General features: G+C 40.9%; 1 protein-coding gene and 1 pseudogene across 1 annotated transcript; one reads left to right on the plus strand and one right to left on the minus strand.

Annotated features, from left to right (window-relative positions):
* Positions 1-16,933: 16,933 nt before the first annotated feature.
* On the minus strand, positions 16,934-100,935 carry MYRFL (myelin regulatory factor like). Its single transcript, XM_060194947.1, has 21 exons — positions 100,861-100,935; positions 94,369-94,513; positions 85,388-85,583; positions 82,785-82,861; positions 79,782-79,892; positions 75,739-75,829; positions 63,817-64,017; positions 55,874-55,982; positions 54,555-54,664; positions 40,937-41,100; positions 40,235-40,298; positions 36,337-36,422; positions 34,004-34,078; positions 33,869-33,921; positions 33,579-33,761; positions 25,506-25,568; positions 23,822-23,909; positions 21,429-21,503; positions 17,765-17,885; positions 17,394-17,468; positions 16,934-17,279 (listed from the first exon to the last, which is right to left on the minus strand). Exons 2-21 carry the CDS (start codon positions 94,458-94,460, stop codon positions 17,193-17,195), a joined length of 2,121 nt encoding a protein of 706 aa, XP_060050930.1. The 5' UTR covers positions 94,461-94,513; positions 100,861-100,935; the 3' UTR covers positions 16,934-17,192.
* Positions 100,936-110,691: 9,756 nt separating this feature from the next.
* Positions 110,692-110,787, plus strand: LOC132539647 (U6 spliceosomal RNA; annotated as a pseudogene).
* Positions 110,788-144,179: the final 33,392 nt, after the last annotated feature.

Raw genomic sequence — 144,179 nt, forward strand, 5'->3', positions numbered from 1 at the left:
TAAATTTTAAAAGGAGGAGAGAAATGGCTACTATGAGTGGTAAATTTGTTGTTCAGGCATTGAGTTTCCGGGATAATCCTGGAAGAAAAAAGAAATTTGACTTAGGAGTCTTAGGCCATGGTGGGACCTCACATTTTGCTGTTCACTGAGGTCACACATAAACCAGAAGGAATGAATCTAGATGACATGTGACTGAAGAGGTGCTGACAATGGAGATAGGTCTATCACCCCCAGGGCTTGGCAAATTCTGGTTATTGATCTAATGCAGTAAAGGAGCTTACTCAAGACAATAGACAATTATAGAAAATATAATCATACTTCCAGCTCAGCAATCCATGGCATTTGCATCCATAGTAATTAAACTACAGAATATAAAATGTTGGCCTAAGTATGCTGCAACATGGAATTGAAGGTAGGAGAGCTAAAATCCTTATCTACTTCAGTGCCTATTGTTGATGAACAGCACCAGACTATGCCCATTACTTAGAAATGGACATCTAGCTAAAGAATGAAAAACTAAATTGTCAGCAGACACTCTTAGAGTATGGAATGAGTGTGTATAACAGAGTTATAGGCTTGGTGATTTGCTTACTATTTCTAGTCAAAATCTGAAAGCACATGCACATATCAGTCTGACAAAGTCTCTTTTTTAATTGGACTGTGTCTAATGCTGTAGGTCAATACATTCAGGAGACAGCATTCCTAATTTTCAGCCTTTATGTGAAGCCAACACCTCACATTTCCTCCGAATGCACACAGACCACAGTCTGGAGCCTTTATCCTGTGAAATCCCCACTCCAGTAACTGGGGCAGTGAATTCCCCTGGGCAAGAATGACTATCAAAATCTTTTTTCTTTCTTTCAACATTTCTGCATCTCTGCACACATAGACTTCATGCACAAGAAATATTGGTAGTATTATAGATGGAGAATTGCTTGATAGTACTAAAATAATTTGCAAGAAGAGTCAAAGATTTACAGTACTGTTGAGGAAGCATGGTGATGACTGTGAATTTGTATTCTCAATGAAAAGAACAAAGTAATGAAATGTTAAACAAGCCTTGGTTTGGAAAGTTGGGTAGTAGCACCTTGGAGGGGCGTATACAGTTCCTCTCCTGAATTCATTTGCCCTTAGCTGCTTATTTGCACATACCTGACTTCACAAAAGTAATAAAGGATTTTATTTTTCTCTGAGCTTATCCTTTAGTTACACACCAGATGCCTTACTTGAAATTTGAATACCAGGAGGAGCTGCTCCAAACAGAAGTATCAAAGCTCTTCACCAAAGAGTTCTCTGGAAACAAAGGTTTTCAAATCCAGAGGAAATAAGAACTACTGTGTGTGTGTGTGTGTGTGTGTGTGTGTGTGTGTGTGTGTATGAGAGAGAGAGAGAGAAGGGGTATCAGCTGCAAACCAGTGCTCCACATCCAGCCCAAAATAACCAGGTTCCTTACCACTCTAAGGCAGAGATGCCAGCAATACCAGCTCCAGCTGGGTAAGTTGTGCTGGTTCTAAAACCAACAATCACTGCATGTGAAGTGCCTGAGGAGACAACACTAAGTGCTGGGCTTTAAGAGTATTCTGACCAGCACAGCTGGTGCCCGATAACCATGCTTTAACACCCATGGCTCAGTTCAGGCTCTTTGCCTTTCCGTATCCCCAGGCTCCTCCAATCCAAGAAGATAAATAGGGGGAAGAAAACAATATTTGGGGATGACTGCTGCAGCCATCGTTGCCCAGGAACGATGTCTGAAACATCAGATGTCTGAAACATCAGATGTCTGAAACATCAGATGTCTGAAACAACGATGTCTGAAACATCAGCAAACTATAACTGTGGTCTTGAGTGTGGTGAACAGATGCACCCCTTGTAACAGGACAAAAATCAGAGGGTCTGTTAATAGCACCACAATTTCCCATCTTATAATAGTCAATTCATCAACTATTCCTAAATATCTGCTACACAGCAAAATGTTCATAATTGATTATCAATAAACGTCAGCTTTGGGGACCAGTGTGATTGGTGTTAATGATCCTTTTTAATATTTACTGAATATTTATATGTGCTATGCAGTATTATGAATTAAAATTTTCTTGTGGGGGTAGAGAGCATAATGGTTTTACAAACGGACTTTCATGCCTGAAGCTCCATAGTCCCAGGTTTAATCCCCTGCACCACCATAAGCCAAAACTGGCAGTGTTTTGGTTTTTAAAAAATGGGTTGGGTGGGGTAGGGGTAGGCAGTAGCATACCTGGTTAAGTGCACATAGCACTAAGTGCAAGAACATGGATTCAAGTCACTCCCCACTTGCAGGGGGAATGCTTCACAAACAGCAAAGCAGGTCTGCATGTCTGTCTATCTGTCTATCTATCTATCTATCTATCTAATCTATCTACCCCTCCTCTCTCAATTTCTCTTTCCTATCCAATAAAATAAAAAAAAATAATTAAAATTTTTAGTTGTTACAAAACCTATATTATTGGCTTTTAACATACAGGATGAACAAAGCATAGAAAGATTAAGTATTTGGCTTAAACTCACTCATTATGTTAAGAGGTACACCCAAGATTCAAAATTCCCAAGTCTGTATGTTTACCCAGTTTGCTTTTGTAAATTTCTACTTTGTCATTTCCATTTTGTTTATTGTTCTATCAGTGGGAAGATGCTTAATCTCTTGCTCTATATATGCTACCTATATTGATTCTCATAGACTGGTCCTCTGTATATTCATAAATTCTTGAGTCTTCAAATATCCTGTCCAACGCTTGACGTCTCGTCACCCAATCTGGTCCCCTATGCCTACACTGAACTTCTCTGTTCCAGTCTCTTGGAAACAGAGTTGGCAGTCAGCTGAGGTCAAGAACAAACACCTCATCACAGACCCCTGCAAGCGTCAACCCGGCTTTGACCTAGCACGTTATGGTTGGGCCCTCCTCAATCGCTATGGAACAGGCCATGGCCGGTGCGCCGCTATGTTCCATCGCTGGGGAGCCAGAGACAACCCGAACTGCCCCTGCAGCTACAGACAGACTATGACCCACATAGTCAACGACTGCCACCTCTCCAGATTCAAAGGCGGTCTCGAAACTTTACATCAGGCTCAACCTGACGCTGTTGACTGGCTACGGGAGAAGGGCAAACGTTAGAAGAAGAAGAACTGAAAAGTTTGTACTAATAGTTCAAATGTGAATAACAAGGCTCATGATTAGTCAACAATTTGTTTGGCTTTATATCTTAACTCTTTTTAGCCATAGGTTCTAGATGCTACCATGATGCCAACCTGATGTCCCTGGGCAGACGACCCCACCAGTGTGTCCTGAAATCCCGCCACCCCAGAGCTCCACCCCACTAGGAAAAGAGAGAGACAGGCTGGAAGTATGGACCAACCTGCCAATGCCCATGTTCAGTGGGGAAGCAATTACAGAAGCCAATCCTTCCACCTTCTGCATCCCACAATGATCCTGGGCCCATATTCCCAGACGGATAAAGATTAGGAGAGCTTTCAAGTGTGTGTGTGTGTGTGTGTGTGTGTGTGGGTGTGTGTGTGTGTGTGTGTGTGTATTGGGGCGGGGGGGAATGGGATAGGGAGTTCTGGTGGTGGGAATTGTATGGAATTACACCCCTCTTATCCTATGGTCTTGTCAATATCTACATTTTATAAATAATAAAAAAAAGAAAAACAGAAAATAATAGTTCAAATGAGAGAAACCAGGAACTTTATACCTATCTGAGGTTGCTATGAAATGGAAAGGAATAGCAATTCTTTTGGATAATACAATCACCAACGAGCAATATAATATAAAGAAATAGATATAAGGAAATAAAAAGAACAGGAATAAACACAGTAATAATAATATGCTATAATAGCTGTTGTAACATTTATGGAGCTTTAGAATTCAGTAAGTATTTACTCCCACTGTCAAGTGGCCAGGTTTCCCTTTATGACTCAAACCAATGGCAAATAATCACAATATGATTTTACGGGAGATGCTCATATTACAACATAAGCACAGCTTGGTCAGTAAAAGACAAATGGGGGAAAAAGATAATGTAAGTACAAGGGTGGAGAGATGGACACAAACCACTTAAAACAGGAGCTTGGGAAACAGGCTAGCTTACAAATAGCAGTGGGGATTTTAAGATTCCTTCCAGCTATGTAGTCAAAGGGAAAGAGATGCATAGGTTGGCTCAGAAGTTGAAAATATGTTCTAATCACATGTTTACACTTCTACAACCTTTCAGAGGTATGTTATCAGGCCACCTGTGCATTTTAATTTATGTGGAAACTTTCGCACAGCCAGGTTCTTATCTGGTTTTGCTTTTTCAAATGCCTGCTTATCAGCATAAGCAAATGGTTCCTATGGTCCCTCTATTGTCCCCCTCCCTTGCATCAGTGAGGTGTCACCTCATCTTTATGATTCCCACTTTTTCACTTGTCAGGGGCATTGCAATGCACACCACATCTCCGTCAGGATCCACACTTTGCTATTTTATGCCTTTATTATTGCCATTTTGCTTACTGTCCCATCAATGAGAAGATGTTTAATCTCTTGCTCTCTATATGCTACCTGTATTAATTCTCATAGGCTGGCCCTCTGTATATTCAGAGCTGCTGAATAACAGCTGCTGAGCCAGCTCTCTAAAAATGAAAGTCCTCATGCATCTCCTCTAGTAACTTCACAGGACAAGGGCTGCTGTATGTGGAGAATTGGTAGGGAAAGCACAGGGCTTGGATGCAAATAACTGAGTGTAACATCTTATTGGCTGTGCATCCCCAAGAAATTCTGTCTGCCTTACTGACCCCACTTCAACTTCTGTAAAATGGGTGTGTACCACACACCTTCCAGACACATCATGAGACCCAAATGGCATAACACAGGAAGACACCTAGCAAACTCTAAAGATTTCCTACTCAGAGTACATGCGCTGATCAACAGCTTCAACCTCCTCCAGCTAGGAAAATGTTTGTTAGGAAGGCAAACTCTCAGAGAACAGAATCTGGATTTCAACAGGATCCCAAAGTTCATTGTATGCTAACTGCAGTTTGAGAAGCCCTGAATGAAGTAAATGCAATTTGCTGTAATGTGGGGGGTCACTTTTCCAATCCAATGCAGTATGGCTAGACAGAAAGGACAGTATATCTCTAGCCTCCTTCCCTAGGTCCCGAGGAGCTACAATGGGAGGAACACTTGCCACTCATATAGCTAAGGAGACTAGAGAGTTCTGGGAACTGAAGTTTGTTAAATATGGGACTGACTAAAAGTAACCATCAAAGTAGAATTGAGGAGGTTTTAACCTTTCCTGCTTAGACTTCCTGAGAGCAACAACTAAAGAAAGCAACTCACCTTGTCATAAATTTGTCATCTGTCAGATCCCTGTTATGATGAGATGCTAATCTATAACAGGTGCTTCACAGACTGCCTGCCAAACTGTGTCAAACCCACTATAAGCCTCCCAACTAACTGTTACATGGACCTCAATACAGTCGTAAGGATGTTAGGATGCCAGTGGCTTGATAGGTAGGGCATAAGGATTCCTTGATTTTTGGTTTGTGATGGGGCTTGGGATATTCTCAAGTGTGGCATCTTGACATTCTGAGTATTGGTAGGTGAGGAAGGTGAGAAGACACAAAGGAGGGGGAGGGCAGGTGGTGGCACACCTGGTTAAGTGCTCACATTACAGTGCACAAAGACCCAGGTTCAAGCCCCTGGCTCCCCGCCTGCTGGGGCAAAGCTTCACAAGTGGTGAAGCAGGGCTGCAGGTATCTCTCTCCTCTCTGTCTCCCCCTCTCAATTTTTCTCTGTCTCTATCCAATACTAAATAAATAAAAATATTTTTTAAAAAGAAGAAAACACAAAGGGGACTTGGGGCCTCTTTCTCCCCAGCCCCAAAGCCTTTTTCCTCTGACACAGGTCATAAAATCCTTCTCTGAAAGATCATTTTATATACTGGAAGAAAAGTCTCTCTCTCTCTCTCTCTCTCTCTCTCTCTCTCTCTGTCTCTCTCTTTCTCATCAGCACTGCTCAACTGTGGCGTATGGTGGTGCATGGAATTGGACCTGGGACTTTGGAACCTCAGGCATGGGAGTCTGTTTGCATAACCACTACGCTATCTACACCCCACCTAAAAGATGTGTCTTTATCTCTGGAGACAAAGGAATACTGCAGAAGAGAATTTGATGAACAGGCCCTGCTTGCCTACACTCACCTTATATACCTGAACGTCCCTCTTCCCTTCTTTAGGGCTGGGCTGTCCACTCTTCACCAAATCGATATTGAAAGTGCCCAGTTGAACTGTTTCTTTGGGTCTTCATTCCTTATGGGGACTCTCAGGTCAAGCAAAACGGATGCTGAATAAAGTTATATTCTCTTCTCCTGTTCATCCGTCTTTGCCAGTTGAACTCTCAGACCTAGACATGGACCCAAAAGGAGAACTACAGGACTGAGGATAAATTTTTCTTTTTTCCACAGGGTCATTGTTGGAGCTCCACACCTGCATAATTCCACCGCTTCTAAAGTATTTTAGTTTTTTAAGACAGACTGTGAGACACCAAAGCACTGCTCCCTCACTAGTGAAGCTTTCCCACTCTGGTGCTCCATGTGGTGGCTAGAGGCTGGAACCCAAGTCTGCCCACATGATAATGTATGTCCTCTACCAGCTATCTCCCAGCCCCTTGCTTTCCCCCCATTTACACTAGTTTAATTTCAGATTGTCTTTACAGAGATATATGCACTATCCTTGCTTTGTTTCACCACTGTTATCATTTTCTCCATTATCCACTCCTTTGGTCAAATATGAACAATGCTTTTATAACCTGTCAAAATGTCATAATGGAAGGCAAATGATTCCAATTGAAAAAATCACTATTTACAAGGAAAAAAAATCCTTGCATTTCAAAAGTGTTTTAAATTAGATATCCTAAATTTGGTTTGTTTAAGAAACAGTCTGTTCCAGAAAGTATATGTGTAGAAAACTGGAACAGTTTAATGAAGTATTAGTTCACAGGCTTCGGTAATTGTGTACTGTTCTACAAGTCCAAAGCTCAGAGATGCATTGATGTGGGTCAGAGGAGAAAAACCTTCCAGTGGGAAAATATGAGAATATTTTATTTGGAGTCATGTGTTCCTCAGGAATAATGCTATTCTGACTTTTTACCACAACAGAAAGAGACAAGCGTATTGGAAGGGTCAATATTGCCCTCTCTTTAGGAAGTCAGCTGTCTGGCCAAACACTAGCTCACTTGGATAGTGTGCCTATTTGCCTTAGTGCACACAATCCAGGTTCCAGTAAATACCCCACTGCATTGGAGGAAATACTGGTGCGGTGCTGTAGTCTCTCTCTCTCTTTCCCCCTCCTACCTCCCTTCCTCCCTCCCCCTTCTTTTCTCTCTCTGAAGTGAAAAAATCCTAGTAATGACAGAAAAAGAAAAAAAAATTCTCACAGTTCTGGGAACAGAGAAGTAGGAGGCACCTGCATTTCCAAAGAGGCTCCATATGATTTGGTTTCACTCTGCCTCAATGTAAGATGACAGAAAGAGCTATTTGCAAACAGTGAGAAGTCTCTCCCAAGTGTTCATACATTAGCATGCCTGTGGTGTGTTGTAAATTGCCTCTTCCAGCCTTCTATATGTCCAGATCGCTGAAGAACAGATTTATAGCTTGTGATTCTAGGGACTCAGAGTCTTCTATTCTCTCCTTTGCTTGCCATAATCTATCAATTTTGGGACAGGGGAAGGGATGCAAATGTTCATTAATGCAACCACAGAATTGATCCCAGCCGTTCCAAACTCACTTCAACCAGTTGGATTACTCCCAGAGAGAGAACTTTCTGCTTATAATTCCTGTCAGACTCTTGGAGATGGTTCTGATGGGCCACGTTTGGGTCCTACAAAACCATCATTACTGGGTGCCATATTTTCTTGGGTTGGGTTCTTCTCTGGAGTAAGGGAGTGGTGTCAGTCTTACCTGAGTCATAGAAACCAGAAGTTGGGATGGAAAGTTTGCCAAAAGAGAGATATGGGATGCTGCCACTAAACAACAACAACAACAACAAAAACCAGGTGTTTCACTGGAAGCATGTTAAAAAAGTATTATTCCCTTATTATTCCCAGTTCTTCCCCCATGAGCTCCAGAGACAAAAGATGGCAAGTAAAAATTTTCTTTAGAAAAGAGAACCTCTCTTGTGGGGTCAAAGGAACCCTCCTGCTGGTGGCAGTGTAAATTGGTCCAACCTCTGTGGAGAGCAGTCTGGAGAACTCTCAGAAGGCTAGAAATGGACCTACCCTATGACCCTGCAATTCTTCTCCTGGGGATATATCCTAAGGAACCCAATACACCCATCCAAAAAGATCTGTGTACATATATGTTCTTAGCAGCACAATTAGTAATAGCCAAAACCTGGAAGCAACCCAGATGTCCAACAGCAAATGAGTGGCTGAGCAAGTTGTGGTATATATACAATGGAATACTACTCAGCTATAAAAAATGGTGACTTCACCATATTCAGCCTATCTTTGATGGATCTTAAAAAAATTCATGTTACAGGAGGATGAATATGGGATGATCTCATTCTCAGGCAGAAGTTGAAAAACAAGATCAGAAGAGAAAAACACAAGTAGAACCTGAACTGGAATTGGTGTATTGCATCAAAGTAAAAGACTCTGGGGTGTATGTGTGCGTGTGGGGCTAGAATACAGGTCCAAGAAGGATGACAGAGGACCTAGTTGGGGTTGTATTGTTATATGGAAAACTGAGAAATGTTATGCATGTACAAACTATTGCATTTACTGTGAATATAAAATATTAATTCCCCAATAAAGAAATTTAAAAAAAATAAAAGAGAACCTCTCTCACTTAAAATGGGCAGAATGTAACTCAAGCATCACCCCCACCCCTCTCAAATTCTTTCTGTCTCTACCCAATAAATAAATACTAAAAATAAATAAAAGTTCAAAATACAATAAGGTGATCAAGGTGACTAAAAGACTTGTTAGGATATGTGGCAGAGCCCACAAGCCGGTGCCACAGAGAAAGACAGTACCTGTTGGTGAGTCAGCCACTGCCCTGAGGCCCAGCCTCCCCACCCACCCTCTCATAGCAGGCTCACTGAGTCAGCCCAAGCCCTGCCCAATGTGTGTTGCTTTTCCCACAGTTGCCTTGGCTCTCCTGGGAAAGATGGCCACTCTTGGAACTAAGGAAAAAAAGGGGTGTGTTCCCAAAACAGCAGTGTCTCTTCTGTGAGCGGAGCTGGCAGGAGAGCTGGCTCAGGTGGCTGGGCATGTGGATTATTCACTCTGCAATCCTTGGTGTACTTAGGAGTCAGCTTCCTTCTTAACAAGTAATGCCTAGGCAACTGCTTTCATGTCTGTTAAAAAATTATAAATATACTGGGGAATGTTATGCATGTACAAACTATTGTTTTACTGTTGAATGTAAAACATTAATTCCCCAATAAAGAAATAAATTTTTTAAAAATTGTAAATATATATAACACACTAAAACAAAACCAAAGATTCTGCCCCCCTCCCTTTTAAATGTAGTTTCAGTGTCTTTTTCTGCTCAGTACCTTCCCCTCATCCCCTTTACTCTCTCTCTCTCTCACCTGAGAGGCAGGAGTTACCACAGCACAATGTCAAGGCCATGATTACAGTGCAACTATATCTTGTGGTAGCTGACTGGCAGCTGTCTGGCTGGTCCACTAAGTGTTGGATACCTCTGAAATATCAGGACTATTTCCCTGCTTCCTGTCTTCTCTGAATGCTTAAGTGAGAGGGAGAGGAAATGAGTGAAAATGAACAAAGAGTTACAGAGCTCAGGTGTGAAATATGTGAAGTATTATCATCGGCATTTGAGTGTTTTCTTAATACTAAAGAAGACCTCCATCAAGTAAGAACCTCTTACTTAAAAAAATATGCTTAGAATTTATTCCTTTTGAAAAATATAGGGCTGGGGAAGGGGCCTTTAAGGCACAGGGTATGCGCAATGCTGTTGAGTCACATCCTGGCTCCAGATTTCATCCAGTGTTTTGAGAGACAGACTAAAAGCAAGTTCCAGCATCCATGGATGTTCCCTGGGGCTGTCTCTGGTTCTCTCTTTAAATATTTTTATTAATTATTGGATAGAGACAGAGCAAATTTGAGAGGGGAAGAGAGAGGGGAAGGAGAGATAGAGAGACAGAGAAATTCCTGCAGCCCTGCTTCACCATTCTTGAAGCTTTCCCCCTGCAGGGGCTTGAGCCTGAATCCTTACGCAGTGTAGTGTATGCGCTTAACCAGATGCACCACCAGCTGGGCCCTCCTTGGTCTTCTCTTGTGGTGCTGGGGATCCCATCACAGAGCCTCATGCTTTGTCAGGGTGTTGCTATACCTACCCATTGAGCCACCTCCTGCATCCTCTCAGAGCCTACCTGATGTAATTTTGAAAAGTTTCTCTACTGTGGATCATTCCAGAGCCCACTCCTGAGAACCAAGCATGTCTACACTAGAAGGCAATGCTTTTTAGTAATAGCATAGAATGACAGGTTCGAAGTCTCACAACTCACTTCAGGGGAAATACTGTAATTGCCTAATTAATTACAGGCACAATGCAGTCAATGTTTGGGTACACTATAAAACATTCATTAGATTCTTTATAATTCATCTGCAATTAATTTCCATGTGCGTGCAGTTGTGCTGTAAGGAATAAAAATTCAACAGCACAAATCACAATAATGACTGTGTGCTTGCCTTGTCTTGTGAGTGGAACCCCACATCCATCACACTGAAGGCTTGGATGCCTTTCCCTCTCTCCCTCTATTTCTCTGTCTCTATCTTTCTATATATAAAAAAGTCATCCTGGACAGTGAAGCCTCAGTGACAACCAAAAATAAAGAAGAAAGCAAACAAGGAAATAAATATTGATAAACTTCAGCTGAAAATCAGTATTGAAATCCTTCAACAGAGAGGAGATAGCATAATGGTTATGCAAACAGACTCTCCTGTCTGAGGCTCCAAAGTCCCAGGCTTAATCCCCCCCACACCACCATAAACAAGAGGTGAGCAGAGCTCTGGTGAAAAAAAATAAATAAATCCTTTGACAGACAATATATTTTAAATTAAACTAAATTTTCTAGCACTGACTCAAAGTTTAGAGATGTTTTGAATGTGCTTGGGGAAGAGAATAATAACACCCTATTATTCCAAATAGTAACAATTTAAAAATTCACTGTGAATGAGAGAAATTCAAGTGTGTTTTAGTTATGCCATCTTGCCCTGTTCCTTGAAAAATAATAGGGAAACTTAATGTTAATTGGGCATGTATTATGTGCTAGGCAACAAGTTTCCAGGTGAAGAAGACAATGCTTAGTCCTAAGCATAATGGACTGAAACTCATTTAAAATAGTGAGAACTTCCAGCATCTTATTTTCTCATTCAAACTAATGTTCCTTGGGGGGCCATTCTTAATGATTCTTGTATTCACACAGAACCCTTCACTTTATGGAAGTTTCATATAAATACTCCACTTAGTGCTCACAAGAACTCTTACAGGCAGAACTATTTATTTATGCATCCACTTTTGCAGTGAGAAAAAAATGAAGTGAAGTGTCTGCAGAAACATCAATGACAAGTTATTGAGCCAGAACCAAGACTAAGTTTCCTAGCTTTGAGTTTAGTTCTCTTTCTGGTTATTCTGCACTTAAATAGGAGGTCTACCTGATGCAGTTGAAACAAGTTTGAGAGGGCCACTCTAGTGAAGAGACAGACTCGTTCATATGTGTTTGGGGGGGCATAAAAAAAAGATGGGAAAGAACAGGACTTGCAAAGATGAGAATCTGAGTCTGATGTCCAGCAACACAAGTCAAAGTGATTCTCTGGTTTTCTCTCTCTAGTTTTATCCCTTCCTTCCTTCCTCCCTTCCTCCCTTCTCTCCCTCCCTTCTTCTCTTTCTCCTTTCCTCCCTTCCTGCCTACCTGTCTGCCTTTTCTTTTTCTTTCTTAACTTTATTTGTTTTGGATAGAAACAGAGAGAAAGTGAGAGCAGAGGAGAGAGATTAAGTGGGAGAGAGACAGAGAGGCACCTGCAGCCTTGTTTCACCACTTGTGAAGCTTCCTCCTGCAGGTGGGGACTGGAGGCTTGAACGAAGGTCCTAGGTCCTTCCACACTGTAATGTGTGTGCTCAGCCAGGTGCGCCACCACCCAGCCTTGCCTGCCTTTCTCTATCTCTCTCCCTCTTTCCTTCCTTCCTTCTTTCTTAACAGAGCACTGCTCAGCTCTGGCTTATGGTGGTGCCAGGGATTGAACCTGAGATCTCAGAGCTTCTGGTATGAAAGTCTTTTTGCATAACCATTAAGCTATCTCCCCCACCCTAATTAACAAACTTTTTTTTTTTTTTTAAGGAAAGAGAGTAAGAACGAAGGAGAGAAATTCTGATGTTTGGCCACCACTTCGTCCTCCTGTTATGTATCCTAAGAACCAACAAAAACTCTCCCATGTTCAACATTCAGCCAAGAAATGGGCTTGCATGATACAAACCGTTAGTTAATTGGAGAGCTCTGTAGCTGTGCTTCTGTAAGCTTTAAACAATGTCGCATAAAAAAATGTACTGGATTCTAAATCCTTGGATACTTCTTAAGCGCTCAACTGGCTCTTTCGAATCAGACACAAAAATCAATGAAGCATGTCCTTGAAGAAATGAAAGCCAAACCACTTTTAGCTTTGCCAAGTGAAGATTTTTCTGAAGTGCTTCTCTGAGTGAAGTTGATATTTAGCATTCTTAAGCAAGCTGCTAAGTACAGGGACAATATAACTGGATTTAACTGGGTGGCTGATGATGGGGACTCCACTCATCTGTGTTTAAATCAGTTTTCAAGCTCTGACAAGTCTAAGATCATTTGAATCTATGCCTTTTTATTGGGTCTTTGTCTCAGTTGGGGGGATATCTTGCAAGCCCCAAGGTCATGAAGCATTTTCAAAAATTTTTTTTCTACTTTATTTTTATTTGACAGGACAGAAAGATATTGAGAGGGAAGAGGAGATAGAGAGGGAGAAAGACAGACACCTGCAGACTTGCTCTACCACACATGAAATTTCTGTTCTTCCTGCAGATGGCGAACTGGGGCTTGAACCCGGATCCTTGTGCATGGTGATATATGTGCTTAACCAAGTGCGCTACCACCTGTCCACCTCCCCCCACCCCCACAAGGTCATGAAGAAAGGAAAAATATCCCCAAGGATAACTGACATCATACTATGAACTGAATTGTGTTTCCTTCATGTTCTTATATTTCAATGTAATGATATTTAAACACAGGGTTTGGGGTGACTGAGTGGTGATATACCTGGTGAAACACATATGTTACCATGCCCTATGCCCCAGGTTCAAGTCCTTAGTCCCCACCTGCAAGGGAGAAGCTTCATGAGTAGTAGAACAGTGTTGTAGGTATCTCTCCTGCTCTCTCTCCCTATCACCTCTATAAAAAAATAAAAGAAAATGACAAAAAAATCTTAATAAATAAAATAAATAAAGATAGGGTCTGTGGGAGGTCATTCACTTTGGATGAAGCAGGAAGGGGTCTCTCTCTCTCTCTCTCTCTCTCTCTCTCTCTCTCCCCACCTGCATGCATGGATGGATCTGTGTGAGGACACAATGAGAAGGTGGTTGTCTGCGATAGAAAAATAGAGCCCTTACCAGACATTGAGCTCACTGCCACCTGAACCCTGGGCTCCCTGAACTCCCAGTTTCCAGGACTGTAAGAAGTAAAATTCTGTTGTTTAAGCCTTAAGTTGTTTTTTTTTCCCAAAAGCACTGTTCTTTATTTATATAGTGTCGTCACCACTTCAGTGGCAGAAGAGTTCTTTTTTCAATCCAAGCGCCTCCACAATGTCGATCTGTTGTTACCAAATGCACAGGCAGGTGGACCACACTGTTCAGTCTTTCTCTGCTAGAGCAATAAGGTGAGCATCAATCTCGGCTTCCATAAGAATCCTGAATTTAGGATCATCTATGGTAACTACTCCAACTTCTAGTTCTGATGGTTTGAAATCTATTGATAGCACAGTTGAGTGCTTATTATGGCAGACTTCAATGAAGAGGATATATTGGATGGTGGAAATGGATAAGATTTAGCACCAGAAAACCTGGTTCACCTCTTAACTCTTGTCTAACATCTTTGTATTTCTGTTTCCTTACCTGTGAAATGGAGACATTAGAACAACACTCTCCTTCCTAGCCTCACAGGGTTTTTGTAAAAAAATCAGTTCAAGGAGCAGTATAAGAATACTGTGTAAACTGCCAGAAGAATTTATTTAAGATTTTATTCATGAGAAAGATAGGAGGAGAGAGAGAAAGAACCAGACATCATTCTGGCACATGTGCTGCTGGGTATCGAACCCAGGACCCCATGCTTGAGAGTCCAAAGTTTTATCACTGCTCCACCTCTCGGACTACTTTATTTATTTATTTACTTATTTATTTACTGCTTTTTCCTAAAGATCTTTAGTTTCATCATTCAATATGTTGTTGGAAATTTTCCACTAAATTTGAAATCCAAAAAGTTGTATTAAAAAATAATAAAAATAACGAGCGGAAAAGAGGGAGGTTAAAGAGTTTGACAAAACATTTTTATTTTTTAAATGCTAAAGAATTGAACACATATGGCCAATTATTATTATCCAATTATTATATATTATCCTTTGTTAGGATTTGCTGTATAATACCCAACATCTTGTATATAGCCGTGCCACCGGTTGCTTCTGTTCTCCCTGGTCTAGGCTTTTGAGAGAGTCAGCATATCAAAGACTCAGCCTATATATTAAAAAGATTCATGGGCCCTTTGGAATATACCTAAAATAGACCTACTAGCTTTTTCCAAAACGGAGATCCCAAATCTTCATTTGCAATATTCTTGCCTTTAGGTTCATGATTAGTCAACAATTTGTTTTGCTTTATATCTTTTTTTTTTTTTTTTTTTTTTTTTTTTGCTACCAGGGTTATTGCTGAAGCTCAGTGTCTGCAGGATGAAGGAGCTTTAAGGGGAAATTGGGGACCTAAACTCTAAGGTGGAATAGAATGAGGATCTGGTGGAAGGAGAAATGTAGAACCACAAAAACAAAGACAAAAATAATGCCTTATGTAAAAGCAAGGACTATGTTTTTCCTTAATAGTTATTGTCTCCTCATAATGTCTATCTCCATGGTATACATTTATTTTAAGTTTTTTTTTAAGTGTTGGCTATTTTTTTCATATTTATTTATTTTCCCTTTTGTTGCCCTTGTTATAGTTATTATTGTTGTTGTTGTTGATATTGTTCTTATATAGGACAGAGAGAAATGGAGAAAGGAGGGGAAGACAGAGAGGGGAAGAGAAAGATAGACACCTGTAGACCTGCTTCACCACCTATGAAGTAACTCCCTTGTAGGTGGGAAGTCAGGGGCTCGAACCAGGATCCTTACGCCAGTCCTTGCACTTTGTGCCACGCACACTTAACCTGCTGTGCTACCGCCTGACTCCCCATGGTATATATTTAATAATATTTAAAAATCAGAGGATTGTATCACTGGTTATTGATGATTGCACTCAACTTCCAGCCCTCTTCATTCCATAGGAGTCTAATGTTCTTTTTTTCTATTTTTTTGGTATTATCTTTATTTATTTGATAGAGACAGCCAGAAATTGAGAGGGAAGGGGGTGATAGAGAGGGAGAGAGACAGAGAGACATCTTCTTCACCACTCATGAAGCTTTCTCCCTCCAGGCACAGGCTGGGGGTGCCCCAAGAACTAAATGTTCTAACTCTCAAAATGCTTTCAATGATTCCAAAGGTCACTATATTATTATAACAAAAGTCATTTTTATCTATGTTTGTGTTAAGGAAATTCCAAGGGTGTTAGGAGCTCTGTGTCAGGAAGAGGGGACATGGACATCATATTGTGTGTGTGTGTGTGTGTGTGTGTGTGTGCCTGTGTGTATCTTATAAATTACAGTGTCACACAGGCCAATGGTAAAACAAGAGAAGTTAGTCATTTGGCAGTCCCATTACTTGTATCTAGAGTAACTTGAATCTCCATGTTCTAAAGTATAGTGTACTAAAAATTGAGGGTCTAGGAAGGCCAGCAGAACAGGAGATGATCACCAGGGACATGACAGCTTGTCATTCACAGTTCCCAAGAGAAGTGGGGCCACCAGACCTTGGAGATAGTTGGGGAAGAATCAGAGTTGGCCAGAAGGCAGAGAACTTATGGACAAAAACTTTTGTTGTGGGAATCGGGTAGTAGCGCAGTGGGTTTAGCGCATGTGGCGCAAAGCGCCACGGCCTGCTTAAGGATCCCAGTTTGAGCCCCCGGCTCCCCACCTGCAGAGGAGTCGCTTCACAAGTGGTGAAGCAGGTCTGCAGGTGTCTGTTTTTCTGTTTTTCTCTCCCCCTCTCTGTCTTCCCCTCCTCTCTCCATTTCTCTCTGTCCTATCTAACAACAATAACATCAATAACAACAACAATAACTACAACAACAGTGAAAAACAAGGGCAACAAATGGGAAAATAAATAAATAAATAAATATTAAAAAAAAACTTTTGTTGTGGTCTCCGCAAGAAGGAACAGGTCAGGCAGGGTAAGCAGGTGTATAATTGGCTAGTTTGAATGATCTTCACAGGCTCTGTTTTTCAGGAGCCTGGCCCCAAATGATTAGAGTAGGCAAATAATGGTCTGAAGTGTAAGAACCTGCTGAAGGAGTCTGCATTTAGTGGGTCCAAGTTGACGTGGCTTAATTGTTTTTTGTTTGTTTATTTAGTTTTCTCTAAAGCTTTGAAATGCATTAAGACAAATCAAAGTGAGATTTGCTTATTTTGACCTCACAGCTTTCTTCACAGCCAAAGCAGTATTTTCAAACCTAAGAGTGCTATTTACCCAAGGAAGGGATTTCTTCATAAGCATGGCCAAAATCAAACACCACATTATCTCAAGTTCTAGCAAACATTTTATTCTCATTAATGTCGCAAGACTGTTGGAAACCAAGTCTGGAAAAGTCCTTTGGCAATGAATGTGAATGTTTTGCAAAGAAGGGGAGGAGGAGGAGGAGAAAGAGAAAGAGAAGAAGAGGGAGAAGGAGGAGGAGGAGAAAGAGGAGAAGGAGAAGAAAGGAGCTGTGTGAGGATGTATGTTTCCATTAAGTGTGCTTCTGAGTAATTTCCTTTGGCAAAGTCCACAACCAAACCTGAATAAATTAGTCACAGTGTCGATAGAAATAAAAGAAGTAATCTGTAAAGAATATCCCAGCGAAATATGGGTCTGTTGAACAGTCAGCTAAATCCTGTCAGAACAGGAGGGAGAAAAAGAATGATTAATGTAAGAAATATTTGCAAACTATTTAACAGAATTATCCATTTCTTTCTCACAGAAAAGAAAACAACAAAATGAAGCTTACCGGTGCAGCTACACGGAAATGGTAGGCACTATCAAAGAAAGGGGCCACAGCAAGGCTCCAAATGTGCTGATAGCCCTAAACAATGAATGAAAGAGAGATCCATTTCATAACCACATTTTCAATTGAAAGGAGTATAGGCTAAGCCAGCATTTCTTGGACTATCACTGGGGAGGTATCTGTGACAACAGCTTTTGATAAGGGTCTCTAGAACTGTCTGCAGTGTCTGAAGGACACACAGAAGATGCTGAGCAAAACCCAGTGGCTGGGCAGCCAGTAAAAGGAGACAGTGGCATCTGGCTTGGGAACAGAAGAGATGCCATAGTTGCAGACACACTTCTGGAATGTAATGCTGAGAAAGTAGACAGTGTTACCTGTGTCATATCCTGGGAGACTTCTTGGTGACTTTGCATCCATTTGACTTCCTTTTTATTATGGAAACATATATTTCCAAGGGTGGATTTGCACTGAAAGACTATCAATGGCTCTGTTGTGCTTCAAGAAACAAAGGAATGAAAAGGCAAATGGAAAAGCAGTCATCAGCTCCTACTCAGTTATACACCTTGATAAAAAGAAGCACTAATGGAAACTTGGAAATCCAGACAAAGTTTTAAATATGCATCTTATCACAGAAAGGTCACTGACACCAATATGCTAGCTCCTATCTCATTATCACAGCTAGAAACTCAATCTCAATGGCCATTGTTTAGACTGACTGGCCTTGCTGGCTGCTCCCCACCCCCTAAATTCATATGCTGAAATCCTAACTTCCAATGAGATGCTGTTAAGTATTTTGGAAGTAATTAGGTCATAAGGGTGAATTTCTCAGATATGGGATTACTAACTTTAAAAAATATATAGATTTATTTACACATTAACATGAAGGGCTGAGAGAGAAAGGATGAACCACACTATCACACATCAGTGATGCCAGACATCAAACTCAGAACCTCATACTTTAGATTTTTTTAATTGATTTATTTATTATTGGATAGAGACAGAGAGAAATCGAGAAGGGGAAAAATAGAGAAGGAAAGAGACACACATGCAGTTCTGCTTCACCACTGGTGAAGCTTTCCCCCTGCAGATGGGGATCAGAGACTTGAACCTGGATCCTTGTGCACTGTATTGTGTGTGTTTAACCAGACGTGCCACTACCTGGCCCCAGAACTTCATGCTTTTAAGTTCAAACCACTGCACCACTTCCTAAGCCATACAATCTTTTTAAAGGACCCCAGAGAGCTCTTATTCAATGAGGACACATGAAGATGTCTTTCTATCAATCTAGAAGCAAATCTTCACCAGACACCAAAGCTACCTTGACTTTGGACTTCTAAATCTCTGGACTATGAAAAGTAAATGTTTATTGTTGAAAACACCCAGTCTATATGGTGTTTTTGATACAGCAGCACCAACCGACTAAAGTTACTATTAAAGTAGCATATGATCATCTCTAAAATATTCTCTCCTAGCTTATATCACCTCTACAACAACATTTTAAGTCCCTAGAGATATTCAAATATTTTCTGAATATTTCTCTTCTCTTTTTACCACGACTGAATATGTTTCTGTCTGCTTCCTGGCACTCCAGATTCTGCAGATTCCTGGTCTCAGTAGATGCCATCTGAAGCAGCAAGACAAATACAAGCAGGAACTTGGGGTGAGCCCCATTATAAAAGGTCAATCACTGGGATTCCACAGTGCAATGATTAGCATTCTGGACTCTGAACCCATAAATGGCAAGTCTTTAAAACTATCAAAGTGAAAGGATTGCCATATAAAATGGTTCATCTCTAGAGATTGATTCATTTATCATCACCAAGAGCGCCATATGTCTTTGGAATTTTTTTTTTCTTTTCTCATTGGGAATATATACAGCCCCAGTTGAATATATGTGTCATTTAAAAGTCTCCCATATTAGAACAATGCTTAATTCTTCAAGACCTGATTTCATGGCTCAAGAGGATTGTCTGCACTTCAGGGGATATGCCACATAAGCTAGTTTCCCTGTGCCAAAGTGAGGAATGAATGAGGAAATGTTATTCCTGGTTCTTTGGGGAATATCAGAGAATAGTACTTTTACCTTGTGAGGACAGTATATTTAGTTTCTCCTTTGTCTTGATACATATTGTGTTCTGAGTCATGAAATAGTGTGTGTTTGAAATGAATCTTTCTAAGGAAAACAGTTGTGCTCAGTGTCATTAACTCATTATAGAAAGCTGATGAGAGAAGCATAAAGCCTGAGTGAAAGAGAAGAGATACAAGATGGGAAAGATGGAAGAGACAGAAATGGGAAAGATAGAGGAGGAATAACAGAAGGAAGAGAGAGGAGGACAGATGAAGGGGAAGCAAAACAATATTATAAGGAGGGATAAAGTGGACTGAAATCAATAAAAAACAAAATTAAAAACTAATCTTTTAAAATTTTTTTGTTATTTTTATTTATTGGATAGAGATAGCTGGAGATTGAGAGGGTTGGGGGAGATAGAGAGGGAGAGAGACAGAGAGACACCTGCAGACCTGCTTCATGGCTTCTGAAGCTCTCCCCCTGCAGGTGGGGATCAGGGGCTCGAACCTGGGTCCTTGCACACTGTAATGTGTGCGCTCAACCAGGTGCGCCACTGCCTGGCCCCAAAACTAATCTTTATAGTGAGTAACTTGTTACATAATGTGTGAGTGAAGCGGGTCACAAGTCTTGAAGTATTTTAATTAGTTAAGATTTCTGGTATTAATAAGAGCAGCCTGGGAGGAAATGCAGAGGATAGAGTGTTGGACTCACAAATATGAGGTTCCAAGTTTGAGGCCCAACATCAAATGCATCACAATGATGCTCCAATTCTCTTTTTCTCTCTTATGTTAACAACTAAATTTTTTTTAGAAAATATATCTGACAAGAATAGATGAGAGTTTGTGGTTTTTGAAGGAAAGATAATCAGAAAAAATTCTTCTACTCACTGTCTATAATGCATGTGCCAGGAAGGGTCAATGTTGTAACATAAGTCATCTCACTGGGAAATCAGGATGATAAAATAAGTAGGCTGAGTTAGAAGTCCAGCTCCACGGCTTACCAGCTCTGATTTTTGGGGCAAAATTTACCTTTCTAAATAGAAGTGTTTCTATATGAAAAGTGTGTACGAGGAGAAAAAAAAAAGCCTCATAGGGCATTTGTGAGGATTCTATGATACAAGACTAAAATTAGGGTATGGGATATAGTCTGAATTTAGATGATATTTATTAACTTCATCACAATTACTTCCACCAGAATTCTACTTATGATGATATATATTTTTTAAATTCATTTTTCAAGGGGCTGGGAAAAGCACATTCATTAGAGACCACATATTACAATACATAAGGACCCCAGTTCATGTCCCAGGTCTCCACCTGCCAGGGAGGTGAATGGGGCTTCATGAGTGGTGAAGCAATGCTGCAAGTCCCTCTCTCTCTCTCTCTCTTTCTCTTTTTCCCCCCTCTCTTTCTCTTTTTCTACTTCCCCTTACTCTCTCAATTTATCTGTCTCTATCCAAAATACTAAATAAAATAAAATCATTTCTAAAGTTCTTTTTTTTTTCAGATGAATAAACTAACTCCATGAACATAAGTGTTTTCTCCAAAAGTCACATAATGACTAAGCAATTGAGACAAAATTTGAACTTGTTTGCCCAATCCCAAACTCTGACCCCATTCCTACCCCAGGCTCAGGGAAAAGGGATGGTATCTGCATTGACATGGCTACAAGAAGACCAAAAAATGAGCTGCCCACCTTCTGGAAGACCATGCAATCATTCCCACCCCGATTTAAGAGGAGGATCAAGCCAGCTTGTCACCCAAGGTGACTCCTACTTTGCAAATGTGTGTACAGCCTATGGCTTCTCAGAACTGCACATCCCTCCCATAGCTGAACCCCCCTCTCCGCCCAACCACCAGTAGATCATTTGGACTGATAGCTTTCCATCTCCTAATTTACTGACTAAATTGCCAAGTAGACTTAGCTACTGAAAAAATGACACAAAAACAAAATTGCTTTTTGCCACTTACTTGATTTCCAGAGAGAATTTCACATTGGTGGGTGTGTACTTATTAACAGGAATATTGTAATTGTAATTTCCAGACCTAAATATGGAAAAAAAATAAAGCCACAAATCAAAATACCCAAGAAAGGCTTCAAAATGGATTTTTTTGTTATTCACAACACACTAGGTAACTATAATATTTTAATAAGCATTCTAATATATATTCTAATATATAAACATATTCTAATAGATATAGTACCTATACAAACACATAATGAATATATATGACTATATATAGTTTCACATAGTATAACTTTGTGTTTTTCAGAAACATATTCATCTAACTCCAGAGTGATTTCTCTCAGGTCCTAACAAAGTATACTACAAAGATTTATAGCTATTTAGAACACACAGAGAAATCACAGAAAGTCAAATCTCAAACCAAATGTACAAAACTAAATGCAGAAGAATGACTTTTAGTTCTCCTCAGGGAAAGACAGATTTTCTAAAACAACTAAGGCAAATGCCTCAACCAATAGTCTTTCTGGAATAGAGGGTAGGAAATAATAAATTTAAAAAAAAAACCCAAAAAACAAAAAGCTGACAATTCCATAGTAAATCATTCTTTATTGAATCAACATTAGCAGACTTTATTATGCACTTTCAGAATCTGAGTCAACTAAAGTTAATTTAGTCCTAATCACCGTATAGTACTGGTGAAAATCGTCAGACAAAAATTCTTGCACAGATTCCTCCCTCATACCTTCCTTAAGAGAGATCATTGGCTAGGGAGTTGGGCGGTGGCACAGCGGGTTAAGCGCACGTGGCGCAAATCGCCAGGACCTGCGTAAGGATCCCAGTTCGAGCCCCCGGCTCCCCCCCTGCAGGGGAGTCGCTTCACAAGCGGTGAAGCAGGTCTGCAGGTGTCTGTCTTTCCCTCCCCCTCTCTGTCTTCCCCTCCTCTCTCCATTTCTCTCTGTCCTATCCAACAACAACGACATTAATAACCACAACAATGTTAAAACAACAAGGGCAACAAAAAGGAAAATAAATAAATTTTTTAAAAAAGAGAGATGATTGGAAAAGTGGAAGAGTTTCTTTGATTCTTACTATAATGAAAAGTTACAGCAAGAGGCAAACTGAATCCAATATAACGTCTCCCTTTATCCTAGCCACTCCTTGAACAATATGGAGAGGAGAAACTGCTTAAACCCAGATAAGTTGGGAAACGAGCCAGTCATTTTAGATTCTATTTCATGAAGAGTAAAATAAGCTGTTAAAGATGTGGAAGCGAACATAAAAACGACGGATCTAAAGTGGGATTGGGAGAGCCTTGCTGGACTGAAGAAAGTTGAAATAAATGGTATTCTATAAAACTGGGACTATTCTAAGCCTTCCCAAATCTGTGTGCTTTGCAGCAACCCAACTCAGGAGGTGCCACCCCTTTATAGTAGAGGAACACATGCACGGAGTAGAAGTGTCCTATCAACATTCTTGAACTGGAGTCCTTATGTTTCTCCATTTTGTCATTCTACCATGTGAGTTGACATTTCTCCTTTTCAAGTTCATCATGCTTCAAGTGCCTTAACGACAGAAGAAAGATAAACAGCTTCAAACTTGCAGGGATTTGGTGAGAACCCAATGAAATAATGATTACAGGGATCTGGAACCAATGATAAAGCACAATGCGGGTTACTTTTAAAACTTAGCAGCAGCAACTTGAAGCTCAAGTCCCATCAGGTTGGAAAGAATTGAAGATTGAGAATCTACAGAATGCATGACTTGAGCTCAAATTAGCAGGCACTCAGTAAGTACTTATCAAATAAAGAAACATTACTGCCCGTTTATGAGTGTTCTGACAATGTGTGAATTATGCACACTGAAGTCCTCTGCATACTGTGCTTCTGGAAGCATAGAGATGAACACTGCTCACTTCTGCAGTACTTGCACTTTCCCTGCCTAACTGGAAAAGCTAAGCTCTGTTATGTAGCAATTAAAACAATGATATCCCTGTTGTTAACACATACAGCTCATGGCAAACTTGGAGCCAGCAGCAGCCCTGTGTTGTTTGCCTATAAAGTTAACCAGCAGTGCTGCTCCTCTGCATGGTATGTGGCTGCAGAGAGTCAGCTCTTGGAGCTGCCCCATCAGTGTTTTTGTCTGGACATATCCATTAAACTGGGAGACTGGAATCCTGGCAGTCATGGTTTATTGACATTTGTTAATACCAACTGTTTTATGACTCCCTCTCCCAACATGTGACAGACATGTTTTCACTTAAGGAGTAATGTCAGCACACAGTGATTTTTGCCACGTAGCTCTGCTTTTCCATCTAGTCTCCAAAACCCAAACCCAGAGGTTTCAATAAACTGCAGAAAGAGCCAAAGTGGATTGAGTGTGATAGTGAAGCTTACCCACCCGCACTGAAGACTTCGGCTGCAGTACCGACGGTCTATTACTTGCTGGATTTCCATAATCTGAATAGAACTGATGGTTGTATCAATCCCTGGATTGAGAATAAACTCAGATAAGAAAGGAAACTCTTCTCTTTTTTAAAAATTTTTTTAAAAATTATCTTTATTTATTGGATAGAGACACTCAGAAATAGAGAGGGGAGGGGGTGATAAAGAGGGAGAGAGACAGAGAGACACCTGCAGCACTGCTTCACCACTCACAAAGCTTTCCCCCTGCAGGTGGGGACTGGGGACTTGAACCTGGGTCCTTGCACAACCAGGTGCACCACCTGCTGGCCCCTGAGAAAGGAAACTCTTCTGCCAAGGATTAGAGTATTGTGCTCCAGCAGAGTTTCCAAGTCGCAGAATTGTGAAATAAGAATTTCCTTGATAAATAGATTTCATTTGTATTCAAATAGAAAAAGGAGAAGGAGAAATTGTTAGAGTGAATTAAAAAAAAAAAAACAACTAATAAAAGCCCCAGACTCCCACAAACAGCCTTATAACATCCAAAAGAATTTCTGGACATGGGGAGGTGGGTGGTAGCACAGCAGGTTAAATGCTCACAGACCAGCATAAAGATCCCGGTTCGAGCCCCCGGCTTCCCACCTGCAGGGGGTCACTTCACAAATGGTGAAACAGGTCTGCAGGCATCTATCTTTCTCTCCCTCTCTGTTTTCCCCTCCCCTCTCAATTTCTGTCTCTATCCAACAATAAAAATAAATAAAATTTTAAAAATTAAAAAAAAGAATTTCTGGACCTTCTAGAAGCCCTACTAAGTTGGAATGTATGTTTTTTTGCTTTCTGTTTTCACCTGAGCACTGCTCAGCTCTGGCTTATAGTGGTGCAGGGGATTGAACCTGGGACTTTGGAGCCTCAGGTATGAGAGTCTCTTAGCATAACCATTGTGTTATCTACACCCAAAGTTGGAATTTATGTTGTTGATTTTTTTTCTCTTGTTTTCATTAGATAGGTCAGACAGAAATTGAGAAGGGACAGAGGCGATAGAGAGGTAGAGACAATGACAGACACCTGCAAACCTGCTTCACTGCTTGTGAAGCATCCCCCCTGCAGGTTCAGGGTGGGGGCTCACACCCAGGTAATGTATGTGCCCCTAAACTGAAATTTATGGAAAGTGCAATGTGAAATGCAATCTGGCAAAAATAAAATAAAATCACAGAACAAACTAAGAATATATTAAGGACAGAAGAAGGCATGAAGTTTAAATATTATTATGGAGGAGAGGCCAGGCGGTGGTGTACTTGGTAAAGCACACATGCTACAATGCACAAGGACCCAGGTTCAAGCCCCCAGTGCCCACCTGTAGGTGGGTAGCTTCTCAGGCAGGGAAGCAGTGCTGTAGGTGTCTTTCTTTCTCTCTCCCTCTCAATTTCTCTGTCTCTATCCAAAACATTAATAAAGTAAAATGTTAAATAATAATAAGGAAAACTCACAGAGGATAATCACAATTTATCTAGCAGTGAATGAGTGCTTCTGGTGCCTGTTTAATAGTTAGGGTGTCACCCCCTGCACGGTGATAGAGTGCTGCATTTGTTCCTGTTTCCACTCTAGTAATGCTTCTACAGCCTGTTGTTACTGGCCTGGCCCCAGGAAACAATAGAACAGAGTCCATTTAAATGTAAACTCACAGTCACTCCCCCAGTCCAGGTCTGTCAGAACATCTCTCGCCAGGAATGACTTGTTTCTGTCTTCTGAAGAGATACAGATAGGAGCTGTTAGAGGCTAAGGCTTGGTCAGGGTGAGAAGAAACCCAGTCTGAGTGCCAGATTTCCTCTGTTCCCCAACCCTTTCTCTACCTCACTGTTTAATCCATTCAACCCATGTTCTAGTTCTGAGACATTTAGTTTATTCTTACCCTTTTCCAAGAAGCCGTCTGAAGAAGAGATACATAGATGATAGATAAAATAGATAGATAGGTAGATAGATAGATAGATAGATAGATAGATAGATAGATAGATAGATAGATAGATAGATGATAGATAGATAGATAGGAAATTCACTGAATAGAGGCCGGGTTCCAGTTCCAGCACTAAGGGAAGAGTAAGGTACTATGTTACTGGAGGAATCTCTGTCTATCCCCCACCCCCACCATGAGTTTTAATTTAAAAGAGGCCTGGGAGAAATAAAATTGTGTGTGTGTGTGTGTGTGTGTGTGTGTGTGTGTGTGTGTGTGTGTGTGTGAAGGACCCCAGTTCCACATGCAAAAAAGAAGCCTTCTGTTTGGGGCTGAATGGTGGAATTTTGTAGTCATGTATATTTTAAGTTTTTAGATTTAGATCTCTGTTCATTTCTGCCTGGAACTGCAGGATAGAAAGCAAAAGCAACAGTTCACATTACTTGGGGTGGCAATCTGTCTGTCTAGTTAGTGTTTCTCACTGTAGGTGGAAGGGATTGTGTATTTGCCCTCTCACCTAACTCTGCATTCTTGGAAGGTAGCATCTGATCCCTAATGCTTTCCCACTTAAGGCCAGGCAAGGCTCACTGCAAGTGATGGATGAACATTTGCGAAAGCAGAGAAGGGAGACAGGTTGGCAAAGAGAGAAAGGAAGCAATATGATCTTTTAAAATTAATAATAATAAAATGCTTAGGGCCAGGAAATAGCTCACCTGGTAGGCCATGTACCCTGCCATGTACATAATCTGAATTCAAGCTTCAAGTCCCAATGCCACATGGGATTATTGTGATGACAGGGGAAGCTCCCATTCTGTGGGTCTCTCTGTCTCTCTCTCTCTCTTTCTTTGCTGGAACTAAAAAGAATGACTGATTTGCCCTGAAGTGGTGAGAGCATGCATACCACCAAAAAAAAAAAAAAAAAAAAAGGAAGATAAAAAGAAGAAAGAGAATAATATGCTTCACCATACACACTAGTAGGGGAGTCCCCAGGGGATGGGTGCATAAGAATGTCAGGGATGGAGGTGAAAATTGAGTTCCTTCACCCTATCAGCAAATGGAAGTGAGAACATGAAGTGAGGCAAGTTTCCTGAGTATCCTGCTTCTGTTATGAAGAAATGAACCTTGATATATTAAGATTTTCTGGGCAACTGGGTATTTATTTATGTTTCATTGCATATAAATGTATCTGCTGTCTCAAAAATCCTCAGTTCCAGTTATTCCAATAATAGTTTCCAGCCAATGGCTCTTGCTATGAGTTTTGCTTATGAATGTTTCCACAGAAGGCTGGGAATTTACAAGGCAAATTAGGCATAAAGAAACTGGGACTTCTCTAGTCTATCTCTTTCCCTCCCTTAGCTTTTGTTCTGCTATACTGCTGAATCTGTGGGGGGAAAGGGCTCGTTTTACCTCTGGCAACAGAATTACAGAATTCTCTCGCTTCCACAGAGGCTTGTTTTCAGGTTCCTGGAAAGAGGGCCCTTTGATAAGATTTATTTTCTGGTGTGATAACAGATTTTTAAACAGTCATAAAAAAAATGAAACTGAGGAAAGATAACTTGGCAGATTGAACTGTGAAAATTGCTTTTCAATAGCAGGATCGGAAGAGCAAAATTTAAGCCTCCTATAAAGCGCGTCCGATTTGTCACTTCTCTGAAGCAAGACCATTCACGTTTGAAAGAGTGGTTATTGGAAGGCCATATGTTCTCCATTCATAGAGGGGTGAATGTCATTTCATACATGTCTTCTAGCAACATTCACTGCACTCTTAGTAAGCACCCCCAGAGGTTTGCTTTGTAAAGTGGAGATATAAATCACAATCAGCCAATCTCGCAGTGAACTAAATTAGATACTTCTGGATAGGAGAGATTGAAGATGGTGTTCTCCTAACGCATATCTTGTTGTGACAGAATGATGGTTGGTGACTGAGAGTCAGTACAACATCTTGGACACCTTTTCCTTTCTTCATTGAAGCAGACTTGCAAGAGGAAAATCAAGGAGCTCAGCTGATTGAGGAGCGACTGAGTTCTTTAACACTCGAAACCTCTTGCTACTTGTCTTAGCTTGTTTTTATTACTGGTGTACTGTTCAGTTCTGGCTTTGCTGCTGACTCACTAGGGGATCTTAAACTAGGTTCTGGGCCTTCGTGTCATAAGATAGATGAGTTAGCATAAATCAGAGATTCTCTTGGCATAGAGACATTAGAGCAAAGGTGATTACATAAAGGAGGTCTGTGAACTTGAAAAGTAACATTACCTCCATATATTTGTACTACCTAGGGATCTGGTGGTGGTGTGTCTGGTTGAGTGCACACATTATAATGCACAAAGACCCTCGTTCAAGCCCCCAGTCCTAGCCCCCAGCCCCCACCTGCAGAGGGAAGCTTCACAAGCAGTGAAGCGGTACAGCAGGTGTGTCCTTCTCTCTCCTTCTCTACCTCCCTTCCCCCTCTCAGTTTCTCTCTATCCTATCAAATAATATATATATTAAATTTATTTATTTTCCCTTTGTTGCCCTTGTTTTTTCATTGTTGTAGTAGTTATTGTTGTTGTTGATGTCGTCATTGTTAGATAGGACAAGAGAGAAATGGAGAGAGGAGGGGAAGAGAAAGATAGACACCTGCAGACCTGCTTCACTGCCTGTGAAATGACTCCTCTGCAGGTGGGGAGCCAGAGGCTCAAACCCGGATCTTTACACAGGTCCTTGCGCTTTGCGCCACATGCGCTTAACCCGCTGCACTACCTCCGGAATCCCTAAAATATATATTCTAATTAGATTTATACTATTTTTCAGATGTTGCTGTTGGATAAAGAAAAAAAATTTTTTTGATAAAAACCTTAACAGAGTTTGTAGTATACTTTCCCCTCTATTTTTCTCAAATAACTGCAAATGTTAATAATGGATCCTTAGGGCTAAAAAGTCGGGAGGCACTCTGATATTCCATGACGTTAAAATCCCCCCAAGTTCTCGGATGTCTTATGAGTCAAAGTAGACAGAACTGCTAAATTCTTTCCTCCTATCCCCAGTTGAAATAGGGGATGGTTTTCTCAATATATCACGGAGCCTGATAACTCAGAGCTTGAATTTCATTTTCAGCCAGGGAAGCTGATTATTGTGTCTAGGAGGACACAGCAACTGCCTGTGGAGCTGATTATCTGTCATTTCATGCCTCCCATAGTTTTGGAAACATAAGGCAAAATGACACTCACTGTCTTTGAAATGAAAGCAACATACCTTCATCTGGTTTGAGAAGAACTATTTTCCCCAAGATGTCTTTTTCTTTTTAAATAGCTCACTTAGGTAGTGTGCTACTTTCTAAATGTTTATTTGTTTATTCTTTATTGGATAGAGACAAAAAGAAATTGCGAGGGAAGGGGCAGGCAGAAAGGGAGAGAGAAAGAGAGACACGTGAAACACTGCACTAATGAAGTTTTCCCTTTGTAGATGGGAAGCTGGGATTCGAACTTGGGTCCTTGTATATTGTAACATGCATTCAACTGGTTGCATCACTGTATGACCCCTCTTCCTAAGATTTTCTTGATGTCAAAATCGGATTGCTTCTGTGAAGAGTGAATTTGTTCAAATGTGAAAAATTTTTTTTTGTTTAATTTAATTTATTTATTTTTGTGAGGTGAGGGGGAACCCGTTGCTCCTGGGAATCCTTACCTTTTCTTTGCTTTTAAGTTTCACATAGGAAGGGACAGAGAAGGGGAGGATAGAAAGAAGGAAAGACACCACAGCACGGCTCCATCATTCAAACAGCTTTCCTTTGGTGTTGTACATAATGTTTCCATGTGGTGTAGGGAGCTTGAACCTGGGTCCTCACTCATGGTAAAGTGTCCAATCTACCAAACAGATTATCTCCCTGTCCAAAAAGTCTTCTGAAAATGAGGATTGGATGAATCCGTGACCTCTTTCTGTGCAGGATCCATTGTTATGAGTACATATCACATAGGTTAAATGGTCTATCTGAGGACTATTCACAGAAAAGGATACACTTAGAAAAGAAAAGCAATCATTCTCAAGTTGGACTCCTAAGTTAAGAAAATGATTGGAGGGTTGGGGAGATAACATAGTGGTTATGCAAAAAGACTTTCAGGTCTACAGATCTGAAGCTCCAAATTCAATCCCAGGAACCACCAGAAGCCAGAACTGGGCAATATTCTGGTAAAAGATAAAAGAGAAAGGGAAAAAAATTTTGATTCTATGTGCCTTGACAAGAAGAGAAGGAAGGCCTTGGAGTACTTTTGTGACAATACTGAATTGTTCTACTTTCAAAACTATTGAGAATATGATGGCTGCAACTAATTTCTTTCTTCAGACTGAACCTTTATCCTCACCCTGAAGTGATTCATCTGCTCTCAAGTTCAATAAAAATTGCTTTCCTGAGAGAAACATGGTATACACTTCCTCCTATGACTGTGGGGAATACACTTTTTTCTTAGGTCTTTTTTTTCTCTCTATTTCTTTACTTATTATTGGATAGAGACAGTGAGAAATTTAGAGGGGAGGGGAAGATAAAGAGGGAGAGAGACCGAGAGACACTTGCAGCACTAATTCACCACTCGTAAAGCTTTCCCCTTGCAGGTGGGGACCAGGGTCTTGAACCCGGATTCTTGTATAATGTACTGTGTGTACTTTACCAGGTGTACCACCACCCAGTCCCCCCAAGGATACACTCTTTATGTCTCACCATCCTGACTGGAAGAACCAGCAATAAAGACAGTGCCTGTCTGCTAAGTGGAGGCTGAGAGTCTACAGCAAGGTGGTGTACTGATGTCTATCTTGAGGAAATGTGGAAATATCCTTTTGTGACAACAACAATCCTATAAATCTCTATTCTCTCAGTAAACTTATAATTAAACTTGAAAAAATACATAACTGTGTCTATCTTTTAGGCTTGTGAGAATTACAGGAGTTATTCATGTAGACTGCTTATGACAATGCTTTTGTATACCGTATTTTATCATGATGTTGGTGATTTACACGTGTTATTTATTCCATAATAGGACAGAAAATACTATCAAGGGATGAAAATTACATTTATTTTTTCTTTTCTTTTTGCCTCCAGGGTTATCGCTGGAGCTTGGTGTGGCATTATGAATCTGCCACTCCCGGCAGTCATTGTTCCATTTTATTGGACCGGGCAGAGAGAAATTGAAAGGGATAGGGGGGAGATAGAGAGGGAGATGGAAAGATAAGATACCTGCAGACCTGTTTTGATGCTCGTGAAGCCATCCTCCCTGCAGGTCAGGAACCCAGGGGCTCAAACCTGGATCCTTGAGCAGGTCCTTGTACTTAGTACTATGTGCGCTTAATCAGGTATGCCACCCTCAACCCCCCAAAACTACATTTATTCCCCCAAAACTTCAATGGCTAACTATATTCTGTTTATCACACATTGGGACTATTCTAAAATATTCATATTCAGGGGTGGGGTGCAGAAAATAACCCACCCTGTACAGTATGTGCCGTGCCACACATGTAGCCCTTGTTTGAACCCCAGCACCACATGGAAGTGACACAGTACCATGAGAAGGTCGCTCTCTCTCTCACCCTCCCTTCCTCCCTCTTTCACCCTCCTCCCTCCCCCCCCCATAAAAGGAACAAAAATTCGGCCCAGGAGCAGTGAAATCTCATGTACATGAGTCCCCAGTGCCATCGGAAAAAACCTGATTCATTTCTATCCAAACATAAGTGAGGTCTGTACCTCACCAACTACTTTTAAATTAGACATATTTGACCAGTGTCACTTGCTGAGGCTGATAAAATGTGCGCAGCAGTGACACGCATTGAACTTAAGTCCAAGTGCAAAGAGCCCCAATTTGTCACCACCGCTGTAGAGATTGTGGCATCAGCAGCATCGGCTGGGTTCTGGTGACAGGTTAAGCAAGAACCCTCTTTTGACCCACAGCTGACGTAAAAAGTGAAAAATAAATGTCTGCCACATTAAATCGCTATATTTGAGGAGTTGTTATTACCACAGCATTCTCACAGAGAAGCCATAGTAAGATGCAAGCACTGCTATTCTTAGTATCATCAGAATTATAATTTTAGACACTTGTCCATATGTGTGCATACAGAAAGCTTCTAAAAATGATAATAAATTAGAATACACTTGGATATACTATATTTAATCTTACAGAGATAATTATACTCTTAACCCCTTGATTGCATTTATAAATATGTATCTTTAGTTGTTGTCATCACTGGAACTTCAGTGCTCCAGGCCAACTTATTCTTTTTTTGAATTTTTTAATTTTTTATTTTATTATTATTATTACTATTTGCCTCCAGGGTTATTGCTGGGGCTCAGTGCCTATACCATGAGTCCACTGCTCCTGGAGGCCTTCTTTCCCATTTTGTTGCCCCTATTGTAGTTGTCATAGCCCCTATTGTAGTTGTTGCTGGACAGGATAGAGAGAAATGGAGAGAGGAGGGGAAGACAGAGAGGAGGAGAGAAAGACACCTGCAGACCTGCTTCACCGCCTGCAAAACAACCCTGCCACTGCAAGTGGGGACCTGGGGGCTCAGACTGCAATCCTTAAGCTGTCTTTGCACTTTGCACCATGTGTGCTTAATCTGCTGCACTACCACCAAGCCCCCTCCAGGCCAACTTTTTCATATATAGAGAAAAAGACAGGGCTGAGCAGACAGCATAATGGTTATGCAAAAAAAGAATTTTAGATCTTAGGTCCCAGGTTCAGTTCCCAGCATCATGTAATAATGCTCTGGTCTTTTTTTTTCTATCACTTTCTCATTACAATGAAAATAAATATAAATATATTTTTTAAGAAGACAGAGGGGGGCTGGCAGTGGTGCATCTGGTTGAATGCACATGTTACAATGCATGAGGACCCGGATTCGAACCCCTGGTCCCCACCTGCAAGGGGAAAGCTTCACGAGTGGTGAAGCAGGGCTGTAGGTGTCCCTCTGCCTCTCTCCCTCTCTATCTCCCCCTTCCTTCTCAATTTCTGGCTGTCTCTATCCAATAAATAAATAAAGATTAAAAAGAAAGAAAGAGAGAGAGAAAGAGAGAGAGAAAGAAAGAAAGAGAAAGAAAGAAAAAGATAGAAATGAAGAAACAGAGAAAGACACTACAGCACCAAAGTTTCCCTCAGTGCAGTGTGGGCTGGGTTCCACACCTGGGTCATGCTGATGACAAAGCAAGAGCACTATACAAATGATCTATCTTGCTGTCTCCATTTATATTTTTTCTAAATGGAAAACTCTGTTATTTGAAGGGGAGAGGGAGAGAGGGAGGGAGGGAGGGAGGGAGAGAGAGAGAGAGAATGTGTGTGTACCTAGAAAGAATAAGCAGATATTCTGAAAGTAGAGTGCCAACTTTGTGTTTTTTCACAGACTGAAAGCTTACCCTGAGTACATTAGAGTTTCCAAAGCCTTTTTACATTTTACTCAACTTGGCTTGGGCACAGAGCCCAGATACAACATCATTTTTTTTTTTTTAAGTTCTAAGTGAGCCAAAAAAATCTACCCATCCGAATGTAATTACTTCACTTGTGCTACTTGACGATTTTGTTGGCAACAGACAAATGAAGCCCTTTCACTTGAATCAACGGAAAGTTCATCCCTGGGCTGGGAATTCAATATTATAGATGACTCCTAGTTTGTTGCATTGATGTTTTTAAAGCTCTTGCCACCACAAATAGAAGTGTGGAGCCATTAATAGAGTATTGTAAACATCAGCAAGGGGGAACTAAAGAGAAAAAAAAAAAAAGAAAGAAAGAAAAAAGAAAAGAAAAAGCCTCAAGTTCAAAGCCCTTGCTGTCTCTGGTTGAACAGTCTTTACCAGCCCACGATCTCTGACGAATTTCCTTCTCCTTCTTGTTCTGTCTGTGCAAAGGACCCGAGAAAGTTCTTCTCCTTTCCCAGATGGGGCAGCAGAAAGACTCCTGACATGGCAGGATTTCACAGAAGGTGATTTCAGGTACTTGGATGGAAGACTGTGTAGTCGCTAGAGAGGTGTGAGGCGCTGCAAAATGGAGCAGAGAAGAGGGAAACAGCCAGGTGAACGTGAAAGGCAGGTTGCTTCTGCTGGCAGTTGTGCTGATTTGGAGGTGGGGGATGTGAGGATCTTACCTGAAGGGGAGGCTGTGGGTGGCAGAGGAGCTGGAGGAGAGCCTGTGATATTGCTGGAGGAAGAGCAGGAAGCCATTAGTAAAGGAAGCCTTCCAGAATCCTTCTTCCCCATACATACAAGATGGCAACACTCACCTTGGGAGGAGATTTGGGTCACGCCGGTCTTGATCTTTTAAGCTAAGTATGTAAAGGGAGACTATCATCAAGGCACTGTGAGAAAAATATAAAAAGGAAGTATTATGTGGCAGATTTGAGTCTAGAAACACCTCTCACAACCAGCTGGTCAGAGATGTAATCTCATGGGCCTCATAGATAGGAGAATTGGGGAGGGGGGCTTGAGACTGGCAGTATCACCATGGAAACCAGCACATGTCTGCATCTCTGCCCTCTTTTTCCTGGAGCTGCACAGAGACCCCTGGGGGTATTCCCTATTGCTGGAATTTTCCAGAGGGCAGCAGTCCCCCTGGTGTGACCAGCTATCTCAGAAGCATCTGTCACTGGTGGAAGATCACAAAAGGAAGCGTGAGAATTGCTGGAGGCAGCCCTCTGCTCCTTGCAGGAAAGAGTCAGAGCAGAGTTCACATCCCACTGGCCTGGGGTGCACACGCAGCTGAGCCAAGAGATGAAAGAGGGCGCAGGCTTAGTCAGCTAAATGCCAAACCCTTCGGCTGCCTCTGTGACATCTTCCAATTGCGTGTCCTTTTCAGAGCACAATACATCAGACTGGAAAGAGGAAGGCAAAGAAAAGCAATAAAACATCTACTTCCACCCTACCTGGATATGAGTGGTTCCCCCCCCCCCCAAGATATCAGAAACATGTAACCACATGGAAACTTCTCTTCAAGATTCTGAGCTTTGAGGAACTATACTCAACCATGCTTGTGCAAACAAACAGCATTCTTCTCTTTGGCAGTTGTCTTTAGAAGTCTCTCAAGAGCCACATGAGAAAGTCAGTGAATGACTCTATATCCTCCTGTGAGCTGGGCCTGACAGGCAGTGACCTAGTTTGACTTCCTACCAACCTGATTCTGCACCTGATTCTCTAGACTCAACTCTTAATTATTTTGTTGTCCACCCTTAGATAAACACATACAATGATATGTAGCACACATTTAAAATCCACTCAAGAGATTCCCAGTGTTCTCAGAAGGCACTGGTTACCTGCTGGTGACCTACATACATGGGACAGTGGTGCTGAGCCCAAGACACTGTCACATAGAATTTGATGAGTTGGCCTGGCAACTGCTTGCTGTGGTTGTCACTTTCCCTCTGAGGAAGATTATCTCCCATGAGATAAAGACTGGTAACTAGTCCTTCCCCACACTCATGGAGTAGGCCAAGGGAGAGATAAATACCTCATGTAAATAATGAGATAGAAAATAGGAAGACCTAGAGGCAAGAGGTGGTCCTGTTGAAAGGTTTTCTCATCTCAGTAGAAAGGCCTGACAAAGACCCCTGAGTTCCAGCAAGGGGTGCCTCACCCCCTTGCAGAGGAGGACAGGCACTGAGAAGACACTCAGCACATAGCCCAAGAGGTAAAGAGACAGAGAGCTTTGAACTTACATGGATCAATCCCTGGCACTACATATGCCAGTGTGCTGCTCTGGTCTCTCCCCTCTTCTCTGTCTCATAAAATAAATTAAAATAATTTTTTTAAAAGATACCCAAGAGGGCTGGACAGTAGCACACCAGGTTAAGCACATATAGTAAGAAGTGCAAGGACTGGCGCAAGGATCCCAGTTCAAACCCCAGGCTCCCCACCTGTGGTGGTGGTGGGGGGGGGTCACTTCACAAGCAGTGAAGCAGGTCTGCAGGTTTCTATCCTTCTCTCCTCCTCTCTGTCTTCCCCTCCTCTGTCAATTTCTCTCTGTCCTAGCCAAAAAAATTGAAAAAAAAAAAAAAAACCCAAATGCTTGCACAGCAAGTACTTCTGTTTTTATAATACTTAGTTACCTTAACTGCTTGGTAAATCTGATTGCATTGCCAATCTATTATATATCTTGAAGTAATCTAGGAGTTCTTTGGGGGCAAAGTCCTCATGAAAGAGTCCAGAAGAATCCTAATAAATATGAGCGTCCAGAGAAGGGCAGATTGTTGCTAAGTGTTTATTCATTCTTTTCCCCCAAGTGAACAGGAAGGAGAACAAAGACTTTGAAAAAGTTATTTGTGAGGCTGAGAAAAACACACACATGCACGTGTGAAAAGCACACTGAACTGTTACAATTTGTCAGTTGACTGAAGGTGTGTGGGGGGAGAATCCTTCCTCTTACAATTCAGTGTGGAAAACCTGTGTTTCTTTTCTTCAAAAACAGGAGTTGAAAAAGGATTCCCTCATCACTAGGCTAAAACAAAGGTGTCAGAGCTCCACACCTTCAAAGGAAATAGAAGACCAGTCCCCAGTTCCTAGATGAGAAAGGAAAGATGAGAAGAGAGGGGCTCACCACAGTATGATATGAAGTTATTCTTACCAAAATGCCATCACAGCAATTAGTGTTATAACCAAGGTCTGGAAAATCCAGTTTGGACATGACTGCTTTTTTCCTGAAAAATGCACCTATAAAAAGATCCAGTTATGACCAAGGAGAGATCAGTAGAAGGAAGTAGCAGTATCTGTAAGCAATACTTCTCTAGACCTCCCTGGAAACAAAGGCCCTTACAAAACCTGCTTCAAGTCCCTCTTTTTCCTTGACATTGGAGGTAACAGTAATCTTTCCCTGACATTCTGCAGGACAACTGTCAGTGCCCTACACATAGAGCTGGTTTTGAGGTTTTCTGAGAGAAAGAACCCACCAGAGAAGATAGTGTCACTACAGCCAGAAACCAGATGTCCATCTCTTTTTTAAAGAATGCCTTTTGAAAAATCAAAAGGTCTTCAAAATAGGATGAGTCCAATCCCAATGGGAGAATTTCAGTCATCATGACAAACAGCAGGCAAGATTCTTGTGGCACAAGATATTACTAAGTACTCCTTAAATCACATCAATCCTGGCACCTATTTTTTTAAGAGTCTCTGGTAGGAGCCCTTCTCCTCCTCCTCCTCCTCCTCCTCCTCCTCCTCCTCCTTCTTCTTCTTATCCTCCATAATTATCATCATCTTTATTTTATTTATTTGATAGAGACAGCCAGAAATTGAGAGGGAGGAGGGGTGATAGAGAGGGACAGAGAGGCACCCACAATACTGCTTTACCACTGGCAAAACATTACCCCTGCAGGTGGGGACCGAGGCCTTGAACCCTGGTCATGGTGTATTATAACATGTGTGTTCAACCAGGTGTGCCACCACCCAGCCCCCCTGCTACCTATTTGGGGTCTTATTTATTCCTAGAACCATTTAAAAATATTCACGGAGCACAGCTACATATAACACTGTAGGGGACATAAGAATAAGTGGCAGTCTATAGAAAGAGAATAACACAACTCTTTAGGACTAATACATTTCAGTATAAAAATATTATAGATGAAGGGCTTGTGAAATAGTTCATCTGTGTAGACAACGCACATTAAAGATGATCCCCCACCACACTGGAGAGAACATTGGTAGTTTGGTGTCTTTCTCTCTCTCCCTCTCCTCACCTTCTGTCCCTATCTAAAAACATAAAAAGAAAGACTTGTATATGAGGAATGAGCCAAGAACTATAGGATAGACAACTACACAACTGGTAGGAATCTAGCTGAAGAGACAGATGGACTTTTACTCTTTAAATGAAAGTTTTCCCAGTATTACACGGGAGGGGGGGATCATGCTTCTATCCTCTTGAAGGTTTTGGGTAGAGTTATGCTTTTGGTCAAAAGGAAATTGGGGAATTCTAGTAAGCTATTTTAAGAAATTGCTTAAAGTTGATCTTTGAATTTCTCTTTTTTTATTTGACAGGGCAGAGAGAAATTGAGAGGGGAGGGGAGATAGAGATAGATAGATAGGGAGAGAGAGAGGGAGGGAGGAAGGGAGGGGGGAGAGAGAGAGAAATAGACACCTGAAGACCTGCTTCATTACTTGTGAAGCATCATCCTGCAGGTGGAGAGCGGGGGCTCGAACTGAGGTTCTTCAGCATGGTGATATGTATACTTAACTGGGCATGCAACAACCCAATCCCCAGTCTTTGAATTCCTTGTGCAAGTTATCTGAATAAAGAACTTGTTCTGTAGCATAACACTGAGGGAGGTGTTGGGATGAGCTATACTATTTTAACAAATACTTAGACACTAAGATTTGGGGGTTACTACAAGTGAATCATTGATGGGGCAATTAAAAACTGCTTCGCGGGAGTTGGGCTGTAGCACAGCAGGTTAAGCACAGGTGGCGCAAAGCACAAGGACCAGCATAAGGTTCCCGGTTCCAGCCCTGGCTCCCCACCTGCAGGGAAGTCACTTCACAAGTGGTGAAGCAGGTCTATAGGTGTCTATCTTTCTCTCCCCCTCTCTGTCTTCCCCTCCTCTCTCCATTTCTCTCTGTCCTATCCAAGAACGACAACAACAATAATAACTACAACAATAAAACAACAAGGGCAACAAAAGGGAATAAATAAATAAAATAAATATTTTAAAAAACTGCTTTGCATGTTAAAAAGTGAATCCCTGGGTCCAGAAGATAGCGTCATGGTTATGCAAAAATTCTTTCATAATTTAGGTTCAACAGCACCAGCACAAACCAGAGCTAAGCAAAAGTGAATCCTTTATACCATTCCAATATCTAATTGAAAGTGTACTAAGGATGTGCTACTAGTATAATATAGGGACTCAGTAAAATGTGTTTAAAAGGACCTCCCCCTCCAAGATATTTCCCACAGTTGACAGAGTATTTTTTTATTATTTTTATTGGGGAATTAATGTTTTACAGTCAACAGTAAATACAATAGTTTGTACATGCATAACATTTCTCAGTTTTCCATATAACAATACAACCCCCACTAGGTCCTGACAGAGTATTTTAAATCCCCATTCTTTTGTTCCAAATGATAAACAAACACTTGCCTACATTTTGGAGTTATTCATTTGGTGAATTTAATAGTATAAGTGTTCTCAAGATAAGATCTGCAAGAGAACTGCTAAACAGTCTGTTAAAAACCAAAGTATGGGAGTGAATGTTGAGGGGATACATAGCATAATAGTTATTCAAAAAGACTTTTATAAGCCTGAGGCTCCAAAGTCCCAGGTTCAACCTCTAGCACCACCATAAACCAGAGCTGAGCAGTGCTCTGGTCTCTCTCTCATTAAAATAAATATATATATATATTTAGATGCCCTGTGTTATATATATAACTAATAAGTAGATAAGTCTTAAAAAGAAAAAACTAAATGCCCTGGGGATTTTTGATTCAATAGGTTTTCACTAGGGATAGGGGCTGGGAATCTTTAAGAGGTGAGAAAATGAAAAGTGTCTATTCCTTTCCTGTCTTCCTCTTCCTGCACCTCATCTCACCCCAACCATCAACTCACCCTGAGGGCCTTCCCACAGTACCCTAACCATCAGCAAAGCAGGAAACCACTCAGATACTTCTTGGAGATAGACAACAGAGAGGAAAGGGAAAGGACTGGATAAGAGAGACCTCTGATAGACCTCTATCTTCTTACACACACACACACACACACACACACACACACACACACACCTTGTGATGAAGTTAACACCTTACCAGCTTTTAATAGAATATTAAACTCTTTCTGAATCTTTAAAAAAATAAAACAGTTCAATAGTTCAATGCAGTGTAACATGAGAAAGTAAATTGGGGCAGTGACCCAAACATCAGGTCAAACTTCAAGTGAGAAATAAGCTCATCAATATCTCCCCCAGGAGTGGACCAGCCACCTTTGGGACACTGATGAATCAGAGGAAGCAAGTTGAATTTCACAGCTCTATGAATTGCAGCTAGGAAGTAGGGACTGTAGCTTCTTGGTTACTGGTGCTTCTTTGTGTTGTAAGTTGCATACTTTCAGTTACTAAATAGTTAAGCTTCCATTTTCACTGTAAAGGTTATCCTCTTTGCTCATTAATACATAAATCCATCACATTTTAACCTCTGCAAGCAAGTGAATACTCTTTGTTTCTCATCTGCATATACAGTACCAAATATCAAAGGAAAAATAGGGGTTGTTGGATTAACTTAAGTCCCTTTGGGACTCTTCTGAAACCAGAGATAAGGAAATCAAGGCAGCCACACATCTTGCAGCCCAAGGCCATATGCCTGTGAAGGCTGATGTCCTTCACTTTATGGGATATATATTATCCTAGCAGAATAATATTTCTGAAATGGACTCACTCAGTTATTTCTCTAAAATTCTCTTTAAGTTACCAGTTAATTTTTATTATTTAAATAACTAAAGTACATATGAATGTAAATTAAGAAGTATATCAAATTTAAAGCTATTTACCTTGTTGGGTTTTTTGGAAATGGCTCTTCTTGGAGAAGATGTATTGACAGTTCTGCTAAGTTTGCTTCAATAAAGAGAAAAAGAAAATGAATTTCTAGTCAGATGTTTCTTCAGTAGTCATATGCCAAAGGGCAAAGCTATCACTAACAAACATACATAGCATTTATATTATATTATATTATATTATATTAGTCATTTTAAAAAGAAAGAGGCAAGGCAACCAGAGTTCCTTTTGTGGGAAAGATCCTTAATAAGCATAATTTAATGTGTTAAATTTCTTTTTGTCAAAATTAGACCCCAGGAAATACACATTTACCTTCTTAAGTAATAATAAAAAAAAATTAAGTTTTTTCCCTTGAGGACCAAACATGTATTTCTAAATTTAGAAATAGCCACCTCTCCTTATTAAAGGGGAAGCAACCTTTTTACTAAATATAGCACTTCCTGTAATAACTGCTCTTAAACAGATGCTTCATTTTAAAAGTAGAGACAGAAAATAACAATTATCATATAAAGGAAATGGTGTTCCAGAACATTATTTAAAAAAGAGTTTCTGATATTATAAAGCAATGGCAGTTGCTTGATTAAAGCACGCGCGCACACACACACACACACACACACACACACACAATTAGACTGATTTGCATATGGAAAGACCCCACACTCCCCACCTCCAGATTTCTACAGCAACCCTGGATATACCTGACCGAGCTGGCCTCACTGGCCGTGGACTTCCAGCTACTGAGCCGCTTTAGCCTGGCCAGTTTTCTATTCCATATTTCTAACTCTTCTATTCTTTCTTCAAGGTTGTTGGTTAGTTTGCAGAGCTGCTTCACTGCCCCTACATTTTCCATAAAGATCTGATCCTAAAAATGAAGACAATATAGGTTGTATAAGTGTGTAATTTGAGACCCCAAGGGACCCTTCCAGGTCCATTTAAAGTGAGATGGAACACACTATTGAAAATGGTTATATACACACTCACATTCATTCAAGATAAAGCTGGAGAGGTGTGTGACTTAAAACAGTCTTGCTAAACTTCTGACTGGGCAGTAAAAGTGCTCGTTTTCAATTTTCAATAAACTGAAAATATGACACTGTAAGTCGAAAAAGAGAATGGAGCTGAGGTATGTCAATTTTGGAATCAGAAATTTTATTTCCAGTGGCCATTAGGCTATGTTGAAAACTCAAAAAGAAGGAGAATGAGAAGAAAAAGAAGGAGGAGGAGGAGGAGAAGGAGGAAAGAAAGGAAGGAAGAAAGAAAAAAAGTCAGAACAGATTTCGGAATATTGATTTGTGTCTACCAATAAACCTTCCTAAGACATGACTGCAATTCTCTCTGCTAAATTGTTCATCAAAATTGCACAGGTGAAGGAGGGAGGATAAAGATCTTGGCCTTTGCCCAAGTTCTTCCATATACTAAATGTGAGGCTTCAGTCTCTTTATCTATAAGTGAAAGGATAATTTATGGATTTCTGCTTTAACATTCCATACATGCTATTCATATGCTAGCCTAACTCCCAAACAACAATTTAATACAGCAACAAAACAATTCTTTTTGTTCAGATAAGGTCACTGACATGTCAGAAAAACAAATCAAAGTTACACTGTCCCAGTCATCCCCTCTCACCTACACACTTGAGTTGTCATATGAACACGTATGGCCAACTAGATTCTGAAATCTCTTATCAATTTCACACTGATCCAGGGTCTTATCTCCACCTTCTCTGTGTCTTTTGCCACTACACTCTTTGGGGGATTCATAGAGGCTGGACCATTATTGCAAAAGGCTGGACCATTATTGCAAAGTATTGTGCTCCAAGTCAAAAGAGAAAGACTGTTTTGTGACTAGGGGATTAGACTCAGGATGAGTTTCTCACAAGCAAACTGGTACTTAAGGATTTCAAACACTGTAAAGCTACTATATATAAAAAAGGACTCAGAAGTTAAATGTTACACACTTAAGTTCAGGGTACTTTTTTTTCATTTTAAAAATAGATGTGTCACGAAAAATATTGGAAGATTCTTAAACACTCTAAGCAGTTACAAAGATCTAATGAAGCCTGGACCACTGCATTTTCCTGCGCCTGGGGCTTTGTTCCAATAGTGTCCATTCCTCACAGAGAAATGCCTGTATTTTCTCAAGGTCAGTCCAAATCCCAGTATACTCAGAACCTTTCCAGAGACCACTTGTTGGAAAGGGTGTCCAGAGACATTCTTCTCTTCAAGAGGGTCCTCAAAGCATGTTCAGTTTTACTGCCTGAACACTTACTGCTATCACCAGGCCTGTAGTACCACAGAAAGAGAGAAGTATCTTGACAGTGGGGTGGGGGGGGGAGGGGGAGAGAGAAATAGAGAGGGAGAAGAGAGAGATCACAGCACTGAAACTTCCCCCAGCATGATGGAGGTTGGGCTTGACCCAGGGTAGTATCTATGACTAAACAGACACACTATCCAGGTGGAACATCTTGCTGGCCTTCCAGCCATTTTTTTTATTTTTGTAAAGTCAGGTATGTTGTATCTAGTTTGTGAGGGAAGCAATTATCTTTTTCATCTGTGTTCCCACCAGCATCTAGCACATACATATCTCTGAACACAGTAAATGCTCAGGAAGAATGTACCTGAGTGAATTGAAAGCTGCATCCTCAAGGGTGGCAAGGACATCCCTGTATTAGTGAAAATCATAAGAAGATCCTGTATTTTTCTCTAAAGTCTTTCACTATCTATCCAAAGGACACAATTTTATACAACCACTATGAAGTGGAGGTGGGCGACAACTAGCAAAGTTACATAAGATTTTACTTGGTTCATAATTCTACTTCTATGAACCTATTCCACAGATCTTCTGATGAAAAGCTAGAGAAGTCCATGGAGCTATTAATATAATTGCAAAAGACTGAAATACCTTCTTTTTTAAAGATTTAAATGTTCATACATAGAAAACATGGTCAGGAGTTGGGCGGTAGCGCAGTGGGTTAACTGCAGGTGGTGCAAAGTGCAAGGACCAGGCATAAGGATTCCTGTTTGAGCCCCTGGCTCCCCACCTGCAGGGGAGTCGTTTCACAAGCAGTGAAGCAGGTCTGCAGGTGTCTATCTTTTTCTCCCTCTCTGTCTTCCCCTTCTCTCTCCATTTCTCTGTCCTATCCAACAATGACATCAGTAATAACAACAATAATAGCTACAACTAAAAAACAAGGGCAACAAAAGGGAATAAATAAATAAATATTAAAAAAAGAAAAGAAAATGTGGTCAGTATCTCACATAGCAGTATATTTCTGTGCCCCAGATCCCTTCTACCCCAGTACTGGGCCAGTCCCCAAAGCCTCACTTTTTCAAGTGAGTTCCTAAAGTGAGTTCCTATGGTTATCATGAGGTGTACACAACTCAGACATGTTAATTTAAAATGGATTAAATATAAGACCTAAAATCAAAACTCCAATAGAAGAAAATATAGGGGGAAAACTCCTTGACATTTGTCATGGCAACAGTTCCTTAAGCAACAGAAGCAAAAGTAAAACAAGTGTCAAATAACATTAAACAAACAAACAAACAAACAAAAACTGCTGCAAAGCAACTGACCCAATCAAAGGGGGTCTGTTCGTGGCTCACCCTGTGAAATGCATAGTTACCATGTGTGAGGATCCAGGTTCAGGTTCAGGTCCCTAGTTCCCACCTGCTAGGAGGATGTTTTATGAGTGCAGGTATCTCTTCTAAACTTTATCTACCTATCTATAAGAAAGAGAGAAAGAAAAAAGGAAAGAAAGAAAGAAAGAAAGAAAGAAAGAAAGAATATGTTCACACGTATCCATAAACTACTGCAAAATATATACCTGAAAGCAGTAGTACACTGGAGTTTGCAGTGAGCACCCCCCCACCAACACTTCCTCTCCACTATTCCAACCTTTGGGTCCATGATTGCTCAACAATTTGTTTGGCTTTCTATGTTAACTCTCTTTTCAGCCACCAGGTTCCAGATGCCATCAGGATGCCGGCCAGGCTTCCCTGGACTGAAGACCCCACCAATGTGTCCTGGAGCTCCGCTTCTCCAGAGACCCACCCTATTAAGGAAAGAGAGAGGCAGACTGGGAGTATGGACCAACCAGTCAACGTCCATGTTCAGCGGGGAAGCAATTACAGAAGCCAGACCTTCCACCTTCTGCACCCTGGGTCCATACTCCCAGAGGGATAGAGAATGGGAAAGCTATCAGGGGAGGGGATGGGATATGGAGATTGGGTGGTGGGAATTGTGTGGAATTGTACCCCTCCTACTCTATGGTTTTGTTAATTTATCCTTTCTTAAATAAAAAATAAATTAAAAAAACAATAATAACTACAGCAATAAAACAAGGGCAACAAAAGAAAAAATAAATATTTTTTAAAAACTTAAAAAAGAAAGAAAGATGAAGGAACAAAAATGGTCATTGGCAATACGGAATCATTGCCCCCAGCAATAACCCTTATGGGTGGGGAAGATTACATCAAAGAAAGAAAGAAAGAAAGAAAAAGAGAGAGAGAGAGAGAGAGAGAAAGGAAGGAAGGGAAAGAGAGATTATAGAATGGGAAAAAGTATTTATGCTGCCTCATGACATATGAGAAGTGAATGCTATTATTTATTACTTGTCAATGGTGTTAGAAAGCCAGCACTGATTCCCCAACTTCAATGTGCTGGCACTACACATCTTGGACGTAGATTCAATAGGTAAGAAGAAAACTCATGCATCTTCCATTTTAAAAGGAAATAAAGATGGAAAGGGAATTTACGGCCCCTTCCTGAGTATAATTATGACCCTGAATTTGTGGATCCAACGGAAAATTACTGAAAATAAATTTCTCAGATATGATGTGGGGATTGACTCTTAATAAAACATTTCTGACTTCTGTCCTCTATTCCTTTAGTGAAAGCAATATAAACATGGTCAAAAATATCATCTAGAGTTTTTGTGGAAATGTTCTTTTCTATGCAAGTGGTAAGATCTCTGTGATTGAAATTTTAACCAGGAATGTTACCTTAAGATGCCTGAAGGACTTCTGTCCAGGTCCCATGGAGAGGCTCTGGTTCATAGGGCTGACATGAGTCGAAGTATGGCACAATCTGAAAGACTTCCCTCATCTAATGCCCCATGCTAGCTAAGAACTGTTTTGTAATTAAGGCAAATTTAATTGCTTAACTCTGCCCAGCATTTGTTAACTATTTTTTGAATGGGACCGCCACCTCAGATTCTTTTAAGGGAGAGATGATGAAACCAGCTTGTCACTAAAACTTGCCCAGCAGACTGAGAAAAGAGGAGGTGGAATGAAAAGGCAAATGCTTCCAATCAGACAAAAAAATCTTTTACCCACTGTTTAAAAGACATGCTTTGCATGAGGACACATATGGACAACATAAGCATATTTGGCCTGAAGATGACAGGAAGGCACTTGTGAAATCAGGGCCAAGAGCTAGCTCAGAGCAGATCCCTGAGCTCAGCATGGATCCCTTAGTTAAGCCTTGCCTTTCACCACAGCCTCCTTCACACTGTATGCTCTCATCTCACTGAATCCTTGGCTGTTCTCTCAACAACAAGCTCTTTCTTGTCTCTGACATCAGCTCTGCTGCTCTCTGTACATGAAATGTCTGTCCTCCCCTAGCTCACACCTCCCTTAACACCTAGTGTCACATGTATGTCTGCTATAAGCACCTGGAGACAGCACCCCATCTTGTTCACAGTTGATTCTCCAGCACAGAGGAGAGCAGTAACTTAGTACATAGCTGATAGAGTAATTAAATAATTAATTAATTGCTTTTACAATGATGGTTCACATAGAGAGGCACTGAGACTCATATAAAGTGTGACTCTCCAGTGAACTTAAAGACATATTTCCATCTTATTCTTTTACTCAAGATTTCTATCAGAAAAGCAGAATTATTAAGGTCCAGGTTCCCTTTCCACATTAGGAAATGGCCATAGAAATTTAGATCAGGAGACCCAGGAGGTGGTACACCCAGTTAACCACATACATTACTATACATAAGGACCCAGGTTCAAGCCTCCAGTCCCCACCTGTGATAGAAAAGCTTCACAAGTGGTGAAGCAATGCTGCAGGTGTTTTTCTTTCTCTCTCCCACTCTTTCTCCTTTTCCCTCAATTTCTCTCTGTCCTGTCAATAAAAAATAAAGAATATGTTTATTTTAAAAAATGAAGAAAAAATATGGATGAGGTCAGCAAGGAAACACAGTGCAATGGACCAGAAGTTTGGTTATACTTGGAAAAATGACTTCCATTTCATTTAGGTCCTTTCCCTTCTGGGAGAGCACTGACTCAGAAAGCAGTTAAAAGTCCATTCAGTCTGCCTCACTTCTAAGGAGCCCATGTATATTTTAGCACACAGGCCTAGGCCTCCTTAAGGTTTGATGATCAATAAATCCACACGTTAGGCAGTGGCCACAATGGAATACTACTCAGCTAATAAAAATGATAAACTCATCTTCGTCTTGGACAGAGCTTTAAGGAATCATGTTAAGTGAGATAAGCCAAAAAGAGAAGGATGAATATGAAATGAGGAAGAAGAACAGAAGGGGAAACACAAAGCAGAAGTTGGACTGGGTTTGGTGTATTCTGGGGAAGGAGAACAAAAAGAGAGGTGGGGGGAGGGGTGTTTCAGGTCTTGGTACATAATGATGGACTTAATTTGTAGGTGAGATTGTTTTGCAAATATTTATCTTGGTGAGATGAGAAAGTGTACCCATGTGCCAACAACTGTACTATAAACCATTAAATGCCCAATAAAAAATAAAGAAAAAAGAGAGAGAAAAAAAAAGAAAGAAAGAAAGGGAGAGAGGAAGGAAGGGAGAAATCTGATCACAAAGAATTCTTTGAGAATTCTTTGAGACGTGGACTCTTCTTTCCCGGTGAGAGTGACAGACTTGAAAAGCTTTCCTTGTGGCATCTGATGCTGCACAGACTGACTTTTTATAGTAAAGTCATGGGACTTTTTATAATAAAACAGCCTGAAGCTAAGCATTATGAAAATAATTACCAAAGGGAGAAAAATTGCCTTTAGTCAATGGGTGTGTCTGGCTCTGGATAAGCTTGACTTTAGATCTTTGTCCAAGAGTTTATTTTGTGGATCAGTCATCAGGTCTTAACATGGAATATATATATATTTGATACCCAAACCAGAAAAGCAGGCTGCTGAGATGGTGAGTAAAGCTCAGATGTCCAATTGAGCCCTGCAGAAGTTATCCCTCTCTCACTTTTCCTTTTCTTTCCTTCTTTCCTTTTTTTTTTTCTTTTACTTCCCCACATGATTGCACTACTCCAGGCTGCTTTTCCACTCAGAGAGAGCAGGAGAGACACCAAAACACCACGTGATGTCAGAGCTTGAACCTCTAGGCATGAGCATCATAGTGAACTATTTCTCCAGCCCCATATTTCTTTTTGCAAAAATGACAACTCAGATTCATTTACCTGCATGATGTGTTTCATTTTCTGTCATATAAGATGAGGCCAAGCATCATAAAACTGTCTAACACTGTTTTATTGTTACTTTGGGATTTTTGCTTTTGTAAAGTTTCTAGTTAAGTTCAGTGGTTGGGGTGGGTGGGTTTGAAAGTGGTTCTTTTTTTTTTTTTTGCCTCCAGGGTTATTGCTGGGCCTCAGTGCCTGCACCACAAATTCACTGCTCATTGAGGCTATTTTTTTTGTTTTTAATTAATTAATTTATTTTTTAAAAGGAGACATTAACAAAACTGCAGGATAGGAGGGGTACAACTCCACACAATTCCCACCACCAGGTCTCCATATCCCATCCCCTCCCCTGATAGCTTTCCTATTCTCTATCCCTCTGGGAGTATGGACCCAAGGTCATTGTGGGATGCAGAAGGTGGAAGGTCTGGCTTCTGTCATTGCTTCCCCGCTGAACATGGGCATTGACTAGTCAATCCATACTACCAGTCTTCCTGGAGGCTATTTTTTCCCCTTTTGTTGCCCTGGTTGTTTTAATGTTGTTGTGGTTATTATTATGGTTATTGTTAGTGCTGTCATTGTTATTGAAAAGGACAGAGAGAAATGGAGAGAGGAGGGGAAGACAGAGAGGAGAAGAGAAAGATAGACACCTGCAGACCTGCTTCACCGCTTGTGAAGCGACCTCCTTGAAGGTGGGGAGCCAGGGGCTCGAACCGGGATCCTTATGCCGGTCCTTGCACTTTGTGCCATGTGCACTTAATCCGTTGCGCTACCACCCAACTCCTAGAAGTGGTTAAGTTCTATGGCTAAGAAAAGTTTCTAGTTAAGTGAGCACATGTTACAGTTTGTTACAATTCTTTGATTTCTTGTGCTTCCCCAGGTGAGCAATGAGTTCCTTTTGATGCCAGTGTATCTTATCACTTAACAAGATCAACTTAATATCTGGCATGTAAACTCAAAATTAAGTTAATAAGCAGAATCAATGTTCTTTATCAAGTACTTACAGTATGCTTGACTACTCTCCTAAATACAGTTAGAGAAAGCAGAGGGGATCTCTGCCCTCAAAAAGCATATTTTCTAGTGGAAGAGATTGGCCAACCAGTAAATAATATATTTTAAGGTTGTAATTAGTACTAGGAAAAAAGCCAACAAGGCACTGAAATAGAAAATAATTGCCACCATCTTAAGTCATTGTCATAGCTTTGGCTTATTTGCTTTATTTTTGAAAGCATTGGGAAAGAAAAACAATAGCATCAAGTTGAAAGTATAGTCTTAGCCTGAAAAAGACAGGTAACTCAACGGAAAACTGGGCCAAACGACTCACAGGAGGGAAATAAATAGTTAGGATAAGCAAGACACACACACAACTGCAGTACTAATCAGAGAGGGGTGCAAATTAAAACAATAAGATGCCACTTTACCCCGGTTAGAACTGGGGAATTTAAGAGTCTAACCAGGCCGGGCATTGAGAAGAATGTAGAAAAACTATAAACTAGGACTATGGACAAGCTGGCAGGACTATGAAAAATTAAGGCTGTGTGTTTCCTATACTTCGTTCCTAACATGCATCCCAGAGAAGACCTCCCACAGATTCACAAGCGGGCGGGTGGGGTGGGGGAGCTGTGTGGCAGCTGTGTGGCAATGTGTATTACTAGGTAGTCTGTGGTCAACAAACTTTGAGGGGCCCATCGCTGGAAAAGGAAAATAGAGAGACACACCAAGGAATTCGAAGTATCAGTTAAAACTCTGAACAGATGTACCTAATTCAAATAATATAAAGCACATTCAAAAACTAACACCAAAAATATTACATGTCTGTCTGAATAGACAAGCATGTATAAGAAACACATTGGAGTGGTTGCCATTGTTGTGGGGAGTTGCCTGGAAATGAGTCTCAGAGAGGAAATAAATTAAAGTAAAAAAAGCAGTGAAATGAGGAAAATTCTAACTCTAAAATTCCAACAGTAAAGACCAAGAAAAGAGGGAGTTCGGCAGGGAGAAGTAAAAGAAATTTAGCATTTTGAGAAACATGGCACTTGTAAAGTTTCTTTTTGATGTAGTATATTTTTTAAATTTTTATTTATAAAAAGGAAACACTGACAAAAACCATAGGATAAGAGTGGTACAACTCTACACAATTCCCACCACCAGAGCTCCATATCCCATCCCCTCCCCTGATAGCTTTCCTATTCTTTATCCCTCTGGGAGTATGGACCCAGGGTCATTATGGGGTGCAGAAGGTGGAAGGTCTGGCTTCTGTAATTGCTTCCCCGCTGAACATGGGCGTTGACAGGCTGATCCATACTCCCAGCCTGTCTGTCTTTCCCTAGTGGGGGGGGGGGGGGCTCTGGGGAAGCGGGGCTCCGGGGAAGCGGGGCTCCAGGTCACATTGGTGGGATCATACTGTTTTTTATTTATAATTGGATAGAGACAAAGAGAAATTGGAAAGGGATGGGGAGATAGAGTGGAAGAGAAATAGAGACACCTGCAGCCCTGCTTTACCACTCATGAAGCTTTCTCCCTGCAGGTGGGGACCAGGGGCTTGAACCCAGGTCTTGTGCACTGTAACATATGCACTTAACCAGGTACACCACCACCATGCCCCTAAAGTTTCTTTACTTGACTCATTATTATTTATTTTTATTTCATAGGACCGAGAGAAATTGAGAGGGGCAGGGGAGATAGAGAGGAACAGAGAAAAAGCACTGCTTTGCTATTTGTGAAGCTTCCCCCCCTTCAAGTGGGGACCAGATATTGGTCTTTGCACACTGTAACATGTGTGCTAGACCAGTTGAACTACAGTCCCTTGTACAGGTTGTTTCTTTGCTTCCACTGTAGCTCTCTCACTCAGTTTAAGTAGTTTGAAGGCACAGTGACAGACTGTGAGTAGCTGCTCAGCAGCCCAGGTACTTTGGGAAGGTTAAGGCCATATAAGCTGTGTCCAAGCTGTGTGTAAGTTACTCTGTCCTAGGTGCCAGTCTTCACAAATAACAGAGTTAGCCCTAATCAGAAATATTTATACTCCAGGACTTAATTTCTCTACAAATTACACATAAATACTCTTTTTGAAAGCTTTGGCATGAACTCAGCCATCTTAACTAAGTTCCAGGTCCTGAGTCAGTGAGGGATCTGCATTAACAGATTGATGTGATTTTTCAAAGCAACGCTACTACCTGCTGACATGCTACTTAAATCACAGTTTTAGGTGTCTAGGTTGACTTATTTTCCTAGTGTTTTCATGTAAAAACTTCCAAGCATACAGAAAAGTTGAAATACACCACACACACACACACACACACACACACACACACACACTTTGCTCAAAGACTACTGAATTTAATTACAAGGTGAACTTTATTTTCATATAGACTTTCTGTCAGCCTGAGCCCTTCGAACTCACCTCCTATCACTGAACTTTCACTGGAGCACACAAAACATGAGGGATTTATGAAAAGAAGCAAATTACTTCAGACTAGAGAAGTTTATCATGAAAGGTTGAGAGTAAGAAAATCTGTGTAACCTCCAATTCTGGTTGGCTTCATAGACAGCTTGTAAAGGCCTAGCCATTTTTTATTCCCTTTTGGCAGAAAGGAGGGAACAACAATAGCAGTAATGAAATGCAGTATGTCGACATTTTCACATGCATTTCTGGTCTGCATTTTAACTTCAACAAAAATTTCATTATCCGGGGAATCATGTGGTAACGCAGCAGGTTAAGCGCACGTGGCACAAGGCACAAGGACCTGCATAAGGATCTTGGTTTGATCTCCTGGCTCCCCACCTGCAGGGGAGATGCTTCACAAGCGGTGAAGCAGGTCTGCAGGTGTCTGTCTTTCTCGCCCCCTCTCTGTCTTCCCCTCCTCTCTCCATTTCTCTCTGTCCTATCCAACAACAATGACATCATCAACAATAATAATAACTACAACAACAAAACAAGAGCAACAAAAGGGAAAATAAATAATAAAAAAATTTAAAAAAACCTTTTAAAAATTTCATTATCCAAAGGGGATAGTTAGTTGAAGAGAAATGGAGGGCATGCTGAAAAACGAGACCATCTTAATCTGATCTACACCAGTTAGGATAGCACATGAAGCCCAGGAAGTCCTTGTGTCACTCTTAAAAACAAGCATCTCTGAGCATGACTTTCAGAGCTATCTTGCAGCTCACATGAATGGGGAGGACACTCAGAAAGTAAGAGGCACTCTTTACCCTGCTGCTTTTACAATCAATAAACAGCTTGCACTGGACAGAGAGACAACCAAAGTCATGTTCCTGAGTGCTCAGTGAGAAATAATAAAAGAAATGCTTGCTTGTTTGGCTGATTTCATATAGTGTGCTTTGTGTTGTATAGTGTGCTTTGGGTATCACTCAGAAGATGAAACTTAAGGATTTGAAGAAAACTTCAAAGGTTGCTGAAAACTGTGGAAAAGCAACAGCATAAAAGTGCATATTTCTCGGTGTCTCTGATATTCAAGTGCTAAGAAGTAAACTGCATCCAAATTCTTTTCTTTTTTCTTTCTTTTTCTTTATTGGGAAGTTCATGGTTTACAGTACAGTTATTGGCACATGGGTATAATTTGTCATCTCACCAAGATAGGTGTCTGCAAAACACTCTCACCCCCAAATTACATACATCATCATACCAGGACCTGAAAGCCCCACCCTACCCAACCCCCATTCTGCCCACCTTCCCCCAGGGTACTCTGCTGAACAAGATATTCTAAGTCAATTAATATTTATTTATTTAACCAGAGTACTATTCAACTCTGGCTTATGGTGGTGTGGGGGGTTGAACCTGGGACTTTGGAGCCTCAGGCATGAGAATCTCTTTACTATCTACCATTATGCTATCTACCCTCCGCTAATTAATTAATTAATTTATTTATTTATATAGTGGATAAAGATAGAGATACACTGAGTGAGAAAGGAGAGATAAAGAGAGACACCTACAGCACTGTTTCACCATTTGTGAAGCTCCTTCCTTGTAAGTGGGGACCAGGGACTTGAACCCAGGTCCTTGCACACTGTAGCATCTGTGCTCAACAAGGTGCACCACCACCTGACTTCCAAGAAGGAGATATTTTATAAAATAAATGGATAGTCCACCATGTTAAAATTAAATCAGCAAGTGAAATCTATCCTTAGATATAAGCAAAGATTGACTGCAGACATTCACTTACTCATGGGGTAGCAGATACTCTGAGTGTGGCCTGATTGTGTCCTGTTTCTAAGAGAACCACAGTTTATCCATTCTAGACCCCTGCTGGTTTGATTTCTAAATTGAATGCTATCTCCTCAGCCTAAACAATTCATTATGTACTTTATTTTTAAAGATATAATTCTCAGGATAAACCTCTCAAGTGAAGTGGTAACCCAGGCCCAAGAGAGAAACCAAGAGAGAATTACATAAGATGCGGTGTGGGGAATTTGGAGGAAATCATTTGATTTCTACCAGTGCGCCTTGCCTTTCATGAGTCCCACAAGCAGGCCATCCAGACCCTTCTATTTAAGTATTTGCTGTTCGAGAGCTTATATAACAGAAACTGAGGGGCTGGGTGGTGGCGCACCTGGTTGAACACATACATTACAATGCTCAAGGACCTGGGTTCAAGCCCCTGGTCCTCACCTGCAGGGGAAAGTTTCACAGTGGTGAAGCAGGGCTAGAGGTGTCTCTCTGTGCCCCCCCCCCATATTTATATACCCCTTCCTCTCAATTCCTGGCTATCTCTATCCAATAAATAAAGATAATAAAAAAATTTAAAGAAAGATAATATAGAAGGGTCTAGCATGAAAATGCACCTACTGCCTAGCCAAGAAGCTTGCTGGTGAGCAAGACTGTCAAAATTGGGCTGACCTGGAAACTACGTAGAAAAGTAGGATCTCTGCACTCACCATGTTCTTGCCTAGTCAGAATCTGCATTCTAATAAGATTCCCCTCTGATCCCAGTACACTTTGAAGTTGGAGAAGCACTGGCCTGGTGAACTAACAAATTACAAATTAGTCTCCACTCAAATATCCCTGCCTATTACTACAAAATCCCCATGTCAATCAGTCTTCCCTCCCAGTGTCAAATACACCATGATAGTGGAAAGCCAGTCAGCAGCTGAGGGAATTTACAGACCTTGGAAAAAGCTGTGGGATTTTGCCAAATTAATAAACATGATCTGGAAGACTACTCCAACCACACACACACACACACACACACACACATACACACAGGAAATGATAGACTTAAACCCGTTAACATGCTAAGAGGAGCTAATCTGTAAGGACTGTGGCATTCCTTCAAAAGAGTGATTTGAATATCAAAAAATTAAGCTGGTCCCTTGGGGAAAATGATGAGGCTCATAAATGTCTTTGTAAATGTGAGCCACTTTATGACTGTGCTGTGAAAGTCAAACACACAGTTTTGTTGAAAAACTGCTCAGGAAAATTAACACTTTATTCAACCTTTAATCATTCTCAGAAGGAGCAGCTCATTGTTTTAATGATACCTTAAATGATATTATGTGAAATAAATTACTTTTCACAAGTCTAGCTCCTTTTTTTTTTTTTAAGATGAAGTCTAATTAAAGATTGTTACTCTTTTTCTCATGTTCTAAGGGCTCATGTTTTTGTTTGAAGGGCTCATCCTAAGTGAACTGTCCCCAGGCCACATTCCCTCCTACAAGAAGGCTGTTGAACTCCAACACCTTCTGTTGTATATTTATTATGATATTTCTTTTTGGCATCTATGGTAAGTGTGAGATCATCAATACCAACTTATCCCATGACTAGATGAAGAATAGTCTATACTATCCCATTGGATATTTAGCACATTGTGATACCCCAGAACAGGGTTCATCATGAGGTTATAGTAAGAGGGACGGGTTACCTTATCAACCATGAGGAAATTCTCCAGTGTCTCTCCATTTTCACAGGTGACATCACCAACCTCTCTTACAGCTCTGGGCAGGATCTCTTGCACCTCCTGGGCAATCATTCCTGGATACAAAACACTCCAACAAGTTTAATTAGAGCAAGGCATTTCTAGAGCAAACCCTTCAAAGCTTACATCAGAAAGCATCACCAACAGTCACAAAGGATGTCTTAGCAAATAGATGCTTATCCCTACTTGGCTTTTGCTTTGATCTAGGATGTATTAGAAGCAAAGAAAGCATTTTGAGGCAAGAAACACCAGAAAATGAAACTGTCACCTTCTCTCCCACCACCCCCGCCCCCCCCCCACACTTTTCTTTGAGAACTCTGAGGCAAATGTTGGAAAGGATGAGCAAATACCTTAAAATCCCTCTATTTGGTGCCAGGCAGTGGCACATCTGGTTAAATGCACACATTACAATACATTAGACCCTAGGTTCAAACCCCCGGTCTTTACCTGTAGGGGGAAAGTTTTATGAGTGTTGAAGCAGGTCTGCTGGTGTCTCTCTATCTCTTCCTCCCCTCTCAATTTCTGTTTCTATCTAATAATAAAGAAAAATATTTTTTAAAATCCCTCTATTTATATTGGAGTAAGGGTGGAACATTCATTTCTTTCCTTTTATTTCTGCAGGATTTTGTACCCTAAATGGCCCCTCTGGCTTCCTGGGTTGGAGTATAATTACTACTATGCTTGTCCCTTCTCTGATCTAGACACATCTATCCTACAACCTTCTCTCTCTATTCCAGGACTCCCAGTGCTTTCCTTCCCAGAGTCCGAGCTGCTGTCTGGCCCTGAGCCCATACTCTATGAGCAAGAGCTCTCCAGTGGAAAGAAGCAATGCATTCAGGAGGATCAGGGCAGTGGCATACCCAGTTGAGCACAAATTTTACCATGTGTAAAGATGCAGGTTTAAGCCCCCAGTCTCCCTCTGGGGGCAGGGGAGCTTCTTGAGTGTTGAATCAGTGTTGCAGGTGTCCCTATTTTTCTCTCCCTCTCAATTTCTCTTTTACTTATCAAATTAAATAAGTAAATACTTTTTTAAAAAAGAAACAATACATTCAGGATGCTCCACTGCTTCCTTGGGGTGCAGAATATACATGACTCAGAGGTTTTTTTTTTTTTTTAACCTTTTCTGTTCTATCAGTAGTAGTGATGAGTGAGTTAGACCAATGCAATATTGTCAAGTACTAAAAAGACATCCAGATAAAGAAGAAATTATATATATTTTTTAACTATTGGTAATACAAAATTTCAAAGGGATTGTGTGTGAATACCTGTCTGATGGGCAGTGTTTATTCCCATTGCAGATGCAAATTCAGGTTTGTAGTCGTATTCAACAATCCTCATTTGAGCTATTCTTCTCAGCTGTTCATTTGTGTCAACCTAATTTAATTTTAAAAAGAACAAATTTCACCACTTTAGCTATATGCTAAATCAATTTAAATCAATTCTCAGAGTGACAGGAGAGTTGAGGAATGCCAGCAGTGGGACTGTTTTTTTCTTTCCCTCAAACAATTGATAGTTTAAGAGAAATTTATGCTTTTCTCTTCACAGGAGCCAAAGTTCTAAGGGTCATGCTAGTGATTTCTATTTCCTGACTAATAAACAGAGACAGAATTTTTAAGTCTTAAGTTGCAGGGCAAAAACTACTGTATTCACTGCCCTCATCTTACTTCTCCATTCTAAGAAGTGAATCTTCCTCCTGAGAAAGGAGGTTGTTCATGTTGAAGAGGAACAATAGCTGCCCAGGTATCATTTCCAAATAAGCACGTGGTATACTTGTCAAACAAATACAACCCACAGGGCTGGGTGGTGGTGCACCTGGTTTAGCGCACATGTTACAATGCATAAGGACTCAAATTCAAGCCCCCAGTTCCTACCTGCAGGAGGAAAGCTTTGCAAGTGGTGAAGCAGTCCTGCAGGAGTCTCTCTCTCTCTCTCTCCCCCTTCCCTCTCTATTTCTGGCTGTCTCTATAAATACATATAATTAAAAGTGCTTATTAAGAAAACAAATACAAACCCACTTGGTATTTACAAATTAAAAAAAAAATCCATGCTTAGTTCAAGTAGCAGTTTCTGAAGGAGGAATAGATGCTATATCATTGGTTGCATGTGGATTTACTGTTGGAGAAAACTTCTCTAAGTGTCACATTGCAAGCCTGACTTACCTACCTACTGAATCTTCAAGATTCAGAACCTCTCCTACACACAGTATCCCCCCCAAGCCACCCTGATCAGTGAGTCCACCTCTAAGCCCACGGCTCTTCCAACTTATTAAAAGAACTCCCAACAGTCAAGCAGGTTTCTCAGAAATTGTCACTGGGTCCAAGCAAAATGATAGCATGAAGGTGACTTTTCCCTAGAGTTGAAAGTGTTTAGTTCAAAGTATTCTCCTTTAATTTTATTTTTTCAGAAACTGCTGATAATAGTAGAATTAACTTTTTTCACTACACTAGCAAGACTTACTTAGATAGACAGACAGACAGACAGACAGATAACAGCACCCAAGGTCCCTGGAACTCCCATGTGGCAAACAGGAGACTCAAGCCTAGATCATGTGCATGACAAAGCAAGAGCCCTCCCAGTTGAGCTATATTGCCAACCTCACTGAAGTGTTTGTTAACTGAAGTGATTTTTTTAACCACCTTATTCCATAAGCTCTGCATGAGTCCTCTAAATTTTCTTTTCTTTATTATTATTATTATTATTTATTGCCACCAGGGTTATCATTGGGGCTTGGCGCCAGCACTACAAATCTAGTTGTATTCAGATTGTAGTCATATTGAACAATCCTCATTTGAACTAGTCTTCTCAGCTGTTCATTTGTGTCAAGCTAATTTAATTTTTTTTAAAAATGAATTTCACCACCTTAGATATATGCTGTTTAAGTTGATTGTGCTTTTAAGTGCTCCTGGTGGCAAACGCTAGAAGAAGAAGTGCTCCTGGTGGCCATTTTTTCCTGGTTTTTATTTCTTTTTTTTGTTTGTTTTGTTTTTAGAAAGAAATTGTGAATGAGAGACACTTGCAGACCTGCTTCACTGCTTGTGAAGCAGACCCCCTGCAGGTGGGGAGTGGGAGCTCCAACCAGGGTCCCTGTGCTTGGTAATATGTGTGTTTAGCCAGGTATGCCACTGCCTAGCCTCCAGACCCCTAAATTTTCACTTAGATTTTAAATGGATAGTGAAACTAGTGGTCTCTTGGCAATTAAAGATATTTTACCTAGGGGGTCAGGTGGTGGTATACCCAGTTGAGCACACATGTCACAAGGAACCCAGGTTCAAATCTCCATTCCCCATTAGCAGGGAGGGCAAGATTCACGAATAGTGAAGCAGGCCTGCAATGTCTCTCCTTCTCTCTCTCTCCCTCTATCCCCTACCTCTCCTCTCAATTTCTCTCTGTCCAATAAAAAGGAAAAAATGGCCACTGGGAATAGAGTGGTGGATTTGTAGTGCAAGCTCCAAGCACCAGCAATAACACTGATGGCAATAACTAATAAAAAATTCTGCTTGGGGAGTGCATATCCAGGAGTACACACATGTTACAATGTGCAAGCAAGGACCTGAAAAGTTTTAACTGTAAATGCAAATGGCCACCACCACCACCATACTGCCTTATGCTCCAGGTTTCTATACCATTAATTCAAGATTAGCATTCAAGAGGCTAGCATTCAAGATTAGCATTCTCCTAGCATTCAAGAGGCTAGGAGAAGCAGGTTAGAGTTTTTCTTTTCAGCTGATTTCTGTTCTGGTTTCTATTTTTAAGTCTTCCTGATGCCTTGTTTTCAACCTTAAGCTGAATGTGACTGATGCCTCAACTTCAACTTCCTTTTTGTTTTGCATTGGCATTGATGTTCTTAATGCTTATTTGATTCTCAGCAGCTCCTTCCCATGATAATTTTGTGCAGTTTCCATTGTAAAAGTTGCATTTCCTTCTTCAATCTGCAGTCACATGGGCACATATAATGCTGCTCTCCAGCTAAGTTACACTATTCCTCCTTTAGGACAACCTCATTTTCCCAAAGCTTTAGTTTCAAGGATGTGAGTCCAGGTAAGCAACCTCCTCCACCAGGACTCTCCATGCAGAGCACTTGTGCACTGAGAATGAATCTGCAAAGCAACCTGGTTTGCCTTGACTGAGGAAACACTGAGCCTGGGTCAGGTGTCAACCTGCTCACCTTCCCCATCACTGCACTGAGCAACGTGTTTGCTTGCTGTTTTACAACTGCTTGTCAGAAACCAGCTCTAGTTACCTTTGTCAAAAAAAAAAAAAAAATTCACTTTGCAATCAAATAACCAAAACTTTGTGCTCTATTGTCTTCTCATTAAAATGGAGACAGGCTCTCAGGATAAAGAAACAAAAACAAGCAAGTTGGAAGCTTACACTTTTGGGCAATGTGACACTCCTTTCCTAAGAAAAGCTACATTGTTACATTCTTTTGGTTTTTAATGGACCAAGACAGAGCCTCACAAATATCTTTGGACTGATGTAGAACCCAGACCCCTGACTGGACAGAACTAGTCACTAGAGACTGCAACATAGAGCCCTGCTTGACCGAAAGTCACAGACTTCGTCATCACTGTCCTGGAAAACACAGCCTTGATGATGCTTCTCCACCATTTCCTATGTATGTGATGTTTGACTATGTATGATAATTGTTCCATTTTTCAACTATGAATGTTCACCGTTCCCCCACACAAATATGCACAATTTTCCCTGAAAAGTTCCTAAATATGTATATGGTTGTATCACCTACCTAAACTTACTTGGCAAGAGACAACCACACCCCCTTCTCCTCTTCAAAGCTTATTCTACAGGCTGTCTGGGACAAGCTCATTTACCAACTTATAAGTTGTTTTCTTGCCAGTAAGTGCTGGGCTAGCGTGGAGGTGCCTCTTCCTGGGTGCGTACTCTCTAGGTTGGAGAGAACACGACTGGAGCCAGCCTGGGCTGCTACTCACTCAGCGATGCGGGGGAGATGACTCAGGAACAGAGCTCATGGCAGCAAGGCAATTCGATTCTTTATTGATCAGGGAGCCCAGGCTTTTAAAAGTCAGACCCGGAAGTGGCAAGTCAGAAACGGAAATGGCTAGGAAAGGGGCGGGGAAAGGCAAAAGGGGCTGGGAAAGGTAGGAACTTCCTCTGCAACTGTTGTGAGGGTTTTAACTGGTAGGATTAATATTATCCTGCAGGCAGGGAGGGTCTCGAGGGTAGAAAGAAGATAGATCAAAGGACTGGAATGGGTGGAGATCTTTCAGGTAAAACAATGATTATAAGATAATAAGGGAGGTGGGGGAGACAGCATAATGGTTATGTAAACAGACTCTCATGCCTGAGGCTCCCAACTCCCAGGTTCAATCCCCTGCACCACCATAAGCCAGAGCTGAGCAGTGCTCTGGTGTTTCTCTCTGTGTGTGTTTCTCTCTCTTAATCTCTCTCAAAAATAAAATAAATAAAAATTTTAAAAAATTTAAAATAATAATAATAATAAGGGAATAAGCCATAGTATCAGGAATGCAGGGTGCTTTGTGAGACAGGGAGTCTGATAAGATGGGCAAACCTTTGGGGCTACTCCTGTCCCTTCTTGCTCAACCTCTCAGTAGAGAGAGAGAGACTGACAGGATAGATGCACTCCTTAGGTCAAGTCCTACCAGGCTCTACCACATCCTCACAATTTCCTGACAAGTAAGGTCTTTCTTCTCCAACCTGTTATTTCTGTGGATTTTGAATGGCAATCTACATATATTTAAAGATCCTATTCAAGAATAAAGCAGAATCCTTCCTAGCAAGTACAAAGGCTTTAAAAGGAGTAGTAAGAAATTTGTTTTAAAGGAAGGCAGTGGAAGTTGGGCAGTAGTGCAGAGGGTCAAGCACAAAGTGTAACAGCCTGTGTAAGGATCCCGGTTCGAACCCCTGGCTCCCCACCTGCAGGGGAATCACTTCATAGGTGGTGAAGCAGGTCTGCAGGTGTCTTTCTCTCCCCCTGTCTGTCTTCCCCTCCTCTCTTTATTTCTCTCTGTCCTGTCAAACAATGATGACATCAATAACCACAACAATAATAACTACAACAACAATAAAAAAACAATAAGGGCAAAATAAATAAATAAATACAAAAGAAGACATTTTTGCTGGAGACAAAATAATTTTTCATAATGGTTATGAAAAAGGCTTTCATGTCCAAGGCTCTAAGGTCCCAGGTTCAATCCCTCACACCACCATAAACCAGAGCTGAGCAGTCCTCTGATCTATCTCTCTGTGTCTCTTTCATTAAATTAAGTATTTTATTAAAAAATAAAATAAAGGAAGCTTTTTTTATATAGTCAGAGAGCAGTATAAGGCAGGGCCAGGTGGTGATACACCTAGTTAAGCAAACATAGCACTAGTGCAAGGACCCATGCAAGGATTTGGGTTGGAGCCCTTGCTCCCCACCTGCAGGGAGGCAGCTTCACAAGCAGTGAAGCAGATTTGCAGGTATCTATCTTTTTCTATCCCTCTCTGTCTCCCCCTACCACTCAATTTTTCTCTGTCCTATCCAATAAATTGGAAAAGATGGCTTCCAGGATCAGTGGAATTGTAATGCCAGCACAGATCACAATAACTCTGGAGGCAGAAGAAGAAGAAGAAGAAGAAGGAGGAGGAGGAGGAGGAGGAGGAGGAGGAGGAGGAGGAGGAGGAGGAGGAGGAGGAGGAGGAGGAGGAGGAGGAGGAGGAGAAGGAGAAGGAGAATTAGGACAAGGTTATTTGCAAAAGAAAGGGGTGACTAAAGTGGATAAAGCTACCTATTCTTAAGGAAAGATGCAGAGTTATCATGCAGACTACCTCTGACCAGAAAATTACAGATTGATCTAAAATTCTAATTTTGGAAGAGGTTAAAACTATAATTAGGCTAGCTGTTAAGTTTTAGTGGAGCATGGCCTGAACTACTCCATTTTGGGCCAGCTGTTTCTTTAATACCATGTATCTTTAAAGAATGAGCAATTACCCTCAGTCCCTTTTTATTTTAATTTTTTAAATGTATTTATTGTGGATAGAGACAGAAAAATTGAGAAGGAAGGGGAAAATAGACAGGGAAAGAGACAGAGACACACCTGCAGTCCTGCTTCACCACTCGTGAAGCTTGCCCCCTGCAGGAGTGGACCAGGGGCTTGAACCCAGCTCTTTGAGCACTGTAGTGTATAAGCTAAGCCAGGTGTATTACCACCTGGCCCCTGCCCCTAGTCCTATACATGCACCCAGATCAACGAAAGGTTTACTTCCTAGCACACTTGGAAAAATGATTTTTTTTTTTAACTGGAAAAACAGAGAGACACTTGTATCAGTTCCACCATCTCTCTTTTCTGTAGTGAATGGGAAACAGAACAGACAAGATCTCTAGAGGCATGCATTTCATGGTCTTACATACACTTACTAAGAACAAGTACATGTATACAAAATATTTAATAAATGAACTATATAATCTACCCTTTCCCAAATAAATAACTATGTGCTGCACTTTGCAGCTAAAAACTGTGTCCCATGTATCAGCTGAGAAAAAGCTCTTATCACGTATAAAATGAATATAGCTATTCCTTGTTGATAGAAAAATAAACAGAAGCATAAAATGTGTCTGGGCCAAAATTCCTGAAGCAGAGGTTGTTGGTATTAGGACAAAACCCCAAGCCTTCTAAGCAAAGACCAGGATTATCTTATTCACTATGCTACTGTGAGCAGAAAGGGAATAGAAGAACTTCACACTGACAGTCTAGGAGGGATGAATTCTCATTTATTTAGAGGTCATCCTAGAAGGGATTTGGAAAGTCCTAGGGAAGCTGTTATTTTAAAACAATATATTTTCTTCAAACCAAGAAACACTGCTTGGTAAAGGAAGTTCAAAGGAAAGAGTGATAGTAGCAGGAGGGAGTATGGAAGACTTTTCCCATTTGTCATTTAGATAAGACCTGGTAGGGAATTCTATAATGAATTGCAAGGAAAATTTTGAGTTGATGCAATCTGAAACTCAAACAGCTTATCTCTCTTAAAAGGCAAAAGCAGAAATTCTATGGCTGCTATCTGGAAATATATGTGAGAACTTTGTAGCCCTAATAGTTCCCATCCAGCCAGTAGAGCCCAGCTCTTTCAACATGAATCACAGCTTTGCCATTAGTAGAAAAGCCTACAATTACAGCTATCCTTTGGAATCTTTTCGGCAAAGGAGGGCATTCCTTGGCCAGTTTAGAAAAACCAGCGGCAGATTTGCACTGAGAAAGGAATGCAGTCTGGAAGAATGGCCAATGATTAACAGATTTGGTCTCCTCCTGACTAAAAAAGAATCAGGCAGTTTGAAAACACTGTTCTGCTATGGTCTTAATGCTTCTGGGAAAGGCAGGGAAGTGGTAGAAGCAGGGGATAGGAGACACAACAAGCAGTGGATTGCTAAGGGATTGCATAGCATTTGAATTTGGTCTTCAAAGCAATTATAATTTTCCAGTTCAGTACACTTATTATATCTATGTGTTTTAAGAATAAAAGACTTGGTGGGGTTGAAGAGAAAGGCACAATTTCTAATTGACAGATGACACTGAGTTTTGCCAGTCACATTGCTGGGGCAAGCCTGACATGAAGGTACCTGATTTCTGATTTCCAGTAAGTGACTGCTTCTTCATAGAGGGAAATAGTCTTGACCCTGAATCATAGGCAATTAAATTGACTGAAAAGGCTGAAGAGGAGGAGTTTCTCTAACTGTTGCTCAGAGAAACATGATGAGCAGGGGAAGACAATGGCTGGTAGGGCTGGTGCTGGAAATCTAGAGGAAGAAGCTAGAGCGGTAAAGGAGAAATGGGGGCAGGAACTGGGCTGTGACAGCGCACAGAGACAACAGGGAGAAGGAAATCTGGAGCTGGAAAGGCAAAGATAAGTTCCAACAGTTGACAGTGGATGGAATAAAAGGCAATGAACTGGAAAATAACTCAGCAACATCCCACTTGTGAGGCCAATGCTATACTGTCACTAGCCACTGCACCTGCCAGGTAAATCCATTCTCCTGGGTAGAAACTGCTTTACTATTTCAGCAGAGATGTTATCCAGCTTCCCCAGTCACAACTGCTAAGCAGTGTGTTCATCTCCCACCAGCAGACAACACAGAGAGATGCCCTGTGCGAGGTTCCTCAGAGATCAGGCCTGATCCACACACCAGACTCAGGTGTCAGAGGAGGCACCTAAACGCTGCCCCATGCATGCTCACCTCCTGGATATTCAGCTTGGCCCGGCTGTCAGAGGGATGCATAATTGTCCCCATCACTTTCATGTTGCCACAGACAACCAGGGCTTCATCCGGTGCATCTGTGTTTATTCCCACTCGACTGTGACAGACAACAGAATCTGCAACTTGTCCCCGCTGCCATAATGCATCACTGTCATTTTCAAATTGCCCAGGGTTAGAGGCCTGGAAAAAAAATGCATACATATTTTACAATTAAAGTTACAGTAGCAGGAAGAGAGAATCACTTTATTTCTTAGAGCAGAGGAGAATAAATGGCACTTAAGTCTTTTCACAGGAGAATCATATGTCGACTTGGTTATTCTGACATATCCAAATAACTCTATGGCCCCCAAAAGAGTCAGTGAGGCTCCCCTAATTGCTTTTCCGCCCATGAGCTTGGTATACCATGGTTTGCAATGTCAGTCTCTATTACAATTATTTGAATTTGAGACTGTCAGTTACTCAGAGCAGACAAGAAGTCTCCAAATGAGTACCTTTCCAGAGACAAGAGCCATGATTTTCAATGCAGAGTATTAAGTCAGAAAATATTACAAGTGTATTAGGAATAAGGTAGATAAAAAAAAATACTTTGCATTTCACTAGACCCTTTATAGTTTCAAAACATATTCATATGTATGATTTCATGTTCAATCGACAAGCAAATGACAACACAAATATACTTAATCTACCATAACTATCCCCAAAACACAAACGATACACAGAAGAATTGTAATAGCTATATTTGTTGTGTGCTAAATTACACTCCATTCTGAGATAGGAATCATTATCTTTTTTTTATTGATACTGAGACTTTTAAAGAATAAACGATGTGCCCAAGGCCACAAAGATTGTCAGCTCTGGGGCTAGAATTAGTTTCCTTGATTATTAAATAATGATTCTAACTTTGCCTGTTTCAAGATGCTATCTAAAAGAAGCCCTGACCAAATGTGATCTTTGAAGGAAATCCAAGTGAAAAGAAATAGGCAAGACACAGTTCTGGAGACTGTATTTTTAAATAAAATGTGTCATTAAAGGTTATTCTACTATCCTGCCCCCCATCTTCCCTCCAGCTGCTGAATTTCTTCTCTCCAAATACTTTCAGGCAGGGATCTCTGAATCCATTAAAATTTTCACAGTAAACTTAATTTGTTTTTAAAATGATGACTTATCCTTCCAAATACGATGTGTGAGTCTGAGACATATTCAGATAAAAAATAGGATATATAATAATTCATATGTGTGTGTGCCAGCACTATATCTTCACTGTTTGCCTTTATAGGGTACGGAGACGATGTAAAATCAGTGCTTGAATAAGCACAATTTATCTCCGATGACCACTCTAGACACCAATACCAGTGATGTTCACAAGTATGGGGAGAGAGACTCAAAGAACCTGTTGGGAGGTAAAGCAATGATGGTAGGGATAGCCCCAGTCGAAGGGAGGCTGGGAGTATCCTGCCCTGCCACTTGAAAAAGACTGGTCCTGAAATGAGTGTAGCCCACAATGTTCCTCAGATGTGGCCATGAGCTTTAAGCTCAGACCAATAGGGACTTAGAGGTTACACAGGCTCTGATACTAAATATATATATGCCCCGGGTCAGGTGAATGGCAGTAAATAGTTAATTTTTAGCCACAGAATTTATATATATATATATGAATGGGAGCTACTCTCTGCCCTAATCCAACTTTCTAACTCTTTTCTCTACTCTGACACCATTCTCTCAGACAATATTCTCATCCAACCTCAGGCTAGCTACCAAACTCCTAGTGTATGCCCCCAGGAATACACCTAAAATGGTTCTCCTAGCTTTCTTCTACCCTAAAATCCCTAATCTCATCTGCTCTAATTCTACTTTTTGGTTCCTGTTCACTAACCATCTTGTTTCAACTTAGGTCATGCCACCCACCAGACACCAAGTTACAGATGCTACCATGACTCCACCCCGACTTCTCTGGGCAGATGACCTCACCAATGTGTCCTGGACCCTTGCATCTCCAGAGCTCTGGTCCACTAGAGAAAGATAGAAACAGGCTTGGGGTATGGATTGACCTGTCAACACCCATGCTCAGCGAAGAAGTAGCTACAGAAGCCAGAACCTTCTGCTCCCCATAAACAACCTTGATCCATACTCCCAGTAGGGGAGAAGTGATAGGATGAAAATAAGAGGACTCTGCACTCCAGCTCCATCAGAACCCAGAGAGAGAAGGAAAAGGAGAGGGACATATGGACGTAGCTACAATTTTATGAGTGGCTTACAGGGGAAGAGAGGATAGAATCAGAAAAAGGGGCAACTATGTATAAATGTGGACAGATTGTAGAGAAGATAGTTGGCCCATGTCTACAACTTTAGGGGAACTCTGGTGAATTGCGGTGGGAAAGAGTGAAGATTCAGAACTCTGGTGGTAGGAATGGTGTGGATTCAAACTCCTTTCGACATACAATTCTGTAACAGAAAAATTAAAAAACTGGGAGTCAGGCAGTAGCATAGAGGGTTAAGCACATGTGGTGCGAAGCACAAGGACCCACGTAAGGATGCAGGTTCGAGCCCCCGGCTCCCCACCTACAGGGGAGACACTTCACGAGTGTTTGCAGGTGTGTATCTTTCTCTCCCCCCTCTGTCTTCCCCTCCTCTCTCCATTTCTCTGTCGTATCCAACAACGATGACATCAATAACAACAACAATATCTACAACAATTTTTTTAAAAAATTAAAAAGTTAAAAAAAAGAAACTGATGGGAGGGAACGTTCCTGCTCAGTGTGTACTCGATCCATATTGTTTAGCTGTTTTTACCATGTATATGTGTTGCTGTTGTTTAAAAAATTAGTTAAATAAAACCATAACAATGAATTCTTAAGTTGGATTCTGTTAAATAACTTTTAGGTGTCTTCAACTCCCAGTCTCATTTCCACCTGTCTGAGCCTTGAGCTGCTTCAAAGATGCAACCACTGACATTTGATAGGTAAACACAGTGAAAGACTACAAAGTACCGAAATTTAAACATAAAGTTGTGTTAACTCATTTGAACAAAGGGCTTTTCTGCAAAGTCCTTAGAGTCCCCTTGGTTGTGAATAGCAAATTGACTCAAATCCTTTTTATAGTGAGCAATCAACTATATCCAAAGGTAGACCATATAAAATGTTGACGTATTTTGGTCTACTCTAAGCATATTGAGCCACTTCAAGGAAACACAGTAAGATAGTGATACATTATTTTTTATTTATTTTATTTAATTAATTAATTTATTTATTTTACCAGAGCACTGCTTAGCTCTGGCTTGTGGTAGTGGTGCGGGGGATTGAACCTGGGACTTTGGGGCCTCAGTCAAGAGAGTCTCTATTCATAACCATTATGCTATCTACCCCTACCCGATACATTTTTTTTTAATGAGCTTTGCCATAGTTATTGTCATGTTGATAGCTTGATATTGGAGCAGTGGGTATTTATAGGCTTATTTGGGGGGAGCAGTGGCAACAATCCCTCTTGACTTTTGCTCAGATGAAAACTCAGATCCCCCAAATTTGCTCAAGTCAGTTTGGAAGAGATCCCAGATCTAGAACACTAGAAACACAGAGTTTTAAGATGGGACACAAATCAGAAATCGGAAATGCTTTTAAAGTCTGTGGGCTTACTTCCCACAATCTTAATGTAGCAAAGCAAACTGTACTGTTTCTTCTGGAATTATGACATTATATTCACATGAGGCGTGTTATTGGTTGATTGATATAAAACACAAAAATAAATTTGTTTCTAAATTATTTTTATTACGTATCTCACATTCTCATAAACTGAGGGAAGAAATGGGCATTTTCATTTCATATTAAGACACAAATCAGCAGTGTGACATCTCTGTACAATATTTGTCCTCTTAAGATTAAAGATAATGTCTTCTTTACCTCCCCCACAGGGTGTGGAATTCATGGAAATACGTGTGTGTGAGCACCTAGCAAAAATAAGGATGAAGAGTCTCAAATTCGTCCTCTAACATAACTGTTGTGCATGGGAAGCCCTGTTTAATCCATTACCCCTCTCTGAGAAACACTGCACAGCTGGCACCGATCTGGGGAACTGCATTCGCAAAGAATGCCATGCAAATGGCGCCCCCTACAGGCACTTAGACTAGGAACAACATTCCTAGGAATTTGAGGCCTGTTGTGTTTCAGTTTAGAAGGGAAAGCTAGATTTTCTTTGCTTTACCATTCTTTGTGTTGCTAAAGCAGCCACCAAAGAGAATGACAGGAGAATTTGAACTGAGGAAGACAACTCACAAGAATTGCTGCCTAATATCTATCTCATGTTTAGTGTTACAATTAATACTTACTCTTAATAGAGTTGCTACATAGATCTTTCTGTAATTTGTTTTCTTTCATAAAAACATAATACGAACATTTTCCACTTCAAAACATACATTTGGATAATAATTTTATAAAAGAGTTACTACTATTGCAACTCATCCATTTTTGTTTCTTTTCAAATAGCTGTGAAAAATGAACCTAATAATGCCCTCTCCTAGCGTCTTGTGAGATGTAATCCTCGGGCCAGCAGTGGCAGCATCTCCCAGAAGCTCATTAGAGAGCATGCTCCTGAGCATCTCCAACCGACTGAATCATAAGTTTCAGTAGGTCCACTCAAATACCTGTGTTTTATAAGCTATCCAGGTGATTCTTATTCTTTAAAAAAAAAAAAAAGTTTAATAATTACTTATTGGAGGCTAGAAATTGACCTATCCCATGACCCTGCAATTCCTCTCCTGGGGTTATATCCCAAGGAACCAAACCCATCCAAAAGGATCTGTGTATACCTATGTTCACAGCAGCACAATTTGTAATAGTGAAACCTGGAAGCAACCCAGGTGTCCAACAACAGAAGAGTGACTGAATAAGTTCTGGTCTAGATACACAGCGGAATACTACTCGGCTATTAAAAATGGTAAACTCACCCTCTTCACCTTATCTTAGATGAAGCTTGAAAGAATCGTGTTAAGTGAGATAAGCCAGACAGAGAAGGATGAGTATGGGATGATCTCTCGTGGACAGAAGTTGAAAAACAAGAACAGAAAGGGGAAATACAAAATAGAACGTGGACTCAGGGGGTAGGGAAGGGACTTTCAGGTCCTGACGCATGAGGACCTAGGCTTGGGGACAGAATGTTTTGCAGAAAACTGAAGAAGTTTACACATGTACCAACAACTATACATACTATAAACCTTTAACCCCTATAGTTAAAAAAAATTAAAGGGGAGTCAGGTGGTAGTTCAGCGGGTTAAGCACATGTGGCACCCAAGCACAAGAACCAGTGTAAGGATCCCGGTTCGAGCCCTCAGCTCCCCACCTGCAAGAGGCTTGCTTCACAAGCAGTGAAGAAGGTCTGCAGGTGTCTATCTTTATCTTACCCTCTGTCTTCCCCTCCTCTCTCTATTTCTCTATGTCATATCTGACAACGACAACATCAATAACAACAACAATAAGAACTACAAAAATAATAAAAAACAAAGGTAACAAAAAGGAAAATATATAAATAAATATAAAAAAATAAATTAAAGAATTAATTCTTGGGCCAGAGATAGAGATCAGTCTGTTAGAACTCCCACTTGCCTGCCTGAGATACCACAGGCCACAGGCTCACTCTCCTTTATGCCAGAGCTGAGCAGTGAATATTCTGGTTCTTTCTCCCCCTCTCTCTCCCTCTTCTTCTCTTCTCTTATAATATAAAAAGTCTTTTTTTTTCTTTTACCAGAGCACAGCTTTGGCTGTGGGGGATTAAACCTGGGACTCTGGAGTCTCAGGCATGAGTGTCTCTTTGCATATCCATTATGCTATCTACTCCCACCCATAAATCCATTTTTTAAATTTACTTAAAGAACTAATTCTTTTTCTCCAAAATAATTTTAGGGGGGGGGATGCTGTTGATATATGGGTACAGTTTCTCATCGCCTCATGGTAGGTATCTACAAATCATTTTCACTTCCATCTTAGGGCCTTTCCCTCAGTGGTACATCAGGACCTCAATGCTCTCTCCACTTCCTCCTATCAAAGAAGTGCTACTTTATTACATTCACTCCTGGCTATGAGTTACCCCCTTGTATTGCTGATAGAAGCTTCAGCTGAGTGCCAACTGCAGAGTTCCAGCACACAATATTCCACATGCTGATTCCTTTGGGTAAATAAAAATCCATCGGAATTGAGGTGTGCACGTGCGCAGACACACACATGCATAAGGTGTCTTTGAGTATGTGTGTGTGTTAAGGGAGAGAAGGGAAGCTTGTTCTCAAAAAGGGTCAAGAGGCAGTGAAACAGTCAACGCCCATGTTCAGCGGGGAAGCAATTACAGAAGCCAGACCTTCCACCTTCTACAACCCACAATGACCCTGGGTCCATGCTCCCAGAGGGATAGAGAGTGGGAAAGCTATCAGGGGAGGGGGTGGGATATGGAGATTGGGTGGTGGGAACTGTGTGGAGTTGTACCCCTCCTACCCAATGGTTTTGTTAATTTATCCTTTCTTAAATAAATAAAAAAATTAAAAAAGAGGCGGTGAAAATGAAAGGGCACCTAGAATGCCTATTCTAACCCCATCCCTGCTGTCTCTTTGCCACTGCACCGTTTCTTTTGTCTTCTCAGTCCCTGGCTGTGATTTCCCACCTCAAGTCACCATGACTATAGAACAGCAGAAAGCAAGTTCTTAGGAATGTCCTCATTTCTAGTCTTGTGGAAAAGAAGCTGAAATAATATATTAGTTTTCAAAATTGGGAAACCTTGGCATGTTTTTTTCGAAAGGTACACAAAAAGTAATCATCCCTACTGCTTGCAGCACAGCACTCCAGATCGAGTTTAATCATATGTTTTAGAGGGAGAATGGAGCTGAGGCAAAGCCCAGTGATTAACAAGGAAAATCTGAGGGACTCTGCTGGGGAATTCTGACAAAAACAAAGGCTGGGAAAGCAAATCTGCTCCTTGGAGTAAACTTTCATTTTCATTAAATTGACCAATTTACACTATAGGACCATAGTATATTTCTAAAATTGTTTTTGATTGACAGCCCAGATGAACAATGACTGTGTCCTGCTCACCATTCTCTCTCCAAGGAAAATTCTGAGAGACCTAGAAGCCTGAAACTCTTAAGACCAGCCCTAGTATGATCAGCCTTATGTTAACCCTTGCTACCTGGAGGAGTGATTCTGAGGCCTCTTGATACATCTGGATTTGCTAAATGCACTTTGCTATTGCCCATGCAATATGGTCAGGTCTGATAAAGGCATCAACTCCCCCTTCCTCTCTCTCTCTCTCTCTCTCTCTCTCTCTCTCTCTCTCTTACATTTGAAAACCCAGACCATGGCTTTTAAAGGCACATTCGTTGTTTTTATAAAGTATAGCCTGGCTCGCCCTTGATCAAATCTAAAAGATATACATATGGACAGTGCCCTTTAGGACCTCAGGGGCAGAAACTGTTCTGTGGATTTCTAAAATGCACAGATCCAAACAATAAACCACCTCTTAAATTCACATTTTTCAGTAGTTGAGTTAAACGTTTAACAAATATATTCAAAAGCCTACATTCACTTTCACTTCTGCATTTTGGGGTTAGAATGAAATCCTGTCAATCAGATGTTTCCAGTTGGGGAGTGGCAGAACAATATTTGTGGTTTACAATTGTTATCCCTCATTGTAACAGGGTAAGCCTTTGCTATTCAGCACACTTAGAGGATAGGGGATTGGTTTTTTTGTTTTTTTGCCAGAGCACTGCTCAACTCTGGTTTATGGTGGTACGAGGGATTGAACCTAGACCTTTGGAACCTCAGGCATGGCAGTGTCTTTGTATAAGCATTATGCTATCTTCCCCACCCTGGGTGGGACTGATTCTTTTTCATTAAAAAGAGAAGAAGTGGGAGTCGGGCTATAGCGCAGCGGGTTAAGCGCAGGTGGCGCAAAGCACAAGGACCGGCATAAGGATCCCGGTTCGAACCCCGGCTTCCCACCTGCAGGGGAGTCACTTCACAGGCGGTGAAGCAGGTCTGCAGGTGTCTATCTTTCTCTCCTCCTCTCTGTCTTCCCCTCCTCTCTCCATTTCTCTCTGTCCTATCCAACAACAACAACAATAATAACTACAACAATGAAACAACAAGGGCAACAAAAGGGAATAAATAAATAAAAATAAATATTAAAAAAAAAGAGAGAAGAAGCTATCCAATCTGGGATGCAGTCATTGTTTAATACAAATTTAGTGAATTAGATGAAACCCAACCTAACATTAAGCTTAATTTTTTACTTAGTATTTATACTAAATATGAAATGCAGAGACTTTCAGTTTTACAAAGTCATCACCATGGATAAGTTATCATGGTGTTTTAACTCTGAGGAGATCCCTGTTAGCTGTTAGGGTAGCAGAATGCATGACAGCAGGGGTCCAATCTCACACTACTGCCATGTAAACTTACACAGGGTGTAGCTTTGCAGGAGCTGTCATCAGAAAGTGGAGAAACCTGGACCCCAGGTATATTATTCCAAGTCTGTAGGTGCCTAGGATTGCCTAACAGGAGCATAAGTTAGACAGCTCTAAAAAATGGCTCTGTCGTGACATTGAATCTAGGCTAATTCTGCAAAGAATGGCTCCATCTGATTTCATTCTTTATTATGAGAATCCAAAACTAATAAACATCTTAGGTTTCCAAACTGTAGCTCAGATTGTTAGTGCAGCAGAGCAACTCCAGAGTATGTGAGATAAGACATTAAAGACTGGGGCCAGGTGGCAGCAGACATCACCATGTGTGAGGACTCAGGTTCAAACACTGGTGGAGACTTCATGAGCAGCGAAAGCAGAGCTGTATACTCTCCTCAACCCACCTCTACCTCCAACAAAAAAAACTTGGTGGGAATAAAGATGTCAGAGGCAACTCTGAACTCTGCAGAGGGGGTGAATGGGAACCTCTGGCTTTGGATCATGACTCAAGGAGAAGGTCCCAACTGCCTTGGTTCAGAGGAACCTACTTTGCCTCAGGGTAGATCAGTCACACAAAATCACAGCCTGAGGGCTACTGTGCAGGCCTGCATGGAGTCTGGAGTCTAGCCCTCAACCTGGCTCACCTGAACACTCATTGCTTCCCTCACCTCCCACCATCTCTTCACTTCCTTTAAAACTGTGAGATGCAGTTTAAGGATTTCCACTGCTAAGCAGTTTATTCATTTTAGTTAATTAAAATAATTACACAGGGGGCCCTTTCTTTTCTTTTACCAGAGCACTGCTCAGCTCTGGTTTATGGTGGTGCCAGGGATTGAACCTAAGACTTTGGAGCCTCAGGCAAGACATTCTCTTTGCATAACCATTATGCTCTCTACCCCCTGCCCAGGACCCTTTATTTCAGAGTAGTTCAAGAAGAACAAGAAAAGACCCACTTCCCCCAATGGCTAGGTCTTGTCCCTGGACCTAAGTCACAGGTGGTCTGTTCACAGTGAGTGCATCTCCCTGTTGGAGTCTGCATATCCCTCCTCCTTATGTCCTGCCAAAGAGTCCCAACAGCACAGTCCAGGTTCAAAGGGCTGCCAGATCTCCACTTACCGGTTACCTCATGCCTCTGGCCTTCTCAGTGGTGGCCAGTTGGGCCTCACACAGCTGCAGCTGCAGCTGCCAACAGCTTCATGTTTTTGCAGCTGCCAAGCCACTGGCCCACAGCTGTGACCAATCACTCATTCAGCAAAATGTGCTAAGCCATCACTATGTGCTCAGCAAGGGCCCAGCAGCCTAGGGGTCACCAACCACTTTGGGGTATAAGATGCCTTCCTACCTCCTTCCTTGCCCTGTGAGCTATGAGGTCAGGGAGAACTACAGGGGCTGTAGTTTGGACTCCGCCATTTACAAGCTATGTGATCATGGATGAGTTTCTCACCCTCTTAAACCTTAGCACCTTGGTTTGTAACAAATGTAATGGAAATGTGAAGTTATATCATAAATTATTTAATGTGGGACCTAGAATCAGTGTTTAAAGCAAGGGCTTCTGAACTGAGATACTACCGAGTACTTGTTGTGCATTGTACAGTATTAGGTAGCATTTCTAGCCTCTACCTGCTAGATGCCAGCAGCACCTCATATCAGTGTTTGCAACCACATGTTTCGGCCACCAAAAATGGTTTCAGACATTGCCAAGTAAGCCCTGGAGAACAAACATTCTCCTGGTTGAGAATCACTGTGTAGAGACTTAAAGCTAAAGTAACAGATCAGATGATTTCTTGGAAAATAAGATAAAGGCTACCCCTATCAGAAGAGGGTTTGGTTTCAGAATTGCTTCACCAAGTTTCTCTGTGATACTTTGCAGACTCTCTAATCTCGAGAGGACAATTACCCGCATCGAAAGTAAATGAATTTATATTGTTATTACCATCTGATAATATTACCCTTTTAAGTAGCAGCAGTCAAGAAAGAGCCCACTTTGAGCATGCCATGGCAAATGTAAACTCTGCTTACAGGAAAGAAGAGCATGCGGTAGATTCAGTGGGCCTAGACCTCTCATAGACCCCTCTCACCACCATCACTGGTCACTTCCATCAGGAACGTCATTATAAGCCTTCTTCTGGACTTCTTCAAGACCGTGCCCTCACTATGAACTAGCCATGATGAGGACTGCCCCACTCTCTGAAGGTAGGCTGGAACAGCCCACTCTGCCACTCAAGGAAAACTAGTCCTGAAATGAGTGCAGCCTAGAATGATCCCATCTGTGACCATGGACTGCAAATACAGACTGACGGGGACTTGGAGATTATACAGGCTCCTGTGCTAAGTATGAATAGATATGGGCCCTGAGTCAGATTGACATGGTAATACTTAGTTGTATTTATACATTTCCTTCAAGTTTGGATACTATTCTCTTCTCTGATCCAGCTTTCTTAGTCCTATTCTCAACTCTGACATCATCTTCCCAGGAAAAAATTTTAGTCCACCAGCAAGTTATTTATCAAGCTCTAGCAAAAAATATCAGTTAAGGGTTGTCTAGGAACATTTATAAAACAGACTTCCTAGCTTATAGCCAGCCTGAAATCCCTACTCCCATCTGCTCTACTCCTACTTTATGGTTCCTGTTCATTAAACATTTTTGTCCTGCTTTATATCTTAACCACCTTTCAGCCACCAAGTTTCAGATTCTACTACAATTTCATCCTGAACTCCCTGGGCAGATGACTTTACCAATGTGTCCTAGAACCTTACCTCTCTAGAGCCCTACCCCACTAGGGAAAGACAGAAACAGGCTGGGGGTATGGATTGACCTGCCGATGCCCATGTCCAGCAGAGAAGCAATTACAGAAGCAGAAGCCAGACCTTCCACCTCCTGCATCTCATAAAAGAATTTGATTCACACTTCAGAGGGGCAATTGCTACAGGAAGATGACCAAAGAGCTCTGAACTCTAATCCCATCAGAGACCCAAAGAGAAAAGGGGGGTGAGGAGGCAGGGAGGAAGGACACTCAGAAGTAATATGTGTGACTTAGAAAGGAAGAGAAGACAGGATTGTAGAAAAAATGGGCAAATACATACATACATACATAGTTATAAATATAAATTGATAGCTATAAAAAATAGTCAACCCATATCTGTGATCTTGAGAGAACTAATACAGTTTCCAATGGAAGGAATGGGGACACAGAACTCTGGTGATGAGAAAGGTGTGGAATTATACCTGTTATCTTATAATTTTGTAAATCGATATTAAATTATTAATTAAAATATAAAAAATGAAAATGTCACAGTTAGAATTATCTCACTTTACCTGGTAGAAACACTATAGGAATTATCATAGAATATTTGATTACATAATTAAATATAAATTCTTATTAATCCAGCCCAAATAAACTATCTGATTTGGAAAAAAGGAGGAGGAGGAGAGCATGTGGGGCCCCGAAAAGTCAAAGAGCCAAGCTTACCCTTACAATGATCCGTTCAGAGATGTGGGCAGACAGCAGATAGAACTGGTCCTGGCTAGCAGCATACAGTCCGACCACCAGCATGAAGTACCTCATGTGGAAACAGCAGACCAGTGCCAACATATCAGGCAAAAGAGGCATGATTTGCACCATCAAACATTAGCTCACCATGCATCAACAGTGAGTATTCCTAGACTGAATGCCCAAGATTTTCTCTGTTGTGCTATAAAAGAGGAGAGCACTTGATTTCCTGTATATTGTTCTGAGCCTGACCTTTGGCCAGTTGAAGATATGTGTGAGCTGCATGTCCTGAGTCCTCTGCTCATAAGCACACACAGTGGAAGATACCTTAGAGGCTGTCCAGAGCCAGGAGACCACACAAGCTACCAACAAAGGGAGACACAACAGGACTCGCCTAGCTACACTGCAAACCTCACAGGCTTTTAGCCATGTGTCCTGTAGCTTCCCCTTCCTCCAAGCAGGGCTTGAGGCAATTTTCATCTGTTATCTTAATCGCTTCTTCAAATACCCCATCCGCAAGACATTTTTAATCAGATAATTTCTTGAAAAGGAAGATAAAAAGCTACCCCTTATCAGAGAAGGATTTGCTTTGAGAATTGCTTCCCCAACTAGCTCTGCCACACTTTGCAGACTCTCTAATCCCTAGAGGACAATCACCGGTATCGAAAGTAAGTGAGTTATGATGGTTATTCTCATCATTACTCACTGCTACTATCTACTGAGTGTAGATGTAGTTCAGAATAGCTGATGCACTGGACTAAGCAGTGTGTCTATATTAATTCATTTAGATCCCCCCAAACAAACCTCCTGGAGTAAGACACAGCTGTTGCCTACCCTTTTTGTATTTATTTATTTTATACCCCTAGGGTTATTGATGGGGTTCAGTACCGTGACTACAAATCCAGTGCCCTTGGTGGCCATTTTTTCCATTTTATTGAGTAGAACAGAGAGAAATTGAGAGGAGAGGGAGAGAGAAAGATACCTGCAGACCTGCTTCGCAGCTTGTGAAGTGACCTCACTGCAGTTGGGGAGCTGGGGGTTCGAAACCAGATCCTTGTGCTTAGTGATACATGCACCTAACTGGGTGCACTGCCACCTGGCTCCCTTGCCTCCCATTTTAAAATAGTATTTATTATTTTTAACTTGATAGGACAGAAAGAAATTGAGGGGGGGGGAGGAGGGAGAGACACCTGCAGCACTGCTTCACTGCTCATGAAACTTTCCCCTTACAGGTGGGAAGTAGGGGCTTGAACTAGAGTGTTTGCATATGGTGATGTATGCTGCCTCCTTTTTACAGAATAGGAAAATAAGTCTCAGAGAGATTTTGGTCTCAAGGTCACCTAGCTAATGGATGCCAGTATCAAATATTCTAAGCCTGTCTCACTCTAGAACCTATATTCTACCAAATAAAACAAAAACAAACTTTTAGATAATAAACCAATTTGTATTAACCAGAAGGGCACGGGGAAGCAGGTAAACTGAGTAAAAGGTGTCATTAGATGGTGGACAGAACTGGGCTTTCACTGGTGATCTCAGTGCCACATATACACATGTCAATTTACAGTGATGCACACCTGAAGCATACAGGATAATAATGTCAGAATGTTAATTCAAAAAGTATTGAAAAAACAATAAAACCGGGGGTAAGGCGGTAGTGCAGTGGGTTAAACACACATGGCACAAAGCTCAAGGACCAGCACAAGGATCCCAGTTCGAGCCCCCGGCTTCCCACCTGCAGGGGGGTCACTTCACAAGCGGTAGCAGGTCTGCACGTGTCTGTCTTTCTCTCCCCCTCTCTGTCTTCCCAGCCTCTCTCGAATTCTCTCTGTCCTATCCAACAACGACAGCAATGAAAACAATAATAATAACAACAACGCAACAAAAGGGAAAAAAATCACTTCCAGGAGTGGATTCGTAGTGCAGGCCCTGAGCCCCAGCAATAACCCTGGAGGCAATAATAATAATATAATAATGATAATACCGATATTCTAAAGACAGCAGTTCTCAAACCATTACTAAATCATTGGGTAGACTTGTCACAAAAACAAAATTATGGGCTCCATCCCCAGAGTATTTTTTTTAAATATTAATTTGTCTGCTTATGATATATATAGAGAGAGACAGAGACAGAGAGAGACAGAGAGAGAGAGAAGAATAGAGAGAAAGCCAGGTCATCATTTGGCATATTCAATACTAGGAATTACACTGGGAACCTCATGTCTACAAGTTCAATGTTTTATCCATTGTGTTACCTCCCAGGCTAACTCCCAGAGTCTCTGATTCAGTAGATCTTTAGCAAGGCCCAAAACTTGAATCTCTAACACATGAACAAGTGATGCCATCTCTGTAGTCCTAGATCCACACTCTGGAACTACAGGTCTAAACTGTTACTGTAGTTTTTTTTAAAAAAAAGGTTTTTGGGAGTCGGGCTGTAGCGCAGCGGGTTAAGCGCAGGTGGCGCAAAGCACAAGGACCGGCATAAGGATCCCGGTTCGAACCCCGCCTCCCCACCTGCAGGGGAGTCGCTTCACAGGCAGTGAAGCAGGTCTGCAGGTGTCTGTCTTTCTCTCCCCCTCTCTGTCTTCCCCTTCTCTCTCTGTTTCTCTCTGTCCTATCCAACAACGACAACAACAATAATAACTACAACAATAAAACAACAAGGGCAACAAAAGGGAATAAATAAATAAAATAAAATAAATATTTAAAAAAAGGTTTTTGGGAGTCGGGCTGTAGCGCAGCGGGTTAAGTGCAGGTGGCGCAAAGCACAAGGACCGGCATAAGGATCCCGGTTCGAACCCCGCCTCCCCACCTGCAGGGGAGTCGCTTCACAGGCGGTGAAGCAGGTCTGCAGGTGTCTATCTTTCTCTCCCCCTCTCTGTCTTCCCCTTCTCTCTCTGTTTCTCTCTGTCCTATCCAACAATGACAACAACAATAATAACTACAACAATAAAACAACAAGGGCAACAAAAGGGAATAAATAAATAAAATAAAATAAATATTTACAAAAAGGTTTTTGGGAGTCGGGCTGTAGCACAGCGGGTTAAGCGCAGGTGGCGCAAAGCACAAAGGACCGGCATAAGGATCCTGGTTCGAACCCCGGCTCCCCACCTGCAGGGGAGTCGCTTCACAGGCGGTGAAGCAGGTCTGCAGGTGTCTATCTTTCTCTCCTCCTCTCTGTCTTCCCCTCCTCTCTCCATTTCTCTCTGTCCTATCCAACAATGACAACAACAATAATAACTACAACAATGAAACAACAAGGGCAACAAAAGGGAATAAATAAATAAATAATAAATATTAAAAAAAAAACTTAAAAAAAAAAACTACCCCCTCCAAAAAAAAAAACTTTCTGAAATGAAAGTAAAAAAAAAAAGGGGGGGGTTATGTTTTCTTTAATTCTATATTTGAATGTTTATTTTTATACATCTTTTCTTTAATATATTCTATTATTTTTTGGATAGAGACAGAGAAGCTGAGATGAAAGAGGAGAGAGAGGGAGAGGGAGAGGTATCTGCAACACTGCTTCACCACTTATAAAGCTTTCCCCTTGCAGGTGGGGACCCGAGACTTGAACCCTGGCCCTTATGCACTGTAATGTGTGCATTCAACCAGGTGCACTACCAACTAGTCCCCTGTTAGTGCAAATTTATTTTCTTTTTCGATCAAAAAAAGGTCGTGACAGAGCCCCAGGGCTGGAGTGTGACACTGGGGACCCAAACATGGGTTTGGGAAAAGCAGTCAATTTCCAGCCCTCAGACAGCAACAAAATACCACATGATCACAATTGGTGCTGGGTAAGAAAGACATTTTGGGGAGTGAAGATGGAAGGAGAAAGATGCTGGCGGTCAATAAGAAATGCTAAGAAAGCGAAGAAGTCAGAAAGGTTGGGAAAGGAGACGAGGGAGGTCCAGTGTGCCAGCTGGCAGGGTGGAAAGCTGAGAGAGGTGTCTGGAGGGCGCCGTGCAGCGTGCAGTCGAGGCAGTGCCCGGCCCCTAGATGTGCACAGAACACAGTGATGCCAGTACCTTTGATCCGGGTTTGGTTTTCCCTTCTTTCTCATGTTGTTGGCAGTGGTCTCACTGAAGTGCAGCCGCCCCAGGGTTACTTTGGTGACCTGATCAGCCAGCAGATCAATTCTAGTACAAACCGAAGATGCGCCAAGAGAATGTTAGAGTATGCAGAGTCTTTGATTATATCTCCCCCATCCTTCCATTCTCTAGTATGTTCAGTTCCCAGTTCTCACCACGTCACAGAGGACAGTTCATTCCAACCACTGATCATCAATAAACTCTCCCTGGCACAGTCAGAAATGGCTACCAGAGAAGACAGGGAAATAATGACTATGGTTCAGAAATGTTCATTCAGTGATCTGGTACTCTCAGCATGAGGTCTTGAGTTTGATCCCTGGCAAACTCTGGAGCTTGTGCCCTCTCCCTTCCCCCAATTAATAAATCAGTTAAAAGAAAAAGAAGCACTGGGCTGGATGGAGGCTCACCTGGGAGAGCACACACACGTTACCAAGTGCAAGGACCCAGGTGGAAGCACAAGGTCCTCCTCCTGCAGGAGGGAAGTTTCACAAGTAGCAGAACAGGGCTACAGGTGTCTCTTTGTATCTCACTCACCCTCTATCAAAAAGAAAATAAAAGGCCACTGGGGAGTTGTGCGGTAGCGCAGCAGGTTAAGTGCATGTGGCGCAAAGCGCAAGGACCAGCATAAGGGTTCAAGCCCCTGGCTCCCCACCTGTAGGGGAGTCGCTTCACAGGCAGTGAAGCAAGTCTGCAGGTGTCTATATTTCTCTCCCCCTCTATGTCTTCCCCTCCTCTTTCCATTTCTTTCTGTTCTATCCAACAACAACAACATCAACAACAATAATAACTACAACACTAAAATAACAAGGGCAACAAAAGGGAATAAATAAATAAATATTTTTTTAAAAGGCCACTAGGAACAGTGGAGTTGTGCAGGCACAGAACCCCAGCAATAACCCTGGTGGTGAAAGAAAAAGAAAGCAAGGAAGGAAGGAAGGGAGGGAGGGAGGAAAATAAGAAAGGAAGGAAGGAAGGAAGGAAGGAAGGAAAAGGAGAGAAAGAAAGAAAAAAGGGAGGAGGGAGGGAGGGAGGGAAGAGAGGGGAAGGAAAGAGAGGGAGAAATATTCATTCTTCAGAAGCTTAAGTGAAAATTTCTAACCCAAGAGAACTCTATGCCCCCTTTCATTCTGCCTCCACAACAGGCAGAGAAGATAGTTGTTATCTGTGCCTCGGCCATAGAGGTTGTAACACTCCCACCTCCACCTAAAGCAGTCTCTCTAGGATCCTCATGAAAGTCTGCACAACTTCTTCAAGTATTTGCTCTCTCTCGGCCTGGCTGTTGAAGAGACTGATCCTAAGGAAGACCACACATGGTCTGCCAGAGGGGAGAACAGATGCATCAGGCTGGCTTAGTGTTGTATCTCCTGCCTGGTAGGTTCCGGAAACTTCCTCTGGAAACTCCTTCCTCCCGGCCCCAATGTGATTGACTCAGGCTCCTAACACTGAGCTGTCTCGAGCAACTCACAGTTAGTTTAATCGCTCTCACTCCCCATCATTCTACAAGGTGGATGCTAGCTTTGAGTCACCATATTGGTCTAGATAATCTCAGTCTCACATTTACTTTCTTTTTAAAGTTCTTACTATTGGATAAAGGCAGAGAGAAATTGAGAAGGGGGGATAGAGAAGGAAAGAGATAGAGAGATACCTGCAGCCCTGCTTCACCACTTATAAAGCTTTCCCCCTGCAGGTGGGGGCCAGGGGTCTGAACCCATGTCCTTGCACATTATAATGTGTGCATTTAACCAGGTGCATCATCACTTGGCCCCCTCACATTTGCTTCTATTATAGAAAAAAGTAACAATCTATCAATATAAATTTTAAAAATAAGGGAAAAAAAGAGAATTATAAGACAGCATGGATCCAGAACCTGAGATTAATCCAGTCAGCATTATATCCATTTAAATGAGAAGTTAAAAGAGCTAACCTTTAATCTCATGGAATCAAAGTTGTTGGCACTGTGATTAGTAACACATGAGAATAGAACTAATAATGACTCCAAGATGGAGATTTAATCTATTTATTTGTCTCTGGGGCTTCACTGCTCTGGGCCAATCCTTTCAGGTGGAGAGAGATGGAAAGAGAGAGAGAGAGAGAGAGAGAACTGCATTGAAGCTTCCCACAGCACCAGCGGCTCATCCCTGAGTCATACATAAAGCAAAACAGGCAACTTCCCAGGAGAGTTATTGTTTTTTGGGTTGATTTTGGTTTTTCAATAGTTTCTTTAACTTTTTTTTGCATTTTTTTATTGGGGGAATTACTGATTTGCAGTTAAGTACAGTTGTTGATACATGTGTAAAATTTCTCAATTATTTGCAGAACCCTCTCACCCTCAGCCTAGGTCCTCCTCCACCATCCTGTACCAGGACCTGAAAGCCCACCCCCACCCCTACCAAGTCCTTTGCTCTGGTGGAGTACACAGTACACCCAGTCCGAGTTCTGCTTTGTGTTTTCCGCTTTCTGTTCTTATTTCTCAGTGTGTGTCCATGAGTGGGATCACCCCATGGATCATTCTTGGAAGGCTAGAAATGGACCTACCCTATGACCTGGAAATTCTTCTTCTGGGAATATATTCTGTGGACTCAAACATTTTCATCTAAAGAGACCAGAAGTGCTATCTTGCTGGTTCGGCAAAATGGAACCTTTTTCCCCCCAATTTTATTAGGAGTTAGAGGTTTATATGGTTATTGACACTTAAGTATAGTTTCTCATCTCCCTGGGGTAGGTGTCTGCAGAACACTCTTACCCAAACTCATCACCTTTTAGTGGAAACTTTTCTGCAATTAGTTCAAAACATTTTATTTTTCTTAGTATGCATTCACAATATTAACATATCTTTACTAATTAAGTTTATACAGTGGGTTTTATTTTAAATAAATGAATAAATTGGGCAATAGGACTTTCCAAATATTTAGAAAAGGAATTCATAAAAAAAGTTCTTACTTGACAGGATTGAAAATCTTTTTACTTCTATCTGCTTGGGACTGTTCAATAGTGATTATTTGATTGGTGGCTTCTACCTGTGTGGAACAACAACAAAAATTAATTATTTTATGAATCATATAGTTAATAAAATGTTCATACATACTGTTTAAATGGTTAAAAAATTCCACTGTATCTTCTTACGCATTGGGTAGGAGGGGTAGGTCAATTTATCTTAATAGCAGTGTGCTGTTGGTGAGAAAAGAAGCAAAAGAAAAAGAAAAAAGAAAAACCACAAGACAGCAGATACAGAGAGAGTGAATAGTAGAGTGGGTTTGGAGATAATTGTGATATGAAAGCAAAAGATTCTGGGAGCAAGACAGCTTAAAAGGATCAGTCATAAAATTCATCTGTTCATTCAGTCTATAAATACCAGAGTCATGCACCAGGCACTGATCCAGGCATTCCAGATGAGACTGAACAAAATTAAGAGAAACCCCTGCCCTTGCATTTTAATACAAAGACACAACAATAAACAGAGTGAATAAAATATAGGAAATGATATTTATTTGGTACCTGCTGCAAACTCTTCTCATTACTAGTGAATAATGGCAAGGGAATGGTGACACGAACCCTATTGTATATGGTGTGTGGGTATTTGCATGCTGAGTGTTTTGGGAAACAACTGAGCAACTTGTGTTGAAAATTTTAATGATATTCACATATTTGATGTGTAAATTCCACTCCTGGAATTCCCCTCTCTCTCTCCCTCTCTCTCCCTCCCTCTCTCTCTCTTTCTCTCTCTCTCTCATTTATCTCTACAGTTATTGCTGGGGTTCAGTGCCTGCACTACACTATGAATCCACTGCTCCTGGTGGCTTATTATTATTTTTTTGATAGGACAGAGAGAAATTGAGAGGGAAGAGAGAGATATAGAAGGAGAGAGAAAGACAGACACCTGCAGACCTGCTTTACCACCTGTCAAGCAACCCCCTGCAGGTAGAGAGCTAGACACAGGATCCTTGCACATTCTTTGCACTTCATAGAATGTGCACTTAACCCAGGGCACCACCACTGGGCTCCCTCTCTTTTTTTGTTTAAGATAGAGACACATGGGCAGAAGCAGAGGAAAACATGAAAGAGACTGCAGCTCTGAAGCTTCCTTCAATGTGGTGGGGGTCAGGCTCAAACATGGTTTGTACACATGGCAAAGCAGCTATTTTTTGACCCTACTCTCAGGATTTATCCTTGTTCAAATTTTTGTATACATAAATTTTCACTGCAGTTTTATCGACAATAAAAAGTTAGAAATAAACAGGATTTACAATATAAGGGTTAGTATGACAAACTCATATTAATCTATATGAGTAATCTATAGGGAAAATTTTATCACCTTTGTAAGCAATATTTTATAGAGACTTTAGTAATATAAAATTTTATTTTCATAATATAATATTAACAATATTGTATTATATTGTTTATATATATATTGTATGATCTCAATAACAGAAAAAATAAAATTAGGCTACCAAATGGTTAATTCCAAATATACATGAATTTTATCTTCTCTGCATACTTCTGTTCATGAACAGTCAGGATCCACTGGAGAGATTCATTGCCTCGGCCCAGCTTAATGATAAGGAAAAATAAGCACATGATGGGTTCCCCCATCATTTAAGAAGCTGAATATGTACTTCAACAAGTACTTGCTAATCATCCAGAAGTCAACCTGCCTACATTTGAAATCCAGTTGTCATTTACTATCTTAGTGAAATCTTTAGTCTCTTCCCTTGCTAAAGTAGAGAAGAGGGAACATTAGATAGGTGACAACTTGTTGTTTTTTTTTTAAATAATAATTTAGTGGAGCTGGGTGGTGACATACCCAGTAGAGTGTACACATTACCATTTACAAAGTCCCGGGTTCAAGTCCCTGGTTCCCACCTGTAGAGGGGAGACTTCACAAACAGTGAAACATGGCTGCAAATGTCTCTCTTTCTCTCTCCCTCCCTATCTCTCTGCCCATTCTCAATTTCTCTCTGTTCAATCAAATAAAATAAATAATAACTATATTAAAATTATAATTTTGTAGAAGTACACTAATTACACACTGAAAATTGTACAGCTATACTTGGTGCCAGTCTCTGAACTCAATTGCCAGTTTCCACTTCCTATGTCTCAGAACATTTGGCCCCATCCACCACAATGTGAGGAAGCACAAGCTACCCCATAGAAAGGTCCAAATGGAGAAGAGCCTAAGTTTCCCAGCTATAGTCCTCTTTGAGTTTCTGGCTAATGGTCAGCATACATTTGACAGTCATATGGGTGAGTCATCTTGGAAATTGGTTCCATGGGAGTCAGGCAGTAGCACAGTGGGTTAAGTGCACATGGCGCAAGGCGCAAGGACTGGCATAAGGAAATTGGTTCCAAACCTACGTGAACTGACCCAAGTGATAATTCCTGAACATAGATGAGTGATCTGACTCAAGAACTAGCCAACCTGAAGAATGACAAGTTAAACAAATGCTTCTTATCATTTTAAGTTGCTAACTTGGGGGCTAGTTTGTTATGTAGTAACTGACAACTGGAAGATAATAAATGTTGGCTGAATTAAATAAAAGACTTACCTTAACCCCGAAAGCTTTCAAATAAAACATTTCTATTGGCTTTAGGCCCATTTGGGTTTTGACAAATTTTGGACTTCCCCAAACTTGGATGTGGATGGTTATCTGAAAGTGGTTCTTCTTTTGGCAAACAAAAGCTTCATCTGCTGGTGAATAATTAAATCCTTTGTCTGTGACAACTTGATAGCCTATATCAGGTCTATGGGAATAGGAATCAAGAATTTATTACAAATAATTTTTGAATTTTTTTCTTTTATTAACAATACTAGTTGTGTAAATATTTCAAGAAAATACATTATGGAAAGTATCTTTTGCTGTGTTTAATCAACTGACATCATGCATTGAGGTAATAAAATTAATTTTTCAAAATTCAGCTAGTCCTAATAGTTTTAAATCTCTCAAAGAAGAAGTATAATTCTTGCCAAATAGTATTTCTTCCCTCAGCCAGTCTTTCCCTTTGTGTTTTCTAGACATCTAATTGTGTGTGTGTGTGTGTGTGTGTGTGTGTTACATGCAACCAGACATGGCTGCCCAGACTTAAAGTTGTTGTTGTTATTTTTTTTAGGGGGACTAGTGGTTTCCAATAAACAGTAAATACAGTTGTTGGCATATGTGTAAAATTTCTCAGATTTCTGCAAAACACTGGTGCCCAGCCTAGGTCCTCCTCCACCATCATGCACCAGGACCTAAAAGTCACCCCATCCGCAAAGTCCGTTACTTTGGTGCATACACCAATTCAGTCCAAGTTCTGCTTTGTGTTTCTCCTTCAGTGCTTCTTTCTCATCTTCTGTCTATGAGTGAGATCACCCCATATTCATCCTTCTTTGTCTGGCTTATCTCACTTAACATGATTTCTTCAAGCTCCATCCAAGATGTACTGAAGAAGTTGAATTCATCATCTTAATAGCTGAGTAGTACTCCACTGTGTATCTAGATCTCAGCCACTCATCTGTTGTTGGACACCTGGGTTGCTTCCAGATTTGACTATTACAAATTGTGCTGCTATGACCATAGGTATACACAGATCTATTTGGATGGGTGTGTTTGGTTCCTTAGGATATATCCCTAGGAGAGGAATTGCTGGGTAAGCTTAATTTCTAGCCTTCTGAGCATTCTTCCAAACTGCTCTCCACAGGGATTGGACCAATTTACATACCCACCAGCAGTGCAGGTGGGTTCTTTTGCTCTCACAACCTCTCCAGCATTTGTTGTTACTATTATTTCTAATATATGACATTCTCATAGGAGTAAAGAGCTCATCAAACTCAGCAACAACAACAAAATGACCCTACCAAAAAATTAGGATAACAGAATATTCACCAGAGATCCAAAAAGCCAACAGACATATGAATAAAATGTTCTAAGTCATTGTCAGAGAAATGCAAATAAAGATAAAAGTGAGATAGGCATCTAGTTTCACTTCACAATGCAACAGAAAAGACATAGGCTAGGAACTGAGAAGTTACATTACTCAGATCTGTGAAATAGCTTGACTAGAATTCTCTCTTACTTCCTTTAAAACGAAGTCTCAGGACAGAGAGAAAGCTCACCTGGGAGGGTTCCTGCTTAAGTGTGACACAAGTTCAAGCCTAGCCCCATCTGGAGGAATTTCAGTGCTATAATGTCTTTACCTATTTGTCTCTATCTGAAAAATTCACCTAGAGCAATGAAGTCCCTGTTACAACAAGAAAAAAAGTCTAAATTTCATCAGCAGTACCACATTCACATAGTCAGATGACTGACTATTTGGTATATTTGTGGTCATGTGGAAAAAAAAAGAAGGAAAAAAGAAAACCAAACTTCTCAGATTAGCCAGAAATAAATTTAAACCAGTCAGACTGATGATTGAAAACCTGTCTTTACTAGAACATTTAATTCATTTCCCTGTTAGTCTTTTGATATGGTTTTCACACTGAAATCCTGTAATGCTGGTTACTTTACCAGAAAGGAAAGGGATGGCAGTGGGGTAGCTAATGAAATGTTTATCTCATCAAGTTAAACCCAATAGCAATGTTTTCTATCTTATGTGTTTAAATACTTTTAATGGCTAATAAACACAGGACTTTAGATGAGTATTATCAAATAAATAAGAGAATATAAAAGTTGGAAACTCATTTAGTGAGTTTTCCTCAAACATATTGTTGACATGGGACATGACTGCTAATTAATCAAGGCTCCTAAGTATGGGCTTTCCCTCAGGAAATAAGCCCCTCCACAGACCCACAGACAGGTGTGGGCAGTCCTCACCTGGTTTCTCTGCTATCCTGTGCTTTTCCTAATCCTAAAATTGCAATTCAAAAGTCACTATGATACCAAACACAGAACTTCTAAATTTTCCTCTCATTCAAAATTTGCCTCTCATTTAAGAGACAGGCAATATTAACAAATCTCTGGGGAAAAATAGTACTCATGTTCTTTGCAAGCTAAGTATCTTCCCACTGGATCCAATCATTGGGTCATTGATTACTGTCAACTACCTGATCAAAGACCACAACCACAGTACTGCCAGCAACAAAAGGAAGATCCACTTAATGAAATATTTACTAAATTAGACCATATGCCTTATGCCATCTGGGAACTTCTTATTGACTCGGGTTTCTAGAACTAATTTGCTCATTTGTTCATTCAAAGGCTAGATGGATTGAATTGTACAGATTTTACTACAGGGTATGAGAAGAACTGTCTTGGTGGGGGTGGGGGTGGGGGAGGCAATATCTTTATGTAATTTTCCATGTCTTATTGTCCAAAACTCTGAAGAAAAAGGCAAAGTTTATAGCTCAGATATGAGCCTTATCTTAAATTTTTTAATTCTTCTTTTTTCTAAGTTTATTATATTTATTTATTTGCTAGAAATAGCCAGCTATCAAGAAGAAAGGGGGAGACAGAGGAAGAGAGACAGAGAAACACCTGCAGACCTGCTTCATCACTTGTGAAGCTTTCCCCCTACAGGTGGGATCTGGGGGCTTGAACCTGGCTCCTTGCACACTGTAACATGTGCACCACTACACCTTCTCCTTAGCTTGAAATTTAAGGACAGCTATAAGCAGAAACTGAATCAACCCACAACTATACTGTTGAAGATTATTCTGATTCTTAAATATCAGGTTATAGAAGTATGTTTACCTGAGAACAGCAATTCTGTTTTTTAGATAAAAAATAAATTATAAACTCAGCTAGCGTAACTTTTCAAAAGCTCTTTTTAACACAGGATTTAAATATGCTGCAGGAAAAAATATTTGATAAAAAGTTTCAGTATCTCTTCGAGCTCAGCGTCCCCCAGAGACTCACCCTCTAGGGAAAGAGAGAGGCAGACTGGGAGTATGGATCGACCAGTCAATGCCCATGTTCAGCGGGGAAGCAATTACAGAAGCCAGACCTCCCCCCTTCTGCAACCCATAATGACCCTGGGTCCATGCTCCCAGAGAGATAGAGAATGGGAAAGCTATTGGGGAGGGGATGGGATATGGAGATTGGTTGGCAGGAATTGTGTGGAGTTGTACCCCCCATGCTATGATTTTGTTAATGTTTCCTTTCTTAACTTAATTAATTAATTAAAAAAGAAATTTTAGTATCCTAGCTTTATTGCTTTGGGACTATTTAGGGAAACGATGTTTTTTTTAATATTTTTTATTTTCCCTTTTTGTTGCCCTTATTGTGTTATTATTATAGTTATTATTGTTGTTGTTATTGATGTTGTTAGATACGACAGAAAGAAATGGAGAGAGGAGGGGAAGACAGAGAGGGGGAGAGAAAGACACCTGCAGACCTGCTTCACTGCTTTGTGAAGCAACTCCCCTGCAGGTGGGGAGCCCAGGGCTCAAACCAGTATCCTTACCAGAAACAATGTTTTGTAACAAATTACATGTAGTGGTCTAAAAAGAGACAAGTGACCTTTCTGTCTCAATGATATAAATAGAAAATCAAGACTGTATGAATCCTATGCAAGACGAATATTGCCTTTCTTATTTGCTTATGAAAAGTGAATTACAGTGAAATTAGTGCAGCAGGCTAAGTGCACATGGCACGCTTCACAGGCAGTGAAGCAGGTCTGCAGGTACCTATCTTTCTCTCTCCTTCTCTGTCTTCCATCCTCTCTCCATTTCTCTCTGTTCTATCCAATAATGATGACATCAGTAACAACAACAATAATAACTACAACAACAGTTAAAAAGGGGGGGCAACAAAAGGGGGAAAAACTTTTAAAAATCTAGCAAATTAAGAGTAGAGATAATAGCTACCTTGAAAACTTAATTCAGATACAAAGAGGTTGGGATGTAGTAACAATCTTTAATTTAGATGGGGTGCGTGTGTGCACATGCACACATCAGCTTCATTATCTTGGTCCTCATATTTAAAATCAGGTTTGGAACACTTCCCCAAAGATAACAAATTAAGACTGAGATTCAAAACCAAGACTTATATACCCTTAACTTCTTTTTCTAATTACACAGTGGCAAAGACTCAAAGTTGTGAGATTTCAATATACTACTAGCAATTTGCTCCTTTCTGGCCTTACTGAAAATATCAAACACTCAAGATCTATATAACTCCCTATATTTTTGTCTTAAAGAAAAGATTTATCCCTTCTCATTCTTCTTCTTCTTCTCTTCCTTCATTAATTGCCACCAAGGTTATCACTTAAACTCAGTACCTCTACTACTAATCCTCAGCTCCCAGTGGCCATTTTTTCCTTTCTAGTTTTTATTAGATAGGATAGAGAGAAATTGAGAGAGAGAATGGGGAAATATATATATATATATATATATATATAGAGAGAGAGAGAGAGAGAGAGAGAGAGAGAGAGAGAGAGAGACGCCTGCAGACTTGCTTCACTGCTTGTGAAGCAGGCCCCCTGCACATGAGGAGCAGGGCCTCAAACCCAAGTCTTTGTGCCTGATAATATGTGCTCTTATCAAGGGGCACCACTACTGAGTCCCCTCTCCCTTCTAGTTCTTCTACAGACATGTCCTAATGATAAGTTTTTGTCTTACATAATCTAGAGAACATCATTCAGGCATTCAAGTTTATTACCCCAGAATTCTCACTTCATATTATATCTACTATTTGAACATCCTAGTCTTTCACTATTAACATCCTTTTCATGTTTCTTTATTATTATTATTTTTATTTTGTTTTGTTTTAAATTATTTTTTTTTATTTATAAAAAGGAAACACTGACAAAACCACAGGATAAGAGGAGTACGTCTCCACACAATTCCCACCATCAAAACTCCGCATCTCGAGTTTGCAGTGAGTACCTCCCTAACACTTCCTCTCCACTATTCCAAGCTTGGGATCCATGATTGCTCAACAAATTGTTTGGCTTCGTATGTTAACTCTCTTTTCAATCACCAGGTTCCAGATGCCACCAGGATGCTGGCCAGGCTTCCCTGGATTGAAGACCCCACCAATGTGTCCTGGAGCTCAGCTTCCCCAGAGACACACCTTACTAGGGAAAGAGAGAGGCAGACTGGGAGTATGGACTGACCAGTCAACGCCCATGTTCAGCGGGGAAGCAATTACAGAAGCCAGACCTTCTATCTTCTGCAACCCTCAATGACCCTGGGTCCATGCTCCCAGAGGGCTAGAGAATGGGAAAGCTATCATGGGAGGGGGTGGGTTATGGAGATTGGGTGGTGGGAATTGTGTGGAGTTGTACCCCTCCTACCTTATGTTTTTGTTCATTAATCCTTTCTTAAATAAAAAATTAAAAAAAAGAACTCCGCATCTCATCCCTTCCCTTGATAGCTTTCCTATTCTTTATCCCTCTGGGAGTATGGACCCAAGGTCATTGTGGGATGCAGAAGGTGGAAGGTCTGGCTTCTGTAATTGCTTCCCCACTGAACATGGACATTGGCAGGTCGACCCATACTCCCAGCCTGTCTCTCTCTTTCCCTAGTGGGGAAGGGCTCTGGGGAAGCAGAGCTCCAGGACACATTGGTGGGATTGTCTGTCCAGAGAAGTCTGTTTGTCATCATGGTAGCATCTAGAACCTAGTGGCTGAAAAGAGAGTTAACATATAAAGTCAAAAAAGTTGTTGACTAATCATGAACTTAAAGGCTGGAATAGTGCAGATGAAGAGCTGGGGGGGAGGGGGGTCTCCATTTTGTAGGCTAGTAGGCATATTTTAGTTATATTCCAAAGGGCCTGTGACTATACTAGATTTTTTTCCCCCTGAGCCTGAAATCTGATATGCAGGTGGCTCCAAGTTATTGTCTAGGGAGATGGTATCATGGCTGGGAAAAGGACCAAAAAGCTGGATTAGGGAAGAGAGTAGCTCCCAAATATGGGAAAGGTATATACATATTATGGACTGTAAACCCCTCTGATTTGATCTGATCTGAGGCCCCTATTCAGCTTAAGAGCCTATGTGACCACTGCATTCCCATAGATCTGAGCTCACATTCTGTAGTCATGAGTAGGAACATTCCAAGCTGCTCCGATTTCAGGACCCATCTTCCTCGGGCAGAGCATAGAGTATGTTGTCCATCCTCCCTTTGGAGGATGGAACATTCTCTACCATTGTTGATCCAAGTTGAGGGAAAGGTTCTATGAGAGGTCCACAAAGGGGCCTATTCGTTGTTCCTGATAGAGATGACTGGTAATATTCAGGAAAGAGATTTATTTGAGGTCTAGGCCCATGTCTGTTTGGGAATCTCAGGACTCCCCAAATAGGGCCCCAGCTGATGGGGTGGCGTGATAGTGACTAAAGAGTGATCATTAAAGTATACCAGTCTATTGCCCTTATTCAGCTTTTGCAGTCCTTGCTTTGCTAAGGTTAGCTTTGGAGTGAGTGAGGGAAGTGTAATAGGAAGTAGGTGAGGAGGGTATCTAAGTCTAAGTAGACACTATTTCATTATGAACTTTATACTGACTCACTGCAGACTATTGTTTACTTTTGCTTTCAGGTATATATTTTGCCCTAATTTATGGATACATGTGAGCATATGCTCTATCTCACGGGACCTGATCTATATCTAGGTTTTGGGGCTTTGTTGGGAAGTGAACCACCTGGAATGGAATTAGAGGATACTATGAAAGGACAGGTCTCACCTGAGTAATGAGACTGAAGGGTTGACATTCCATGCCTGAGGTCTCTGGACACAGTCTGAAGTGAAGCATGCTGAAGTGGTACTCGTTGCGTTGATTAGGTTGGGATTGGTGGATGCAATATAATTTGGTATGAATTGAGAGAAGCATGCAGAGAAGTGAGCCCCACACCAGAGGTTCCAGGACTGGGGGAAATATAGGCTCTATAGAGGAAGCAGGAGGTTCCTGCTGTCTTAGGGTTTAAGAAGGCAATAGAAAGTTATTGCTGTAGTCATATTTTTAGCAATTGGGTTAACTTTGAAAAATTCCTTTGTTAGGATTTACTGTATCATACACATCACCACCATAATTTATTCAAAAAGGCTTAGTAATGAATGGAAATTCTAGAATACTTAGCTAGGTAACTGGCATCTTAAGGGATAAAGATATAAGGACCTGGATAAGCCCATGCTTGCTACAGAGTTTATTAGCAGCAAACTTAGCAACACTGACTTGTAGCATATTTGGGTGGAGGAGGGACCAGGGAGTGTCACTGGCTAACAACTTAATGTGACCAAAACAAAAAACAAATCTAGGAAATCTCCAGTTTCCATTTTTAGCTTAAATTGGGTACATGATCTCAGAAGGATTCCCTCTCCCTCCATTATTCAGAGGACAAATTACAATGATTAAGAATTGTAAGTCAGAAGGGGTCAGGTGGTGGTGCACCTGGTTGAGCTCACACACTATAGTGCACAAGGATCTAGGTTCAAGCCTCTGGTCCCTACCTGAAGGAAGAAAGCTTTGCAAGTGGTGAAGCAGGGCTGCAGGTGTCTCTCTGACTCTCTCACTCTCTATCACCCCCTTCGCTCTCAATTTCTGGCTGTCTCTCTATAATAATAAGTAAAGATAGCTCCAAAGTAAATGACTCTGGGGTGGTGGGGGTGGGGGGAGAATACAGGTCCAAGAAGGATGACAGAGGAACTTGTGGGGGTTGTATTGTTATATGGAAAACTGAGAAATGTTATGCATGTACAAACTATTATATTTACTGTTGAATGTAAAACATTAACTCCCCAATAAAGTAATTTTAAAATAAATACTCTTCCCATATTTGGGAGCTACTTTCTTCCCTAATCCAGCTTTCTGGTCCAACTATGACACCATCCCCCCAGACAATAACTTAGGTCACCTACATATTAGATGTTAGGCACAGGCAAAAACTAGTAGGGTTATGGACCCCTTGGAATATACCTAAAATAGACCTACTAGCTTTTTCCAAAGCGGAGACCCCAGATCTTCATCTGCAATATCCAGCCTTTAGGTTCATGATTAGTTAACAATTTGTTTAGCTTTATATCTTAACTCTTTTTCAGCCACCAGGTTCCAGATACTACCATGATGCCAACCTGACTTAACTGGGCAGATGACCCCACCAATGTGTCCTGGAGCCCCACCTCCCCCAGATCCCTACCCCACTAAGGATAGAGAGAAACAGGCTGGGAGTATGGATCGAGCTGCCAATGCCCATGTTCAGTGGGGAAGCAATTACAGAAGCCAGACCTCCCACCTTCTGCACCCCATAATGATCCTGGGTCTATACTCCCAGAGGGATAAAGAATGGGAAAGCTATCAAGAGAGGGGATTGTAGACAGAGTTCTGGTGGTAGAAACTGTGTGAAGTTTTGCCCCTCTTATCCAATGGTCTTGTCAATATTTCCATTTCAAAAATAAAAATAAAATAATAATAATTGTAAGTCAGAGTTCTTGAAAGCCAGAAACCCATGACCACATGAATAATTAGGACACAGAACATAACATAAGCAGTAAGACAGATGCTTTCTCATTGGTCTACCCATTTGACCAAAGGCAGCATCAAAATCTTCACACTTAGATTTGGCACTGCTGTCTCCCCTTACTTCCCAGCCACAATAATGAGTCTCTGTATCCACTTACAGCTTTTCATAGTGGGTGTTCAGTAAACTATGCCAAGGAACACTTTGGTATGGCTGCCACTTCAGAGCAGGAGAGCAATGGTCAGCAGGCATCACATTTTGTCCCTCGACATCTTGTAGTTCATGGCTGTGAGTCCTACCTGCTACTGAGAAGAAATAAGTGGGTTAGATCTTTCTCCCAAGACTGTCTTTTTCCTAAACTCACAGATAGTTACATGAAGCTCACAAGTAGGTAATGAATAAGGCAGAGTGCCTGTTTTGGACAAGTGTTAAAGGGTAGGAGGTGAGACCAGACTTGTTACCTCATCCGTAAATAGAGTAATTTGAAATAATGAGCACTAAGGTACTAAGTGTGGGCATTTGTTGGAAATTTGCCCTCAGTAACTATCTACCCCATTTCTTGTACAGAATCTCCTGACTTTTAGTCTGTGTGGTTCCAGTGGAATAAACTACTAGATACAGGAGAGTACTAGGCCCAGGTCAAATCAATTGAAGCACAGCAGGTCCTCAAATAGCATACTTTCAACATCATTCTGTTAAAAACAAATTCATGAGAAAAGCATTCAGTTGACATTTAATGAAAGGGTGTTATTTAAGAGCCCATTTTTGTTAAACTTTGTTTTGCTTCAAGTCAATCTCCAAAAACCTGCCAACAACATTACGAGGACTTGCTGTACAACATTCACTACTTGCCTCAGTAACTGCATCGAGTGAACACAGGTCCGAACCCCAGTCTAAATGGAGTGGATCTCAGCACCTCCCGCTATTCATTTCAAAGAGGCTGACTTATTTCCAAGAGGTCTGAACCTATGAGCTACAGCCCCAAGAGCAGCTGGCACCATTTATGAACAAGAAGAAAATGTCTATCTGGGAGTACAGCTAGTGCAGCAGGAGACAGAGTTAAAGATGAAGGGCATTCCCCCACTCCCATTCGTTATAGTCTTGCATTATATAAGGAGCCAACAAGTCCTCTTTTTTTTGTTTGTTTGGTGTGTGTGTGTGTGTGTGTGTGTGTGTGTGTGTGTGTGTGTGTGTATGTGATTGGTCACTTGCTTGCTTGCTTAAGGCAATTTGAGGTTCTGGGGTTTTGTCCATTGTTTCTCTATTCTTGTTCACTTCAGCCAACACACTGTGATTGTTATAAGTCCTTTGAAGCACCAAGACTACTTATTCCAATTCCTTTTTGAAATTAGCTATTTATTCATTACATGTCTTACTCTCTTCAACTGCACAATAGAAACTAGAACACAGGTTTTCCCTGTATTGCAACAGTAGACAGAAAGGGAATAGTAAAGCCACTGAAAGCATTTTCAGAAGCTAAAATCCAGGGTAGCTGTATGAAACTTTTGCTTTTAAATATCAACATGGTCAAATGACAGCAGTTTTCATGTGCAACCTATTGCTTTCTCATCAGCCTCACAAGCTGTTTTAAGCATGCCGTCAAAAGGTAAGATTCGACTACAGATAATCTTATGTAAACTCTGTTGGCACTTTTGCTATTTCGCTCACCCTTTCATGCCCTTATCACTACTCAAGCCTGATCAGGGGAATAAAGGGAAATACCAGATGCTCATAAAATCAGGTGCAGGCTGTACACAACAAGATAAAAATAAGACATCAACTCCAATAGAACATGCACTTATTCCAAAGGTCGGAAAACACAAGGGGATATGACTGGATTTCCTTTCATTCATTTAACTTCCTTTCTTTATAGTTTCTTTAAGGATTTCCCAAAATAAATAACAAAGTTATTTCAAGTTGCCTTGCATTCCAAATGTTATAGAAAACATGTTTCTTTGGGGAGGGATATTACACATCATATAAGTAAAACATTTTTTTTGGTGGTTTTTAAACAACCATTTTGGAAAGATTTTTCAATATGCTGAAAACCTGACCAGCTGAGAATATAGGACATTTGCATTACAAGGACCTATTCATTCCCTCACCCTTTCCATAATTATCTAGCCTAAAAACATAACCCCCCCAAAAAAAAATAAATAAGCAAATAAATAACCCTGCTAAAATTATTCTACTTACACCAAAATTAAGAGGAGGGGAGAACTAGCTCCTTTATCTTTCCTTCCTGCCTGTCTTTCCCAGTGGAGAGGAAAATAAAAAAAATGAAAACTGGAATCAGGAATCACATGGGCCTGGGTTATAATCACACTCTGCACTTACTTAATAGCTAGAAAATCTTAGAAAAATAAAGAAATGTCTCTGAACTAAATGTCAGTTCCCTCATCTACAAAGTAAGAATAATCTGAGAACTCCCTGGGTTGTTATTAGAGGAATTCAGTGAATAGCGTCTTTAAGTGCTTAGCACTATGTCTGTCACTATAAAAATTTAAACCACAGAGCCTCTAGTTATTATTAGTGGCACTGTCATTATCACATGCACTTATTTCAGCTCAGTTTTTCCTAAGAAACCTTAGAAAATACCTTTGTTCTTGGCCTCCATGGCAACTCTGTCTGATGTGGAATAACTAATACCATGTGCCTGTGCAAATAACCAGCTAACTTGGGCTCTTTCCACTTAAAAAATGGCAGCAAGGTCAAGTCAAGTTGCAAGGGAAGCATGGAAAGGTCATCTCCACTATTTCCAGTAGTGGCTAAATGAGTGGGCAATGGGGGGGGGGGGGATTGCTCTCAAGGTTAATTGACCTTTTCCACCATTACAACAAGGATACTAGCGCAGGAACTTTAATAGGACCTTATGGGTGTGGCTTCCTGGGAGTCAGCTATTAGCTGATAGTCCCCAAAGACAGGAATCACATACAACTACTAGGCTCAAGACTGAACCCAACACTGAGATCTCATTATTACAAATAATGATACCAACATTCACTACTCCTGAATGTCTCTATACCAAAAGCACTGTCCCAGACACCTAACAAAATACCTCACTAATTCCTGAACTCATCTTCAGAGTCAGGTTTCTTTCTTTATTTATTTTTCTTTCTTTAATTCTTTCTTTCTATCGTTTCCAAGAGACTTTCTTTACTAAAGTATAAAGATCATGAATAAAAGCATACAAATCATCAGTACACAATCTGATAATGAATTTGATTGCAATGACTCCTTGTCCAAGAAAGAAGATATCATCAGTCAGAAGACACTCTTATGCCCACTTCTAACTACTACTCTCTCCTGTCTTCAAGTAAGCATTCCCTTGAAACGTAACACCACAGTAGAGAGTATAGAAATGGAACACTGCATATACTCATAACTGTTGCTTTCTTTTGGCAAAAACTATGTGTGTGCTATGCACTCGCTGTTACTGCAAATAACCCTGGTTCATTTCCATTACCAGGTAGTAGTCTATCGTGTGACTACATCACAATTCATTCTGCTCTTGGGTAGTTTTGGTTTGTAGTTGTTGTCATCAATGGTATGATGGCTAATCTTGTATATTTATTTTCTTTCTTTCTTTTCCTCTAGACAGAGACAGAGAGACAGACAGAGTGAATGAGGCCATGGCACTGAAGCTTCCATCAAAATAGTGGAGGCCAAACTTGAAACTGGGTCACACACATGGCAAAGCAACACACTATCCCAGTGAGCTAGTCCTCCAGCCTAACATTCCTAGGTATCACTGAGTGATTGCATATGCTGAGCTGATGCTACCAAACACATTTATAAAGTGGTTATGTGGCAGGCACATGTTGAAAATGCCACTTAGTTGCCTGGAATAACTTGCTCAGTGTCAGGACTCACAAGTGGGACAAAGGGAATTCAAATCTCACTCTCCTCCTTGATGCTAGCCTGAAGATTTCTAGAGAAAAATCTGACAGAAGAGGGAAGCCAAAGTGTGATGGCCAAGTGGCAAACTTCTAGAGAAAACTCATAAGTTGCACATGGATGTCTATCAAAATATTTTCCTATGCATTTCCTTTAAAAGAATCTTGGAAATGAGTATAGTAGAAATTATGATTCTCAATAAAAAATTTTTTAAAAAGACTCTAAAAGTTCCCAGTTGCTAGAAAAATTAGACAAAGACTCCTTATGACTTTACAGTGTGGATTCAGCCTGTTCACATTTCACCAACAGGCATGACTCTGGAGCTGAAAGACCCTTCTATACTTAAGGTTCAAGCCATATGAGGTCATAAATCTTTCTACTTGGTGTTCAGCTGAGATGAAGCAAGGGTCCTCTTATATTTGGGATCCAGATCATGTGAGGCCAGGGAGGTGAGCAGGAGTCAGTTTATCAGCAGCTTTCTCTCTAAGCAAAAAAATTTTTTAAATATTTTATTACTTTTATTTATTGGACAGAGACATCCAGAAATTGAGAGGGAAAAGGAAGATAGAAAGGGAGGGAGAACTCTTCATCTGCACTATTCCAGCCTTTAGGTCCATGATTGTTCAACAGTTTGTTTGGCTTTGTATGTTAACTCTCTTTTCAACCTCCAGGTTCCAGATGCCAGCATGATGCCAACCAGACTTCCCTGGACAGACAGCCCCACCAATGTGTCCTGGAGCTCCACTCCCCCAAAGCCTCACCCTACTAGGGAAAGAGAGAGACAGGCTGGGAGTATGGATTGACCTGTCAATGACCATGTTCAGCAGGGAAGTAATTACAGAAGCCAGACCTTCCACCTTCTACATCCCACAATGACCTTGGGTCCATACTCCCAGAGGGATAAACAATAGGAAAGTTATCAGGGGATATGGAGATTTGGTGGTGCGAATTGTGTGGAGTTGTACCCCTCTTATCCTATGGTTTTGTCAATGTTTCCTTTTTATAAATAAAAAAATTTTTAAAAAGAAAGAAAGAAAGAAAGCAAGAAAAGGAGGGAGACAGAGAGACAACTGCAACACTGCTTCACCACTCATGAAATTTTCCCCCTGCAGGGACTTGAAGCCAGGGGCTTGAACTTGGGTCCTTGCTCATTGTAACATGTGAGCTCAACCAAGGTACACCACCACGCAGCCCCTCTAAGCAAGACTTTACAGTAACTCCAAAATTCTACATTATGAGCCCTATAAATAGGAATCTTAAATCCTTTGGTTAAAATTTACTTCTGGGAAGAAGGTCACCAGGAAAACATAGTTTTTTCTCTACCACTGGGCTGGGGAGAAAGCATAATAGTTACACAAAAGACTTTCATGCCTGAGACTCTCAGGTCCCAGATTTAATCCCCCACACCACCATAAACCCTGCTGAGAAGACTACCATCAGCTCCTTCCTCTACCAATGGGCCCCCCAGGGTCCTTATAAAGACCTCTGTGCTGGCAAGATAACTCACTTAGATACTGTGCTTGCTTTGTTATAAGCATGACTCAGGTTGGATTCCAGCCTCCACTGTACTGTAGCAAGTGCGCCTATCTCTCTCTCTCTCTCTCTTTCTCACTCTCTCTCTCTCTCTTTACTTTTATTTATTTTATTCTCACCAGATTTATCGCTGGGGCTCAGAGCTGACACTACATATCCACTGCTCCTGGAAACCATTTTCTTTCTTTCTTTCTTTCTTTCTTTCTTTCTTTCTTTCTTTCTTTCCTTCTTTTTTCTGAGAGAGGAGAGGGAGATGGAGGGGATATAGACACCTGCTAGTGAGATGTCCCTGCTGTAGGTGGAGAGCCAGGGCTCAAACCCAGGTCCTTGTGTGGGTCTTTGTGCATAGTACTATGTGCACTTAACCCAAGTACACCACCTGGCCCCCCTCTCTGTCTCTCTGGATCTCTGTCCCTGTTCTTCTATCAGAAACAATTTGCCCTGGAGTGGTGATATCCTAGTGACAACTAAAAAACATAAAAGCAAAAACCCTTAGCCTCTGAAACATGAACTATGATAGACTTTTTTTTTATTTCTGAAAATATAGCATTTGTATTAACTGTGTTTTTAATACACACACACATATATATGTGTGTGTATATATATATATATATATATATATATATATATATATATAAATTTTTTGAGACCCTGACCATTTCCATTCTAGAACTATTGCCTGGAGTCAATTATATTTAGTCAACTTCCCGTTGACCTTTGAATAGGATTTAAACAAGGGATTCAAGATTCCCTTGTTTAAATCCTATGCCCTGGGAAATTTCAGTTACATTTTCATGGCTGTTCTCTGGAGGGGGGGGGGGGGGCCGGGAGAGGGAGGAGGGAGAGGGAGGAGGGAGAGGAAGAGAAAAAGGGAGGGGAGGAAGGGGGAGGGAGGGGGAGAGAGAGAAAGAGGGGGGGGGAGATCTTCTCCAGGGAAAGGCAACAGAAAATCATCCCAGGCTTAACTCCAAAGTGGCCAGGCTAGTCCAAGCAGTCATCTGATTTATGAGGAAACTTGTAGAAGGTTTGGGTGGTCTACCTAATACCCTCTATGAGCTGACACATCTGTGGGAATGTGAGCAGATGGCTCCTTCATCTGGCTAGGAATTTATTCAGCCTTTTGTGCCTGGGACTCATAAAGAAGTCACAGGTTGAATGCAAGGACCCCTAAAGAAATCAGAGGAGCCTCACATAGGAAGGTGGATAGAGAGTCCTATGTTACCTGGATAGGAAGCTTTAATTAGTGTTGTGTGTCCCAGGGATTGAACAAGAAATAGCAACAACTGCTGCCCATGGTGGATTCACACAAAAAGGAAGAAGACAGGGAGAGTTCTGAGTTAGACCACTCTGCTGACCTGGCTTAGACCTGCCACAACACCACCACCCCCACCATCCCCCACCCCCCACCCCCTGTGATGTCAATGTTTGACACTAGGCTGACAGGCTGATGTCATCATCTCTGGTAGGACTCCCCCCCCCACAACCCACCCCCCCCCCCTGCATCCATGCACTCTGAGGCCACGGGGACTGGAAAGCACCAGCCAACTCCACAGCACACAGAGGAGCAGCTCCGACCATGTGTCTTTGAGATTACAAAGCAGAAAGCTGGCCAGGTGAAAAGTGAGCATCTCTTGAAGCTGTAGAATGTGGAAGCAGTAGAGAGAGTGGAAGCTCTAGTTCTGAATCAACTGCTAAGCTGCTGCATGGAAATAAAAGAGGTAAGACTTGGTCCCCTGCACTTGGTATGCTATTCCCACTACCTCTGCTTGTTTATTTATATGCGCTCCCAGATCTGGTATGAAGTATTAGCCTCTTCCCAGTAAGCCCCGTAGCATTTACCCTGAAAATGCTGACATTCAAGCTTTCAGACTCAATAAGCCCAATTTGTTCTCAACTGGATCAGGTCACTAAGCTGAAAACAAGACACGCCACATATGACATAAGAAAAACAACAAGGTCAATTACCTGAGTGGCATAAGGTGATTCCACTTTAAGATTTCCAATATCAGACTTGGGAGATAGCATAATGGTTCTGCCAAAGATTCTCGTGCCTAAGGGTCTGAGGTCCCAGGCTCAATCCCCCGCACCATTATAAGCCAGAGCTGAGCAGTACTCCAGCCTCTCTGCCTCTCACATTAAAATAAATAAAATATTAACAGCAACAACAGCAAGATTTCTTTTTTTTTTTTTTTTGCTTTTTAAAAAATATTTATTTCCTTTTGTTGCCCTTGTTTTACTGTTGTAGTTATTGATGTCATTGTTGGATAGAACAACGAGAAATGGAGAGAGGAGGGGAAGACAGAGAGGGGGAGAGAAAGACCCCTGCAGACCTGCTTCACCGCCTGTGAAGTGACTCCCCTGCGGGTGGGGAACCGGGGGGCTTAAACCAGGATCCTTAGGCCGGTCCTTGTACTTTGCGCCACCTATGCTTAACCCACTTGCGCTACCGCCCAACTCCCAACAGCAAGATTTCTAAAATGACTTGATAACATTTTGAGGATCCACTGAGGATATGTTGAGGTTTGAGGTAAGTCTAAAGAAAGCTCAACTCAAAAAAAAAAAAAAAAAAGGAAGAAAGAATAAAAGAAAAAAGAAAAGAAAGAAGAAGAAAGGCAAAAGAAAAGAAAAGAAAAGAAAAGAAATCCTCTGATGTCTTACTTCTCCGCGTGTCTTCTACAAGCTGGCAGCCTCAGCATCACCTGGGAGCTTGGTGGAAATGAAGAACCTCAGACTCCACATCAGATATACAGGAACCCAAATCTGCCTTTTACCAAGCTCACCATGTCAATGTTCCTATGCACATTAAATTGAGAAGGTTTGAACTGAGTGAAGCAGTGGCCATGGCAGCAGCCTCTGAAAGGTGCCGCCATCTTGCACAACTTTGCCCAGGTCCTCTGAGACACATTGTCCCTGAAGTTGAACAGACTGGTGTCTCCTCTCTATCAGAGACAGAAAATGGTACCTCATCCCGGCAGCTCCCATATCCCTCACCTAAGACAGCAGGAAACATGATGTCATCAGATTAACTTCACACTCTATAATGTCCTCCCCTGAGACAAGAGATAGTTTAGCAGAAATGCCCCCCCCCCCAAGTCTGGCCGAAGATTTTGACTTAATGGATAAGGCAGCAACAAACCCTGGGTCAGTTCACTTGGTCTGGGGTGAGGGAGCCACCCTTGAAGGTTCCCAGGGTCCTCTAGGGTTTCTGTGCACTTTCTCTTCTTCGTGGGTGCCAACGAGGCTCTAAAATCAAGAGACCAGAATAAAGGTTAGTTCCCCATGTCGCACTAAATCAAGTCTGATCCCCCAGGTCTCTAGCCTCATCCTTCTAAAGCCTGATTCTAGTTGGCTAGGGTTCTAGTAGCTTGTCTAGTCTGCAACACGAGGCTCCTGCAAACTCTACTCCATGACTCCTGCTAGTCTGACACTTCACTTGCCTCTATCCAATTCTGGGATTCACCTACATGAACTACAAACTGAGAGTGTTTGTTTCCAAAGGCAAAGGACTCGTGGAGATAGAGACGATGCAAACCTGAAATTATAGGCACACATGTCACACCTGAGTTTTTTTTAAAGATTATTTTCAAGAGAAAGAGAAAGGGGTAGGGGAGAGACCACAGCACTGTTCTGGCTTATGGTGATTCTGGAATTGAACCTCTGGGTTCAATTGGTGCCTCTGGGGCCTCTGGCATTAAAGGCTGGTATCCACCTGAATTTTTTTTCCCCACATGGAATTTTACTACAATTTGTATGGTCTATCTACCATCCTCTAGATCCAGGGAAGGGATGAAAGAAACAGAGAAGAGGCCAGGTGGTGGAGTACCCGGTTGCGTACACAAGTTACCATGCACAAAGACCTGGGTTCAAGCTCCCAGTCCCCACCTACAGGGTAGGGGAAGGGGGGAGTTTTATGATCAGTCAAGCAATCTTGCCCATGTCTCTGTTTCTCATTCTCTATCTCCTCCTCCCCTCTCAATTTCTCTCTGTCCTACCAAATAAAATTTTTAAAATGAATGAAAATTTAAATTTTTAATTAAAAATTTCTTTAAAAAAAAGAAAGAAAAAGAGAAGAGGGAGGGGGGAAAATACAAGAACATTAGTTCATGCTTAATTGACAGGTATTTTCCTGAGAGCTCATTCACAAATCCTACTGGCCTAGCGAATACAAACAGCACTTCCTCCATTCCTTTGAAAGCTCCCATTTAACTTTCCTAGCATAATGGTTATGCAAAGAGACTTTCATGCCTGAAGCTCTGAAGTCCCGGGTTCAATCCCCCACACCGCTACAAGCCAGAGCTGAGCAGTGCTCTGGTTTAAAAAAAAAACAAAAAACTTTCCTTTGAATGAATTTAGATGCGGGGGTCGGTGGGGGGGGGGGGGTGTGCCCGACTTGGCCCTGGCCGTGTGTGATCTGTGTCTCAACACTGCCATCTGCTGGACAGGACTCTACTGTTCATCTGCCCGCACTGTAGCCACACGGGCAGAATTGAGGGGAGGACGGGGTAGAGCCGGAGGCGGGGGTGCTGGCTACTCTGAGGGTTTCCTTAAACGACTATCTCGCCCTTTACCCGAGACTGTAGCTCAAAGGCTGTGATGGGTAAGAACAACTTAGGTCCAGATGGGAGGATGTGGAGTGGTCCAAAGGCATGGTGGGATGACTGGTGTTGGGGCAGCAGTGGTGAAAGCCTCTGTGCAAGCTCCTCTCTGCCGAGCTCTGGGGTAGATGTGCCGGCGGGGCCGCGGAAAGAAACGCAGCAGCAGGCCTCCCAGCTGCGGGCCCCAGAGCGGGGCCGTGAGCACCTGCGGGAACACACAGTGAGGTTAGTCTTGCTCAAGGTCCGGAGAGGAGGAGCAGTAGCCCCGCGCAGGTGCACTCACCTTTAAGCTGTGGAGGAGAGCTGGAGTCCGAGGCAGAATAGGGCGGGGTGTCTGGCAGCTGGCGTTGTCTGGGGAGCAGAGACAAGCATGGCTTTTCGGTTGCAATCTATTCCATCATTTGTGTTTTTGTGCCAAGTGGGAGACAGCCCTCAGGGCACAGCACCCCCCCCCCCCAACACCAGGAATGGATGAGTTGCTTGCGGTTAAGGGGTGGGGGTTGTGAGTGGGGGAGGGGCAGTGGCATGCTTGGTATTCCTGTGATAAATGAGTGTGCCTTGAGTCTCAGATCAGGGTTTAAGCTTCTTAGCTTAGTCTTCAGGGCCTCCATTTCCTCACCTACCAAAGGGGAGTGATCACTATCTCTCCCTCCTAGAGTCTCTGTGACAATCAAATGGCACTATGTGCATAAAAGCCAGTGAGTGCTCAATACAGTTTAACTAACACTATTGTTTCCTTCCTCTCTCGAACCACTTACACCAGAAGGGTGTACGCAATTGTGTACTGCTCGGATTGAAGCAATGGAATGTCATCATTACAGTAATGTAACTGGGGCCAGGTGGTGGTGCACCTGGTTGAGCACACATGTCATAATGTGCATGGATCCAGGTTCAAACCCCTGGTCCAAAACTACATTGGGAAAGCTTCATAAGCAATGAAGCAGTGCCATTGGTATCTTTCTCTCTCCCCCTCTCTACCTCTCCTTTCTTTCTCAATTTCTGTCTCTGTCCAATAAATAACTGCCTGCTTTAAATAGATAATTTTTAAATAATGTAATGTGACCATTTGTGCTCTAGGACACAAAAAAAGCTCTTAGAAGGGCCCAAGGTCTTACCAAAGGAAATTTTATCTGGTGTGTGTGTGTGTGTAGGGAGGGGTTCTAGTTTTATACATTGCTATGTAAATAAAATTTCATTAGTGATTCTGAATATGTGTGAAAGCCCTTGTCCCAAATGGTGTACAGATTTCTTATGGGTTTTGAAACATTGATTCTAAGTCAGAAATAAAGCACCTCCACCCTCCAAATTACTCTCTCATTTGGAAGGTAAGATGTCATGGTTTTCTTTTGTTTTGTTTCTGGTTGATTTATCTGCCAACATAATCAATGAAAAGCCTATTTTTATTATGTAAAGGAAAATTATGTTTCTCCTCAAACTGGTCCCCTTTATAATTTATTCATTGCCTATTAATAAGAAAGTACATTGTCCTCCTCCAAATATGCCACCCAAGTGAGAATAAAAGATTAAAGAGCCATAAATACAAAAAACTATAGAGGCAGAGACCACAGCTGACCATAATTTAAGAATAAACTATGGCAAAAAAAAAAAAAAAAAAAAACAAGGTTTCTCAGGGATAGTAGGAGCCAACAGTAGTTATCCAATTTGAAATTTAAACACAACTCAACTCTGGGAAAAAGCAGCTGAAGTCCCCAAGAGCCCTTGCTGAATTCAGGGATAAGACAGTACTGAAAACAAATGAATTGGCAAATGAAAGTTTGACAAAGGAACACGGCTCTTGGATCAGCTTCCCACACCTGTACAGCCAACAACCTCCATCTGCTCTCTAAAGAAACAGGACCAGGGGACCTATGGAATTGCTGGACTGAAAAAGGAAGGATTAATTAAAAGTCTAAGTGCTGCCATGTGAAAGAAACCCTTCTGTAAATCTGCTTTGAAGACATCTATATAGATATCCCATGATCAAAAAAGAAGAAGTGGGTGATTATTCTGCAGAAAAATTGAATGTCCTCAGAGAAAAAGATGCTATTTGGAAATCTGGAAGTCACCCAAGGAAATAGCTAGTCCCTGCCTGGTCACACTATAGTGAAACTCATCCTTTGAGGATAATGACTTGTACACATTATAAACAAGCACAATGAAGGACAAGAGATTTTCAGAACAAATTTAACATCTAAAAGTAAGAGCAAGCAACCAGAGAAATAAGAAATGCAAAGGAATCATGGCAAGTTCTTCTGCTTCTGACACAATCAGTAAGCTCATTTTTGACCCAAAGATGAAAACTCTCACAGATAAAAGGAGCCAGAGAGGGGGTTCAGACAGTAGAATGCTTGCTTAGGATGTATCAAGTCCAAGGTTTGATCCATGGCACCACATCCCTCACAGACATACACTCAAATAAATAAATAATTTTTTAAAAAAAAACTATTAATTCTGAAAAAAGACAATCTTCCCTGGAAAGGTGCAAAAGCAAGGCAAATCCGGTAAAGAACTGAAGAGGAAGATGATGGTATAAGGTGAATTATCTACACACAGCGTTTAGTCTTAAAGATAGCTGAAATAAGAACTACACAAAAAAAGCTAAACCTCTAGCATAATACCACATCTTTGTGGTCTGAAGAATCAGAGAACCTCATTTAGGACAAACATATCTGCTGACAGTGAAAGAAGAATCTTGAACAGAAGATACAGAGAGGGGAAACCCTAGAGTCTGTGTACAAGTCAGCCCAGTGTCTGAGAGCATCAGTGTGTTGGGCTAACTATATTTTTACTTTCAACCAAAGTAAAAGAAAAAAAAAATGGGGCGGGGGAGACAGCATAATGGTTATGCAAACAGATTCTCATGCCTGAGGCTCCTAAGTCCCAGGTTCAATCCCCCGCACCACCATAAACCAGAGCTGAGCAGTACTCTGGTGTTTCTCTGTGTGTGTTTCTCTCTTTATCTGTCTAAAAAAATAATAAAATAAAAAATTAAAAAATGAAGTTTGAGTTACTACCCAAGAAATACAGTCTACAATTTGAGTATAGGCAGATTAACTTACTTCAATTTGAGCATAGGCAAATTAACTTACTTCCTGGTGAAACAATACATACAATGGAATATCACTCTGCAATGAAAAAAGATGTATCATTTGGATGTCACCATCAAATGGATGGTGACTGTCCTAAGACAAGTAACAGGTGAAAGACAACTACCAGGTGGTTTCACTAACATGTGAAATATATATAACCAAAGCAAATGGACTTGCAAAATAAATAAATAAATAACTGAACCATCTCTTAGACTGTGTGAGAACGATGGTGATTATCACAGAGAAGAGGCAGACATAGGATTTTTGTGCTGGGTGCAGCATATACACATAGTGGAACTTCTGCTATTTAAAAATAAATGCAATCTTGCTGTTTGTTTGGGATAATATTGAGACTTGAATTAGTTATGCTAAGTAAAGTATTTAATTTATAGTTATTTTCTGTTAGTGATTTAATATTGATTTACAAAGTTATAAAATATTAGGGGGTATAATTCCATAACATTCCCACCATCAGAGTTCTGTGTCCTCATTCCCTCCACTGGAAACTCCAGTTCTCCCTAGGTCACAGATATGATCTGACTTTCTATCTGCAACTACATATTTCTACCTCTATATCTATTTTTTGCCCTTTTTCCCCTTAGTTCTTTTTTTTTCCCTTTTGTTGCCCTTGTTCTTTTTCATTGTTGTTATAGTTATTATTGTTGTTGTTACTGATGTTGTCATTATTGTATAGGACAAAGAGAAATGTAAAGAGGAGGGGAAGACAGAGAGGGGGAGAGAAAGATAAACACCTACAGACCTGCTTCACCTCCCGTGAAGCGACTCCCCTGCAGGTGGGAGCCAGGGGCTCGAACCAGGATCCTTCTGCAGGTCCTTGCGCTTTGTGCCACCATGTGCACTTAACCCGCTACACTACCACCCATCTCCCTCCTCCTGTAGTTCTACCTTCATTTCCTTTCTGAGTCACACCTATTGCTAGCTATTACTACTTCTGAGTGTCCTTCCTTTTTTCATGTTCTTTTTTCAAATAAGAGAAACAGCACCTAGCTTCCTTTAGTATTTTCCAGATTCACTAAGTGAAATAATTTAAAAAGAAACAAATATCAGCTGATTTCACTCATATATGGATTAAAAGGGGGGAGGGGAAGTGGGTAAGAGGAACAGGTAGAGAAGGTTCAGTCTGATAGTGGTGTGGTACTCAGTCATTGGTGATGGGTGTGATACACCACATACTTTCATCATGGTGTGATTAAAATACTATTCCTGAAGCCTGTAGCATTTTAAGCCAATGGTCCATCAGTTAAAAAATAACAAACAAAATAACTTCAAGTATCCTAATCAAATTAACTGTTCTAGGTTATTTCAGATCTCTATAATCAACAAGTTGCCAGTAACCTTTTGGCCCCGTGTTCTGCTTAGCCTTTCTCCTGCTGTATCAGTTTGAACTTAGAAGTCAAATTGGTCAATGAACTCAAATAGCTCTTGTCACAGAACTAAGCACATGACCTCACTCCCTTTCACAACATTACAGTAAAGAGCTGATCAGAGCCATTCTACCAGCTGCAGAACTCAAATACACAGCCAGTATTTGACTGAACTCATTTTGCCATCCAACCTCAGTATGACAATTGCTATGACCCAGGGTATTTGAAGTCAAACCATGAGAATGAAATAAAATGAAGGCAGAAATGGATCCAATAGGCCTAATGTGTCTCTAAGCCTCCTGTGAAATACCTGTCCAAGTCTATGGACTGGTGTGATTGCAGGGTCTTCAGAAGCTAATTCCTTCTCATCCCAGAGGCAGGATCCCAAACTCAGTCTACTGTTCTATGGCATCTACCCCACTGAACACACTCAAACCAAACTATATTGATTATCTGGCTTAGGACTTGGGAGGTGGTGGGAAAGGAAGCATATACACTGGACCTGCAGCAAAACTTCTCAGACCATAATGTAAATGGAAACCCCAGGGGCATCCTGTTAAAATGCAGATTCTGAGTCAGCATTTCTGGGGAAGGACCTGAGATCCTATCTTCTAGCTCCCAGCAAGGCTGTTTCTCTCACTGGGCCACACTTTGAGTAAGCAAGTGAATCTCTGGACATTTCTGAAGGAAGAAAATCCTGTTTGAAAAATTCACTCCCTGTTCTCACTTGCTCTATTCCTACTTTCTGGTTCTTATTTATTAAACATTTTTCCTGCCTCATAACTTACTGCCTTTCAGGCAACAACTTGCAGATGCTACTATGACTTCCCTGGGCAGATGATCTCACCAATGTGTCCTGGAACCTCACCTCTCCAGAACCCTACCCTACTAGGGAAAGAAACAGGTTGGAGGTATGAATTGACCTGCCAACACCCAAGTCCAAAGGAGAAGCCAGAATTCCTATCTTCTGAACCCCAAAAAGAATTCTGGTCCATATTTGCAGAGGGGGGGAAATGTTAGGGGAAGATGACTAGAGGGCTCTGAAACCCATCAGGACCCAGTGAAAGAAGAGGAAAAAAAAAGAAAGACATTTGGAAGCAGTGATAGATGTAGGTTGTAGGTGTAACTTAGAAAGGAAAAGAAGGTAGGACCATAAAAAAATGGACAAAATATATATATAGATGATAGATAGATAGATAGACAGATAGATAGATAGATAGGCAGGCAGGCAGACAGGAAGAACGTATCCCATATCTGACCTTGGGAGAACCGCTGTAGTTTCCAATGGAGGGAATGACAGAACTCTTTGTGGTGGGAACAATGTGGAACTATGCCCCTGTTATCTTGTAATTTTTTAAATCACTAGTAAAAAGAAAAAAAATTCACTCCCTTGTTCAGGTGAGGGAGATAGCATAATGGTTATATAAAAAAATGTTTTATGCCTGAAGCTCTGAGGTTCCAGGTTCTATCTTCAGCACCACTATAGCCAGAACTGAGCAGTGCTCTGGTCTCCCTTATCTCTCTCTCTAAAATAGAATAGAATAAAATAGTATATATATATATATATATATATATATACTATTTTATTTTTGTAAATATATATATATATAAATACTATTTTTGTAAATATATATATATATATATATTTACAAAAATCCACCAGTCTATTTCCCAGAAATCTTATCTTCTTTTACACACACACACACACACACATACACACACACACACACATACACACACACACACACACCCTTCTTGTCTTCATCCTCTGCAACTTCTGAATTTCATACTGGCCCTAAATCTCTCATCTACCTTCCCTGGCACACCTCTCCACACCTGAACATTTCTCAGTGTACCTTCCTGACTCAATTGTGTACCATAAGTGACTGGCTACCCTGGAAAATCAGAGAAGACCTCACTCAGCCTGTCCTAAAGCAGACAGTCAGGACCCTGTCACACAAGGAAATAAACAATTTAAATGGCTATGCCCACTTGACAGCACAAACACTGAAATGACAGTAATACAGAGAAGATCAATATGTCCCCTGCACAAGGATGATATGCAACTTCCTATTTTTTTTGGTGAGTGTAAAGTAGAACTATACCCCTTTATAAAGCTCTATAATCTTGTAAACTACTATCAAATCACTAATACAATTTTTTAATTAAGGATTTTTTTTCTGAAACTTTTACATGCTAATAGGGTGCCCTCAACTCAACAGACCAGTTAGACTCACACAGAAAGGTGAGATAATGTAAGCATGAATCCAAGCCTCTCCAGAAGGACTCATGGTCAGAGAAGTTGGAATAACATGGAATATCATTTCCCTTTTCCATTGAACATTGCACATTTGCATATCAAAGTCTGAGAAATACTACAGTGAAGTTCTTTTTTTTTTTTTTTTTTTTGCCTCCAGGGTTATTGCTGGGGCTCAGTGCCTGCACTACAAATCCACTGCTCTTAGAAGCCATTTTTCCCATTTTGTTGTCGTTGTTATTGCTGTTGTTGTTGCTGTTGTCATTGTTGGATAGGACAGAGAGAAATCGAGAGAGGAGGAGAAGACAGAGAGGGGGAGAGAAAGATAGACACCTGCAGACCTGCTTCACCACTTATGAAGCGACTGCCCTGCAGGTGGGGAGCCATGGGCTCGAACTGGGATCCTTATAGTTCCACTCCCAGCCCATCCCCATCAACTTAGAAAAGCAACCTCCATAGAGCACTTAGGGACATCTGTTCTACAAGGCCAATAATTCCATTTTTAAAAAATATATTTGAGTTGTGAAATTCTGCCTATGAAGTTTAAATAAGATCTCAGTGATCTGGCTGTTCCATGGTCTTTAGGTCATTTAAATAAAGAATTGACATTTTTAAAAAAGATTTTATTTATTTATTCATGAGAAAGATAAGAGGAGAGAGAGAAAGAACCAGACAACACTCTGGTACATGTGCTTCTGGGGATTGAAGTCAGGATCTCATGGTTGAGAGTCCAATGCTTTATCCACTGTGCCACCTCCTAGACCATTTGACATTTTTTTAAGTACAATTCAGGGACTAGGGAGGTAGCTCAACAATAAAGTACATGATTGGTATATGTGAGGCCCTAAGTTTGACCCCCAGCACCACATAACAGTGCCAAGGACATAGATAACACAGCCTTGCTTTGGTGTTTCTCCCCCTCTCTCCTACCTTTCCTCTGTCTGCCTCCTTTAAATAAAATTTTTTAAAAATTCTCTGAGAGGTGGCTCAGCAGTATAGAATATGCACAAAGCCCAGAATTTGTTCCCCAGGACCACATCAGAAAAACAGTAAAACTCATAGACAATAAGTACAGAGGAAGCTATTCAGGACTTTTTAACCAACTCAGGTATGAATCTTCTCTCTACCACTTACTGTGAGCCCAGGCAAGAAAATCTGCATCACATGAGCACGGTGAGGAATAGAACTAACCTGCAAAAAAAGACCTTGGTGTTTAGTTTATTCAGCACTAGGAATATTTGAATAGGTTGCACACATGTAATGATCATTGAATCAGGCCCACAGCCTCATGGTCATGAGTGGACCTGTTCCCTCTTGTTGTCACTCAGATTTTATTTATTTTTTTTATTGCAGCCTCACTTAACTGCATGTGTCTAAACAGCTTTGATCAAGCAGTGACAGGTTCTCTGATCATAGGACCTTTCTCTGATGGGCGTGAACTCTGACAATCTTTGCAACTATGGCTCAGATCCATTCTGACTCACACATTTTGGCAGATAATTTTAGACACATGTAATGTACCTCCCTGAGATCCACATTCCTCTATGATTTTCCCTAAGATATCAATTAATAAAAGAGATATGGTTTCTGTAGCTAGGCACATTTTGTCTTTTTGGCAGTCCACTCCTGTGTTTTTATTCATTTGAATTTGTCTAACTGCTCAAATTCAGAAATTATAGTAAGTACATGAAATGAAATGAAAATATTTCCCATAAGTATACATCATCTAAAGGTACAGTTACTCTGCATTCCTGGATGAAAACTAAATGTTTAGAATGTGAATATGACCATGAGATGATATGTATGCAAGTTATTTTTATGACTAAATCATCACAAATTATTATGCTTCCTTAATATTAAAATCTACTGATTTTATGAGAGAAAGCTTGAGAGGCAGACTGAGGGAGAACTGAGTACCCCCCCTGGCATATGATGTGCTCAGATTAAATCTGGCATCTCACTTGTGCAAGGCTCTTCCACTGAATAATTTCTCTGGTGACATTATGATACTTTCATGTGATATTATTTAAAGAGAACATATAAGTGGCTAGAGAAATATTACTTGAACACTGTGCTAATTTGAGCTAGCCACATTTTAATCGACACTTCTCGATCTATAGAGAACTACTTAACCTCTTTACTCCTCACCCTCCTTATCTATAAAATATGGGTAATACAGTGCCTGTTTGGCAGAAATGGTGAGAAAATGAAATGTGTGCTCAGATATGTAATTAAATAAGTGAGTGTATAAAGGGCAAACAACAATTCCCAACACTGTGTTAACACTACACATCTTAACTCCCCCCAGCACCCACAGAGCCCCCACATCCATCCATCTACCCACCTATCTCCAAAGGTAGAAAGAAAACCCTCCTGAGGAAGCCAGGTCTGAACTGAATTTACTATAGAGTTGAGGCAGATTGCTCTGGTCCTGCAGAGAGAACCATTATTCATGTGCAGGCTAAGGTCAGATGACCGATTTTGGACCTCCATAGGTAGGAAGACAGCTCTTTGAATAAGACTTTTGTTCAGCTTTCCCCACAAACCACTCAGGTCTTTTTTGCTAATTGTAAAAGCAGTCTAGATGATTACACAGCAGCCAAGTGGAATGAGCCGTGCCTTCTCTTAAGAAGAATCCTGCAGAGGAGAGTCTAGACACCTTCTGGCAGATTTGTTTGCAGGTTTAAGAAGGTAAGCACACATCCATCGCCCATGTTCTCCACTGATCTGTTCTTATTGGATGGAATGAAGGGAATGTGAGGGCAGGTGAGAGACGGGGGCAGCAGGAAAGATTAGCTTCTAAATTCAGCCCATGAAGTACCCACAACAGAATACCCAGAGTATGTGCTCAGACATTTGTCAATCCAGCGTGCGTGCATGTGTGCGTGCGTGCGTGCCTGTGCGTACAAGGGCTTGCATGCTCTATTCTCCGATAGTCATTTGTTTGGCAGGGATGTTTATGCCGGCAAAGAGTTGCAAGAACTAAGTAGAAGTATCTGCAAAAAAAGGTTTTCGTATTGTTATTGAGATTCAGTTCTGGTTTCACCCTGTCCTTCATCAGAGAGGGAGGGAAGAAGGGAGGAAGGCCATTTACAGGTTTGCCAAAGAACCCTCAATAACTGAATAGAGAAGACTGAGAAGGGACAGAGCAATAGATCTTGAAGACACATCCATAGAAATTATACAGTAGGAACAACAGAGAGCAAGAAGACTGAAAAGATGAAATGAATTCCGAGCAATTTGTGTGCATGAAAGGACTGGCATCTGTAGCAGTGAATGCATAGGAAAAAAAGAGTGGCATTGACATAGAAAAGTAAAAGTGTTGGGGGCCGGGTGGTGGTGCACCTGGTTAGGTGCACATGTTACAGTGCACAAGGACCCGGGTTCAAGCCCCCCAGCTCCCACTTGCAGGGGGAATGTTTTGCGAGTGGTAAAGCAATGTTGCAGGTGTCTCTCTGTCTCTCTCCCTATTATCCCCTTCCCTCTCAATTTCCGGCTGTCTCTATCCAATAAATAAAGATAATTAAAAAAAGGAAGAAAAGCAAATGTGCTGAATATGGGCCCCACATCAAATTGATGGGGTTTACAGTTAACAATATTTATATACTTTTACCATATTTGGGAGCTACTTTCTTCCCTGATGCAGCTTTCTAGTCCTTTTTCCAACTATGCCACCATCTCCTCAGACAATACCTTGGGTCCACCTGCACTCTCAGACTCAGGCAAAAACTAGTAAAGTCACGGGCCCCTTGAAATATACCTAAAATAGACCTACTAGCTTTTTCCAAACAGAGACCCCAAATCTTCATCTGCAATATTCTTGCCTCTAGGTTCATGATTAGTCAACAATTAGTTTGGCTTTATATCTTAACTCTTTTTCAGCCACCAGGTTCCAGATGCTACCATGATGCCAACCTGATTTTCCTGGGCAGATGGACCCCACCAATGTGTCCTGGAACCCCACCTCCCCAGAGCCCTGCCCCACTAGGGAAAGAGAGAAACAGGCTGGGAGTATGGATCAACCTGCCAAAGCCCATGTCCAGTGGAGAAGCAATTACAGAAGCCAGACCTTCTACCTTCTGCACCCCATAATAATCCTGGGTCCATACTCAAGAGGGATAAAGAATAGCAAAGCTTTCAAGGAAGGGGATGGGATATGGAATTTTGGTTAGTAGGAATTGTGTGGAATTGTACCCCTCTTATACTATAGTTTTGCCAATATTTACATTTCATTAAAAAAAGAAAGAAAAGATTATATTTAAAAAACAGAACACCATAATGATTAAAAAGGGGGGAGGGGAATGGGTGGTGACACACCTGGTTTAGCACACATATTACAATGTGCAAGGAGCCATGTTCAAGCCTCCAGGTCCCACCTGCAGGGAGGAAGTTTTGCTTTCTCTCTGCCTCTACCAAATAAATAAATAATTTTTTAAGGGAGTTGGGCAGTAGCGAAGTAGGTTAAGCACACGTGGAGCAAAGTGCAAGGACCAGAATAAGGATTCAGGTTCAAGCACCTGGCTCCCCGCCTGCAGGGAAATCCTTTTACAGACGGTGAAGCAGGTCTGCAGGTATCTATCTTTCTCTCCCCCTCTCTGTCTTCCCCTCCTCTCTCCATTTCTCTCTGTCCTGTCTAACAACGATAACATTAATAACAACAACAATAAAAAATAAAATAATTTTTTGAAAGGAAAGATTGCCCTTTAAAATCAGGGACAAAGGGGAGTCGGGCTGTAGCGCAGCGGGCTAAGCGCAGGTGGCACAAAGCACAAGGACCGGCACAAGGACCGGCATAAGGATCCCGGTTCGAATCCCGGCTCCCCACCTGCAGGAGAGTCGCTTCACAGGCGGTGAAGCAGGTCTGCAGGTGTCTATCTTTCTCTCCTCCTCTCTATCTTCCCCTCCCTCTCTCCATTTCTCTCTGTCCTATCCAACAATGACAACAACAATAATAACTACAACAATAAAACAACAAGGGCAACAAAAGGGAATAAATAAATAAAATAAATATTTTTAAAAAATTATAAAAAAATAAAATCAGGGACAAGATAATGATGTCTGTTATCACAATTTCCTTATTCAATTATTATATCTACGTCACTACCCAATTTAATAAGGCAATAGCAAATGACATACAGTTTGGAGGGGGAAAAAGCATACAACTATCCCAATTTACAGTACACAGAAAATCAGCAGAAGAGAATCAGCTGGTAGCACAGTGGGTTAAGCGCACATGGCATGAAGTGCCATCAATAACAACAATAATAATACAACAATAAAAAAAAGAAAATCAGCAAAAATCTACCCTCCCCTTACCCCCTCCCTCTAACCCTTCTAAGGTTTTAAAAAAAACCCTTAGAATAATAAGTAGCTTCAGGTCCAGGAGGTGGAGCAGTGGATAAAGCACTGGATTCTCAAGCATGAGGTCCTGAGTTCAATCCCCAGCAGCACATGTACCAGAGTGATGTCTGGTTCTTTCCCTCTCTTCTCCTATCCCTCTCATTTAAATAAGTAAATAAATAAATAAATAAATAAATAAATAAACAAATAAATTGAAACCACCAATAAGTGGCTTCACTAAGATTGAAGACCCTAGTTCAATTATATAAAGGCCACTCAATAACATTTTAAAGTACTGGCAATCAATAATTTAGACTTAAATTTGGGGGAAACTATTATATGTAATAATTCCAAAAACTAGAAAATAATATGAACTAGATATCACAAGATATATGCATGACTTGTATGCTGAAAGCTATAAAACCTTAGTGAAAGAAATCAAAGAAGGTCTAAGTAGAAATATGTGTCATATTCATGGATAGAAGATTCAATTTTGCTGAGCTATCAATTCCCCTTAAATGGCTCTCTGGATTTAATACAACCCTAATTAAAATACCACCAAAATATATGGACAGAAACAAGTTGATTCTGTCAAAACTATTTATGTGAAAAGTAAAAGGAATTAGAATAGTCAAAACAAACGAAGTACTTGCACTATTGGATTTAAAATTTTTTCTATAAAAAAGGCAGCAGCCAAGATGCAATATTTAAAAAATGATAGGCACATAAGTCAATAGAATATAGAACATAGACACAAATACACACCGATGTGATCAATGGGTTTTATACTGACTGACTGATTTTACTAGAGAGACCAGAGGGCAATTCTAGCACATTCAATGCTAGGATCTCACATATGAAAGGTGTATAAACCACCAGTAAGCCACCTCAGTGGGTACTCAGTTAATTTTTTCACAGAAATATGAAAAAGTTCAATAGAAGAAGGTTATTCAACAAATGATTCTGGACTAGACTCACAAAAAAGTAAAAGAAAGGACAAAAAAGTAAAAGAAAGAACACTATAGTAAAAACAATCAGAAATGAGAGATAATAAAATTACAACTGAATATGATGAGACAAAAAAACCATACATGAATATTATGAACATCTCTGTGCAAATAAATTGAACAACCTATATCACTTGCTAAGAATAACCCAAGAGGAAATAGCTAGCTTAAACAAGCCATCACTAGTATAAAAATTGTATCAGTCATCAAAAATCTTCCCAAACATAATTCACCAAGACCAGAGGTACTCATCCCTGGGAAACAAGAATGTTTCAACATGCACAAATCAATGTAATTCATCATCTCAACAAAAAGAAAGATAAAGATCACATGATCATATCAATTGATGCCCAAAAAGCCATTTAACGAGACCCAGCACCTAATTATGATAAAGACCCTACAGCAACTGAGAATAGAAGGACCATTGCTCAACATAATAAAAACCATTTATGACAAAATCATACCTAACATCATTCTCAATGAGGAAAAGCTAAAAGCTGTACCCCCTAAAATCAGCAACCAGACAAGGATGTCCAGTATCTCACTATTATTCAGCATAGTCCTCAAGGTTCTCACCACTGCAAATCAGAAAAGAAAGAGATATCAAAGGTATACACAGTGAAAAGAAAGAAATCGAAGTGTCACTACTTGCTGATAACATGATAATATATCTAGAGAACCCCCAAAGACTCCGCCAAAAAACTACTGGAAATAACTAATAAATTTAATAAAGTATCAGGATACACAAATCAATACACAAAAATCTGTGGTACTTCTGTATACAAACAAGGAGTCAGAGGAAAAGGAAATAAAAGACTCAGTCCTATTTACAATCAAACCCAAAAAGATAAAATACCTTGGGTCAAATCTCATGAAGGAGGTGAAGAAAACTACAGGCATTGTTAAAAGAAATAGAGAAGGACACACAGGAATGAAGGAACATTCCTTATTCCTGGATTCAAAAAAACAAGTTATTAAAATGGTCATTCTACCAAAAGCAATCTACACTTTACATGTAATCCCTATACAAATGGCATTTTTCATTTCCATCAGGAATCAGAAAAATTAATTACTTGTCCAAAAATTTTTGTGGAACAAAAAAAAACCCAACTAGCCAAAAATTTCTGAGAAAAAGGGAAAATATGGAGTTATCATGCTCCCTAACTTCAGTTTATACTACAAAGCAACAGTAATCACAACAGCGTGGTACTATAATAAAAATGGACTCTTGGATCAATGGGTATAATCAAGAGCTCAAAAATGAGCCCTCACATATACAACCACCTAATATATAACAAAGGGGCCAAAACCATTCCAAGGGGGTAAAGAAGGTCTCTTCAATAAATGGTGTTGGTAAAATAGGACAGCCATGTGTAAAAAAGTGATATTAGACAAACAACTAACACATATACCATGGTCAAATCAAAATGAATTAAAGACCTGGATACTAGACCAGAAACTCTAAATTTTATAAAAGAAAACACTGGTGAAACTTTGCACGACTTTCACATAAAAGATATATTTGGAGGCTCAACTCTCTGGGCATGGGAAATGAAAAGAAGAATAAATTAATAGGATTATATAGAATTAAAGAACTTCTACACATCAAAAGCAAAGTACACAAGGATAACCAGGAAACCCAAGTAAATGAAAAAATATATTTGCATATCACACATCTGACAAGTGACTATTATCAAACATCTGTACAGAATTAATACAGATATACAAAAATAAATAAAAGTAACCCAATAAAAAATTGGACCAATGAGCTAAACAGTTTTCTAAAGGAAGATACACATGGCCCACAGACACATGAAGAACTGCTTCCCTTCAAAGCAATTACAGAAGCTAGACCTTCCACCATTTTCAGCCCATAGAGAATTTTCATCTATACTCCTAGAGTATATGTTAGCAAATGTTGGGGGAAGATGACCAGAAGGCTCTGAATTCCAATTCCATCAGGACCCAGAGAGAAAAAATGAAAAAAAAGGGGGGTAGGGGGTGGGGTGACAGCATAATGGTTATGCAAACAGACTCTCATGCCTGAGGCTCCTAAATCCCAGGTTCAATCCCCCACACCACCATAAGCCAGAGCTGAGCAGTACTCTGGTGTTTGTTTCTCTGTGTGTCTCTCTCTCTGCATCTCTCTCAAAAATAAAAAAATTAATAAAAAAATTTTAAAAAAGAAACTATTTAAAAAATAAAAAAGGGGGGTAGGACTAATCAGAAAGGTAGGTGTCCCCCACACCATAGGAAATCTAATCTTTGACAACAAAGGGGCCCAGACTATTAAATGGGGAAAGCAGAGTCTCTTCAACAAATAGTGTTGGAATGAAACTGAACCACTGTATTTCACCAAATACAAAAATAAATTCCAAGTGGATCAAGGACTTGGATGTTAGACCAGAAACTATCAGATACTTAGAGGAAAATATTGGCAGAACTCTTTTCTGCATAAATTTTAAAGACATCTCTAGTGAAATTAAGCCAATTACAAAGAAGACTAAGGCAAGTGTTGTTAAAATTCGGTGGCTCTAGCTGGCCAGACTAGCTTCATGGGCAGGTAACAGAGACGACCAGAGACATACGGCTGGGCAGGGAAGCTGTATTTCTTTATTCAGGAACAACGATTCATAAACTAAACCAAACTAATCACCAAACAGAACTCTGCTGCCTCTTTCCCCCGCGGCGGCACCAAGCACTCTCGAACTCTGCAACTCTGGAACCCTCTCGGGGTTCCTAGGGGCGGGGCCAGGCAGGCCCGTGAAACTAGCAGGACTGATCCAATTTTCTTGGCAGGGGGAGAGCTAGAACAACCCAATGTAAAGCATACAACAATTCCCCCTTTTCTTTTTAACTAAATGACTACAGTATCAAGGGTGTGGGGTGAACAGAAACCTATATCGTACAGGCATTTTTTTAAAAAAGAAACTGGCACAAACATGGAGAAACATGTAAGCAAGCAACAAGAACCATTGTGCTGCCAAGGGAAGGCCTGAGGGGGCCGGCCATTTTTTGCCTCTGTGGGCAAAACTTTATCAGCTTAAAAAAAAACATTTCTTGCCTCTGGGGGGCGTACTTGCCTCGATAGGCATTTGCAGGGGGGTGGGGAACGGCCTAGAGTCCCAAAGGCAGCTGGCTGCAATTTACTTACTATGAAACAAAACTTGTTATTAGCATAACCACAGCACAATCTAAAATTTCTAATAGAGAAGGAATTTGAGACTTTTACATATCAACAACGTCTTTTTAACCTTTTGTTACACCCATTCAAGATGGAGACACACCCTAGGTGTGGGCCGGAGAGGAAACCTCAGGCATGAGAATAATTAGCATAGCCATTGTGCGATCTACCATTTCTAATAGAGAAGGTAATGGAGAGTTTTACATATCAACAAGTCTATTTAACCTTTTGTTTAGACCAACTTAGTTAAAATATATTGATTGTTAACTAATTTTTACCTCAGACTTTAAATGTAAGTTAATTTTATCTTTATGAGAATTACGTTGAAAACCTTTTTTATTTAACTTTGTCTAGTAAGAATTTAGCCTTAAAGTTACTGTTTACCAAACTTTAAACATACACATAAACATGGTCATTAATACACAAGGAGAGAAACCTTTGTTACGAAGACATGTCATTTTAAACACAAATTTAGATATGTACTGTCTCTTTATTGGGGGGGTGGGTCACCATCCGGAGGTGGCTTCCCACGCAGCTCCACTTCAAAGAATTGCAGGTTGCAATCTCTGCACAAATCTCTGCGTACTCTAGCTTGTCTGCCTTCAGACCGGACCGGCAGCTGGAGATCTCGTGCTGCTATATTTCTCAAACACTGACTGCAGCCAGCTGCCTTTGGGACTCTAGGCTGTTCCCCGCCCCCATTCTATAAAATGCCCGTCGAGGCAAGTACACCCTCCAGAGGCAGGAAATGTTTTTTTTTAAGCTGATAAAGTTTTGCCTACAGAGGCAAAAAAAAAAAAAAAATGGCCCCCTCAGGCCCTCCCTTGGCAGCACACTGGTTCTTGTTGCTTGCTTACATGTTTCTCCATGTTTGTGCCAGTTTCTTTTTTGAAAATGCCTGTACGATATAGGTTTCTGTTCACCCCACACCCCTGATACTGTGGTCATTTAGTTAAATAGAAGGGGGAATTGTTGGTATGTTCCCTTCCCCCCGACCTCTGAGAAGAATTGGTTTGCCCCTTGCTAGTTTCGTGCCCGCTTTCTCCCTGCCCCCTATGCTAAGGACGGGCAGAGTCCCAGCAGCAGCGGCTGGGAGAAGATAATGGGGGAAGCACATGGTGTGGTGATTTGCCTGTTCGTGAATAAAGATTAAACTGCAGCTTCTCAGCCCAGCCGTGTGTCCCCGAGTCTCTGTCTCTGGTTGTCTCTGCCTGCCGCCGCGAAGCTAGCCCAGCCAGCTGGAGCCCCCAAACTGAACAACAGAAAAACAAGATCAAAAAAGAAAACACAAGTAGAACCTGAAATGGAATTGGTGTATCACACCATAGAAAAAGACTCTGGGGTGGGTGGATGGGGAGAATACAGGTCCAAGAAGGATGACAGAGGACCTAGTGGGGGTTGTATTGTTATATGGGAAACTGGGGAATGTTATGCATGTACAAACCACTGTATTTACTGTTGAATGTAAAACATTAATTCCCCGGGAGTCGGGCTGTAGCTCAGCGGCTTAAGTGCAGGTGGCACAAAGCACAAGGTTGGCATAAGGATCCCGGTTCAAGCCCCGGCTTCCCACCTGCAGGGGAGTCGCTTCACAAGCGGTGAAGCAGGTCTGCAGGTGTCTATCTTTCTCTGCCCCTCTCTGTCTTCCCCTCCTCTCTCCATTTCTCTCTGCCCTATCTAACAATGACAACATCAATAACAATAATAACTACAACAACAATGAAAAACAACAAGGACAACAAAAGAGAAAATAAATAAATAAAATATTTAAAAAAAAACATTAATTCCCTAATAAATAAATTTTAAAAAAAGAAAGAAAAAGAAAGGTAGGTGTGACTTAGAAAGGAAAAGAAGGCAGGACCATAGAAAAAAATGGGCAAATATATATAAATATAGATAGATAGTTATAGAAATAATATTCAGCACATATCTGTGATATTGGGAGAACTAATGCAGTTTCCATTGGAGGGAAGGGGACACAGAACTCTGGTGGTGGGAAAGGTGTGGAATTCATTAGAATTAGAATTATCTTATAATTTTTTAAGTCAAAATTTTTTTAAAACTTAAAAAGAGGTGTTTCACTTCACTTATCAGTAGAGAAATGCAAATCAAAACTACACTCACACCTGATAAAATGGTTTACATCAACAAATCAGGAAATGACAGGTGTTAGAGAGGTTGTGGAGAAAAGGGAACTCTCCTTCACTGCTGATGGGAATGCAAACTGGTGCAGCCCCCTTGGAAGACTGTATGGAGAGCCCTTAAATAAAAATGAAGCCACATTATGATCCAGCTAAACCACTGTAGGCATTTTTCCAAATGACACTGAAACACTAATTCAAAGTGACATATGTACCCCTATGTTCATAGCTGCATTAGTCATAATAGCCAAAGATTGGATGCAGCCTAAATATCCATCAACAGATGACTGGCTAAAGAAGCGATGGAAGATATATTCCATTACCATATATATTACAGTAGTACTGTTCAATCAAAAAAGATAGTATTATTCCCTTTGGGGGAAAATGGATGGAACTTGAGGTGATTATGCTTAGCAAAATAAGTAGAAATGAAACCAACTACAGAATGGTCGCACTCAAGTATAATCTAGATATTGGATACACATGAACTTGGAAAAATAACAGAAGCAAGCTAATTCTTTATTTTACTATCTTTATTCATTGGATAGACACAGTCAGAAATCAAGAGGGAAGGAAGGGGACGATAAAGAGGAAGAGAGAGAGAAAGACACTTGCAGAACTGCTTCACAAAAGAAAAGCTTCTCCCCTGCAGGTAGGGACCAGTGGCTCGAACCTGGGTCCTTGTGCATTATAGCATGTGCACTTAACCACGTTCGTTACTACCTGTCCCCAAACTAATTGTTTCTAAGACTTGTGAGAACTATGGTGATTATCTTTGGGAAGTGGGAGGGTGGACATAATTTTGGATGTGGTGTGGATTATACACTATAATCTTACAATCTTGTAACTTACTATTAATCACAAATAAGCAGAAAAAAATATGAAAGTATTCTCTAAACTGTGCCAGATGATGGCACACCTGGTTGGGTGGGTGTACATGTTACTATGTGCAAGGCCCCAGGTTCAAGCTCCCAGTCCCACCTGCCGGGGAAAGCTTCATGAGTGGTGAAGCAGTGCTACAGGTGTCTCTCTTTCTCCCTCCCTATCTCCCCCTACTCTCTTGATTTCTGGCTGTATTTATCCAATAAATAGATAAATATATTTTAAAAATTAATAAAAAAAAGAATTCTCTAAACTGTGGCCAGGGATGTGGCTCAATGATTATAGGGTTTACATGTCTATCGTCAATCTCTGACACCATATATACTGAAGCAGTGTTCTGTTTCTCTCAATCTCTAGCTCTTTCACTAAAAGATAAAGCAATCTTTTAAAAATTTATTTTTCTAAACTGAAAGATTAAAAAAAAAGCTCCATGCTTTTAAAATGGGCAAATAATTCAACAGATACTTCACAAAAGAAAATGTCCAAATGACAAGCACATAAAATAATTCTTAGCATTATTAGTCAATGGGAATAAACAAGTTAAAACACAATGAAATATAACTATGTAGAATCGCTTATAATTGTTGTTATAAAATTATTTAAGTCTATACTACCAAGAAATGGTCATAATAGGAAAAACTAGTATATCATAGGTTGCTAACAATAATGTGGATTTATACTGTACACTCTAAAAAGCCACTAATTTTTATAAAGTTAACCTTATACATAGAATATGATACAGCACTTTATCCTAAGATTACCTTAGAGAAATTTAAACTCTTGATCCAACAAAAATATGTGCATAAATATTTATAGAAGCTATTCATAATTACCAAGAACTGGACATAATCCAAATTTCCTTGAATGGGTGACTACATAGACATACTCTTTAATAACCATCCAGCAAACTATTTCTCAGCAATAAGAGGAAATACATTACTAATCAAATATATCATTCCTCATAACAGAAGCCAGAGCCAAAATACTATATAGGATATGGTTTCATTTATCTTAAATTCCATCAAAAGCAAAACTAAGGGCAGAGAATATGCCTGAGATCATTGGGGCTCTCAAGTAAGCAAGAGGTTTAATATAAAGGGGAAATTAAAGGAAATGTTTCTGGTGAGGAAACTGTTATATCTGCTGGTAATGAAAAACTATGACTTTGTCAAATTTCATTAAACTAAATATAAGAAAAAATTGAATTTTATTGTATAAATTCTAAAAGACCTGACACAGTTATATTAACATTGAAAAATAAGAGCAAAAGTTAATGAGATAAAAGAACAATGTAGGGAGGCAAGGCTGCAAAGTAGCAGCAGCTGCATTTTGCTTTCCTCGTCAACTAGGAATAGCAAAGAGGATCACATGAGAACACATCAAGACAAGACAAGACAAGGATTACTTTGGGAGCCCATCAAGTCACAGGTGAGAATAAACGCATGTGGATGGTGGGCAGAGAGGAGCTTACAGAGAGATTCCTGGGGCTAAAAGTCTATATGTACTTGAGAGCAGCTGGTAACAGCCCAACAGTTTGCCAGTGGAGGTGCCATCTTCCAACTGAGTTTTATCAACAAAAAAGACTGATTTAGGGAGTAAAGGACTCCCTAACACTCACCAATTGCAACTGTGAGTCTCCACTGCTACTGTCCCTTGGAGGCTGAAGCAGCAGCAGGGAGGTCCTGTGCTGACATTAGGGGGCAGAGAACTGACCAGGCAGCTCAGGAGAAGATCTATTATACTCCTGGTGATCTGGAGTAGGGTTGTATAGTGGTAGCCTATCCACATTGTTCTCCTGATGAATTGGGAGACCCAGTGAATAACTGCCTCAGAACCCATAGAGTACAAACAGGATTTTTTTGTTTGTTTGTTTAGAAACTGACAGGGCCAAAGACTGCTGCCTGGCTCAGCTCTGACTGCTGGCAAAACACTGAATTGGGCACAGGGCTTTGGACCCTTAGGGTGTGGGAGTCTCTTAGCATAAACATTGTGCCATCTCTCCCCCACCTCGTTTTAACTCTTGGTCAGCAGTGAGTGATTAACCTTAAAAATTTACTTACAGTTAAAAAGCCCTCAGGCTCCTATAGCCTACAGGGAAGAAAAAGAGCATAAGAGGGATTAACAGCCACTGTGCTTCACCTCAGCGATTGAGATAACATTCAAACAACTGTTGATTTCCACAACTGTGAACTCTTAATACCTTACTTAGACAAAAGTCAATCCAGGGAAGTGTGATTAGTGGTTTGAAAAGCACTGAGAGAGGGACCTCAAAACAAATCATATACAATGGTTAAGTCAAGAAGAAACATAGGAGAAATGAACCAGGACAAAAGCCCAGATAAAAGCTCCCCAATGGATCAGAAAGCACAACCCAACCTATATGTTGTCTGCAGGAATCCCATCTAACTCAACAAGAGAAACACAAACTCAAAGTGAAAGGATGGAAAACCATCATACAAGCCAATGGACCACAAAAAAGGGCAGGAGCAGCTATTCTCATATCAGACATGATAAAGCCTAAAATAAATATTTTAAAAGATTGGAATGAACATTACTTAATGCTCAGAGGATCAGTGGATCAAGAGGACTTAACAATTATTAACATCTATACACCCAATGAGAGGCCATCATCAAACATCTACTGAAAGAGCGACAGCAATATGTTAACAGCAACACAGTAATAGTAAGGGATTTCAACACCCTACTCTCTCAACTTGACAGATTATCTAGACAGAAAATCTATAAAGAAATGAGAAAGTTAAGTGAAGAGATAAATAAACTATAATTATTGGACATATCCAGAATCATTCACTCCAAGAAACTGGAATACACATTCTGTTCAAGTCCACATGGGTCATTCTCAAGGATAGATCATGTTAGTAACAGTGTTATTGTTACTTACAAAGCCCCCAAATCAAAATCATTGTCCAGGAACTCCTCCAGCAGACTGGTATCCAGGGCTGGGTTCCCCAGAGTGCCATTGGCCTCCTGAGCTGCAAAGACAAATTGACAATTTTGAGACTCATGAAGATTTCAAAATGGCTAATAGCTAAAATGATTAACATGCTTGAACCTAAGAGTTTTAAAGCAATCAAAAGATAGAAGGCATCTATTCAGAGTACTCTTGTTTTCATTCAGAGTCAGAAATGTCCTTATATGTCATCTTCATCCAGCAGCCTTCCCTGACTGCCTACAGCTATTTTAGCAATCCCTTTTAGGAAGATTTGTTAATAATATATGCTTTGCTTCACACTCTTGTAATTACTTGTATGTTTATCTCCATAACTAGAGTTTTTAAGGACAGGAAATTTATATTTCTTTCTATACTCATAAGTATCTATGGTAGAAAAAGGTAGCAGTAAGTATTTATTGGATGGATGGATGGATCGGTGAATGGATAGATAGATGGATGGTTTCCAGTTATGTTCAACAAAATAGTTCAGTGTCAGAGGAACAAGGTGGTGGCAAACCTGGTTGAGCGTTCATGTTGCAATGTACAAGGACCCAGGTTCAAGCCCCCAGGCCCCACCTGCAAGGAGAAAGCTTTGCGAATGGTGAAGCAGTGCTGCAGGTGTCCCTCTGTCTCTCCCCCTCTCTACCATCCCCTCTCTCTCTATTTCTGGCTGTCTCTATCCAGTAAATAAATAAAGATAATTTTTTTTAAAAAAGAAATTCAGTGTCTTGCTTCACATTTTTATTAGGCTTTCCAAAGTGTAACACAGTAGTTTTGTTCTTTTCCTTAGTTTACAAAATAAAATGAATTTACTGGCTCCTTTCTGGTCATAGTAAAGATATTAGAGTGTTTATAAATATAAATATAGGGATATATTATAAAGAAAAGAAAATAATCTTGCTTTGCAGATTTGACTCAGTAGCTAATGAACTCAAGAGAAACAAATGAGTGGTCCGGAAGGTGGTGCAGTGGATAAAGTGTTGGATTCTCAACCATGAGATCCTGACTTCAATCCCTGGCAGCACATGTACCAGAGTGGTGTCTGGTTCTTTCTCTTTCTCCTATATTTTTCATAAATAAAAAATCTTCAGAGAGAGAGAGAGAAAAACAAATGACATCAATTATTCAGAAAACCTAGTAGACTAGTTGGTTAAAAATAAGCATAAAACTAAGAGGTTTCTCATATGCCAGTAAACCTCATTCAGGTAATCATAGTAATAATCATAAAGCAGACTCCACTCAAAGTATCCAAAGGTATAAAATACCAAAATAAATGATATGAGGCAATATTTTTTAAATTTAAAAAAATAACTCTAAAGATTAATAAATAACTAAATGGAAGGCTGCTATTGTCTAGATTCATTATTGTAAAACTTTTATAGGACATTCTTTGGGATATCAGTCACACCTACATACTCATTTTCTGAGAATTTTTAACTGATAAAAACAGTGGAATATAACTAAAATAGGACTACTAACTATCTACAAAACGGAGACCCGCCCCCCCCAGCTCTTCATATGAACCATTCCAGCCTTTAAGTTCATGATTAGTCAATAATTTGTTTGGCTCTATATATTAACTCTTTTTTCAGCTACCAGGTTCCAGATGCTAACATGATGCCAACTAGACTTCCCTGGGCAGACAAACCCATCAATGTGTCCTGGAACCCCGCTTCCCAAGAACCCCACCCCACTAGGGAAAGAGACAGACAGGCTGGGAGTGTGGATCGACCTGCCAACACCAATGTCCAGCAGGGAAGCAATTACAGAAGCCAGACTTTCCACCTTCTGCATCCCATAATGGCTCCCAGAGACATAAAGAATAGGGAAGCTATCAGGGGAGGTGATGGGATATGGAGTTCTTGTGGTAGGAACTGTGTGGAGCTGTACCCCTCTTATCCTATGTTTTTTGTCAATGTTCCTTTTTATAAATAAAAATTTTTAAAAATGGTTTCCAGCATCCATATTTGTAACACACAGTTTGATAGCTACCTGAATTAAGAAAAACGAACCTATTGCTTGACCAGTGACAAATTTAATTACTTCTGCCAAGAATTTGAACTAATAATCTTTAAAGCTGATGGTTGAGATGAAGTCACATAACTAAAGCACAGGACTGGAGTAAAGTCTAAATACCCAGATCTTTTCTGATTTTTACCCTTATTTTTAGCAACCATTTATGTTTGTATTCCAATACAAGAATAAAGTTAAAAACAAACTCAAAAATGTTTCAACATCTAAGGAAAAGGGCAAATATAATTTACATACAAAATGTCTCTTTAAATCAATCATGTAACAGCAACACACCAGCTGAAAGATGGGATATTCCCAAGAACTCTGGTAATGGGACTTGTGTGAAATTGTACCCCTCTATGGTCGTGTTGATATTTTTTATTTCTTATTTTATAAATAAATTTTTTAAAAAGAAATTCTTCCAAAGGTCAGGAGATTGCTCACTTGGTAAATCATATGCTTTACCGGGCATGAGACCTTCTCAGATATCCACGGTCTAAATTTTTTTTTTTTCCTCCAGGATTATTGCTGGGGATCGGTGTCTGCTCCATGAGTTCACTGCTCCCGGAGGCTACTTTTTCCCTTTTTTTTTTTTGCCCTTGTTGTTTTATCGTTGTTGTGGTTATTATTGTTGTTACTGATGTCATTGTTGTTGGATAAGACAGAGAGAAGTGGAGAGGGGAAGGGAGACAGAGAGGGAGAGAGAAAGATTGACACCTGCAGACCTGCTTCACCACTTGTGAAGTGACCCCCCTGCAGGTGGGGAGCCAGGGGCTCAAACTGGGATCCTTATGCCGGTCCTTGCGCTTTGTGCCATGTGTGCTTAACTCACTGAGCTACCTTCCTACCCCCCGCGCTACTGCCCTACCCCCCAAGGTCTAAATTTTAAGGGAGAGAGATATAGTAACAATGGGGGTGAGGGAGGATATGAATGACATCTGAGAAATAATTAACAAACAGGTTATCTTCTTACAATGAAGAAATAGAAAGAGGTAATAGACTACAGGAAGGCAGCTCCTTTCTGTTTAGAGGCCTTTGTCAGAAAGGAACCAGCTATGTGAAGATGATGGCAGAATTTGTCGTCCAAACAGGGGGTGATCAGGGCAAGAGTGTTGGGGCTGGACTATGCTTGAACGTTTTAGCAACAAATCATACCAGAACAGGCAGGGTACAGGAGCATGGGGGAAAGGGCAAGAGAGATGGGCCGACAATGGGAAGTTTTTCATAAGCGATGCTATATGCTTTTACACTTTCAGAAGGTCATAAGTTGCTTTGAGGGAAAGGACTACACAGAAGAAGGGAGATCTACTTGACCAGTTGGCCAAAGATGTTCAGAAATTATTTGGACCACATCAAAGTATAAGCATTTTACCTGCATGATTCCATTAATCTTCACTGATAGGCTTAGAAGATGAATACTAATCCCAGTTTATAGAAGAGGCAGAGTGATGATACAGGTTAACTAGCTTGCCCAGGGTCACACAGCTAGCAAGTGACCTCCAGGGATGCCAACATGACCTGCCCTGATTCCTTAGCATATTTTAGCCATCACCCCCATTCTCCTCCATTGTCACTGCCACCACCCTCAACAATGCCAGCTAACTACAGAGAGAACTGATTTGCTTGCACTACTTCATTGGACTTTGGTCAAGTTGGTTGCTAAAGGTAACAGATGGAGAGAAGAACTGTTCAGTTCCCTCCAGTGAAGCCCCTGCTGGTGTCCCATATGCTTTTTATCACACACACACACACACACACACACACACACACACACACACACACACACACTTCCCCAGACAGAAGAGAAGATGACCCACTGATTCTAAAGTCTGACCAATGTGTCATTTGATGTCCCTCAGCCTCCCTCAACCCCCTTCTCAAATAGAAATAGGAGATGGTCCTGGTCCTCAGCAACCTGCAACCTTAATGAACAAGGAGAGCTCATCCCCATGGTGGCCAACTTTCTGCAGGACTCTGACCTAACATCTGTGCTTTTCAGATCCAGAGATTATTCAACAAGATAAATCCATTGTGTCAGATCAAATCATTTTCAGGAGACCTTACACACACCACACAACTCTCAAATCGCTCTTAAAATAAATCTTGTGCTCTCGGAAGATAATCACTCTGCTCTACGTGTCTTAAACACTTGTATATAACACTAAGTCTTGATTCCAGCCTTATCTGCATTTATCTTTTGTGGGAGGGGCTGTCACAGTCCTGCTCACAAAAGCAGACACTACTCCGATCTCCTGGGAGAAGCTAGGATTGACCCCCCATATTGTTCTGGAAAAAACAAAGTTCTTATTCACCCCGATTCTCTGCTTTCCTTTCCATGCACAAGGACAGCTGCAGGGTGGTAACCTGTCTGGTTGACCTTGGCCTTAGCTAAATAAAAAAAAAAAAAAAAGCATAGGTTATGAAAATCAACTCACCAGGGAGCACCACAAACAAATCCAAGTAGCATCTAGAGAACTAATTGCTTTGGCTGAAATAGTGCTTCTCCACTGGCAGGTCAATTCATATCCTCAGCCTGTTTCTCTCTTTCCCTAGTGGGGTAGAGCTCTGGAGAGGCGAGGTTCCAGGACACATTGGTGAGGGAAACAGAGCTTCTCATTTCCATCTGATGTCTCCATTTTCCTTCTTCTTTTTTTAAAAATATTTTTATAACATTTTTATTTATTTATTATTGGGTAGAGACAGAGAGAAATGGAGAGACGAGGTGAAGATAGAGAGGGAAGGAGACAGAGAGACACCTGTAGCCCTGCTTCACCACTTGTGAGGTTTTCCCACCTACAGTTGGGGACCAGGGGCTTGAACCTGCTTGCTTATGAGCTGCAATGCATGCACTTAACCAGGTACACCACCACCTGGCCCCTCTATTTTTCTTCTTTATTAACAGAATTCTTTGGCTATCAGTGATCTTTTGTGGTTTCATACAAAATTTGGAATTGTTAACTCTGTTTCCTTGAGGAATGCCACTAGCGTTTCGATAGTGATTACAGTGAATTTCTATATTACTCAAGACAGAATTACAGTTTTAACAGTCTAATGCATGAACACACAATATTCTTCCCCACCCCGTTTTTTTTTTTCTTTTTATGTGTCTCTCTTTTGGTTTCTTTTAACAGTTTCTTATAGTTTTCATTGTAGAAGCTTTCCAGCTCCTTTATTAGGTTTACTTCCATATATTTTATCTTTTCTGACGCAATTGTTAACAGGATTGTTTTCTCGCCTTCTTTTTCCTCAGGCTGTCTGAATGTATATAGAAAGGCGTGGGCAGGGGGGCTGGTGGTGTCGCAGCTGTTAAACACATATAACACCTAAGAGAAAGGATCTGGGTTCAAGCCCCTGCTCCCCATCTGCATAGGGAAAGCTTCACAAGTGGTGCAGCAGAGCTACAAGTGACTCTCTTTCCCTCTCCCCTCTCAATTTCTAGCTATGTCTATTCAATAAAGATAATTAAAAAATTAACTATAAAAGAAAGAAAGAAGGGAAGAAAGGCAATAGGCTGTATGTATTGCTTCTGTTTCCTTCCACTTTACTGAATTTTTATTGTTTTGAGTATTATTAGTGATGTTTTTAGAGACAATTCCATCAGACAGGCCCCCTTTCATCACTTTCCTCACCCTCAATATCCTCCCCTCCCACCCTCATCCCTTTATCTATTTATTTTTTTAAACCCTTTGTCCCACAACAGTGATGCTCACATTCAAACAACAGATAAAATTACAGAATATCTGTAATAACAACTGGAGTTTTCTTAAAGACTCTAAAAATGCAACAATGAGAATCTCCCAAATGATTGACCTTTTTTGTACTAGTACATTAGCATTCAGGAGAAATTAGGGCACAAATGTTCGTAGACATTTCAGAGAAGGATGGCAGTAGGGAGAAGAGGAAAGACTCCCTTTCTCACCTTCACTTTAGGTACTTTTGTCTTAAAAACTCACTAGAAATAAAACTCGGGTTTAAAACCTAATGCTGGAGGTTGGCAAGGTAGCACAATGGTTATGTAAGATTTCTATCAGAGGCTCTGAGCTCTCAGGTTCAACAGCCAGCACCACTATATGCCAGAGCTTATTAATTATTGTTACTACTATTATTATGATGCTTATTGTTTACTAGAGCCTTCCCAGGATCATATACTCAATGGAGTACTACTCAGCAATAAAAAAGATGATACTGTGTCCTCTGGGATAAAATGATTGGTGCTGGGAGATATGAAATATGAGAGTTAGGTGAAGATTATAGGAAGGGGCTAGGCTGTTCATCTGCTCAGGACCAAGCTGTGTCAATCCTGTTTTTGTCTTCTTTGGAAGAGAAGTGTGTAGCAGAGCACTGTTCCTAAGAACAACTTCACTTAATGGCCTGTAATCTAAGAGTCTCCCTCGTCTTCCTCACACAAGTATAAACAGGAAGAATCTAATCAGTTCCATTAAGCAGAGATAACAAGCCCCATTGTGGAAAATAGTAACCAAGCAGTGTCTCTGGACTTTTAACATGATATGAATCATCTGAAATGTATGTGCCTGATAATCAAAAGATAAAATGAAAAGTAACCTTTATTTGACTTGAGTGAATAAATAATTCAAGTACATTGTGTAACAGAATGGTAACACCCACATGGGTTTTCTGTCACAGATGCAAAAACCCTAGAAAGGCTCTCTGAAAACTTGGTTTGCTGGACTTTGAGAACAGCAGGAGACATCCAGGAGCCTGTGTGTACCCACCAACAACTAGCTGTGCAGAAGAATGTTATTCTTCTGCTAGTTCAGCTGCATAGCTGACAGATCAGGAGACTTTTAGTGGAAATGTACATCTTGGCTTCAGCAGAACTAGAACTGCTAATCATTCATTTAGCATGCCATACATATTTAATGCAGCATTGTGCATCACTGGATACAATGGAGAAAAGACAATAAGCAACAAGTCATCTGCCCTCCAGGTGGGGAGTGGGGGCAGAGACAGGAAACAGGCAGTAACTATTTACTTATTTACCACTTACCATGGTGTGATAAGTCAGGCCCAACCAGACAGGGGAGGAGATTTTTCTTTCTTTTTTTCATTTTTTTTGTTATCTATATTTATTTATTGGATAGAGACAGTAAAAAATGAAGAGGGGATAGAGAGGGAGAGAGACAGAGACACCTGCAGCCCTGCTTCACCACTCATGATGCTTTCCCCCTGCAGGTGGGAACCAGGGTGCTTGAACCTGGGTCCTTGCGCATTTTAACGTGCACTCAACCAGATGCACCACCACCTGGCCCCGAAGGAGGGGATTTTCATCCAGTTGATATTGGGGAACTGAGAATGGTTTATATGTGTAGCTAAGAAGGATACAAGGAGTACTGGGAAGAAAGCACAATGTTTATGTTAAAAAGAAAAAAGCCTTTCATACCTGAGGCACCAAAGGTTATAGGCTCAATCCCCAGTACTGAGCTGTGCATTGGTAAAGAGAGACAAAGACATAGATAGACAAAGAAAGAAATGGAGGAGTAACATTAGAATTGGATCATATTATTCCTGAGAGGACAACTGTCCTCAAAATGCTAACCTGAAGAAAATCCTAACATTTGGTGTTAGGTATTTGCTCTCTCCCTCCACAGTACAGTTATTTGTGATTTGGACTTCAGAAAGGCAAACAGGTAAAGTATACAGATGATCTGAAGGAGTCGAGTGTTGTTGAGGTGGTCTGGTGTCGGGCTGCACCGCGGAGAAGAGAGCGGACGTCCAGAGCAAAGGGGTACACAGATCTTTATTATAGGATGGGGGGGGGGGTTTTGGTTCAGACCACGTGGAGCCAGCCAGCAATGGCCGACCACGGGGGGGAGAGCAGGGAGCGAGACCTCAGAGAGGGAGAGCCGAGAGCCCAGAGAGAGCGAGGGGAGGGGTGAGGGGGCTTTTTATTGGGCGACAACCAGGGGTGACGTGTAGGGCCAGGATTGGTTGAAAGGGGGCACTCTAGGATTTAGCGAGGCATAGGAAAACCTGGGGGCGGAGCCAGGATTGGTTGAAAGGGGGCACTCTAGGATTTAGCGGGGCATAGAAAAACCTGGGGGCGGAGACTGCATCAGAATAAGTCCTCAGCAACATCTCCTCCTATCCCTTTATATCTAAATGGACACAGTAAAGAAAAATGGAGCATGCTTAAATGTTTTAGAGGAATGCCATGCTCAGGTGGGAAGATGTAGGACTTTCTGTGGAGAAGGGAAGGCTTAAATGGCTGCCAACCTTGTGAGATTTAAATGTCCTCCTGTGCTCAACCCCTCTTCAGAGAGAGAGACTTACCTGGAGAGACTCATCTCATAGGTTTAAGCGCAGCCTGCTCAACCATCTCTTCACAGTATCTCTACATCTTTTCTATCTTTCTATCTAGTAATTGCATAAGATGTACAAAGTCTATAAAAGACTATCATGGGGCAGAAACCTTTTGGACATAAGCCTAAATGACATAACAAAATAGGAAGGGACACGAAGGGGAGAAGTAAAAGTCAGTGGGGTGTGAAGGGAAGGATTGGTGTGTAAAGGAACATTCCCTGCTTGAGTGGGGAAAAGGGCAAGGGTACATAATGAGGGGGCGGCAGGAGGCATGACCCACCAAACAGAGGGGCTGTTTGGCATTGTATGGTCCTCAAGGCAACAGTCTGTAAAGTCTATGAATTACTCAGGATTAGTCTATGAAAAACCAGCAGCGTGAAGGGAAATAAGCTGCTTCAAAATTGTGTAAAATGTATATAGGGTATGTCAGAAAGTCCGATACAAGTCTCAGTCCGAAGTAGATGGCTAGGGGAGGAATTGGCAGGGGATGCAACGCTGCATGAGGGAGGTCAGCCGTTGGAATGTTGCTCTTTTGTAGATAGCTAGCTGGAACTGCCAACACGTAACAAGCAGGTCAGAAGCAGGAACGGTAACCAGGCATGAAGAAAGTTCTGTCCTTGGAATTCGTGTATCAGGTTCTTCAGATCACGTTGAGTGACATCTAGGGTTTCGGGGGGTGTGCCACGGTAGTCGTGCCATCTAGTGAGTGACGTCAGGGTGTGCAGGGGTTCAGATGGTTTTTCCGGGATTCCTGTGAAAGAAACACAAACAATCTGCTTCTCGTGGTTAATTTGAACTGGTAACAAGTTATAGGTTTGTTATAGTTGGTACCTCGATGATTATAATTGGTTTAGAATCTCTTTATGATTTATTAAAAGGTCATCTAATGTGACCTCCTGTAGCAGCCTCTACCGCAGGATCTTGAGACCAATTTTAGCTAAAATATGTATTTTAAACAGACTGAGAGTAAGGGAGAGGGTTCCTGAGTTCCAGAGTAAAAGAAAGAGTGCTTGCGCCGCCGCAAAGAGACAGCAGAGTTCTGTTTGGTGATTAGTTTGTCTTAGTTTATGAATAGTTCCTCCTGAATAAAGAAATACAGCTTCCCTGCCCAGCCGTTGTCTCCGCGTCTCTGTTACCCGCCGTGAAGCAAGCCAGCCCGACCAGAGCCTTCCGAAATTTTAACAACAGTCGAGCAAAAGGCAATCAGGCATCAAAGAGTCATTTCTCATCTTCTCCCACTGGACTGACGACTACCTCTGGCAAAATGAAAGTTAAGCATTCAGGGAGTCGGGCGGTATCGCAGTGGGTTAAGAGCAGGTGGCGCAAAGTGCAAGGACCAGTGTAAGGATCCTGGTTTGAGGCCCCGGCTCCCCACCTGCAGGGGAATCGCTTCACAGGTGGTGAAGCAGGTCTGCAGGTGTCTGTCTTTCTCTCCCCTTCTCTGTCTTCCCCTCCTCTCTCCATTTCTGTCTGTCCTATCTACCAATGACGACATCAGTAACAACAACGATAATAATAACTACAACAATAAAACAACAAGGGCAACAAAAGGGGATAAATAAATATCTTTTAAAAAAAGAAAGTTAAGCATTCAGCTTTGCATCCTCTTCCTAAACTATGCAAATATATGATGAGGAAACAGCAAATGAGAAGTAGTTGGCAAAGACACAGCTCTTTAAGTTGCATCATCACGAGGAATTATTGCGAAGACACAGAAACTAATGGAAGCAATAATGACTGAGTACAGATCTGACAAAATGAAGTCCCTATTCCTCCATGGCTAGGGTGCAAATAAATCACAAGTTAAGCCATGCAAGAGCTGGAGAATGATAACAAGAATTATACTAATTCTTGTTAAACTGACTAAGCAGATTATAATTTGTTGTTGATATAAAACTATGCTAAGAATCTTACAGTCAGAGGCCAGACCATGGCACACCTGGCTAAGTGCATGTATAACCATGCACAAGAACCCTGGTTTAAGCCCCTGGTCCCACCTGCAGAGGAGAAAAATTCAAAAATGATAAAGCAGGGCTGATGGTGTCTTTCTGTCTCTCTCTTTCCCTCTCTAATCTCCCTTCCCTCTCAATTTCTCTCTGTTCTGTCAAATAAAGTTAAAAAAAAGGTAAAAAAAGAACCTTATATTTACTTTCTCATATAAACCTCACAATGACATTTCCCCCCTTTCAATGATTACTATTGTCATTCCCGTTTTTCAGAAGAAGTAATCTTAATGAGCTTTAAGTAATTTTCTCAGTTTAGAATTTTTAAAAAAATAATTTTTGCAGGGGTTCAGGCATATTTTCCTACAAAATAATGTATATGTTCTTCAAAAACCCTGCTTTCTAGAAGCTAATGAAGGGAATTAGGATTGATCATCCACTCCCCAAGCTAATCACAACAGTAATACTCTTTATAAATACTTCCTGGGTATGTCAAATTATTAGTAACATTGCTAACTACCTCCCAAAATCAGGTAAGGGTGTATCCTTTATAGAAAAGGATGTTAGGGTCTGGGCAGTGACACACTCAATAGGGGACAAATATTACCATGCTTGAAGACCCAAGATCTGGACCCAGGTCCCCACCTACAAGGGTGGGGTGGAGAGGAAGTTTCACAAGCAGTGGAACAGTGCTGCAGGTCTCTGTTGCTCTCTCTCTCTCTCTCTCTCTCTCTCTCTCTCTCTTTCTCTCCCTGTTTTTTATGTCTCTGTCATGAAAAATAAAAAAGAGTGCCATCAAGTAGGCAACAAACCCCAGTGATAATCCTGGTGGGAAGAGGGGAAAAAAGATGTTGGAAGATTGCAAAAAATAAGATTATAGCTGCTGACTTATAAAATGAAGAGAGGAGGAAAGTGACATTATGATAACTGGTTTAAGTCAATTACATTAGAGTCTACCCTTCCTGGACTCAAGGACTCTCCTCCTCTGGGCACACTAAATTTCTGTTTGCTGGAAAGAAAGTAAGTGTACCACAGCTGGCAAGCAGCTGCTGCTACCTATACCTTTAAAATAGTGTACATCTAAGATCTTTCAGCATTGGCACTGCCATAATTCCATAGAAATGTGTCTTGGACTGCTTTTATACAAACTCGGGAGCCATTGATTGTAAATAATAAATGATTGCTGATTGACAATAAATACCTTTGGAGAGCTGCCCTTGTGGAATTTGCACAGCTTCTTGGTGAATGACCTAAATATCTGCTCACCAGATAGATCATACACCTTGCCATGTGCTAAGCCCTGGGTTTGAACCCAAGCACCACATGGGAACACCAATGGATGGCATCAGGGCACTTTCTCGATGGTGAAGTGGTGTTCTCTCTCTCTCTCTCTCTCTCTCTCTCTCTCTCTCCCTCTCCCTCCCCCCTCTCTCTCTCTCATAAAGAATTAAATAGGGGGCTGGGTAGTAGTGCACCAGGTTAAGCACACATAGTGCAAGGATCCGCACAAAGATCTTGGTTCAAGCCCCAGCCCCCCACCTGCAGGGAGGTCACTTCACAAGCGGTGAAGCAGGTCTGCAGATGTCTTTCTCTCTTCCTATCTGTCTTCCTTTCCTATTTCAAATTGTCTCTGTTCTAGCCAACAACAACAATAAAAGCAACAACAACTATGGGGGAAAGATGGCCACCAGGAGCAATGGACTTGTAGTGCAGGCAACAAGCCTGGAGTTTAGAAAAAAAAAAAAAAGAATAAAATAAATGGCTTGGTATGGTGGTGAGACCCTGGCATAGCATTGAGAATGATGTCTGAGGTATAGCTCACCCAGTAGGGAACATGCCTTGCCATGCACACTGCCCAGGTACAAGGCCCTGCTCCACGGCAAGACCTAGCACTATGGTGTGTCTCCTACCCCTGGGTCTCTACTGGTAGTAAGAAGGAAAAGTCAGGGAGTCAGGCTATAGCTCAGCGGGTTAAGCGCAGGTGGCGCAAAGCACAAGGACCGGCATAAGGATCCTGGTTCGAGCCCCTGGCTCCCCACCTGCAGGGGACTTGCTTCACAAGTGGTGAAGCAGGTCTGCAGGTGTCTATCTTTCTCTCCCCCTCTCTGTCTCACCCTCCTCTCTCCATTTCTCTCTGTCCTATCCAATAATGACGACATCAATAACTACAACAATAAAAAAAAAAAGAAGGAAAAGTCAGTCATGATAGGTAAAATTGTGCATGAGTGAGGCCTTAAAGCCACAAGATAAATTAATTAAATTGAATAAAAACCTGCATAAGATTTAAAGTAGAAGGAGGAAATGGTAATTTCATCATATCATGTAACCTCAATACTCATGAAAGTATTTGTTGATTTCACCAATTAACTAGAAAGCTCACACTACCTTTCAAATTAATTATTTCAGATACAAACTAAACAAAATCGTCTGGTCTATGTGGGAGTCTGGTAACATATTTTTCTAGATTTTTTAGACCTCAGAACTGCGCCTCCTCTCAGTCTTTCAATGTGTAAATTAAATGTTTATGCTTTGTCTATTTCCTCTGCAATAACAATACTAATACTAGCATACACAGGAAAAAATTAAGCAGCAGAAGAGAAAATACAAATCATCTATAGTTGGCAACACTCGTTTTTTATCACAAAAGATATATTTAGGACAGAAACTGGCATTTTTAAAAAATGGTATAGGGATATATCAATATATTTTTTATAACTTTATATCCAAAGTTTTGGAGAATTCTTTCACTGGTATGGTGTAACTGTGCCAAAGGTGAAAAAGGAGGAAGGAGAGGGAAAAAAAGAAGAGGAAGACATCCCAAAAGAAGGACAGCTAGAGACTGTAACTACCTTGACTACCACAAGCTTTACTGGCAGTTTGGATCATCTGGAACGTATAATGTTGAATCAATGTCCCCACTGGCTGACCCTGTACAACACAAATGCAGAAAAATATGAAAAGGAAGCTGCCTATTCTGGGACCTTCGGGGGCACTACTGTGCCTCGGCAAGGCCAAGCTCATGATGGGGGTGGGGGAGCAGCCAGCAGAGCACTGACTGAGGTTTAAGTCTATTGTCTAGTAGATAATAAAGACTTGTGTCTTCTTAGATGCAATAAACAGTAGAGTGCAGAACCTGAGGACCTCAGACCTCATGAATGCAAGGTGTGAGCTTTTACCACTGAGCCATCTCCCCTTCCCCTTTTACTTCTTGATTTAACAAACATATTTTAATCCCTACTGCATGTCAGTCTCCAGCTGCTGAAGCTACAGAAATGACCAAGACAAAGTTCCTTCAATTTCATCTGTCCACTTGAGACAGACACAGAAAAGGCCAATACATACTTTGAAAGGTGAAATGCAAAGTACTGTGGTATACTTAGGAGCCTGGCAGAACAATACGAAAACTGACACCCTGAAGGGGAACAACAACTAGTCAAGGAACGAGGGGAGGAGAGATGTCTCAGAAGACAGAACCCTGTGTGACCTAGATGAAAGGAAAGTATAAATTTGGAAAACTGCTAATCAGGTAGACCTGCATTAAACTTGAGTTGTACTAAACTTCTCTGGACCTGCTTCTTTATCTGGATAAATAGGAAATGGATTTTTACTACCTTAGAGGGTTGCTCGTAGAACAAGTATGATGGCAGACAATCCTGCTGCTAACAGAGTTTCTTATTATACAAATCCTACTTAGGTATCTCTGAACCTTTCAACTAGGCCTACTTTGTGCTTCTTTCTACAGTTCTCAGTTTTAGCAAGAATCCTGTTAAAGCCAGCTAACCAGAATCCCCCACTCTCCTTATCTGACCACCCTTGATATCAGATTGGGCCTCACATCCTCCACCACCCACCAGATAATTTCTGGTGGCCCTAGCCTGGCTTCTTCAGCAAGACTTCTATTAGGTGGACTGAGCCAGAGTTGCCCCTTACCCTGCTCCTTGGTTATTGATTCCTACTCGCCCATCCTGTATGTGATGCTGAGCCCAGTCTTTATCCCCACTGCAGCGCCTACCATACCAGTCATAACATTCCTCTCTCCACTGAATACAGGTCTTCTAATGTGTTCTGAAAAATATCATATCTTTCCTTAACATGCAATGAGAATTTGGCTTATAATATTCATTTCCTTCTTATTTCTTTTCTGCTCTCCACCTCCACTCCCACCTCCACCCCTGCCCCACACCCTCACAGAGGACTCAACAAGAAACCATGCTGAACTCAGGGCAGAACAGTTTCATCAAAACTGAGGGCTAGATGGTTGCTTAAAAGAGAGAAATTTGATGAGTCTATTCTGGAAAGGAAATGTTGTTGAGAAGCTGTTGGCAATTTGTGGGGAATTATGTTGTGGTCAGAGATAAATAATGAAGAAGAAGGTAAAAGGCAGGAGTTCCCTCCCGTAGCCCCTCAACCCAACCAAGTTTACTAAGGTACTTTTCTGACACCATATCCTAGGATAGGAAAGCCAGTTAGCCAACCACAGTCTTTATCTGTTTTTCCCCTTTGAGGAGATAAGGTTGTACGTAGACAGAAAGAGTACAGGACTTGTAATGAGACGAAAAAGGTTTTGCCAACAACTCTGACACTTATCAATGTGATTTTAGACACTTGTCAACCTCTTGAAAGCTCTATTCTGTCATCAGTAAAATACCTTTCTCTCCTGTCATCTATAAAATGTCTTTCTAGTCTCGGGGGACCAATGAGTTGATGGAAAACGAAAGAGCTTATAAAATGTCAAAAGCTGCAATAAGCATGAAACATATAAAAGAATGCGAAGGAAACACTGAAGATGGGGTAGAAATGAACTAAGGATAGAAAGAAACTGGCTGGGGTTATATATTGACTCACCAATGTCCACGTCCAGCAGAGAAGCAAGTGCAGAAGCCAGAACTTCGACCTGCTGCACACCAAAAAAGAATTTTGGTCCATCCTCCCAGAAGGATAAAGAATAGGGAAGCTTCCAATGGAGGGGGTGGGACACTAAACTCTGGTGGTGGGGATTGTATGGAATTGTGCCCCTCTTATCCTACAAATTTGTTAGTCATTATTAAATCATGAATGGTCCATTTGGATATTTACACAGCAGTCAGCTCTCCCCAAGGGAAGTGAGTTGACTTTTTTTTTCTTTCCCTTTATCTCACCCCCTTACAGATTAAAAAAAAAAAAAAGTATTTCTCCAAATGCTTCCTACACCATAACACATCCCGAGATTCATCAACAATAGATTTTCTAAGTGGTCCTCTTTTAATCAATCAGAATTAGTCTCATCATGCTAACAGCTAGATCTTACTCTTCCCTACTCACACACAAAAAGTGTTTAAAGGTCATTTACTACTCTGAGAGAAGAGCCTTGGCTAGCTGTTATCCTGAAGAATTTATACAAAATGGTTTGCAGGTGTCCTCTCAGCCTCTTACTGTATATAAGATACCTGTGTCATTTACCAATAGATGTGTTCCAAAGCAATAAGCTTTCCTCAGTCAACAAGGGAAGCAAAAAAAAAAAAAAAAAAGTGGCTCACTGTCTCTATTCTTTGCATCTGTGGAATACCACTGCACATGCAGAATATATACAGGGATGAGGGGAGTAAAATGCCCAACCGTACTCTAATTTGGTTTTATACTGTTTTAATATGCATGATAGAGAAGTATCCATGCAAATTTCTTGTGTTTCCACACATGGCTTTTATGACCTTTAAAAAAATATTTTATTTTAATGAGAGAGAGAAAGAGACTGAGACCAGAGCACTGCTCAGTTCTGGCTTATGGTGGTGCTGGGATGGAATCTGGGACCTTAGAGCCTCAGGCATGAAATCTTTTTGCCTAACCATTATACTGTCTTCCCAGCCCTGAGCTTTTAAAAATATAAATTGTTCCAGTGTTTTTTATGGGATATCAAATCACAATATATTCTTTTCTTTTGGGGTATACAGCCTATACTAGTTGATAACTCAAAAATAAAAAATAAAACACAGAAAAGCTGGAAGTTACAGTGTCTTTCAAAGTAGAAAGATTCGTTTCCTTATGTGCCAGTTTCCCTGACCCCTGACAGTATATGGTTGAATGATCTATTTGAGATCAGCAGTTATCAAGGTCATGACATAACATGTTTATATGTATTTTATGCAACCCCAGCTCTTCCAGACAGATAATTGATAAAGGCAACGAAACAATTCTATTTTGGTGAGAGCACAGCAAAGCATGCATAGAATGGAACAAGTTATCTCCTTAAACTGAATTTGTAGTCTCCCAAACTTCTTATAAATTTTCCATAAACACAGCACAAAATGTTTTAGACTATTTAAGAATAAGGCAATAATAACATAATATTCTAGCTCTGGTTTTATTTCCAAACATGGAATGCCCATTAAACCTTGGAAAACATGGTATTCTATTATATTTTACTGTTCTGTCTGCTCTGAAAAATGTTGATTTCAATCAAGACCAACATGGAAAAGCTGAACCTTTTGCAATAAAAGGAAATACTGAGTACTTTGTCCTTTGTTGCTTGGCAACTAAGGGCTATAAATGGATTTTATGATTATAAGAGCTTTGGAATTAATGTGAACATGTAAAAGTTGGTATAACTCTCTAGAGATAAGAGTGATCTTCAAAAATATGTGTATGTATCTTTTACTTATTCTTTTTTTTAAAAATATTTTTATTTATTTTACTTTAATGACAGTAACAGAGAGACAGAGGGAAGAGAGAGACAGAGACACCAGAGCACTGCTCAGCTCTGGCTTATGATGGTGCCAGGAATTGAACCTAGGACCTTGGAGCCTCAGGCATGAGAGTCTTGCATAACCATTATGCTGTCTCCCTAGCCCCACTTATTCTTGTTCAAACTTAACAAAGTGGTCTGGCCCCTTTATGTGTAAAAATGTTATAATAAAAATCAATAACTAGGGAGTCAGGCAGTAGCAGAGGGTTAAGCGCACATGGCACAAAGCGCAAGAACCAGCATAAGGATCCCGGTTCGAGCCCCCGGCTCCCCACCTGCAGGGGCATTCCTTTACAAGCAGTGAAGCAGGTCTGCAGGAGTCTATCTTTCTTTCTCCCTCTCAGTCTTTGCCTCCTCTCTCCATTTCTCTCTGTCCTATCCAACAACGACAACAACAATAAAACAACAAAGGCAACAAAAGGGAATAAATACATAATTTTTTTAAAAAAATCAGTAACTATTAGTAGCTATGGAGTAGCAACAAACAGAACAGACTCTTCTCCCAAAACAACGAATATTGACAATTATCAAACCTCTACAAACTACAACTGATATATCTGAAGAAGCACCATAACCTCAGATTACAAGGAACCTTTCCCATTCTATTAAAAATCCATATTTCTCCTAGTCCTGGAACCTCTGTGACTTAGCTTGTATTTCTTGATGTTTCTCCTCTCTGATCCCTTACCCTGTTATACTGCCTCTGTTGACCT

This window comes from Erinaceus europaeus, chromosome 7 (genome assembly GCF_950295315.1).
Source record: "Erinaceus europaeus chromosome 7, mEriEur2.1, whole genome shotgun sequence".
Classification (NCBI taxonomy): Eukaryota; Metazoa; Chordata; class Mammalia; order Eulipotyphla; family Erinaceidae; genus Erinaceus; species Erinaceus europaeus.

Excerpts from the sequence above, each read along its gene's own strand:
- MYRFL (XM_060194947.1), bottom strand. The coding sequence starts at position 94,460 with ATGCCTGCTGACCATTGCTCTCCTGCTCTGAAGTGGCAGCCATACCAA. Across the intron at positions 64,018-75,738 it reads CTGAACGGATCATTGTAAGG|GCCTCTAACCCTGGGCAATT; the intron begins GTAAGCTTGGCT and ends TTTTTTTTCCAG. Across the intron at positions 21,504-23,821 it reads AGCCGAAGTCTTCAGTGCGG|GTCTGGAAATTACAATTACA; the intron begins GTGGGTAAGCTT and ends TTCCATATTTAG.